Genomic DNA, 144,179 nt, shown 5'->3' with positions numbered 1-144,179 from the left:
AACTTTTCTTAGTAAGGAACGGACAAATATTGACACTCCCTGCGCACTCAGCGAGGAGGCGAGGCCCCCGATAAAAAAAATCATTTCATATTTCACTGTGAAAATCCGCACCGTCCTTTAAAGTACTGCAGCTTGCTACTGGGCAGCCCAGGATTCGCTGACGCTGATTGGCCGATGACGGTGGAGTAACGTATTTGCCTCGTTGCTGCCTACTCGCTGTGAGCCTCTGGCTGCCAATTCTGTCTCTCCCCAGTTCATTAGTAAACGAGCTGCTTAAATATGACGCGAAAGTCGAATCTCTCCGGAGATACATGTGTTGCAAATAAATAATTGATTTCAGAGCCCCGGGCTGAGCTTAAATCCCGGATCCCAGAGCAGCCAAGAATACGCCGCTTTTCATCATTCACACGTAGAGAGTGGAGATTATTTATCTATCTGTCTATTTGCACTGATCAGCCATAACTTCATTGCCACCCACCTAATATTGAGTAGCCCCCCCCCCCCCACCCCTTTTGCAGCTGTAGGTAGGTTGCTAGGATGTTAAGCACATTTAGTCCTTTGGCTCCTCTGTAATCATTGGAGCAGTCCTTGATTGCTTTTGGCTGCTCTGGATCTTACATGCTGCCTGCAGATTTGATTGCTCTCCCCTGTTTTCAAGAGACTTCTGGGATATAGAAGGTTGGGCAAGGCAAATGGGCAACTAGGCGCATCATCCGATCCCTGGGGAGGTGTGCCCAGTAGGTGGCTGGAGAGGCATATAAATAGTCTGAGAGTCAGAACAGCAGGAGTTTTACTTCTGCCTGTAGGAGAGAATCCACCCGTCTAGGTAGGGGTGGCTACCCCCATCTGCAGCAGCCATCCCAAATCCAGCTAATATTTATTGAGGTCCCAGCTGCGGCATAACTGGGGGGGGGGGTATACTCTTGGAGATCTATTTTTTAAATCAGCCAAGGGAACCGAAAGGGCTTGTAGCACGGCTCCAACCTGGAGAATTCAGGATCTCCCCGACGGAACACAGAACATGGGAGCAGGCATCAATCCAAAAGTGTAGGTATACCAAAGGAGAGATTCTGCTCAAACCAATTATGATGCAGTCATAGTGTATGGCCTCAGCTAGCGCTGCTCCTGCCTGACGTGTTTCGCCATACCGGTCAGGGCTTGGTCACAGAAGTGGGAAGGTTGAAACTTGTCAGGGGGAGTGGCCAGCGCGGTGTTAGCTATGGCCATGCACCGTGACTTCATCGGGTTGGTTTGAGTGACGTTTCCCCGTTGCTTTGGTCAAGGGAGCCTCACATAAGTTAGAAGGAGTCTGCCTGTCCTGGGGCATGGTAAGAAGTCCCTTCTCCCTCACTGAAGAGTGTCTGGCGGATACTGGAAGGAGGCATCCGGTGATCCTGTGACATTGTGAGTACTGACCTGAGCTCAGGGTTCTTGAGACTGTGTGCTGTTTAATTTGGGTGGAGGAGCCAGTAACTTTCCTGACCAGGATAGCTTCTAAAAAGGGACTTAGTTCTGCCATCTGTATGTGCTTTTGTAAAGAGACAGGGGAGACTCAGGTAGACTTAGAAAGTGAAGTGCCCTCATTCAAATATTCAGTGAATCTGGAGCATCCCCTTTAGCGCTTACTCCCTAAGGAGCCGCTGGAGATCTGCCCAGGTTCTTTCCCAGTTGCCCTGCAGCCAGGCACACGATCTCAGCCACACTTTTCCTTATTAACCAGTCTTGGGGTGTTGTTTTTGGAGAACTTGGATAGGGTTGAGGGAATTGAGTGGGATATCCCAAAAACTGAAATATGAAGGACAGTGAACTCCTTCCTGAAAGGCTAAAGCAGAAGTCCTTGCATATATAGCAAGCTGTGGACTTGGCTTTGTAGTGGAAACAGTTAAATGCAAATTAAAAATTTAGTTAGATCTTCACCGTGCCACATCCAATTATCTATAAACGGAGGACAAGACGTCCCATTCCTCCTCCCCCCCCCCGTATCAAGTGGCTTGCTATGGGTGCACTCATAGAGGGAGGAGCCCAGAGACTTGATGGTGGGACCCCAGAAGAGGAGGATCAGGGCTGCTCTGTGCATTACACAGAGCAGGAATGACATGTTTGTTATTTTTAAAATGTAAGCATTGTACCTTTAACCGCCAGCTGCCGTCATTATATGGTGGCAGGTCGGCACAAATCGTCGTAGCTATACGTCGGCTCCCAGGATCGGGATAGCAGTCATGCGCATGCACCCGCTGCACAGCGGTGGTGCCGAAGCTCATGGCCGATGGTCGCGATGACCGCCGGCCATGAGTGATCGTGAGCACGAGGGACAGAACACAGAAGTGGGCTGCTGCACGTTTGTGAGCCGCACTGCGCCTGCTGAGTGGTCCGGCAGTCTTCTGGGACCTCTGATGGGATTCCAGATGACTGCAGGGTGGGGGGGAAGAGGGGAACTTCTGTTTGGATCACCTAGTCAAAACTAGGTGCCTGTACCCCCCCAAAAATGGATGGTCTGTGCTTAACCACTTGCTGCAAAATCACATAACTGAATGCCATTCTGGTTGTAATGGGATGATATGCAAATGCAGGCAACATACCAGTACCGTTTTTTGGAGCCGACGGTCGGATTTCTTCTGATAACAAGCGATGCGGCTAAGCTCGAATGTTATCATAAACGGTGGCCTTCTGCTGCTTTGTCCTGGCTCTCCTGTCCAGTGGTGGCCGGTGTTTTGGTTTTTTTGGTGGGGGGAGACAAGCCCCCTCGGCACTTACACCATCTAGGTAGCGGGCGGTCAGGTTGCGGGCTCCTATGGGCAGCAGGCGGGTTGTGGGCTTCTTCGGGCAGCAGGTGGCGGGCCGGGATGTGGGCTAACCTATGGGCAGCAGGCGGCGGGTCGGTTGCGGGCTCCTACAGGCAGCAGGCGGCGGGCAGGTTGCGGGCTCCTATGGGCAGCAGGCGGGTTGTGGGCTTCTACGGGCAGCAGGCGGGTTGCGGGCTTCTACGGGCAGCAGGCAGTGGACTGGGTTGCGGGCTCCTACAGGCAGCAGGCGGTGGGTGGATTGCAGACTCCTATGGGCAGCAGGCAGTGGGCGGGTTGCGGGCTCCTATGGGCAGCAGGCGGTGGGCGGGTTGCGGGCTCCTATGGGCAACAGGCGGCGGGTGGGTTACGGGCTCCTACGGACAGTGGGGGGCTGCTCCTCTGTCCTCTCCTCCTCTTAGGCTTCCGCTGTGCGGCTCCTCCCTCCTCCTCCTAGATGTCCAATAGGATCACACTAAACCTGTGAGTTAAGCAGGTGTGAATCATAAATGAATACATAAAACACCATTTGTGAAAACATCCAGAATTTGGTGTGAATCATATAAACTGAGTGAACAAGTATATATGTACAATTTCTTAGAAAAATATATCTTAAGAAAGCCAAAGTGAAAAAAACCTGTGAACCATAAAAACAATAAAATGATTCAATGTCCAAACAAGACGAAAGTCTATGTGTGTTTAGCTTGAATAAATATAATTATAACATCCACCCCATCCACCAAATCTTAATGAATAAAGTCCATCCACAAATGAAACAAATCTTCAAGCGCTGATGAGAAAAAGCCTGTGTTGAATCCACCACCGCTATAGTTAAGCCTCATACACATGATTGGACTTTAAACAAACTTTCCTATGGATTTCTGTACAAAGGGCGTTGGCCGTGTACTTGTTAAGCATACACACAATATGACTTTTTCAGCCAACTTTCACCAAATCACGTGGTTTTTCTGCTCTTTACCGCCACCTTTGGTCAACTTCTGTATTGTTGTCAGATCTTTTGCATTGGTTCTGAGCATGCGTGTTTGTAAAGTCCGATGGTTATCTGTACACATGATTGGACTTTGTCTGAGTCTGGGCCGATGGACTTATGTTGTCGAAAAGTTTGTCTGTTCGCACAGCCAACATTTGTCCGATGAAAAACGAAAAAGTTTGTCCGATGGAGCGCAGACACCTTCGGATGTTGCCTTAAAACAGTTAATTTGCATGTTTGTTGTCAAAAAGTCAGATCTTGTATACGGGCCTAAAGAATCATCAAAAAAGAACCCCAGCAGAGCATGATCCAATTTGTTAAAGCAGGGGAAAAAATTCCTTCCTGATCCCCCGAGAGGCAATTGTATCTTCCCCGGATTAACTTTACCTATAAATGTCAGTACCCCGTTATATTCTGTACACTTAGGAAATAATCCAGGCCTTTCTTAAAGCAATCCACTGAGCCGGTGTCTTGTAAAATAGTGTCCTCCATCAGATAGTGTCCCCTGCGTACTGCGCATGCGCAGTACACAGTAACACAGATTCCGAAAATTGGCGAGGATGAACGGCGCCTGCGCCGTGAGTCCAGGTTCTATCCCCACTATCCAAGTGGACATAGAGTTAGAATAAAAAAGAGCCGAGCAGAGCGAGGCCGAGCCCGAAGCGTGGCGAGCGAAGCTCGCCCGCGAGGGGCCCTCTAAAATTCTCAACCCTATGTCCGCTTGGATGGTGGGGCTACCACCTCCACTCACGGCGCAGGCGCCGTTCAGCTTCGGGATTTTTTCCGAAGCTTCGTCTGCTCCGTACTGCGCATGCGCAGTACGGAGCGGACACCATTTGATGGGCGGACTCTATTAGGCAGAACACCGGCCATAACCACCTCTCCAGGGAGTCTATTCCACATTTTCACAGCTCTTACTGTGAAGAAACCTTTCCGTATTTGGAGATGAAATCTCTTTTCCTCTAGACGTAAAGAGTGCCCCCTTGTCCTCTTTGTTGACTGTAAAGTGAATAACTCAACACCAAGTTCCCTATATGGACCCCTTATATATTTGTACAGGTGCCGGCTGCCGCACAATCAGACAAACCCGTCCTTCTGGTTATACGAAACAGTAAGACGAGGTGACGTCAGTGCGTCGCTCCGCCCTATTGCGCTGACGTCACCTCGTGTTACTGTTTCGTATACCCAGAAGGACGGGTTTGTCTGAGGCCGGGCCGGCACATCAGACTTCAGGCTTTGACCGATGCAACGTTTGAAAGTGTGATACTTTGTTTTAATTTTTCATCTCATCAGCGCTTGAAGATTTGTTTCATTTGTTTTGTTTCATTTGTGGATGGACTTTATTCATTACGTTTTAAACGGGTGGATGTTATAATTATATTTATTCAAGCTAAACACACATAGACTTTCCTCTTGGTTGGGCATTGAATCGTTTTATTGTTTTTATGGATCACAGGTTTTTTTTTTCACTTTTGCTTTCATAACCCTTTCATGACTAAAGCCTCATACACACGGTCGGACTTTGTACAAACTTTTCCGTGGACTTTTGTACAAAGGGCGTGGTCCACAAGTTTGTATTGCATACACACGGTCGGACTTTTTTGACAACAAACACGAACGTAGTGACGTCACAACGTACTGACGCCGCTTCAAAAGAGGACGTTCAATGACTCCTGCGCCACCTTTGGTCAACTTCTGTATTGTAGTCTGATCGTTTGCATAGGCTCTGAGCATGCGTGTTTGTACCTTGTACAAAAGTCCGATGCCTTTGCATACACACGGTCGGACTTTGCTCCTTCGGACTTCTGTTGTCAAAAAGTTTGTCCGTTCGCACAGCCAACAAAAGTCCGATGAAAACAGAAAAAGTTTGTCCGATGGAGCGTACACACAGTCGGATGTTGCTCCAAAACAGCTAATTTGCATGTTTGTTGTCAAAAAGTCCGACCGTGTGTACGGGCCTTAAGTCTATTTTTGGCATTTGGTGTTTACAAGTTAAAATCCATATTTTTTGCTAGAAAATTACTTGGAACCCCCAAACATTATATATATATATTTTTTTTAGCAGAGACTCTAGAGAAATAAACGGCGATTGTTGCAATATTTTGTGTCACACGGTATTTGCGCAGCGGTGTTTTAAATGCAACTTTCTGGGAAAAGGGACACTTTTTATGATTTAAAAAAAACGAAACAGTAAAATTAGCCCAATTTTTTTGCATAATGTGAAAGATAATGTTACGCCGAGTAAATAGATACCAAACATGTCACACTTTATAATTGCACGCACACGTGGAATGACGACAAAGTACGGTACCTAAAAATCTCAATAGGCGACGCTTTAAAAATTTTTTTACAGTTACCAGGTTAGCGTTACAGAGGGGGTCTAGTGCTAGAATTATTGCTCTCGCTCTGATGATTGCGGCGATACTTCACATGTGTGATTTGAACACCGTTTACATATGCAGGCGGGACTTCCGTATGCGTTTTCTTTGCTTTGCAAGCTCGCGGGGCCGTGGGCGCTTTAAAAAATATTATTTTTTTTTTTTATTTTTTTAAGGTTAAATTGATTTTATTGAAAAGAAACGGTATACAATACAAGTATAATGTACTCATTTCAGATGAAAAAGTGTTACAGGTACATGACAAATATCTTTTTTTTTTAAATGAATAAATTGTTTAAAAAAAAAAAATTGATCACTGTTATTGCTGTCACAAGGAATGTAAACATCCCTTGTGACAGTAATAGGTGGTGACAGGTACTCTTTATGGAGGGATCGGGGGTCTAAAAGACCCCAAATCCCTCTTTTACACTTCAATGTATTCAGATCGACGAAAACGGCGATTCTGAATACTGTATATTTTTTTAAAACCGGCGCCATTGGCAGCCGAGTAAACGGGAAGTGACGTCATGATTCCATGTTTACTATTAGGAGACTGGAATGAAGCTGCTTATGGCTTCATTCCAGTTTCTCCCCAGCAGCCGGAGGCATCGGAGCGTGAATTAGAGCTCCCGATTGAGCGGGAGCACCGGTAACAGCGGCGGAAGGTGGCGGGAGGTGGCGGGAGGGGGGGGGGACGTCCCCTCCCGCTCCTCTGGCATAACAGCCGAGTGGCTTTTAGCCACTTCGGTTGTTATGGCTGGATAGCCAATCGCCCGCTGGAAAAAAAACGGTACCGGGATGATGCCTGCAGGTGCGGGCATCATCCCGGTATAACCCCTGGAAGCCGGGTACGCAGATCTGCGTACGCTCGGCGGGAAGGGGTTAAGATGTATTTTTCTAAGAAATTGTACATACAGTGGTGTGAAAAAGTGTTTGCCCCCTTCCTCATTTCCTCTTCCTTTGCATGTTTGTCACACTTAAGTGTTTCGGAACATCAAACCAATTTAAACAATAGTCAAGGACAACACAAGTAAACACAAAATGCAATTTGTAAATGAAGGTGTTTATTATTAAAGGTGAAAAAAAATCCAAACCATCATGGCCCTGTGTGAAAAAGTGATTGCCCCCCTTGTTAAAACATACTATAACTGTGGTTGTCCACACCTGAGTTCAATTTCTCTAGCCACACCCAGGCCTGATTATTGCCACACCTGTTCACAATCAAGGCATCACTTAAATAGGAGCTGCTTGACACAGTAAGGTCCACCAGAAGATCCTTAAAAGCTACACATCATGCCGAGACCCAAAGAAATTCAGGAACAATTGAGAAAGAAAGTAATTGAGATCTATCAGTCTGGAAAGGGTTATAAAGCCATTTCCAAAGCTTTGGGAATCCAGCGAACCACAGTGAGAGCCATTATCCACAAATGGCGAAGACATGGAACAGTGGTGAACCTTCCCAGGAGTGGCCGGCCGCCCAAAATTATTCCAAGAGCGCAGCGACGACTCATCCAAGAGGTCACAAAAGACCCCACAACAACGTCCAAGGAACTGCAGGCCTCACTTGCCTCAGTTAAGGTCAGCGTTCATGCCTCCACCATCAGGAAAAGACTGGGCAAAAATGGCCTGCATGGCAGAGTTCCAAGGAGAAAACCACTGCTGAGCAAAAAGAACATCAAAGCTCGTCTCAATTTCTCCACAACACATCTTGATGATCCCCAAGACTTTTGGGACAACATTCTGTGGACCGATGAGACAAAAGTGGAACTCTTTGGAAGGTGTGTGTCCAAGTATATCTGGCGTAGAAGGAACACTGCATTTCATAAAAAGAACATTATACCAACAGTAAAATATGGTGGTGGTAGTGTGATGGTCTGGGGCTGTTTTGCTACTTCAGGACCTGGAAGACTTGCCGTGATAAAAGGAACTATGAATTCTGCTGTCTACCAAGAGATCCTGAAGGAGAATGTCCGACCATCTGTTCGTGTACTCAAGCTGAAACGAACTTGGGTTCTGCAGCAGGACAATGATCCTAAACACACCAGCAAGTCCACCACCGAATGGCTGAAGAAAAACAAAATGAAGACTTTGGAGTGGCCTAGCCAAAGTCCTGACCTGAATCCTATTGAGATGTTGTGGTATGACCTTAAAAAGGCCGTTCATGCTCGAAAACCCTGTAATGTAACTGAATTAGGACAATTCTGCAAAGATGAGTGGGCCAAAATTCCTCCAGGACGCTGTAAAAGCCTCATTGCACGTTATCGCAAACGCTTGGTTGCAGTTGTTGCTGCTAAGGGTGGCCCAACCAGTTATTAGGTTTAGGGGGCAATCACTTTTTCACACAGGGCCATGATGGTTTGGATTTTTTTTCACCTTTAATAATAAACACCTTCATTTACAAATTGCATTTTGTGTTTACTTGTGTTGTCCTTGACTATTGTTTAAATTGGTTTGATGTTCCGAAACACTTAATTGTGACAAACATGCAAAGGAACAGGAAATGAGGAAGGGGGCAAACACTTTTTCACACCACTGTATATACTTGTTCACTCAGTGTATATGATTCACACCGAATCCTGGATGTTTTCACAACTGATGTGTTTTATGTATTCATTTCTGGTTCACACCTGATTAACTCACAGGTTTCGCGCGATTCTACATTTTTTCTTTCAATTTTACTCGCTGAACTGGTGTTAAGGCACGTACACACGATCTGACTTTTTGACAACAAACATGCAAATTAGCTGTTTTAAGGCAACATCCGACTGTGTGTACAGAAACCCATCGGACTTTAGTCCAAAGTACAAACAGGCATGCTCAGAACCAATGCAAAAGATCAGACAACAATACAGAAGTTGACCAAACGGTGGCGGAAAAGAGCAGAAAAAACACGTGATTTGGTGAAAGTCGGCTGAAAAAGTCCTGCCATGTGTTTGCAATACTAGTTCACGGCCGACGCCCTTTGGACAGAAATCCACGGGTAAGTTTGTTTGAGTTCGTGTGTGTATGAAGCTTTACACAGGAGAATTGCTGCTTCCATTATACAATTTAAAGCCTCATACACATGATAGGACTTTGTACAAACTTTCCTGTGGATTTTTGTACAAAAGGCATCGGACGTGAACTTGTATTGCATACACACGGCAGGACTTTTTCAGCCAACTTTCACCAAATCACATGGTTTTTCTGCTCTTTACCGCCACCTTTGGTCAACTTCTGTATTTGCATATTTTTTGTCAAAAAATACAATAGTTTGGAACAATTTTATTGTTTTATAGGTGCATTTTATATTTAATAGCGCAGTTTCTTTTCTTTTTTTTCTATATGTTCAATGGGATCGCCTGTCATTTTAGCCAATTGGGTGACGAGTCAAGATTTGCGGCGCATTTCGGGCGCTAGCAGGGCTCTTTTACCCCCCGCTAGCGGCCGCAAAAGGGTTAAAACCGCTGGCAATACGCCGCAATAGCGGCGTTATGCCCGCGGTATTACATCGCTGCCCCATTGACTCCAAAGAAGCTGCTGGCAGGACTTTTTTCTGACGTCTTGCCAGCGCACCGCTGTAGTGTGAAAGCACTCGGGGCTTTCACACTACACACAATGGTGCAGCATCTTTAGGGCGGATTGCAGGCGCTATTTCTAACGATATAGCGCCTGCAAAACGCCCTGGTGTGAAAGGGGTCTTACAATCACTTTAACCACTTGCCGACCGCCGCACGCCGATGTACGTCGGCAGAATGGCACGGGCAGGCATAAGGGCTTACATGTACGTCCCTTGCCTCCCGCGGGTCGGGGGCCCGATCGGGCCCCCGCCCGGTGCCTGCGGCGGTCGGTATTCGTTCGGGAGCGATCCCGGACGAGGGGACGGCCATTCATTCATGGCCACCCCCTTGCGATCGCTCCCGGCGAATGAAAATGTCCGGTGACATCACTTCCTCTCCTGTAATGTAAACACAGGAGAGGAAGTGATGTATTCTCTCCTCCGTGTCGGTAGTTTTCGTTCCGGCACCGAGGAGAGAGCATCGGTGAGTTGCACAAGCACTACACTACACAGTAGAACATGCCAGGCACACTCACACCCCCCCTTTACCCCCCCAATTACCCCTGCCCCCCCAGTCACAGTGACACCAATTGCTTTTTTTTTTTTTTTTTTTGCATTGGTGTCATTTGTGACTGTAATAACTGTTAGGGCAGTTAGGGTTAGCCCCCTTTAGTTCTAATGTGCCCCCCTAACCCCCCCAATAAAGGTTTAACCCCGTGATCACCCCCCGTCGCTAGTGTCACTAAGGCAGTGTTCACATTGCAGCGATTTATGAGAACGAATGTGATTCGCACCGCACTGCAGTGCAAATCACATCCGATCTCTGTGCGATTCGAGTTCAGCCATTCGCCGCACCCGCCACACCCGCCGCACCCGCCGCAAATTCGCACGGGACCCTTTTTTTGGTCCGCAGCAGAATCGGATCGCATGGATGTTCACACCATACGATCCGATTCCTGTCCGAGTTTGCAGATCGCACTGCGATATGCGAACTGATCTGGGGGTGTCAGTAACATTTCACTGACACTCCCAGCAGTTCGCATAGGGCAGTGTGAACTGCCGCCGGGAGGCATGTGATGCGGGAACCCGCCGCGGATTCGTGGCGTTTCCGCATCGCTCCAGTGTGAACCCAGCCTAATAAGCGATCATTTTTCTGATCGCCGTATTAGTGTCACAGGTGACGCTAGTTAGGCAGGTAGGTATTTAGGTTCGCCGCAGCTTTTTATAGCGCCAGGGACCCCCATATACTACCGCATAAAGCCCCCTGATTGCCCCCTAGTTAACCCTTTCACCAGTGATCACCATATAACTGTTACAGGTGACGCTGGTTGGTTAGTTATTTTTTATAGTTTCAGGGCACCCGCCATTTATTACCTAATAAAGGTTTAACCCCCTGATCACCCGGCGGGTGTCATTTGTGACTGTAATAACTGTTAGGGCAGTTAGGGTTAGCCCCCTTTAGTTCTAAGGTACCCCCCTAACCCCCCCAATAAAGGTTTAACCCCGTGATCACCCCCCGTCGCCAGTGTCACTAAGGCTGGGTTCACATTGCAGCGGTTTATGAGAACGGATGTGATTCGCACCGCACTGCAGTGCAAATCACATCCGATCTCTGTGCGATTCGAGTTCAGCCATACAGATAGTATGGCTGAATTCGTGTCGCACCCGCCGCACCCGCCGCACCCGCCGCAAACTCGCACGGGACCCTTTTTTGGTCCGCAGCAGAATCGGATCGCATGGGTGTTCACACCATGCGATCCGAGTTTGCAGATCGCACTGCGATATGCGAACTGATCTGGGGGTGTCATTAACATTTCACTGACACTCCCAGCAGTTCGCATAGGGCAGTGTGAACTGCCGCCGGGAGGCATGCGATGCGGGAACCCGCCGCGGATTCGTGGCATTCCCGCATCGCTCCAGTGTGAACCCAGCCTAATAAGCGATCATTTTTCTGATCGCCGTATTAGTGTCACAGGTGACGCTAGTTAGGCAGGTAGGTATTTAGGTTCGCCGCAGCTTTTTATAGCGCCAGGGACCCCCATATACTACCGCATAAAGCCCCCTGATTGCCCCCTAGTTAACCCTTTCACCAGTGATCACCATATAACTGTTACAGGTGACGCTGGTTGGTTAGTTATTTTTTATAGTTTCAGGGCACCCGCCATTTATTACCTAATAAAGGTTTAACCCCCTGATCACCCGGCGGGTGTCATTTGTGACTGTAATAACTGTTAGGGCAGTTAGGGTTAGCCCCCTTTAGTTCTAAGGTACCCCCCTAACCCCCCCAATAAAGGTTTAACCCCGTGATCACCCCCCGTCGCCAGTGTCACTAAGGCTGGGTTCACATTGCAGCGGTTTATGAGAACGGATGTGATTCGCACCGCACTGCAGTGCAAATCACATCCGATCTCTGTGCGATTCGAGTTCAGCCATACAGATAGTATGGCTGAATTCGTGTCGCACCCGCCGCACCCGCCGCAAACTCGCACGGGACCCTTTTTTGGTCCGCAGCAGAATCGGATCGCATGGGTGTTCACACCATGCGATCCGAGTTTGCAGATCGCACTGCGATATGCGAACTGATCTGGGGGTGTCATTAACATTTCACTGACACTCCCAGCAGTTCGCATAGGGCAGTGTGAACTGCCGCCGGGAGGCATGCGATGCGGGAACCCGCCGCGGATTCGTGGCATTCCCGCATCGCTCCAGTGTGAACCCAGCCTAATAAGCGATCGTTTTTCTGATCGCTGTATTAGTGTCACAGGTGACGCTAGTTAGGCAGGTAGGTATTTAGGTTCGCCGCAGCTTTTTATAGCGCCAGGGACCCCCATATACTACCGCATAAAGCCCCCTGATTGCCCCCTAGTTAACCCTTTCACCAGTGATCACCATATAACTGTTACAGGTGACGCTGATTGGTTAGTTATTTTTTTTATAGTTTCAGGGCACCCGCCATTTATTACCTAGTCTCACTAGTGTACCCCTAAATTTAGGGGTGTCTACTTTCCAAAATGGGGTAATTTGGGGGGGGTTTGTGCCATCTTGGCATTTTATGGCCTTCAAAACTGTAACGCCCTTAGAAAGCCTGAAGGCGGTGCTTGGTTTTCGGGGCCCCGTACGCGGCTAGGCTCCCAAAAAGTCCCACATATGTGGTATCCTCGTACTCAGGAGAAGCAGCAGAATTTATTTTGGGGTGTCATTTCACATATGCCCATGGCATGCGTGAGCAATATATCATTTAGTGACAACTTTGTGAAAAAGAAAAAAAAAAAAAAAAAGTTTGTAATTTTCCCGCAACTTGTGGCAAAATATAAAATATTCCATGGACTCAACATGCCTCTCTGCAAATAGCTTGGGGTGTCTACTTTCTAAAATGGGGTCATTTGTGGGGGTTTTGTGCCATCTTGGCATTTTATGGCCTTCAAAACTGTAATAGGTAGTGAGGAGTGAAGTCAAATATTTACGCCCTTAGAAAACCTGAAGGCGGTTCTTGGCTTTCGGGGCCCCGTACGCGGCTAGGCTCCCAAAAAGTCCCACATATGTGGTATCCCCCTACTCAGGAGAAGCAGCAAAATTTATTTTGGGGTGTCATTTCACATATGCCTATAGCATGTGTGAGCAATATATCATTTAGTGACAACTTTGTGAAAAAAAAATAAAAAAAAATTTAAGTTTGTAATTTTCCCGCAACTTGTGGCAAAATATAAAATATTCCATGGACTCAAAATGCCTCTCAGCAAATAGCTTGGGGTGTCTACTTTCTAAAATGGGGTCATTTGTGGGGGTTTTGTGCCATCTTGGCATTTTATGGCCTTCAAAACTGTAATAGGTAGTGAGAAGTGAAATCAAAAATTTACGCCCTTAGAAAGCCTGAAGGCGGTGCTTGGTTTTCGGGGCCCCGTACGCGGCTAGGCTCCCAAAAAGTCCCACATATGTGGTATCCCCATACTCAGGAGAAGCAGCAGAATTTATTTTGGGGTGTCATTTCACATATGCCCATAGCATGTGTGAGCAATATATCATTTAGTGACAACTTTGTGTAAAAAAAAAAAAAAAAAATTTTTTTGTCATTATTCAATCGCTTGAGGCAAAAAAATAAAATATTCAATGGGCTCAACATGCCTCTTATCAATTTCCTTAGGGGGTCTACTTTCCAAAATGGGGTCATTTGGGGGGGTTTTGTACTGCCCTGCCATTTTAGCACCTCAAGAAATGAGATAGGCAGTCGTAAACTAAAAGCTGCGTAAATTCCAGAAAACGTACCTTAGTTTGTAGATGTGACAACTTTTGCGCAAACCAATAAATATACAATTATTGACTTTTTTTTTTACCAAAGACATGTGGCTGAATACATTTTGGCCTAAATGTATGACTAAAATTGAGTTTATTGGATTTTTCTAATAACAAAAAGTAGAAAATATCATTTTTTTTCAAAATTTGCGGTCTTTTTACGTTTATATCGCAAAAAATAAAAATCACAGAGGCAATCAAATACCATCAAAAGAAAGCTCTATTTGTGGGAAGAAAAGGACGCAAATTTTGTTTGGGTACAACATTGCATGACCGCGCAATTACCAGTTAAAGCAGCGCAGTGCCAAATTGTAAAAAGACCTCTGGTCATTTACCAGCAAAATGGTCCGGTCTGAAGGTGGTTAAACTACAGTGGAGTCATCCTTTAGGCTGGGTTCACACTGGAGCGATGCGGGAACGCTGCGAATCCGCTGTGGGTTCCCACATCGCATGCCTCCCAGCGGCAGTTCACACTGCCCTATGCGAACTGCTGGGAGTGTCAGTGAAAAGTTAATGACACCCCCAGATCCGTCCGCATATCGCAGTGCGATCTGCAAACTCGGACAGGAATCGGATCGTATGGTGTGAACATCCATGCGATCCGATTCTGCTGCGGACCAAAAAAAGGGTCCTGTGCGAGTTTGGGCCGGATGCGATGCGAATTCAGCCATACTATCTGTATGGCTGAACTCGCATCGCACAGAGATCGGATGTGATTTGCACTGCAGTGCGGTGCGAATCACATCCGATCTCGTACACCGCAGCAGTGTAAACCCAGCCTTAACCACTTTTCACCCGGCCACTGCACTTAAACAGCCGGGTGGGCGCTCTCTCCTTCTGAGTGGACGTTCAGGAACGTCCCTCAAAAGGAGGCGGATCGAGCGCGTGCCCGTGCAGCGGTGCGATCCCGATGCGCTCGCGTCACCCTGACACGGTGCAGCTCTGATCGGCAGGAGGGCTCTGTGATTGGCCCTCTTGATCACATGACGGCCGTGTCCAATTAGAGCTGTGTGTCATGAAAACAGGGAGCTGGTTGCTGGGCGATCAGCTCTCCTCTCCTCACACAGAAGTTGTCGGTGAGGAGAAGAGAGCGGATCGCTGCAGCCGGCTGGTGATCAGTGAGTATGAGCTGTTTTTTTACAGCTTTTTACACACCGATCACCAGTGTAAAACACACATGTCGCAACATAGTAAAAACACCTGTTCCCCACAGATTTGACAGTCAAATCACATGTCCCCAATGATTATCTGCACACATATGTCCGCGATCACCTGCGCACATCTGTACATGATCATTTGCGCGCATCTGTCTGTGATCACACAAACCAATTATTATACACTGAACGGGATTTCTTTTAGCAGAGACATGTAGCAGAATACATTTTGGCTTAAATTTATGAAAAAAAAAACAAAAACGATTTTATTGGATTTCTTTTAAAATAGAGAGAAGAAAATATTGGGTTTTTTTGTTTTGTTTTTTCCACATTTCCGCTCCTTTTTCACTTATATCACACAAAAAAAACAAAAAAAAAAACGGAGTCATGAATAAATGCCACCAAAATAAAGCTCTATTTGTGCGAACAAAATGATAAAAATGTCATTTGGGTACAGCGTAGCATGACCGCGCAATTGTCATTGAAAATGCGAGAGCGCTGAAAGCTGGCCTGGGCAGGAAGGGGGTGAAAGTGATCGGTATTGAGGTGGTTAAATGTTAGAGACGCAACATTGTAACATGAAAAAGAGCTTCCAGGGAACACATTGTTTCCTAATAGAGGGGGAAGAGATCCTGGTGAACTAATTGAAGGTAATTAGTCTGGTAATCCTAATTAATGTGAGACTCGGAGTCATTAGCCGATGTGATGAGTGTGGCATCCCTTCTGCCTTTGTCATAATTTGATTTTGGTCTTGAATAACTCTGAGGAAGTCCAGCTGGTCACCGGCATCCCGGAGACACAGGAACCTCTCCACTAACAATGAATTGCACTTTATTTTGAGGATTATCGATGTGCGGCTGCCAACGTTTTCAAATGATTTTTCAGGGACGGTGCTGCTGATGCCATGTGTCAATGATCTGGAGGAAGGAGCACAGGGGGCACCTTGTGGCAGCAGCATCGTCGGTCTGGGGGGGGGGGGGGGGGTGGTGTAAGATGGACTAGAAGATTTAGCTACCCTAACAAACTGAAGCCAATATTTGGGGTTAAATCTGTTATCCCGTGTTCACATTAGACATGTAATTTCGCCAGGTTTTGCTGGCATCGGCACCGTCCGTGGTAATTAAACTCGCTTGGTGCCTTATCTGCATTTAATTAGCCTCAGAATCCGTGTAATTCAAAGGCGTGCGTGTTTAAAAGGATGAGGTGGCAGCTCTACTGTCAGTGGTAAATGGTTTCTCTTAATCCTCGAATTGCTACATCTGCAGATTAGCTTGTTCTGTTGAAGAAGAACAGACTAATGCCGGTGTTCTGCCGTATAATGTCCGGCCATCAAATAGTGTCCGTCCCGTACTGTGCATGTGCAGTATGGAGCAGACGAAGCTTCAGAAAATCTCCGAAGCTGAACGGCACCTGCGCCGTGAGTGGAGGTGGGAGCCCCACCATCCAAGCGGACATAGGGTTGTGAATATTAGAGGGCCCCTCGCGGGCGAGCTTCACTCGCCACGCTTCGGGCTCGGCCTCGCTGCGCTCGGCTCTTTTATATTCCTACTCTATGTCCACTTGGATGGTTGGGCTAGAACCTGGGACTCACGGCGCAGGCGCCGTTCATCCTCGGCAATTTTCGGAATCTGTGTTGCTGTGTTCTGCACATGCGCAGTACACAGCGGACACTATCGGATGGAGGACATTATATGACAAGACACCGGCCATACAAGGTTCGAACTTCGAAAGACTTTTCTTTCGAAAATCGTATATCTAAGAATTTTCATAACGAATTTTGCACCATTTAGTGGGGCTGCAGCAACAGCTGGTTTTTGTCTGGCAATGAAATTTGAGGAATCGGACATAAAATTTTTTTGAAAAACAAACGATTTTCTAAGGGGTAATCTCCAAATTATATACTAAACTTAGGGACAAGCTTTTGAAGGGAGAGGGACCAGATAGAAGTAGGAGGGGATGGGCTAGAGATATAGGGCCGATAACCCAGGAACAATGGGATAGGATATTACAACGTGGGTGCTTGGTATCAATATCTCCTTCGCAGAGAGTGTCCCATTTGTTCTTCGCCTATAGAGTGTATTATACCCCCCACAAAATGTGGAAGATAGGAAGGTCAGCTAGCGATGAATGCCCCAGATGTGAGGCATCGGGGGACTTTCTCCACATGGTGTGGAAATGTCCAAAGTTGTACAGGTACTGGCAGGGGCGTAACTAGAAATCACAGGGCCCCATAGCAAAATGTTGTATGGGCCCCCCCCCCCCCCCCCTCACCCAGGGGCGGATCCAGAGTCTAGTCTCGGGAGGGGCACTGATAAAAAATACTTTTTTGGGGGGGCAATTTATTGGGGCAATGGCTGATGTTGGCGCTTCAATTGTCACGGCACCATTTGTGTTATGGTGTAAGGATGATTGAAACACATTATTTCTATTATTACATTGTTATAGTTCAACTCACCATAATGCAGAATCAGTGGAAGCCCCGAGTGTGTCACCTGCCACCAGGTGCAGATTGTCCACTTGCCACGTCACCTGCCACACATTGCAAATTGTCCACTTGCCACGTCACCTGCCACCCGTTGCGGATTGTCTGTTTGCCACGTCACCTGCCACACGTTGTGGATTGTCCACTTGCCACGTCACCTGCCACCCATTGTGGATTGTCCATTTGCCACGTCACCTGCCACACATTGCGCATTGTCCACTTGCCACGTCACCTGCCACAAGTTGCGGATTGTCCACTTGCCACATCACCTGCCACCCATTGTGGATTGTCCACTTGCCACGTCACCTGCCACCCATTGCGTATTGTCCACTTGCCACGTCACCTGCCACAAGTTGCGGATTGTCCACTTGCCACGTCACCTGCCACCCATTGCGTATTGTTCACTTGCCACGTCACCTGCCACCCATTGCGTATTGTTCACTTGCCACGTCACCTGCCACCTGTTGCGGATTGTCCATTTGCCACGTCACCTGCCACAAGTTGCAGATTGTCCACTTGCCACGTCACCTGCCACCCATTGCAGATTGTCCACTTGCCACATCACCTACCACAAGTTGTGGATTGTCACTTTCCTTTTAAGGTGGGGAATGGGATTGTCACGTCTGAGTCAGGCAGCAGAGAGATTCAGGCAGCAGAGAGATGATGTAATCTCTCTGCTGCCAGCACAGTGAGTGAGGGTGGAGCTGGCAGAGAGATTCAGGCAGCAGAGAGATGATGTAATCTCTCTGCTGCCAGCACAGTGAGTGAGGGTGGAGCTGGCAGAGAGATTCAGGCAGCAGAGAGATGATGTAATCTCTCTGCTGCCAGCACAGTGAGTGAGCGTGGAGCTGGCAGAGAGATTCAGGCAGCAGAGAGATGATGTAATCTCTCTGCTGCCAGCACAGTGAGTGAGGGTGGAGCTGGCAGTTCGCAGGGCGGGCGCTGGGCGGTGAGAGAAGATGTCATCTCTCTGCCCCGCCACTCGCTGATTGGCCACCCACCAAGCCTCCCCGCTGGCAGCTTCCCCGCCACGCCCCCCCCCGCCGCCGCCGCCGCCGCCTCCGCCCGCTCGTACAGTCAGTGTGACTGTACGAGAGCTGAGCGGATAGGCAGCTCGGCGGCTCACCCGCCGCCCGCTCACCGGGCCCTTCTCAGCTGCGGGCCCCATAGCGACCGCACGGGTCGCTATGGTGGTAGTTCCGCCACTGGGTACTGGATAGAAACAGTTCGTAGAATCAATAGGACCTTTAAAGTGGTTGTAAACCCTTACAAACCACTTTGACCTACAGGTAAGCCTAGATTAAGGCTTACCTGTAGGTCCAAGAAATATCTCCTAAACCTATATGGTTTAGGAGATATTTGCCCGAAAACAGGCACCGCTGTCTACGGCGCATGCGCCGTAGACAGCGGCGCGCAGGAGCACTGAGCGCGGCATTCTCAACGACGGAGCTGCCGCTAGGGTTGCCACCTTTTCTTCAAGTCAAACCCGAACACTTTAGCGGTGCACAGCAATTTTTTTTATAGTATAAACTATACATATATTTTGCTACTAAATAACATTTCTAATCATATGAAGTTAATAACAAGAGTTCCCTCTTACATCAGAGTCCACAGAGTTCCTCTTTACATCTGAATTCGCAGAGTTCCCTTTCACTGTAAGCGGGGGGGGGGGGGGGGCTCTGCAGACTCTGATGTAAGGGAGAACTCTGGGGACTCTGACATAAGGGATGAGCTGGGAACCCTGATCTAAGGGGGAACACTGAGAACTCTGATGTACGGAGAGGACTCTGATGTAAGGGGAAAGGCTGTGGCCTCTGGTGTAAAGGGAACTCTGATATAAGGGGTGCTCTGAGAACCCTGATTTGCCTTAGTGTACCTACTCAGAGGCAAGAGAGTGAAGGCGGGAGACTTCAATCACAGATAGATGGATGGTGAGATGGATGGTGAGCTCACTCACCTCTTGACAGTCAACACCTCTCATCCAGTTGGATCTGAGGCTGCTGGACTTCAAATTTCTGGCCCAAATTTCCCTTTTCTGAGGCACAGTGCTGGGGATTGGAGTGTGGGCAGACAAAGAGGAGTAGGGGTGGGGGGGAAGAGGTGCAGATCGAGCCCTCTCTCCTCTCCCGTCTGTATGTGTTTGGGGGGGGGTTGTTAATGTTGGCTTTGGGGAGTGTGAAAGAGAGTAACAGACACTCTCAGCTTAGACAACTGCAGCCAGCAAACCTGCTGGGAAGCCATAGGCCAGTCTAAATAATGTGTCCGGGTTGCAGACAGTCTGAAACCCGGACACATGATTCCAAACCCGAACTGTCCGTGTGAATCCTGGACAGGTGGCAACCCTAGCTGCCGCGCGTGTCGGCTCCCGCGCGCATGCGCGGGAGTGACGTCATCGCAGCTGTGAGATCCCACCAAGAAGATGGATGCGGCGGACTACAGGGGACATCGGCGACATCGCTGGCTCCTGTGTCAGGTAAGTGACACATAATGGGCTACTATGCGATGCACAGTAGTCCATTATGCTTTGCCTTTGCAGGGAATGAAAGAGGAAGTAAATTCATCAGGGTTTACTTCCTCTTTAAGATTACTTTGGAGCCAGAAGCTAGGACCTGTCTTCTAGGGATTGTGGAGGAGGGTGGAATTCCCCCCTTGGTAAGAACGGCAGTATTAAGGTGCTTGTACCAGGCTAGGCGGCTGATAGCAATGAATTGGCAGGCCAGGAACCCCCCTGTATTTGAATCATGGGTCAATGCTATTGACTCTACAATCTGGTGTGAAAGAGTGGTGTATATAAAGCAGGGCAATTTAAGGAAATTCGGGGAGCTATGGAGCCCTTGGTTGATTGAGAGGGGTTGCCCGGTGGGTGTGGGTGGGGGTGGGGGGGGGTGGATTGATCTGCTTCCCCCCCGTGTTATTCCCCCCCGTCCTCTTGTCCCGGTTGTCTCCCTTCTTCTCCTAATCAGGCATATATTTTTTGGCTGGAGTGTTCGGCGCGAGCAGTGTGTACGGGGGGGTGGGTTGGGCTGGGAGTAATGGGTTGGCTTAAGGGTAAGGGTGGAATAACTTGAATGATGTGTATGGCTCCTTTTTCCGTTTTCTTCCTTCTTTTTTTTCTTGTTGTTATTAATCCTGATTGAGATAATGGTTTTAGTGTGCTATGTACATCTTTTTTGCTGTTATTTCAGTGGCTGAAAATTCAATAAAAATAAAGAAGTATATATATAAAATAAAAAAATTAAAAATTAAAAGAAAAAAAAAAATGATGGGAAAATCGTGCGATAAATGTAATAAGAAAATAAAATGCGCATGTGCAAGAAAAGAAAATTTACGGAGAGAAAAGAAGATTCCCAGCCACGAAAATAATTTTCTGTAGCATCATGAGGTGAAATGAAAGGCTTGGTCGGCTGAATTTCAAAAACCAATGGTGGCATCATCCGATCACAAAAAAAATCAAACTTTCTGATTTTAAAAAGAAAATTCATTTGAAATTCAACCATTTATGAATTTTCACCGGAGATCATGGGGGGATGTGGAGAGCACAGGGGGGCACCGGAGAGCACGGGGGAAGGTGGAGAGCCAGGGGGCAGCGGAGAGCATGGGGGAAGGTGGAGAGCATGGGGAGGCTGAGAGACAGGGGAGAGAGAGAGCGCAGGGTCGAGAGGGAGAGCACAGGGGGGCAGCGGAGAGCGTGGGGGGAGGTGGGGGAGCACAGGGGGCAGCGGAAAGCATAGGGGGAGGGGAAGTGCACAGGGGGCAGTGGAGAGCATGGGGGATGTGGAGAGCCAGGGGGAAGGCTGAGAGGCAGAGGGGCAGTGGAGAGCACAGGGGGGCAGCGGAGAGCATGGGGGAATGTGGAGAGCATGGGGAGGCTGAGAGACAGGGGAGAGGGAGAGCACAGGGTGGAGAGGGAGAGCGGAGAGCATGGGGGGATGTGAAAAGCACAGGGGGGCACCGGAGAACATGGGGGGATGTGGAGAGCACAGGGGGCAACGGAGAACATGGGGGGATGTGGAGAGCACAGGGGGGCAGCGGAGAGCATGGGGGATGACAGGGGGCACCGGAGAGCATGGGGGGATGTGGAGGGCCCAGGGGGCACCAGAGAGCACGGGGGGATGTGGAAAGCGCAGGGGGGCAGCAGAGAGCATGGGGTGGATGTGGAGAGCACATGGTGGTGCAGTCTCTTCAGTGCCCATTAGTGATGAAGAAAAATTATTTGTAACATTTTATAACACAAAGAAAAAAAATGTGTTTTATTTTTTTCAAAATTGTTGGTCTTTTTTTCATTTTTCTAGAAAAAACAAAACAAAAAAAAAACAAGTGGTGATTAAATACCACTAAAAGAAAACTCTATCCGTCTCAAAAAAAAAAATAAATAAATAACAATTTCATATGGGTACAGTCCTGCATGACCACACAATTGTCATTCAAAGTGTGAGAGCCTGGACAGGAAGGGGGTGAAAGCGCCCTGTATACAAGGGGTTAAACTTCAGTTTTTCTAAAGGGATGCCAGAAGAACGTTCTACTGGTTAAATCGCTATAAAGTTGCTTACATAGGTTTGTGACCAATAGGTGTAGTTACAATCTAGGTTTGGCAGGTATTACACCAACCAAGTGTGAAATCTGACCTACACCTCTAAGACACGGCAAAGTCGCCCTTTTGCCCCCCCCCCATGATAGATAATGGAAAAGGAGAATAGACTGATTCTCCGGAGAGGACGGAGGTGGGATCTACAGAGGAGCACTGGAGGGAAAATGAATTCAGAATCGGTAAAAGAGAGCCTCAGGAACAGCAATACAATCCCCCCGTATCTCCCCTGTGTAATGCAAATGTTCCCGCGACGCATTGATAGTATTTCTCAAAAAAAAAAGAAAAAATAAGATTACGACTTTCCCAGTGCGACAGCTTTCGATGAAAAGTGCGCTAAGGGAAAAAGCTATTACCGCAAACAAAGAGAGGCTTTGTCAGTGGCTGCACCCGGATAAAAGAAAACAAATCAGAGCCGCGTTGGATTAAGTTCACAGACGTTCTTGTTAGAAGAACACAGGTTTTCCGAGAGATGAAAGTCAGGAAACCAGAAAAAGGCTTATTCTTTTAAAATGTGTCCCCGCGTCAAGCAATCCTCGAGAAGCCAATTGCACTCCTTGGGTTTATTCATCTGTTTGCTCTACCCAAAAAATTCTCAGCCGATGTGTACCCGGGCTCCATGGCTGATGCCTGAAGGAACAAGAGGTTGTAAACGAGAAAAAAAAGGTGTACTGTAACAGTAAACTTAGGCCGGATTTTAAAGGCATAGGAAACAACAAAGAGGTATGAAAATATACACTATTTATTGAAAAATACACAATATGAATAGAACAGTACATAAAAATGTAAAATCATGTATACTAATACATAGCGTGCAGTGAGCCCTTGTGTATCTACGCGTTTCACCGTTAGGCTTCTTCAGGATTCAGTCAGGGTTCTACAGATGGCAAATAAAGAGAACGGACCTCAATGTCTTTGCAATAAGTCTCCGGAAACTGGTTCAGAGGGTACAAGAGGTTGTATTAAAGCATCTGCATATCAAACACATACACTATATTGCCAAAAGTATTGGTACGCCTGCCTTTACACACATATTAACTTTATTGGCATCCCAGTCTTAGTCCGTAGGGTTCAATATTGAGTCGGCTCCGCTCTTTGCAGCTATAACAGCTTCAACTCTTCTGGGAAGGCCGTCCACAAGGTTTAGGAGTGTGTCTATGGGAATGTTTGACAGTTCTTCGAGAAGTGCATTTGTGAGGTCAGGCACTGATGCACCCTTATCTGTGCACCCTTATCATCAATGCCCATCAGTGCAGTCTCATCAGTGCACATGCTTTTAGGGTGGTATCTATCACACGTTGCCCTGTGGTGGGGAAAGAGGCCATGGAGGAGTGTAATGCCTGGTTTGACTGGAAGGGGTGAAAAGCCTGGGTCACAATTAGTGTGATTGGCGGCCATGGATTCATCCTCATGCGGGCTTTTGCGGGGCTGCCTGTGATGGGATTAGCCTCCGATCTATGACTAGGAGCCAGGGCTGAGATTTGGGGGTCTTGATCTCCCTGGATCTCATCAGGGAGATTAGTGTAAGCCCCATGTGTTGCAGTCCTGGCGGCAGGGCCGCTGATAGGGGGGGACCACCAGCCCTTCTGTACTGGGCCCTGCCCTGTAGGGGGGCCCAGAGGCAGAGGGGGGACTCCCACATTATAGGGACTATACTAATCCTGAGCTAGGGTCCCATGTAGTGTGCGTGGGAGGAAGCAGAAAGCAAATTATTTAAACACTTTTGGGAGTAATCTGCAGCCGTATGTCCAGACTATTACATACAGTACATTACACAAGTCCCAGTCTCTTCTATATCAATACGCCGGCCGGGACTTGTGTAATGTAATTGTCTGGACATATACGGCTGCAGATTACTCCCGAAAGTGTTTAAATACTTTGCTTTCTGCTTCCGGCTGTCCAACTTCGTGCCCAGGTGGGAGGAGCTCAGCTTCTGGCCGGTCCCCACGCTCCCAGATCCAGAGGATCCAAGCCCCCCACCCCAGGAGAAGCACTGCATGAGGACCCCAGATAAAAGAAGCCAGCAGGACCGGGTACTTGTGGAGTCTGGGATGTTAGGTGGAGGTAGAGACTGGGCCCGGGCTCTGAGCATAAAGTTGGCCATACTGCTCTCCCACATATCTAAAATATTGTGGGTATTCGCCGTGCCCAGAGTGAAGTCTTTTCCCTGCTGTGTGGGGGGCCCTGCCAGGTAGACTGTACGGGGCCCCATGATTTTTAACAGCGGCCCTGCCTGGCGGCGCCGGCGCCATCTTGGCTCTGACTGACCTTCCGTGAGGGCTTGAGGAAGAAGACCGTCAGTTTTTGTTGACGATGGTCGTTCATCTGTTTGCGGGACAACGTTTTCTGATGTCTCCGGGTGACAGGGAGTCAGGATGGCTGTAGATCTTCTGCGAGATTGAGCCCGTGACGCTCCATTTCTCTCCCCAGGCTGACGAGTCCATCCTGTCCAGTCTAGGAAGCCATCTCCTGCACTGGCAGACCACGCCCATCCACACCAGGACAGCTTTATCAGTGCCAATCAGTGCAGCCTCATCAGGGCACATCAGTGCAGTTTTTTTAAGCACACATCAGTGAAGAAAAATTACTTATTTATCTAAATTTTATAAAAGAAACTAAGAAAAGCTTTTTCCTTTTTAAAATTTTTAAAGTGGAGCTCCACCCAAAAATGGAACTTCATCTTATCCTGTCCCCAGATACCTGTCTAATGCAGAATCCGTGGCGCCATCTACGCCATATCCAGCCCCTCCTCCATCATTCTCTTCTGGGAGACACACGGGTCCCAGAAGACAGAAGGGACCACTCAGAATGTGCAGCGCGACTCGCGCATGCTCAGTAGGGAACCAGGCTGTGAAGCCGCAAGGTTTCACTTTCTGAGTCCCTTACTGAAGATGTCGGAGCCGAGGGACAGGTCGGCTTCGGGTGAGGACATCACGGACACCCTGGACAGGTGAGTGTCCTTATTTTAAAAGTCAGCAGCTGCAGTATTTGTAGCTGCTGACTTTTATTTTTTTTAATTTTTGCCAGCAGAACTCTGCTTTTTTCGTTTGTTAAGCAAAAATTAAAACCCCACTGGTGATTACATACCTCCAAAAGAAAACTCTATCTGTATCAAAAAATTATAATTTAATTTAAAGCGGGACTGTACTGGGGAAAAAAAATATTAAAAGCCAGCAGCTATAAATACTACAGCTGCTGATTTTTAATAAATGGACACTCACCTGTCCCGGGGTCCAGCGATGCCGGCAGCCGAGGCCGATCGATCGCTTGGCTCTCGGCTGCTGTCGTCACCATTCTAGGTGAGGGAATCAGGAAGTGAAGCAAATCGGCTTCACTTCCCGGTTCCCTACTGCGCATGTGCGAGTCGCGCAGCGCATTAGGAAATCTCCGCGCTGTCACTGGGACCCGTGTGTGTCCCAGCAGACAGCGCGGCAGGACAGGAAATGACATAGACTCCCACGGGAGTCTATGCCCGGAAGTGAGTGTAAATACCTGTCTTTGACAGGAATCTCCACCCCCCTCCCCCCTGAAAGGTGCCAATTGTGACACCGGAGGGGGGGGAGGGTTCCGATCAGCGGAAGTTCCACTTTAGGGTGGAACCCGGCTTTAAGCCCAGTGTTGGCAGCGTAATTGTCTTTCAAAGTATGACAACACTGAAATCTGAAAACTGAGAATCACTGCCCTAGACTGAGTCATTGGAAGTAGAGTGTATGGACTGTGTTTGGTGGTGGGCAGCCTCTGTCGTATTAGGGAAAACCCAGCCGTTACCAGTGGCCCCTGCGTGGGTAACTCTACACCTCTTTGAGAAAATTCAGGTGTACGCTGTTATCCCTTAAGACTGAAACAAGTGGAAGTCAGAGGGCGCTAGATCTGGGCTGTACGGAGGATGGGGGATCAGTGACCAGCTGAATTTGTCGATTACCTGACTTTTTGCCAAAGGTGAGTGTGGTCACGCATCATCATGGTGAGTGTGGATCATTTCCACATTCTTGTGGAAGCCAGTGTTTCGCAACTCCAGTCCTCAAGGTGCCCCAACAGGTCATGTTTTCAGGCTCTCCAGTATTTTGGACAGGTGATTTGATCAGTTGTACTGCCTTAGTAATTACCACAGCTTTTTCATCTGAGGGAAATCCTGAAAACATGACCTGCTGGGGCACCTTGAGGACTGGAGCTGAGAAACACTGCTCTAAGCCTCTGAATACACCAATCGCTGATCAACGTTATGGCAACGTTCCAGAAAATAAGTCAGAATGTTGCCCTTATCCCAAAAAACAGTCACCGTGACTTCCTGTGCTGATCACTGATTTCTGAACTTCTTAGGTCTTGGAGAAGAAGTGTGACACCATTTCTGGTTCATTAAGATACACCCATGTTTTATCCCTTGTCACCAGATCTGCAAAAAAAAAAATATGCATCGTCATTGGCTATAAATGCTTACAGCGGATCAGAGCAGATTTCCACCCATCTATCAAATGCTGAGGTATGTACTTTGCACACACTTTCCAATACCCTCATGCCGCGTACACACGATTGGAATTTTGGTCGGAAAAAGCTCTGATGGTTTTCCTGACGGAATTCCGGTGGGATTTTGCTCAAGCTGCCTTGCCTACACACGGTCACACTAAATTCCGACCGTCAATAACGCGGTGGCGTACAGCACGTACGACGGGACTAGAAAAAGGAAGTTCAGTAGCCAATAGCTTCCGTCTCGTAGTTGAATCTGAGCATGTGTGAGTTTTTGCGCGTCGGAATTGCAAATACATGATCGGTATTTCCGATAGAAAGTTTTTCCATCGGAAAAAAATGAGAACATGCTCTCAAATTTTTGCTGGTGGGAATTCGGCCAGTAAATTTCCAATGGAGCGTACACACGGTCGCATTTTCCTATGAAAAGTCCGAAATGAAATTCCGATCATGTGTACGCGGCATAAATCTTCCACCATCTTCTTAATGGCATTGTGGCCACAGTCCAGTTGTGCAGCTAGCCCATATATTGCAAATGGTCTGCCTGTGTAAATCAATTTTTTTTAATTCGCTGACGATTCATGTTAGTGGCCGCAGTTGATGGTCTCCTCCCAGAACACGCCTTCTGCACTCCCTATGCGGGATGCGCTCTGTGACCATTGTGTCCCCTTGATCCAGATCGATGTAAAGGGCCAATCACTGATCAGGCTGCACTGATGGGCACTGATAAGCTGCACTAATTGGCACTGACAGGGCTGGACTGGGACAGAAATTTGGCCCTGGACTTCATCCAGACTGGACCACTTACATTATGAGCATCCCATCAGCATTCCCTTACATCAGAGTGTCCCATCACCAGCCCCCTTACATCAGAGTGTCCCATCAGAACCCCTTACATCAGAGTGTCCTATTACCAGCCCCCTTACATCAGAGTGTCCTATCAGCACCCCCTTACATTAGAGTGTCCTATCAGAACCCCCTTACATCAGAGTGTCCTATCAGCACCCCCTTACATCAGAGTGTCCCATCACCAGCCCCCTTACATCAGAGTGTCCTATCAGCAGCCCCCTTACATCAGAGTGTCTCATCACCAGCCCCCTTACATCAGAGTGTCCCATCACCAGCCCCCTTACATCAGAGTGGCCCACTGAGCCATCGGCCCACCGGGAAACTCCCGGTAGTCCCAATGGCCAGTACATGCCTGGGCACTGATGGGGCTGCACTGATAATCAGGGAGCTGATGATCAATGCCCTGATCATCTGTATAAATATGTCCTTTCAGCCTTGTCAGTTACCGGCTCTCCTTTCCTCACACAGCGACAGCGTGTGAGGAAAAGAATACCGATAACCGGCAAGTTTGCGCCCATTAGTTTGTGCCCATTAGTGCAGCTTATCAGTGCCCATTAGTGCAGCTTATCAGTGTAGCCTCATAAGCACATATCAGTAAAGAAGAAAAAATACCCCTTTGCAAACTTTTATAACAGAAAGTACCTTATTTTTTTTTTTTTTTTTCGGTCTTTTATCAAAAAATCACAAAAAATCCAGGGGTGAATAAAAAAACACAGAAAGAAAGCTCTATCTGTCTAAAAAAAAAAAAAAAAAAATTCTAAAAATGTCATATGGGGACAGCGTTGCATGACCGAGTAATTGTCATTCAAAGTGCGACAGCGCCGAAAGCTGAAAATTGGCCTGGGCAGGAAGGGGGTGAAAGTGCCCGGTATTGAGGTGGTTAAACTTCTTCATCCATCTTCGCAGATTGCTCTTGTCAATGATGTCCTCTCTGTAAACATTCTGTAGCCTCCTGTGGATATCGGAGAGCCTGCGCCCCTCCTTCAGCAAGAACTCAATGATGGCCCATTGCTTCTGCTTGTAATCCATTATTTACCTGCAATAAAGAAGTTACTATAGAGGAAGAGTTACTATAGAGCAGCCCTTTTCAACCAGGGTGCCTTGAAGTTTTTTTTTCAGGGGTGCCTTCGCCAAATGCCTAAAAAAATTATCAAAAATTGTATACAAGCCAGCAGGTTGATCAAGCCGGCCTTTTGGTTACACACAGCCATGGGTTTTCATTATGACTTTCTGGACACTGGCATTCTAACAACCAGTGAGGTCATCATTTAATGAGGAGGATGTCTGTTGCCTACACAGCATCCTTGTTTGACCCTCCTTTGCCCCTCTTCCTCAGCACTGTGCTGACCGATGGAGAGAAATTGAGGGAGAAGAGAAACATTGGAATACTAGTCAGTACTAGTTTGCAAAAGTGTGTTTGCTTTGGAAGAATAAACCCCCTCTAACGTTGGGTGTCCTACGTGTGGATGTTGCTGCATTATGTAAAGCTATTAGAATATTTTTTGGGGGATTTTAGAATGGGGTGCTTCGAGACTGTCCATAATTTTAAAGGGTGCCTTGAGAATGTCTACAATTGTAATGGGTGCCTCGACGAAAAAAAAGGTTGAGAAACACTGCTATGGAGGAAGAGATACTATGGAGGAAGAGTTAAGCCTCATACGCACGATCGGATTGTTGGCCAATAGGCTTGTGCAATTCGTTTCGTAACTAATCCAAATTTGGCCGAATTTTGCATCTTTTTGAATAAAAAAATAACGAATAACAACAAATACGAAAGAAATATAACGAATGAATTCGAATGAATTTGGTAATACTTTAAAGATCTAATGAAACAAAAGGTCAGCTCAAAGTAAATCTTATAGTCCAATCAGCTAATTAATTTTGTGCCGGAGGATGGATTACTGGCAAAGTGCATTCCTGAGAACTGAGTTAGAAGGGTGTTGTATTGTATTTGAGCCGAGGAGAAGAGACGTTGTCATTGTGTGTGTTAAAAGATTCAATAAACAAACGACTTTCCAAACTACGAATCATTATCACGAATGTCTATACATACATAAATAGCGAATTTCAACAAATACGAACGAATGAATTCGACACTCTACGAATAATAACGAATTATCCGAAAACTTATTAACTTAACATAATGAATATAACAGAATGAAATTATGTATTTTACGAATGACAACGAACCGAAACTAAACAAAATTTTCCATTGTGCACAAGTCTATTGGCCAACAAAACCGTTGACCTTTTGTCCGAAGGGAGTTGACCCAAACTTGTCTTGAATACACACAGCACACAATTGTAAAGGACGCCTTGAGATTGTCTACAATTGTAATGGGTGCCTCAATGGAAAAAAAAGGTTGAGAAACACTGCTATGGAGGAAGAGTTACTATGGAGGAAGAGTTACTATGGAGGAAGAGTTAAGCCTCGTACACACGATCGGATAGTTGGCCAACAAAACCGTGGACTTTTGTCTGAAGGGCGTTGGCCCAAACTTGTCTTGCATACACACAGCCACACATTTGTTGGCCAAAAATCACGAACGTAGTGATGTACTATGTGGTTTATTAGCTCATTAGCGCCACCCTTTGGGCTCCTTCTGCTAATTTCTTGTTAGTAGATGTTTGGTGAATGTTGTTTTCATTTCACGCTTTTCAATTTGCACTTTTCTTTTCAAGCTTTTCAGTTTGCGCTTCTCATTTCGTGCTTTTCTTTTCACGCTTTTCATTTTTTGCTTTTCATTTTGCGCTTTTTCATTTTGTGCTTTTCTGTTAGTTTCTGAACGGCCGTTCGTCAACCAGTCATGTTGCGGAATCGGAGGAGATAACGTATTAATTATTATTGGCCTTGGAGTTATTGCTTTGACATTATTTTTTTGGTTGAATAATAATGATTTGATTTGGTATATTTTCTATATTTTTGGATGCACATAATGCACTTTTTGGTTAAAGCGGGCTTCCACCGCCGTTTATTTTTTATTTTTCCCGTCTTAATCTTCATAAGTAACTATTCTAATTTAGTTACTTACTTGTATCTGTTCTTTAAGTGTCCTGCATCAGTTTTTCGCCCGCATAAAGTGTTTAGAAAAACGTCTCCAGACGTTTTCCATTTTGCCTGTGGGCATGTGAAGCCCACAGGCATTGTCTTCCGGGACACAGTGCAGCTAATGTCCCAGCATGCACCGCCCGTATAATCTACGATCTCGCCCATGCGCAGATTATACCGCTCGAGCGCTGACAACAACTCAGGTTGCCATCACAACGGGCGGCGTCTTAGGAAGTCCTGCCCCGTTGTGATGGCAACTGAGATGCGCACGCGCGAGAACTCGAGCCTGGGCGCCGCACAGACTCCTGGGAAATTGAAAAAACGATCCCAGGAGCCCGTGCGGCCGACAGGAAGAACTGACCTGCCGCTGAAGCCCCGCCCCATATCCGCAGCAGCACCGGCCCTTTCCGGAATCTCCAGGGGCAGGAGATTTGAAACAAGAAGAAAAGAGAAGAAGACATCAGCAAGGTAAGGGGGATATCTAGCGATTAGGGAAGGGGGGGATCACATAGGCATAGGACTAGGAATTCGGGTGGAGCTCCGCTTTAAGTTCTATTGGCAGATATCATGTCTAATTTTATTTGTTTTCTTTTTTTAATGCACAATAAAAAAAATTGTGTAGAATAATACTGTGCTTTACTTCAAATGACAGTTTAGGGAGTACATTTAAAAATAATACAATGTAATATTGACAAGGGATACAAACATAGTTGTATCTTTGATCTTAAAAACTACGGGATAATGGTGTTGTGGTAACTTGCCCAAAAGAATAAATAAATAAATAATATTATTCTTGATATCACTAGAAAAAAAAAAAAAAGCCTTTAAAAATAACTCCATCAGTATCACCAGCAAAGCAGCTTCATTATTATCCCATTAACCACTTCCCGACCAGCGCACGACGATGTACGTCGACAGAATGGCACGGGCAGGCATATTGGCGTACAGGTACGTCCAATATTCGTTGCTGCCGCGCCATCGGGAGCGCGCCGCCGGCGGCGCGCTCCCGCGCTGGTCAGGACCCCCGTGAGTCCGGTCGCGGGACCCGCGGACTCGATCGCCGCGGGCATCCCCGCGATCGTCTCACGGAGCGGCCGAATGGAGGAAATGCTGTATAAACAACATTTTTCCATTCTGCCTAGCAACTAGTGACGCTGATCTCTGCTCCATGTGATTGGAGCAGAGATCAGTGTACACTAAATGAAAGCCCAACCCCCCCCCACAGTTAGTAACACACCCCTAGGAACACTTAACCCCTACACTGCCACCCACTGGTTAACCCTTTCACTGCCAGTGTCATTTACACAGGAATCACTGCATTTATATAGCAGTGATTACTGTATAAATGACAATGGTCCCAAAAATGTGTCAAAAATGTCCGATGTGTCCGCCATAATGTCGCAGTCACAATAAAAATCGCAGATCGCCGCCATTACTAGTAAAAAAAAAATAATAAAAAATTATTAATAAAAATGCTATAAAACTATCCCTATTTTGTAAACGCTATAACTTTTGCGCAAACCAATCAATAATCGCTTATTGCAATTTTTTTACCAAAAATATGTAGAAGAATACATATCGGCCTAAACTGAGGGAAAAAAATGTTTTTTTATATATTTTTGGGGGATATTTATTATTACAAAAAGTAAAAAAGAATGCGTTTTTTTCAAAATTATCGCTCTATTTTTGTTTATAGCGCAAAAAAAAAAAAAACGCAGGGGTGATCAAATACCACCAAAAGAAAGCTCTATTTGTGGGAAAAAAAGGACGTTAATTTTGTTTGGGAGCCACGTCGCACGACCGCGCAATTGTCAGTTAAAGCGACGCAGTGCCGAATCGCAAAAAGTGGTCTGGTCTTTGACCAGCAAATTGGTCCGGTCTGAAAGTGGTTAAAGAAGAAGAGAATTGTGCGCTGCATTTCGACATTTCATAATTTGCCGCGTCACGAATGTTAATTCTCCATTACGAACGCTAGTTTACAAGACCGACCGCTTCCGGCTCGTCCTTGCTGCCGAACATGCCTGTTTGTACTTTGGACTTTTGTCCGACAGACTTGTGTGCACACACTCGGAAAATCCGACAACAGACATATGTCCGCGGGAAATTTTTAAACCTGCCGTCCAACATTTGTCCGCGGAAAATCCGACAACATTTGTCGGATGGAGCGTACACATGGCCAGATTTTCCGCCAACAGCCTGACATCACGCATTTCCCGTCGTAAAATCCGATTGCGTGTACGCGGATTTACTCTACCAACATGTGAAAACTTGAATGACCTATGGAAGTTAATAAAAAAGGCATTCCCACTTTTGCTTTACAACCCTTGCATTAAGGAAAAACTCTTCACTCAATGTTTTTACTATTCCTCTATTTATTTATTTTTCCCTTGAACCTGAGTATTCTGGTGAGGATGTAGATCACTCCGTTAGTAAATGACCCCCTGGAAACGCTGAAGGTGAGAATTCCTTTCTCGACTCAAATATTTATTTTCATCTTCTTCCAAGACTGGAGATCCGGTGCCTGCAAACAATTTATAGACGGGCTGATCAGCTGTGGCCGGGTTCCTGGTCTCATATAAACCTGTAAAGTGAACTTCAGAAGGTTCATATGGAGTCCAACTGCTTAACAACGGCTGGTAAACACAATAATACAAACAGCCTAAAATCAAACATCAGCAGCATATTTATAAAGAACAGAATGTGACTTTCACCAAACATTCCTTGGCGGTGAATCGATCATTTACAGTAACAAGAATGACTAGGGTAGCTCAGATAAAACCTGCTACCCTACTACTCAAACCCGTACCCTACCACCCCCTTTATCTTCAATACCGACACCGAGATTGCGTTGGAGTTAAATGGCCAGTTCGGCCCTTTATTAAACCAAAAACCAGAATTGAACATAAAACATTTGTAAATACTCCAGCTCAAAGGCGGAGAAAATGGTTGCAGATCCTTGACGACAATATCCTCAACAACTTTGAAATCCGTGATACCGTTAGGTTCTGTCTACACCAAACACCGCCTTGAGGATTACCATAACTGACCACAGACCCCCTACCACCTTAACTTTCCAGTTGATCTAGACTGAACAAGACCAACTGGAGAACGCCATACCTGAGATGGGCCCTACCGTTTTAATCAATATACCTCATAGTTTATACCCCGTCAAGGACCCCTACCGCCAGGGACCATCTTCTTCTTCAGGAATTTTAACCAGACACCTTCACCAGGGCGGGAGGGAGGGACGTTCCTCCTATGATTTCCAGCCTGCAAGTGAAGCCTCTTCGCTCCTCCCCTCAACTATTATCTCTCTTGCTCCTCCCCATCACAGTTCGTAGAAAAAAGGTAAGAGCCCCTGACTTTGTTATCCAACCAACCTAAAAATGAATCTGCTACAGCCTGTTAGTTACTGTCAGAAACCATGAATCAGACCGAGACAGAAGTAGTAGTAGAAGTACAATTAAATCATACTAGTTTATTAAATAAAAATAAAAAGGTAAATAGAAAAAGCGTAGTCAAGCATAGCCAGAGTCCAGTAACCGGATAGAGTAGTCAGCCAGACCAGAGTTCAATAACCAGATCGAGTAGTCAGCCAGGCCAGAAGTCAGGGATCCAAGTGGAGCAACAGCAAGCAGGGTAAGGAGTCAGAAGGGATGTCAGCAAGCCGCAGGAGATGGTTTCTTGTGATGTGACCAAGGGGAAGGCAGATATGAAATGAGCTGGACAGCTTTAAGTAGGCAGGTCAGACGAGCATGATCAGGAACAGCTGGTAACTGTGGAGAGAGATGAGAGCTGGCAATTAGCCGACAGCTGAGCAGCCAGCCCAGAGAAGGAAGGGCTAAGCCAGCCCTGACAGTTACTTCTAGACTTGTGCACAACGGGAAATTTTGTTTAGTTTCGGTACATTACTATTATATTCGTTCTGTTATATTCGTTTTGTTACATTAAATCTTTTTCAGATAATTCATTATTCGTTATACTTACTCTCAAATCATGTCAAATTAGTTTGTTATATCCGCTATAATTTATTTTGAATTCGTTGGAATTCGATATTTATGTATATACAGTGGTGTAAAAAAGTGTTTGCCCCCTTCCTCATTTCCTGTTCCTTTGCATGTTTGTCACACTTAAGTGTTTCGGAACATCAAACCAATTTAAACAATAGTCAAGGACAACACAAGTAAACACAAAATGCAATTTGTAAATGAAGGTGTTTATTATTAAAGGTGAAAAAAAATCCAAACCATCATGGCCCTGTGTGAAAAAGTGATTGCCCCCTAAACCTAATAACTGGTTGGGCCACCCTTAGCAGCAACAACTGCAACCAAGCGTTTGTGATAACGTGCAATGAGGCTTTTACAGCGTCCTGGAGGAATTTTGGCCCACTCATCTTTGCAGAATTGTCCTAATTCAGTTACATTAGAGGGTTTTCGAGCATGAACGGCCTTTTTAAGGTCATACCACAACATCTCAATAGGATTCAGGTCAGGACTTTGGCTAGGCCACTCCAAAGTCTTCATTTTGTTTTTCTTCAGCCATTCGGTGGTGGACTTGCTGGTGTGTTTAGGATCATTGTCCTGCTGCAGAACCCAAGTTCGTTTCAGCTTGAGTACACGAACAGATGGTCGGACATTCTCCTTCAGGATCTCTTGGTAGACAGCAGAATTCATAGTTCCTTTTATCACGGCAAGTCTTCCAGGTCCTGAAGCAGCAAAACAGCCCCAGACCATCACACTACCACCACCATATTTTACTGTTGGTATAATGTTCTTTTTATGAAATGCAGTGTTCCTTCTACGCCAGATATACTTGGACACACACCTTCCAAAGAGTTCCACTTTTGTCTCATCGGTCCACAGAATGTTGTCCCAAAAGTCTTGGGGATCATCAAGATGTGTTGTGGAGAAATTGAGACGAGCTTTGATGTTCTTTTTGCTCAGCAGTGGTTTTCTCCTTGGAACTCTGCCATGCAGGCCATTTTTGCCCAGTCTTTTCCTGATGGTGGAGGCATGAACGCTGACCTTAACTGAGGCAAGTGAGGCCTGCAGTTCCTTGGACGTTGTTGTGGGGTCTTTTGTGACCTCTTGGATGAGTCGTCGCTGCGCTCTTGGGGTAATTTTGGGCGGCCGGCCACTCCTGGGAAGGTTCACCACTGTTCCATGTCTTCGCCATTTGTGGATAATGGCTCTCACTGTGGTTCGCTGGATTCCCAAAGCTTTGGAAATGGCTTTATAACCCTTTCCAGACTGATAGATCTCAATTACTTTCTTTCTCAATTGTTCCTGAATTTCTTTGGGTCTCGGCATGATGTGTAGCTTTTAAGGATCTTCTGGTGGACCTTACTGTGTCAAGCAGCTCCTATTTAAGTGATGCCTTGATTGTGAACAGGTGTGGCAATAATCAGGCCTGGGTGTGGCTAGAGAAATTGAACTCAGGTGTGGACAACCACAGTTATAGTATGTTTTAACAAGGGGGGCAATCACTTTTTCACACAGGGCCATGATGGTTTGAATTTTTTTTCACCTTTAATAATAAACACCTTAATTTACAAATTGCATTTTGTGTTTACTTGTGTTGTCCTTGACTATTGTTTAAATTGGTTTGATGTTCCGAAACACTTAAGTGCGACAAACATGCAAAGGAACAGGGAATGAGGAAGGGGGCAAACACTTTTTCCCACCACTATATATATATATTTGTGATAATGATAATGATTTGTAGTTTGGAAAGTTGTTTGTTTATTGAATCTTTTAACACACACAATGACAACGTCTCTTCTCCTCGGCTCAAATACAATACAACGTCCTTCTCACTCAGTTCTCAGGAATGCACTTTGCCCGTAATCCAACCTCCAGCACAAAATGAATCAGCTGATTGGACTGTAAGTTTTTTACTTTGAGTTGAACTTTTGTTTCATTAGATCTTTAACGAACTACCGAATCATGTCGAATTCATTCGTTATATTCTCTATCATTTCTTTCATATTAGTTGAAATTCGTTATTTTTTTATTCTAACATTCGGATGCATTCGAATGTCCGAAAGATGCAAAATTCGGCCGAATTTCGATTTGTTACGAAACTAATTACACATGTCTAGTTACTTCCACCCCGTCATGTATGTCCTTCGCTTCTCATTTTATTCAAGCTCCGTACACGTCGTGCATGAACTTGGAAGATTCAGCTTCAGTACATGTACTGTATGGTGAATGTCAGATTCACTGCTTTATCAAGGGTGCTGAAAGCAGATAACACTGAAAAGAGTAATAATTCAGTGCCAAGTTTAAAAATATCTTACAATGACGGTTAAGGAAATGGTAGTTAACCACTTCCCGCCTGGCCTATGACAGAATGACGGCCGGGAAGTGGTTCCGTTATCCTGACTGGGCGGCATATGACGTCCAGCAGCAGGATAACATGCCGGCATCTCCGATCGTGGTAAGACGCCTCTGACAGAGGCGTCTTACCACATGATCAGCTGTGACCAATCACAGCTGATCATCGCGAGAAGCAGGAAGTGCCGGTAAATGGCATTCCTCGGTTCGCGCTGACAGGGAGAGCCGATCGGCGGCTCTACCTGTCAGAGAAGGGGTCTGTGCTGATAATCAGCACATGGGCACATCTGATGGGGCTGTGCTGATAATCAATCAGTGTCCATCAGTGACCAAATAATAAAGTCTGCCAGTGCCCATCACAGTGCCAATCAGAGCCCACCACAGTGCCAATCAGTGTACATTACAGTACCAATCAGTGCCCCCAATTAATACCTGTCAGTACCTGCCTAATCAGTGCCATCTATTAGTGCCCATCACTGCCGCCTGTCTGTGCCCATCAGTGAAACTATGGCCATTTTGTTACATTAGATACAGGTTGACTTTGTTTGAAAATCCCCAAATGAGTCGATGGCCAAACAGTGCCTTGCAAAAGTATTCATCCCCCCTCTTGGCTTTTTACATATTTTGTTACATTACAGCCTTTAGTTCAACGTTTTTTTAATCTAAAATATATGTGATGGATGAGAACCCAATAATCTAAGTTGGTGAAGTAAAATTTGAAAAATACATACATAAAACTATTTTTCAGAAATAAAAAAACTGATAATTGGCATGTGCGTATGTATTCACCCCCTTTGTTGCTCTGGTGCCAATTAACCAATTAACTTCAGAAGTCACATAATTAGTGAAATGATGTCACCCAAAGAACACCATCCCCACTGTGAAACATGGTGGTGGCAACATTATGCTGTGGGGATGTTTTTTTCAGCAGTCCGGACTGGTCAGAGTTGAGGGAAAGATGGATGGTGCTAAATACAGGGATATTCTTGAGCAAAACCTGTACCACTCTGTGTGTGATTTGAGGCTAGGACGGAGGTTCATCTTCCAGCATGACAATGACCCCAAACACACAACCATTCCCATAGACACACTCCTAAACCTTGTGGATGGCCTTCCTGGAAGAGTTGAAGCTGTTATAGCTGCAAAGAGTGGGCCAACTCAATTTTCAACCCTACGGACTAAGACTGGGATGCTATTACAGTTCATGTGCGTGTAAAGGCAGGTGTCCCAACACTGCTGGTAATATAGTGTATATTTACACACGCATGTGTGTTTGAGCTTTGGGGTGCACACCCTAATGCAATAGGCTGCGCACACTTATAGCTGCTATGTACAAAATGCAGGCACTACCACTAGATGCAATGCACTCTCCTGGATTTTTTGCAGAACTCCTGGCTGCACAGAACTTCAAAAATAAATATCCTGCAGGATTCCTTGCACTAATGGTAACCTGAACTCCCTTACGGGATTACAGCACCCCACTGTTCTCCTCAGTAAAGGGGGGTCATCTACTTGGCCACAGGATGGTTGAACTTCTTCCCACCAACTTACTTCTGACTCAACTCAGTCTCTGAACAAAGGTTCTTCGGTAGGCCTCCCGCCTAAGTCTAGCTGGGAGTTTGATGTCTTCGCTCTGGGTCTTCTGGCCTTCTCTGCCCCAGAGGCAGAGCCCCTGCAGGACTTGCCCCAAAAACTCTGTTCTCTGCTACCGGGCCTCAGACTACTTCTGAGATCTCCCTCTACCTTCTGGGCACACCTCTCTAGGGATTGGTCAGAGCCCCATAAATATTCAGGCTGCCCGTCCTGCTCCCCCTCCTACTATAGTTATAGAAGTCTCCAGAAGACAGGAAGAAGTAGCAGAACAGCAGCCTGTGAAACACTGAACAGACCTAAGCAATCAACCCCTGCTCTGCTGTTTACAGAGGAGCTAAACTACATTTATCTAGCAGTTTACTCTGAACTAAGAGGGTGCTACAAAAATATGCCTATAACCACTTGTCTACCAAGGTACATTTATAAATGGCATTGTAGAGAAGTGGTTACATTAATCTCACAGCTTCTACTGCAGCTGTGAGCTTAGTACCATATTTAACAGTTGGCAAAGAGCTTTCCAATAAAAGTGATCCAGGGGGCTCTTGAGCTTTTATGGAGCTCTCACAGTTGCCCTATCCAAACCCCCTCCCAGCACCAGTGGTACCCGCAATGGTTCCTTGGCTCCCTGTTACTTCGGGGACCCGGGGACCATGGGAAACAGCTTTCACAGTGAAAGCAGCAGGAACTCTGGATCCTTCCGACCCCCACTGCAATGAATGATCCCAGAAGCAACAAGTATTGCGTCCCTTCCAGCATTAGAGGGCAATAGAGTTATTGGGGTTCCTAATAGACCCTCTGTCTCCATAAAGAGTACCTGTCACCTGCCCATGCTGTCACAGAGTTGTCCTTTAAGGGGACAGGGTGATATCAGAGATGTATTACAGTTACACCCAGAATGAGAAGAAGAAACCATGATAGGGTTAAAAGGGGTTTGGATCGGGAGGAGTTTTAGGTAGATTAAACCAAATAGGCTAAGGGGTACTTACCGTATTTGTTGGTTGGAGGAAGCAAGTGGGGCTTCAGGGGATGATCTTAGGAGGATCCTACCGGTAGTGAGGTCTTCACTCAGAAGAGGAACTGTGTTGGGACAACTTCCCACTCTCGCATTTTTCTTTGGGTTCAGTTGATGGACATTTTTTCTTCGGGCCAGTTTCCTTGGTGTGGTTTGTCATGGCAGCTAGTGAGGTACAAGGTCCTTGTATGTCTTTACCCTGTTTCCCCCGAAAATAAGACAGTGTCTTATATTAATTTTTGCTCCAAAAGATGTGCTAGGTCTTATTTTCAGGGGATGTCTTATTTTTCCATGAAGATGAATAGGGTACACATTTATTGATTCTGCCCCCTTCTGATACTCCAGTGCCATCTTGACCCCCCCCCCCCCCCAAATCCACCCTGTGTCATTTTAAGTGAGTCCCCCTCCACCCACCTATGTGCCAGTGGATTATTTAGTCTCTCCCCCCCTCCCATCTTCACCAGACATCCCCCACCCTTTACCAGACATCCCCCCCCCCACCTCAGTCAGCCCTGTGTGTCTGTGGAGGCCAGATTCCACACAATGTGCCCGACTCCTGCCCAGCGCGACTCACTGTCTAATTGTGAGTCAGCCAGACTCCGTCAGGGTAGAGCGAGCAGCAGGCGGCAAAAGGTGGCAGCTTGTTCTGGCGGCAGGGCGGGCTCTCTGATAACGGGTGACATCACTCGTCATTCAGAGAGCCAGCCGCAGCTCACTGATTTAAAGAGACCTCGCACCTACCTGCCTGAACAGCTCCGGCTGAGCTGCGGCCAGTCAGTGAGCTGCGTGGCAGCGCCCACCGCTATGGTCCAGAAGAGTCAGACGCCTTATGGTAGCTTTAGGGGCCTTATATACAGGGGTGGCCTTATTATCGGAGAGGCCTTAGTATCGGGGGATGCCTTATATTTCTGCGAGAGGGAAACCTGGTGGGAGGTCTTACTTTTGGAGGATGTCTTACTTTCGGGGAAACACGGTATTTTAGAAAAATATACATGGGTAGAGACACCTCTTGGGTACAACTCCCAATAGTTTGGGTTGTATCTGCTGGTTGTGGTGTTGTAGTGGCTGGAGGCCTAATTTTTGGCTAAGCAGGTACTTGAAGTAGCGATGCCTACAAGGACCTCGGGGCTCCAGTTTTCATATTGTACTGACTGTTTTGTATGTTTTGTACTGTTTTTATGTTATTTATACAATTTTCTTTTAATAAAAGGGCTTCTTTGGCCATTAAACGCCAGTTTGGTGCCATGTGTGTCTCTTGGGTCAGGCAAGGGGGGGGAGTGTTGTTCAAGCAGTCATAGGGACAAATCATCTTTTATACCCTAGTTATGTGTATTAGTAGAAGGAGGCAGCTATACCATCTTTACATGGCACCATCTGTGATGGAATTTTTTTTCACCCCCGGATCTTGGCAGGAATTAGCTGACTGTATGAAGGTATAACGATCCATTCGCAGCACTGAGAGAAACATAATACAAGAAAACGTTAGTGAGACTAAAAGGCTTTCCGTGCACAATGTTCCATCTTTATCCTGATCGCACATTCAGCGTTCATTATTCCCGTAATGAGTTTGAGGATAAAATCCCATCAACTTCCCAGCCTCGTAGACCCCATTATAAGCTATTAGTGTCACATCCACGGTAATTCAGCCAAGACATATTATAATATACTGAGTATCAAGATACAGCGAGCGGCAGAAATGATCCTTGTCAACGATGCAATGGAGTAAAACATGAAATACAAAATAATAACTTAGCGGAACTGTGAATGGAAATAAGACAATGATCTTCTTATGAAAGAAACTCAGCAGAAATAGTTTTTTTTTTTTTTTTTTTTGTGCTCTGGGGGCAAAGTGATGATGCAGTATCAAATTGGCCAGCAGCAGAGATAATAGGCCAAAATATACTAGAGACAAAAAGTACAGGAAGGTGTTTATGGTTGTAATTAGGAGACCAATGATACGGCAGTGTAAACCTGGCCAGCAGCAGGGCAATTTAAAAGTGTTACTAAACCCATCAGCGGTATATAACAGTCTTGGCACTTCTATCAGTGTCTGGTTAAAGCTTGTAGAAGGAGTTTTCATTATACTCTGACTGTCCTATGGGGATGCAGGACCCCTGACCCTCTGTCTAGACAGTGCTGATTGGCCCTGTGGTGATCTCAAGAGAGTCCCGGAGCAGAAGGAGAGGAAAGGATTGGCGTAGGGATGGCATGACAGGTGTGGACAGCATAGTCATGCTTTTCGGAGAAAAAGTTGTCCCCTTTAAGAAAGGGGGAGTGGCCGAAGCAGGGGAGGCGCTCGAGTTAGGAAGCTCTGAGGAAGGAAGGAGAGTGACGTCATTAGTGAGCGGCGAAGGAGAAGATTCCCACCCACCCTCCTGAGTATGGTTAATTATAATAGGGGCAGTAAGGACAGCTCGTGCAGTGGTTGGGGCTTTGGAGGAGGAGAATATGGATGTTATATGCATATATAACATGGTTGGTACCCATCTGTGGTATGGGGTTAACATGGTTGGTACCCATCTGTGGGATGGGGGTTAACATGGTTGGTACCCATCTGTGGGATGGGGGTTAACATGGTTGGTACCCATCTGTGGGATGGGGGTTAACATGGTTGGTACCCATCTGTGGGATGGAGTTAACATGGTTCGTACCCATCTGTGGTATGGGGTTAACATGGGTGGTACCCATCTGTGGGATGGAGTTAACATGGTTCGCACCCATCTGTGGTATGGGGTTAACATGGTTGGTACCCATCTGTGGGATGGAGTTAACATGGTTGGTACCCATCTGTGGTATGGGGTTAACATGGGTGGTACCCATCTGTGGATGGGGGTTATCAGGTACCTTCCGGTTAACGAGGGGTTAACCAGGAAGGGGTAAAAGGTAGGTCACTGCGAAAGTTGAGTACCGTCTCCAGGTCCGGGGGCTTGCAACTGGAGGCCTAAAGTTAAAGGAAGTTTGGCGCAGTGACCAGTGGTGGGTGTTTCCCTCAAAAGACCCTAAAAGTATATAAAAGTTGGTTAAGAGTGATTTAAAATGTTATTTATTTAATTGTTAATAAAAGGCCGTCAAGGCCATTTACTCCAAAATCTTGTCATTTGTGGGGGGATTTGGAGGGGTTAAATATTATGTTTAACGGGTGGCTGAAGTGACTGTGGGTTAGGTCCTTCACATGTCATGCACCCTCCCAAGAAAACAAAAAAAAAAAAAACAACATAGTAGCAAAACACAACAAACTGAGCATGTGCAGAGTAACTCCAAAGGCTTTGTCTTATCAGGAGATATATTGGGGACAGTGGAAGAAGGAGAGGGTCAGAGAAGACAGGATCAAACAGCCTTTTTACCCAACGCAGAGGATTAACCCCTTAGGTTCTACAGTGAGTATAACAAGCAAGTTTTACTGCATATACAGACTTATCTTACTGTTGTGAGTTTAGTAATACTTTAATGAGCGAGGCAAGGCCCACATTTCCTGGAGACAAAGAGCTTAGGCTGGAGTTTTACTACACGAATTAAGACACTTCAGGGGACACAACAGTGCAAAAGAAGGACTGCAACAGGACATTTTTGAAGAGGGAGAACTGATTGAAATGTAGAGAGACCACAGATGACACAGCAGTGTAAAATTCTTTAAGCAGCCACTCGATCCTTATCATAAGCAGCGGGAGGGGACGCCCCCCCCCCCTTTTGCCACCTTCCGCAGAGCGCCCCCTGGACTCTCCCACCCCACCCCGAAGCTCGAGCGAGCAGTATAAATTAAAATAATGGCACTGCAGCTAAAAGTAAACCCTGATCTCATATCAACCACAAAATAAAATGAAAGACATAAAAAACACCTATAATTAGAAAAAAAAAAAAAAAGCAGCAAAAGGGATTGATCGCCAAATAGCTAGCAATCAGTGTTAAAGTACAGTTTCCCAACTGACCCCAACATCTCCCCACCATGCAGTTTGTCAGCTTTCCCTATCCTTTCCTTAGAGAAGCTTCCAATTTACCAATCCTATGGTTGCTAGGTGCTGCTCCTTTTATAATAAGGTGACTGGCTTATATAAAAGCCCCCTTATTGAGCCAGCTGGTTATAGTTCAAAGCCCATGCACTGCGTTATAGCTTTAATAAGTTCTCCTGGGTGAAGCTGCATGCAGATTCACCTAAATTGTAAATCTTAAACCCGCAAGATTTGCCTTGAACCCCTGGTAGCAGCAAGCCAAGGCTCGTCATCGCTATAATTAAAACCCCAAAGAGGACCTGACTATTCCTCCCCCTATTCATAACAGATGTGAGTTGCAGTTCATTCATGGAGCTACATGACTACTCTTGTCCTGCAGATCAATCTGTAGGTGAGGCCTAGGTGGTGTACCAGACGTATGAAAGAACAATGAGACGGGGTGGTTTGGCAGTCTTTTATGGCAAAGTTAACAAATTCAACTGTCAACCACAAGGCACAACAATCAGTTCCAGTCTTGGCACACTGGTTCCTTGTCTGTAGAATACTGGTAAGGCAGTTGACTCTACTCCCGAGCGATACAGGTTTCACTTTCCAATTTAACCCTACCAAAGGATTTCTTCATTGCATCCATTCACATCAGAGATTCCCAATCACATCAGAGGTTCCCCCAACACATCAGAAGTCCCCCGTCACATCAGAGGCGTCCTTCACATCAGGGACCCCATCACATCAAGGTTCCCCCATCACATCAGAGATCCCCATCACACCAAAGGTCCCCCATCACATCAGAGGCCCTCCTTCACATCAAAGGTTATCCTTCACTTCAGAGGCCCAACTTCGCATCAGAGACCCCATCACATCAGAGGTTCCCCCAACACATCAGAGATCCTCATCACACCAAAGGTCCCCCATCACATCAGGGGTACCTCATCACATCAGAGGTCCTCCCATCACATCAGAGGTCCTCCCATCACATCAGAGGTCCTCTCATCACATCAGAGGATCTCAATCACATTCGAGGCCTTCCTTCACATCAGCAGAGGTCCCCTATCACATCAGAGGCCCTGCATTACATCAGAGGCCCCCATCACATCAAAGGCCCTCCTCCATGTCAGAGGTTCCCCATCACATCAGAGGCCCTCTTTCACATGAGAGGTTCCCACATTGCACCAGAGACCCTTCTTCACATCAGAGGTTCCCTATCACATCAGGAGGTACTCCTTTGCATTATAGGTCCCCCCAACACATCAGAGGTTCCCTCAATATATTAGAGGTCTCCCATCACATCAGAGGTCCTTTCATCACATCAAAGGTCCTCCTTCACATCAGAGGTCCCCCATCACATCAGTGGTCCTCCCATCACATCACAGGTCCACCCATCACAGCACAGGTCCTGCCTCCTTCACATGAGGGGCCCCCCATTAAATCAGAGGCCCTCCTTCACATCAGAGGTCCCCCATCACATCAGAGGTCCCCCATCACATCAGAGGCTCCCCCAACACATAAGAGGTCCCCCATCACATCAGAGGCCATCCTTCACATCAGAGGTTCCCCCAACACATCAGAGGCACTCCTTCACATCAGAGTTTCCCCCCAACACATCAGAGGTCCCCCCATCAAATTAGAAGTCATGCTTCACATCAGAGGCCCCCATCACATAAAAGCCTTCCTTCACATCAGAGGTTCCCCTATCACATCACAGGTCCTCCTTCACATCAGAGGTTCTCCCAACACATCAGAGGTCCCCCATAGCATCAGAGGTCCTCCCATCACATCAAAGGCCCTCCTTCACATTGGAGGTCACGATCACATCAGAGGTCCTCCCATCACATCAAGGGCCCTTCACATCAGAGGTTTCCTCCTTCACATCCGAGGTTCCCCCAACACATCAGGGGTTCCTCCAACACGTCAGAGGTCTCCCATCACATCAAAGGTCCTCCCATCACATCAGAGGATCCCAATCACATCAGAGGCCCTCTTTCACATCAGAAGTTCCCCCATCACATTGGAGACCCTCCTTCCCATCCGAGGCCCTTCCATCACATGAGAGGTTCCCCCAACACTTTAGAGGCCCCCATCACATCGGAGGTCCTCCTTCACATCAGAGGTTCCCCCAACACATCAGAGGTCCTGTCATCACATCAGAGGCTCTCCTTCACATCAGATATTCCCCCAACACATCAGAGACCCTCCTTCACATCAGAGTTTCCCCCATCACATCAGAGGTCCCCCATCACACCAGAGATCCTCCTTTACATCAGAGGTTCCCCCAACACATCAAATGTTCCTTATCACATCAAAGATCCCCCATCACATCAGAGGTTCCCTCAACACATCAGCAAGGAGACCACATGCTTCTGTACAACTATAATCCACTGTAGGCAGACCATGCTGGGACTTGTGGTGTCTCCCTGTAAATTGCCTCGCTGCAAGACAGCGGTCATTCTACAACTGAGACAACAACAGAGAACCGTTCCTCTGATTTATATATTTCAGAATCCGCCTCTGATGTCACACGGTGTCAGCTGCCATGGTGGTTATATATTCTGGATATCACTGAACAAAGTTTATTTGCTGTGAAACTGAGTCTCGGGGATGGATCAGCATGGGTTGATATTGTGAGATCATCTCCCTCCTATCCCTGCTTCCTCTTCTATGGCTGCAGTGGAGTTTTTGAGTGTTTCATGGGGGAGGTCAGGAAATGCCACAGGAACTCTCCCCATAATGGAATGTCAAGTGTTTCCTTCACGTCAAAGGTTCCTCCATTGCACCAGAGACCCTTCTTCACATCAGAGGTTCCCCCATCACATCAGGAGGTCCTCCTTTGCATCATAGGTCCTCCCAACACATCAAAGGGTTCCCCCAATATATCAGAGGTCTTCCATCACATCAGAGGTCCTTTTATCACATCAAAGGTCGTCCTTCACATCAGAGGTCCCCCATCACATCAGAAGTCCCCCCATCACAGCACAGGTCCTCCCTCCTTCAGATCAGAGGCCCCCATTAAATAAGAGGTCCTCCCATCACATCAGAGGCTCCCCCAACAAATAAGAGCCCCTCTATCACATCAGAGGCCATCCTTCACATCAGAGGTTCCCTCAATATATCAGAGGCACTTCTTCACATCAGAGTTTCCCTCCAACACATCAAAGGTCCCCCCATCACATTAGAAGTCCTCCACATCGGGAGCCCCATCACATCAAAAGCTCTCCTGCATATCAGAGGTTCCCCTATCACATCACAGGTCCTCCTTCACATCAGAGGTTCCCCCATCACATCAGAGGCCCTTCTTCACATCAGAGGTCCCTCCATCACATAAAAGGTTCCCCAACGCATCAGAGGTCCCCCATCGCATCAGAGGTCCTCCCATCACATCAGAGGATCCCCCATCACATCAGAGGCCCTCTTTCACATCACAAGTTCCCCCATCACATCAGGAACCCTCCTTCACATCAGAGGTTCCCCATCACATCACAGGTTCCCCCAACACATCAGAGGTCCCCCATCACATCAGAGGTCCTCCCATCACATCAAAGGCCCTCCTGCACATCGGAGCTCACCATCACATCACAGGTCCTCCCATCACAGATCAAGGGCCCTCCTTCACATCAGAGGTTTCCTCCCTCACATCAGAGGTTCCCCCATCACATCAGAGGCCCTACTTTACATCAGAGGTCCCTCCATCACATCAGGGGTTCCTCCAACACATCAGGGGTTCCTCCAACACATTAGTGGTCCCCATCACATCAGAGGTCCTCCCATCACATCAGAGGATCCCAATCACATCAGAGGACCTCTTTCACATCAGAAGTTCCCCCATAACATTGGAGACCCTTCTTCACATCAGAGGTTCCCCATCACATCAGGGGTTCCTCCAACACATCAGGGGTTCCTCCAACACATCAGTGGTCCCCATCACATCAGAGGTCCTCCCATCACATCAGAGGATCCCAATCACATCAGAGGACCTCTTTCACATCAGAAGTTCCCCCATAACATTGGAGACCCTTCTTCACATCAGAGGTTCCCCATCACATCAGAGGCCCTCCTTCACATCAGAGGTCCTCCCATCACATCAGAGGATCCCAATCACATCAGAGGACCTCTTTCACATCAAAAGTTCCCCCATAACATTGGAGACCCTTCTTCACATCAGAGGTTCCCCATCACATCAGAGGCCCTCCTTCACATCAGAGGTCCCCATAACATTAGAGGTCCTCCTTTACTTCAGAGGTTCCCCCAACACATCAGAGGTCCCGCCATCACATCAGAGATCCCCCATAACATCAGAAATTCCCTCAACACATCAGCAAAGACACCACATTCTTCTGTACAAATATAATCCACTGTAGGCAGACCATGCTGGAACTTGTGGTGTCTCCCTGTAAATTGACTTGCTGCAAGACAGCGGTCATTCTACAACTGAGACAACAACAGAGAACCGTTCCTCTGATTTATATATTTCAGAATCCGCCTCTGATGTCACGCGGTGTCAGCTGCCATGGTGGTTATATATTCTGGATATCACTGAACAAAGTTTATTTGTTGTGAAACTGAGTCTCGGGGATGGATCAGCATGGGTTGATATTGTGAGATCATCTCCCTCCTATCCCTGCTTCCTCTTCTATGGCTGCAGTGGAGTTTTTGAGTGTTTCACGGGGGAGGTCAGGAAATTCCACAGGAACTCTCCCCATAATGGAATGTCAAGTGTTTTCCCTTTTTTTGTTACTTTTTTTATGGTTGTCTAAAGAGAAAATATATGTTGACCATATGGTATTCTCGTATTATTGGCCCTCCCAACCTCTGTGTGCCTGTTTAGCAACATAGCCGGATTAGCAACGAAAAGATTCAAACTGCCTATGACCTCCAAGTTAACCAATCGGCATTCTTTCCGATCTGAGATACACAGCTGGCTATTAGATGTTATTTTCATTTATTTATTTATTTATCATCAGAGACCCTCCTTCACATTAGAGGTCCCCCATCACATCAAAGGTGTCTTCCATCACACCCGGGGCCCACCTTCACATCAAAGGTCCTCAATCACATCAGAGGTTCCCGGTCACATTAGAGGCCCTCCTTCACATCAGAGGTCCCCCCATCAAATCAGAAGCCCTTCTTCACATCAGAGGAACCACCATCACATCACAGGTCCCCCCCCCCCCCCCGATCACATCAGAGACCCTCCTTCACATTAGAGGTCCCCCATCACATCAGAGACCCTCCTTCACATTAGAGGTTCTCCATCACATCAGAGGTGTCTTCCATCACACCCGAGGCCCACCTTCACATCAAAGGTCCTCAATCACATCAGAGGTTCCCCATCATATTAGAGGCCCTCCTTCACATCAGAGGTCCCCCCATTAAATCAGAAGCCCTTCTTTACATCAGAGGAACCCCCATCACATCACAGGTCCCCCCAATCACATCAGAGACCCTCCTTCACATTAGAGATCCCCTATCACATCAGAGGTGTCTTCCATCACACCTGGGGCCCACCTTCACATCAAAGGTCCTCAATCACATCAGAGGTTCCCGGTCACATTAGAGGTCCTCCTTCACATCAGAGGTCCCCCCATCAAATCAGAACCACTTCTTCACATCAGAGGAACCCCCATCACATCACAGGTCCCCCCAATTACATCAGAGACCCTCCTTCACATTAGAGGTCCCCCATCACATCAGAGACCCTACTTCACATTAGAGGTTCTCCATCACATCAGAGGTGTCTTCCATCACACCCGAGGCCCACCTTCACATCAAAGGTCCTCAATCACATCAGAAGTTTCCCATCACATTAGAGGTCCTCCTTCACATCAGAGGTCCCCCCATCAAATCAGAAGCCCTTCTTCACATCAGAGGAACCCACCGATCACATCACAGGATCCCAAAATCACATCAGAGACCCTCCTTCAAATCAGAGGTCCCCCCATCACATCAGAGGTTCCTTTTTACATCTGAGGTCCCCCATTGCATTAGAGGAACCCCCGTCATATCAGAGGCCCCCCCATACCTACTTTCCATCTGCAGAAAATATATGAGACTATTTCATTTAACACATTTACACTGAACAATTTTCATGCAGTTTTGATGGTTGAACAGCTATGCAATTTTTTTTTTTAATGAATACACCCCTATGCAGTATGTGCCTTTAACCACTTGCTCAAGTCAGGCGGCAATGCCAGGCACATCAACGTAACTGTACTTCCTGGTTTGGCATAAGGCACATGCGCCCCTCCCTGCTGACCCGTGCTGTGATTGGACACAGCATGAGTTTGTCAGCAGGGAACAGCCAATGATTATGGCTGTAAACCTGCTGATTGGCTGTGATCAATCACAGCACAGAGTTCTGTGTTTACAAACACACAGAGCTCAGTACACAGAGATCGTTCTGGCTGTTTCTCCTCCCTGGAATCAACTCTGAGTTCAGGGAGGAGAAGCAGCCAAATCTGTGAGCAATAGCATCACACAGTACACACATTACACATTGTTAGGCACACAGTTAACCCCTTGATGGTAGTCCCTTCCTAGCCAGTGTCATTAGTACAATGCACAGGATTATCACTGATCACTGCAGGGCTTTTTATCTCAGGGAATAGGTGCAGGAACTCCATCCTTCTGAGTTACCCTTCATCTATGCCCCCCTACCCGTCTCTGAGCACCATCCCTTGGTTCCACCCCCAAACCACCTCCCAGCACAGAAAATTTCAGAGAACACAGAACCAAGTATTTTGTGCTACTCAGTAATTTCTATGAAATTTGTTAATGAAAACAAGAAAGATACTAAAACAGATCCCTTGCAATAAGCAACAATAGACCTCAGCAACAATAAACTCCACCCCAGAAACAATAGACTCCGCCCCAGAAACAATAGACCCCCTGCAGCAACAATAGATTCCCCAGAGACAATAGATCCACCACACAACAAAATACTTTCCCCCCCAGAAACAATGGACCCCCCCCCATACAACAAATTACTTTCCCCCAGCAACAATGGACCCCACCACAACAAAATACCACCCCAGCAACAATAGACCCCTAGCAGAAATAACAGATTTCCCAGCAGCCAGCATCAATAGACCTCTCCCTCAACAGTAGATCCCACCCAGCAACAATTCGTCCCCCCCCCCCCCCCAGCAAGATAAGACCTCCCCACCAGCAACAGTAGACTTACCCAGCAACAATAGGCCCCCACCCCAAAACAGATCCCCACTAGCAAAAATACATACCCCAGCAGCCAGCATCAATAGACCCTCCAGCACCCCTTTGCAGTACATGCATTCAGTGCTGGAGGTGCTGGAACTGCGTTCCCCCACGTTCCCACTGATAAAAGGCCCTGGATCACTGTATTAGTGTCACTAGTGATACCAATGTCAGTTAGTGACCCTCCCAGCCAGGGTCTGTTAGCACCAGATTGCCCACCACACTATCACAGTCACACTATAGGTCACTGATCACCGTCATTACCAGTATAGTGTATATAGCTGTGTAAAATCCAGTATGCACTCACCGGCCACTTAATAAGGTACACCTTACTAGTCCCGGGTTGTGTGTATGTCGAGTAGGTCAGTGTAGGTAGGTCAGTGTGTGTCAGGTAGGCAGATCAGCGTATGTCAGGTAGCTAGGTCAGTGTATGTCGGGTAGGTCAGTGTAGGTAGGTCAGTGTGTGTCAGGTAGGTAGATCAGCGTATGTCAGGTAGGTAGATCAGTGTATGTCGGGTAGGTCAGTTTAGTGGTCAGCATTGATGGGCACTGGTAAGCCAGGCAGCAACCAGCAACGGTGCTTACCCCCCGCCACACAACCCCACCGCCCAGCCAAAAAAAAACAGCACCACTGAAGCCCCTGGTGTTTTTGCCACCTAGCAATGCCCCTGCCTGCACCGATGCCCTTTATATTTGTATTGTCCCTAATATGGGCCTGTGAGGTTTTCCAGTACAAATATCAAGGGCGATAATGGACAGCCCCATCTTGTCCCATTGGTCAGGGAGAAGAAGGGATGAGGGATGGGAATAAATGGCCTCTATCCATGGGTGGTCGGGCTTTAATGCCGAGCCGCTGTGTGTACATCCATGGGGATCGGCTTTTCTGCAAAGTACCTGAGCTGGCACAGGCAGCTCCCAATCTACACCTACAATAAAGCCGGGTGGTGAGGTTGGCAGAGAATATAAGAGCAGGTAAAGATGTTGGTTGTAGGGTCTCGCTCACATGGGCATGAGTGTTTTTTTGTTTCTGCTGGCCACGTTTGAGGTGCCATAACACTTAATCGCAGTGTCAGCGCGGCCTGCATTTTTCGAGCGCCCCGGGTGTCAGTTTGCGACCTGCGGGGCCATGAACGGGTCGCTCTCTGACAATCTCGCTTTCCCAGTTGTTCCCCGGTTGTCGGTGGGACGGGCAGCGAAGGGTTAAGCCCCCCCCCCCCCCCCCCCCGGCAGCTGCTGGACTTATTTTTAGCTTTGTTGTGAAAGTTTCATAAAGAACAACTGTTAGAGGAGGGGGCCCAACCCACGGGACCCCCCCCCCCCCCACTTCCTGCGTCTTACTGTGTGCAGCCACACGCCGCCATACCGGGTCACCGACACCAAATGGTGAGCCGTGTGCAGTCCCTACACCCCACCCTCCTCCCAGAAATATCAGAGATAAAACGTTCAATACAAAGACAGGGGGGGGGGGGGGTGTTGCGCCCTCCCATCACCCTCCCTATGACTGTCCCTGTACAGATAAGGTCCCGGTCAAACCTTCATGATGTAACACATGTCAACGCATGCGCACAGCTTAGCCATTGTGCTCAGTCCCATCTGTGTGCTGCGCTGACATTCATTGGCCAGAGAACTGCAGGTCCTCTTTTTTTAATGCATCAGCGTGCAGTGTGATCCCCCTGGAGGGCCAGGGCAGAGCAAGGAAACGCATGTCACATACATTGTATCATGTGTGCAGTGCATGCTAAGAGACCCTCCCATTACTCTGCATTTCATCCACTCATTTCATATAAACAATCATTAAGATGTGTGATCAAACCATAAACCTAATCCTCCCTCCAATCCTAACACTAATTCTCCCCGTAATCCTAACACTAACCCTCCTGTAACCCTAACACTAACCCTCCTGTAACCCTAACACTAACCCTACTGTAATCCTAACACTAACCCTCCTGTAATCCTAACACTAACCCTCCTATAACCCTAACACTAACCCTACTGTAATCGTAACACCAACCTTCATGCAATCCCAACACTAACCCTCCTGTAATCCCAACACTAACCTTCATGTAATCCCAACACTAACCCTCCTGTCATCCCAACACTAACCCTCATGTAACCCTAACACTAACCCTCCTGTAACCCTAACCCTCCTGTAATCCTAACACTAACCCTCCTATAACCCTAACACTAACCCTCCTGTAACCCTAACACTAACCCTACTGTAATCGTAACACCAACCCTCATGTAATCCCAACACTAACCCTCCTGTAATCCCAACACTAACCCTCCTGTCATCCCAACACTAACCCTCCTGTAACCCTAACACTAACCCTCCTGTAACCCTAACACTAACCCTCCTGTAACCCTAACACTAACCCTCCTGTAATCCTAAAACTAACCTCTCCTGTAATCCTAACAATAACCCTCCTGTAATCCCAACACTAACCCTCCTGTAACCCTAACACTAACCCTCCTGTAATCCTAACACTAGCCTTCCTGTAATCCCAACACTAACCCTCCTGTAATCCTAACACTAACCCTCCTGTAATCCCAACACTAACCCTCCCTGTAATCCTAACACTAACCCTCCTGTAACCCTAACACTAACCCTCCTGGAATCCTAACACTAACCCTCCTGGAATCCTAACACTAACCCTCCTGTAATCTCAACACTAACCCTCCTGTAATCCCAACACTAACCCTCCTGTAACCCTAACACTAACCCTCCTGTAACCCTAACACTAACCCTCCTGTAATCCTAACACTAACCCTCCTGTAATCCTAACACTAACCCTCCTGTAATCCTAACACTAACCCTCCTGTAATCCTAACACTAACCTTCATGTAATCCCAACACTAACCCTCCTGTAACCCTAACACTAACCCTCTTGTAATCCTAACACTAACCCCTCCTGTAACCCTAACACTAACCCTCCTGTAATCCTAACACTGACCCTCCCTGTGTACATGAAGTGATCACAAAATATAAAAAGCACAACAGGCTATAAACCCAACATGTTTTGAATAAGGCCGCGTACACACGCGGGGACTGTTCGCTCAACTTTGTCCGTCAAACAGTTTCAGCGAACAGTCCGCTCAAAATTAGCATGGACGGACTTGCCCACACACGACGAACGAACAGTTTGCTGAAACCGTGCGCGATGACGTGAACGGCACGTACGACGGGACGAAAAATACGACGTCCTATACACTGCATTACAACTTTCGGCGTGTAAATCCTTTCTGAGCATGCGCGCAACTTAGTTTGACGAACAAGCCTACACACGAGGGGACTGTTCGCTGAAACCAAGTTTCAGCGGACAGTTTTTCGGAATTTCCGAAAAACTTTGTTCAGCGGACTGTTCGCTGAAACTGTCCGCTGAAAGCCCACACACGAGCGGACTGTCCGCCGAAACACTGTTCAGCGGACAAAGTTGGGCGAACAGTCCCCGCGTGTGTACGCGGCCTGAGAGTTCTTCTACTGGGGCATAAGGTCTCGTTCGAAACAGGTTGGGTTTATAGCCTGTTGCACTTTTTATACCACACTGATTGATGGTCTGTACGTTTTTATTTTTTGTTTTTTGCTTTTTTTATCGATTAAATTATTATTATTTTATTTTTTTTACCTTGGATTCATCTGCACTATGTGGAGGCCCTTTTCTTTCCATTTTTTTTTTTTCATGATTTATGCTGCTGATTGGATGTCTGTGTGATGCCGGTGTGATGTCACATCATATGGGGGACGGGGTCACCATGTGACATCACCCGGTGACCCCGCCCCTTGTCCCTATATAAGTTGCCGCACAACGCGTCCCCAGCATTACGGCTGGAGAGAGCGTTGTGTCAACATCGGAAGAAAGAAGAAGAAGAAGGCGGCAGTTGCGGCGGCGGTCGCGGCATTGTCGGCGGCGGTGATGACAGAAGACCGGGCCAACGCTAGTAAAAGAGCTGGAAGAAGAAAGCGGAGGCCCGGCAAGAAGAACCGAAGAGTGGGTCAAGACCCCCGAAGTCGGAAGAAGACCCCCGGACGGAGGCGGTGACGAAGGAGAAAGCCGGGCTCCTCTGCTAGCAAAAGAGCAGAAGATAGCGGAGGAGTCCGGCGAGAAGACCCCCAAAGATGGAAGTAGAGAAGACCCCCGGAGCTGTCTAATAAAGTATTTTAAAAAAACTGTGTTGTATTTTTTTATTAACACTTTTTTCCCCAAGGTGAATGGGTAGGGGTACACCCCCTTTCCTGACCTGAGACTGCGTGCTCGGATATGGGTCTGCTATGGACCATTTGGGAGGACCCCCACGCCGTTTTTTTGGCGCGGGGGGCCCCTTTAAATCCATACCAGGTGACGGGGCTAGCGAGGTGTGAATCTCGCTGATGGAGATGGCGACAATGACTTCCTTCACTAGTCCCGTCTACCTGGAGCCACGTTCAAAATGAACGGACTTTATTCCGTGTGTGGGCAAGTCCGTTAATTTCAAAAGTCCGGCGGACTAGCACACAGACAGGCGGATTGTCTGCCGAGTCCGACGGACAATTTTGAGTCAAAACTTCTTTCTAAGTCTGCCAGGACGCCGGAGCCCACACATGGGCGGATTGTCCGGCGGACTCTGGTCCACCGGTCCAAGTCCGCCGGATAATTCGATCGTGTGTACGCGGCATTAGATGTCCTCTTTGTTTACCATAGATTTATTATCATTTTTATTTTTAATTTGTATATCACTTGCACATGTGATTTTCTCATGCATTTATGTCACACACACATGAGTCTTCTGGTCAGTATTTATGCACATATTACTCTCAGTGTTTATTTGCATATCACTATTTTCACTATTTTTGACTCTCTAGTTGAATGTCCACTCCCATAGGTGATCCCGGGGTGCCGAGGTTCCAAAAGCGCTGCATTTTTTTATTTCCTTTTTCTTCTTAAGCAACTTATAACGTTGATGCTAGCTGCTGATTTGTAGTTGATTTTACTTTGACTCACTTGTAGCGCAACTTTTCACATATTTTTTATTATTTTATTATTATTTGTATTGCATTTTACTTATTCTTTTATATTATTTTATTATTAGTTTTATTAAATTTTATTTATTTATACTTATTATTTTATTATTCGTTTTATTTTAATTTTTTTATTTATACTTATTATTTTATTATTCGTTTATTTTATTTTTATTTTATTTATACGTATTATTTTATTATTAGTTTTATTTATTTTTTTATTTTATTTATACTTATTATTTTATTATTAGTTTTATTTTTAAAAAAATTATTTATACTTATTTTATTATTCGTTTTATTTTTTTATTTATACGTATTATTTTATTATTTGTTTTATTTTTTTATTTTATTTATACTTATTATTTTATTATTCGTTTTATTTTTTTTTATTTTATTCATACTTATTATTTTATTATTAGTTTTCTTTATTTATATTTATTATTTTATTATTCGTTTTATTTTATTTTTATTTTATTTATACTTATTATTTTATTATTCGTTTTATTTTTTTATTTATACTTATTATTTTATTATTCGTTTTATTTATTTATTTTTTTATTTATACTTATTATTTTATTATTCGTTTTATTTATTTTTTTATTTTATTTATACTTATTATTTTATTATTCGTTTTATTTATTTTTTTATTTTATTTATACTTATTATTTTTTTATTCATTTTATTATTTTATCTTACTTTAATTTTACTTTTACTTACATTCTTTACAACTCCTGATACACACGATCGGACTTTCCGGCAGACTTGGACCAGAATCCATCGGACAATTCGATCGTATGTGGGCTCCAGCGAACCCCCCCCCCCCCCCCCCCAAAAGTCAGACGGACCTAAAAATAAAACATGTTTCAAATCTTTCTGATGGGCTAAAAATCGGGAAAACCGTTTGTCTGTGTGCTGGTCCGATGGACCGAATATGACGCAAGGGCAGCTATTGGCTACTGGCTATTGAACTTCCTTGTTTAGTCCCGTCTTACGTCAAAACGAACGGACTTTCGAACGAACTTAGTCCGGTCGTGTGTGGCCAAGTCCGTTCATTCGGAAAGGTCCGTCGGACCTTCCGCCGAAAGTCCGTCGGGAAGACTGTCGGACCTAGTCTGTCGAAAAGTCCGGTCACGTGTGCGCGGCATAAGATTTTGCGGTGAGGGGAGAAAGCCTAAAAAAAAGAAAACAAATGCGGCCACATCTAATAATGATTGGTAAGCAACAATATATCACATTTTTAGTTTTACTCTTATTTGACTTTTATTTTATATTTATTTTTTAAATGATTTTAAAATTTGTATTTATTATTTTATTATTATTTTTATTGTATTTTATTATTATTTGTATTGCATTTTACTTATTCTTTTATATTCTTGTATTATTAATTTTATTTTTTTTATTTATACTTATAATTTTTATTAATTGTATTATTATTTTATCTTACTTTAATTTTACTTTTACTTAATTTTTTTTTTTACAACTCCTAAGACCTTACGGTGAGGGGAAAAAGCCTAAAAAAAGAAAATTAATATATATGAAATTTTTGTGTTTAATTAGCGCATTCAGTGAACTTTTTTTTACTCCTTTTAGTAAATTTGCCACATTGAGCGTCCGGGTTCCCCTTAAAATACGATCGCCCCGTCCTCGGAGTGATTGTGCTCGGTGTTGCTCGGGACGCCTCCCTGAGGGTTTTCTATAAACTTTTTTTTTTTCTTGCTGTCAGCTGTTTGCTCCTCCTGGCTGATAGCCGAGCTGCCTAAAAACAGTTCCTGTTATCTGTTGTGGGCGCCCCTCCCCTCCCCCCCCCCTCCTCCTATGTTCCCCGGCTCCTCTGACACACATGTTGTGTCTCTTCCAGTCTACAGAGAGACCCACAGCCACTGCATCCCCTTCCTTCAGCCCCAGGGCCACACTTCCAGCGGGGCCCCTCCACCATGTCCGACAAAGGGGACTTCACCTCTCCAGATCCACGTGAGTACCGCGCCACGCCATGGGGGGGGACCTCTCCTCCACCTCGGGTTAACCACTTCCCTGCCGGCGCGCGCTTTCTTAAACTGTTACTTTGTTTCTTTATCGTCTAGTATTTGTTACATTCAGCTGGACTCCTTCTGTGACGTTGAAGGCGTTTCGTCGTTTTTTCCCCCGAGGCGCTTCTTCAGTTTCGTGGAACGCGTCCCGGCAGTTATAGCCACATGGGTAGCACAGGCGCCTTTATGCGGTATTAAAACCAAAAATTTTATATATTGCAGTTTACCAATCTCTCTTTCTTTCTTTCTTTCTTTCTTTCTTTCTTTCTTTCTTTCTTTCTTTCTTTCTTAACTTTCTTCAGCAGACCGAGCTGTCCAGCAAAAATGGCAGTTAGAGGGTTGGAACAAACCATTTAATCCTAACACTAATCCCCCTCCCCTGTTCCTAACAATAACCTCTCCTATAATCCTAACACCAACCCCCCCCCCAGTAATCCTAACCCTAGCCCCTCTATAATCCTAACCCTAGCCCCTCTATAATCCTAACACTAACCCCTCTATAATCCTAACACTAAGCCTTCCAATAACCCCAACTCTCCCTGTGATCCTAACACTAACCCTCCCTGTAATCCTAACACTAATCCTCCGCTCCCTTGTTCCTAACAATAACCTCTCCTATAATACTAACACCAACCCCCCCACCCCCCAGTAATCCTAACACTAGCCCATCTGTGTTACTAACGCTACACCCCCCAGTAATCCCAACACTAACCGCCCCCTGTTCTAAACGTTAACCCCCCCCCCTGTAATTATAACACTAACTCCCCTATGTCCCTAACATTAACACCACTGTAATCCTAACACTAGCCCATCTGTGTTGCTAACACTAAACATCCCCGTAATCCTAACAATAACCCCCCCTATGTACCTAACACTAACCCTGCCTGCAATCCTAACACTAACTCCCCCGTGTTCTTAACATTAACCCCCTGTAATCCTAACAGTAACCCCTCCGTGTATCTAACAATAACCCATCCTTTAATCCTAACACTAACACCTCCCATAATCCTAACAATAACCCCCTGTGTATGTAAAAATAACTCATCCCATAATCCTAACATTAACACACTCATTGTGTTAGTAACACTAACCCCTCCTGTAATCATAACACTAACTCTCCTGTAATCCTAACACTAACTCTCCTGTAATCCTAACACTAACCCTCCTGTAATCCTAACACTAACCCCTCCTGTAATACTAACACTAACCTCTCCTGTAATCCTCACACTAACTCTCCTGTAATCCTCACACTAACCCTTCTGTAATCCTAACACTAACCCTTCTGTAATCCTAACACTAACCTCTCCTGTAATCCGAACACTAAGCTCTCCTGTAATCCGAACACTAAGCACTCCTGTAATCCTAACACTAAGCTCTCCTGTAATCCTAACACTAAGCTCTCCTGTAATCCCAACACTAACCCCTCCTGTAATCCTAACACTAACCTCTCCTGTATTCCTAACGCTAACCCTCCTGTAATCCTAACACTAACCCATCTGTGTTGCTAACACTAACCCTCCCCATAATTCTAACAATAATCCCCCATGTACCTAACACTAACTCTCCTGTGTTCTTAACAGTAACCCCCCTGTAATCCTAACACTAACCCCTGTGTATCTAACACTAACCCACCTTTAATCCTAACACTAACCCCCCTGTAATCCTAACACTAACCCGCGTGTATCTAACAATAAACCCTCCCATAATCCTAACACTAACATCCCCATTGTGTTCTTAACACTAACCTCTCCTGTAATCCTGACACTAATCCCCCCATGTTCTAACCCCTCCTGTAATCCTAACAATAACCGCCCTGTGTTCCTAACACTATTCCCCCCCCCCCCCCACTGTGTTCCTAACACTTTTGTGTTGTATTTTCACTTGGTGATCTGGCCAGTTATTCTTCAGCTTCCAATAACAGGCCGAGCTGTCCAGCAAAATTGGCAGTTAGAGAATTGGGACAAACCATTTAATCCTAACACTAAGCCTCCCGATAACCCCAACTCTCTCTGTAATCCTAACACTAATCTTCCCTGTGTCAGGAACATGTCCCTTGGTGGTGATCCGACCAGTTGAACTTCCTTTAGCGGGCCAAGCTGTCCAGCAACAAAATAAAAAAAAAACAGTTAGGGGGTTGGGACAAACCATTTAGCACTGACAGGGGTGCTTACAGTAAGTAGTACAGGTCATTAAAGCTGTGCGGTAAATCGGAACTTCAGTAATTTTTTAATCTTTCCATCTATTAAATCTTCTGCTCTTGTTGTTGTTGTTTTATCTTTGGATAGTAAAAAGCTTTTTTTTCTACCAGTAAATCCCTTATACAGCCCCCTTCCTGTTTCTTGTCTGGTGATTCACCTAGGATTATGACATCATGCACAGCTCTCTCTATCACTCTGGTGAGAGTTTGCCAGGGATGGGGGGGGGGGGGAGTCATAAGAGGGCCAATGAGAGCTGCAGAGCTGGAGGCGTGTCTGTGTAAATCCAGGAAGTGAACAGGCAGCAGCTTCAGCTGCCCACAGTTAAAATGGCCGTAGCCAGACTCAGTGGAGGGAGATTTCTGCAGCACATTTGGAAAGTACAGAATCGCAGTATATATAAAATAATATGCAAAGTGGTTGGAGGGAAGCTTCAGAATGGCGAAGATGTTTTGATTACAAATGATGTGAGCAGAATGCAGCTCCTCTTTAAGCTGAGCTTTTATTGCACCAACCAGGTCTGCTACGGAGCGCTTTGGGTGCCAATAGCGATTACGGGACCGCAAAAGCAACCCGCAGGCAGAAAGTGCGCAGGTGTGAATACAGCCTTAATGAGACGGAGCTTCAGTTTTTAAAGAATACCACAGCATTTTTTGCTTGCACATGATTGGATGATGGAAGTCAGCAGAGCTTCCCCTCATTTACTACGGTAAGCACTGGAGCAAATGCTCAGAGTGCTGAGTCTCTTTGCCTTTAGTAAATCCAGCCTGATGTCGGTCAGTGTGCAGGGTGAGCGCTGTGCGGAAGTGTCGGGTTTTTTTTTCTTCTATCCATAAAAATATTTGGGATTGTCAGAGAGATGTGCGGGTGAGCTGAGCGAGGAGCGGCTCTCTGGGATTGTCTATGAGGGACACACGACCAGCGAGGCCCCATCGCAGGGCCATTCCGGGGCCAGGGGCCGGTTATCTAAGGTAGACCTAGAGATTTCTGGACGGCCACTTAATACGGGTCTGAAAAGGTTACTGTGTTATATATTAATATTAATAATAATAATAATAATAATAATAACTAGAAAAGCTACCATTTCTGGGGAAATTGTGTGAAGTGTTCTTGCCTCCACCTACTGGAGTGGGCGGGGTAACTGGGTGGAGTGGCTTGAGTAACTGAAAAGTGCTAAAAAGCTTAATTTTTTAAAAAGTATAAATGGTAGTAAAAAAGTTGAAGAAGTCCCATCATTAGCTGAAAGAGCTGAACATTTTTTTTCAAAATTATTATTATTATTATTTTTCAAAAATTATTATTTTTTTCAAAAATTATTATTTTTTTCAAAAATTATTATTTTTTTCAAAAAATTATTATTTTTTTCATTCATTCCTATGGGACCAATTTCAGCGCAAAAACGACTATATTTCGTGAACCATTCGGCAAAACGTTTCCACAAAGTAATAGCACACCAATCGAGAATACAAATGGAGATTTCTTTTGGTGGTATTTAATAACCACTTGGGGTTTTTTATTTTTTGCTAAACAAACAAAAAAGACAGAAATAAAAAAAAATAAAAAAACATGTTTCATAATTTGTTATAAAATTTTGCAAACGGGTAATTTTTCTCCTTCATTGATATTTGCTGATGAGGCTGCACTGATGGGCTGCCCTGATAGGCACAGATAAGATGGCACTGATGGGCCCTGATGGGTGGCACTGATAGATGTCACTGATGGGCACTGATAGGTGGCACTGATGGGCACTGGTAGGTGGTATTGATAGGCAGCACTGGCGATGAGGCACTTTGGTGGTGACTTTTATAGGTGCCGCTATGGGCACTGATGGGTGGTACTGTGGGCACTAGTAGGTGCCTCTGGTTGGCACCGGTAGGTTGCACTAATGGGCACTGGTAGGTGTTATTGATAGGCAGCACTGGTGATAAGGCACTTTGGTGGTGACTTTTATAGGTGCCACTATGGGCACTGATGGGTGGTACTGTGGGCACTGGTAGGTGCCACTGGTTGGCACCGGTAGGTTGCACTAATGGGCACTGGTAGGTGGTATTGATAGGCAGCACTGGTGATAAGGCACTTTGGTGGTGACTTTTATAGGTGACACTGTGGGCACGGGTAGGTGGCGCTGGTGGACAGCGGTAGGTGGCACTGATGGGCACTGGTGGGTGGTATTGATAGGCAGCACTAGTGATGAGGCACTTTTGTGGTGACTTTTATAGGTGACACTGTGGGCACTGATGGGTGGTACTGTGGGCCCTGGTAGGTGGCGCTGGTGGGCAGCGGTAGGTGGCACTGATGGGCACTGGTGGGTGGTATTGATAGGCAGCACTGGTGATGAGGCACTTTGGTGGTGACTTTTATAGGTGACACTGTGGGCACTGATGGGTGGTACTGTAGGTACTGGTAGGTGGCGCTGGTGGGCAGCAGTAGGTGGCACTGATGGGCACTGGTAGGTGGTATTGATAGGCAGCGCTGGTGATAAGGAACTTTGGTGGTGACTTTTATAGGTGCCACTGTGGGCACTGATGAGTGGTACTGTGGGTACTGGTAGGTGGCGCTGGTGGGCACTGGTAGGTGGTATTGATAGGCAGCACTGTGCGCACTGGTAGGTGGTGCTGGTGGGCAACGTAGGTGGGCATAGAAGCCTCTGCAGAGGCTCTCCCTGATTGGGACTGATGTCCCTCTCACTGCCGTCAGTGTTCAGCTTTTTTTTTCTCCTCATGCTGATAGCGCGAGGAGAAAAAATAACCAATTACCAGCTCTGTTTATATCACATGATCAGCTGTCATTGGCTGACTGACCCCTTACTCCGATCTGTGATCAGCCAAGTTTCATAGACTCGTTGATCACAGAGTGCTACGCGCTCCCTGCAGGGGGCTCGCAGGCCGCTCAAGCACGAGAGGACGTCTATATAGACGCCTTAAGGGCAAAATAGGTCCATGCTGTAGCCATCTTTTCGGCTATAGCACAGATGGGAGGTGGTTAATCGCAACAGCAATAATAATACAAATAATAACAATAGCAATAATAGAAACAACAACAAAAACGACAATAATAAGTCTGGATGGACTTGAATATTATTTTCAGAACCAGATTAACTATGTAACAGTAATAATAATAATAATAATAACAATAATAATAATAACAACATCAACAAGAACAAAAACGGTAATAATAATAACAATAATAATAACAACAGCAACAAGAATAGTAATAATAACAATAGTAGCAAAAATAAAAACAAGAACAATAATAATAATAATAATAATAATAACAACATGTAAAGATCTTTTTGCAAACAAAAACACTTTTTCAGGCTCGAGAGCTGATTGCTAAGAGATGGATGCAAGCTCTAACTCCTTCTATCAGAGAATAGAGGAATGCAGTTAAACCATATCATGGCATATGAAAACGTTATGTATGAAAGTAGTGGAAACCTACAAAAATGTCAGAAAAAGTTGGAGTAAATGGTGGACTAGCAGATTTAGATACACTAACACACTGAAGCAAAACTCTAGCTTATACGTTATAAGCGTTTATTACGTAACCGTTTATATTACATATATAATCATACGGGATAAAGGTTTTTACATCAATAAATAAAAGCTGATCATTGTAAGCATCCCCATGTCAGTGCTAAATGGTTTGTCTCATTCCTGTAACTGATACATTCTGCTGGAGAGTTTGTTCTGTTGAAAAATAATAAAAAAAATAAACAGGCTTGCTGGCTGGATCACCAGATGAAAATAGAAGAAAGAAAGCCTAAAAAAAATAAATTAAAAAAAATAAAAACGAATGCAGCCATAACATCCAAGAATTGGTAAGCTGCAAATATAATAAATGTTTGCTTTTGGGTTTAGTCCCAGTTTAAACCGGTTTCCTGAATGCCCCATGTACATTTACTGCGGTGCGGCGGTCGTCCTGCACAGAATCACGCGTGATCTGACACTTACGGGTCTGCGGGGGGCGTGCCTGATCATGAAAGGGGGGGGTACACCTTTCAGAGCAGAAGTGGTTAATTAAACTCTTGGATCCCCATCGTTGTTTTAAAACGCCATATGAAAAGCGATCAGACTAGGCCCTACGCCTTTTGTGGGTCAGGAATTGGAATATTTCCAATATGCACAGAAACGCGTTGCCCTGGTGGCATTAGTTGTTAGTGACACCCTCACGCATCTGCTAACGCGCACACAAGGTTTGGAAACGGGCCAGGGACTTCTTTTTCGTGTTTCTCGTGCTTAGGGAGAGCCCATTGAAATAGGCTGCGCTACATGTGACATGTGGAAAACACGTCGGGATGCACAGGCACCCCAGCATGGTGTGAACAGTACCTTAGCTCAGGAGAGGTGGGGGGAGGGCAGAAAGCTACAGCTTTGATTTGGACCTCACTTGAATGGGGGTCTGTTTTCAAGTATTGGGCTCTCAGTCTAGAAGCCCTCAAGGCACCTTGATGTTCTTCAACAGTGTCTTTTTATCCCAGCTCCCAACTGTCCCAGTTTTAAAACCAAATCCCTCTGTCCCACTTTACTCTTCAGATGTCTCTTTTTTTGGTCTGATCTATAGACCTCTGTAATAAGGACACAGACAAAGGTCATCTGGATCTGATCTGCACACAACGTAGAAATAGATGGAAACCAAATATATAGACTCCAAGAGTCCACACAATCCAAGTTATAAAGTTACGCCAAGGTCTTTTGTTCGATCCCACATGATGGTCATCAGGTGGCTCTGACCATCATTATGTCTGTCAATGGATCCATTGGTAAGGACACATTTTGGGGATGTTCCCCTTCCTCAGAGGCTGGGGGTACATCCTCAAAGCGCATCCCCAGCAATGGAAACCACATATGGGCATTGGGCAGAGTTATCTGATGAATGGTGACCATCAGGTTGGAGTAGAGGTGCATGAGATGAGACTCTATCACTATCTCTAGTCTCCAGTCTTGATGGGGGGCTTCTCATGTGATGGAGAGCTTCTGGTGTGAGGGTGGGGTTGTGATTTATTGGGGGGACCTTTGACACGGTGGGGCGACCTCTGAGGTGATGATGGCCTTCTCATCTGATGGAGGGCTTCTGATGTGAAGGTGGGACTGTGGCTTAATGGGGGGGACCTCTGACACAATGGGGGGCCTCTGATGTGATGATGGACTTCACGTGTGATGGAGGGCTAGTGATGTGAAGGTGGGGCTGTGGTTTCATGGGGGAACCTCTGATATGATGGGGGGCTTCTGATGTGATGGGGGACTGCTGATATTCTAGGGAACCTCTGATGGAATGGGAGAACCTGAGAGGTGATGAGGGGTCTTCTCGTGTGATGGGGGGACCTCTGAGGTAATGACGGACTTCTCGTGTGATGGAGGGCTAGTGATGTGAAGGTGGGGCTGTGATTTCATGGTGGAACCTCTGACATGATGGGGGGCTTCTGATGTGATTGGGGGAGCTCTGATGTGATAGGGAACCTCTAAGGGGATGGGAGAACCTGTGATGTGATGAGGGGGCTTCTCATGTGATGGGGGGACCTCTGATATTATAGGGAACCTCTGATGGGATGGAAGAACCTGTGATGTGATGAGGGGGTTTCTCATGTGATGGGGGGACCTCTGATGTGATGATGGACTTCTCGTGTGATGGAGGGCTAGTGATGTGAAGGTGGGGCTGTGATTTCATGGTGGAACCTCTGACATGATGGGGGGCTTCTGATGTGATTGGGGGAGCTCTGATGTGATAGGGAACCTCTAAGGGGATGGGAGAACCTGTGATGTGATGAGGGGGCTTCTCATGTGATGGGGGGACCTCTGATATTATAGGGAACCTCTGATGGGATGGAAGAACCTGTGATGTGATGAGGGGGTTTCTCATGTGATGGGGGGACCTCTGATGTGATGATGGACTTCTCGTGTGATGGAGGGCTAGTGATGTGAAGGTGGGGCTGTGATTTCATGGTGGAACCTCTGACATGATGGGGGGCTTCTGATGTGATTGGGGGAGCTCTGATGTGATAGGGAACCTCTAATGTGATAGGGAACCTCTAATGGGATGGGAGAACCTGTGATGTGATGAGGGGGCTTCTCATGTGATGGGGGGACCTCTGATATTATAGGGAACCTCTGATGGGATGGAAGAACCTGTGATGTGATGAGGGGGTTTCTCATGTGATGGGGGGACCTCTGATGTGATGATGGACTTCTCGTGTGATGGAGGGCTAGTGATGTGAAGGTGGGGCTGTGATTTCATGGTGGAACCTCTTACATGATGGGGGGCTTTTGATGTGATTGGGGGAGCTCTGATGTGATAGGGAACCTCTAATGGGATGGGAGAACCTGTGATGTGATGAGGGGGCTTCTCATGTGATGGGGGGGACCTCTGATATTATAGGGAACATCTGATGTGATGATGGACTTCTCATGTGATGGAGGGCTAGTGATGTGAAGGTGGGGCCATGATCTCATGGGGGAACCTCTGACATAATGAGGAGATTTTGATATGATGGGGTGACCCCTGACATGATAGGGAACCTCTGATGGGATGGAAGAACCTGTGATGTGATGAGGGGGCTTCTCGTGTGATGGGGGTCCTCTGATGTGATGGAGGGCTAGTGATGTGAAGGTGGGGCTGTGATTTCATGGAGGAACCTCTGACATGATGGGGGGCTTCTGATGTAATGGGGGGACCTCTGATGTGAAAGGGAACCTCTGATGGAATGGGAGAACCTGGGATGTGATGAGGGGGTTTCTAATGTAATGGGGGGGACCTCTGATGGATGATGGACTTCTCGTGTGATGGAGGGATTCTGATGTGAAGGTGGGGCTGTGAGTTTATGGGGGGAACCCCTGACATGATGGGGGGCTTCTGATGTGATGGGGGGACCTCTGATATGATAGGGAACCACTGATGGGATGGGAGAACCTGTGATGTGATGAGGGGGCTTCTCATGTGATGGGGGGGACCTCTGATATTATAGGGAACCTCTGATGGGATGATGGACTTCTCATGTGATGGAGGGCTAGTGATGTGAAGGTGGGGCTGTGATTTCATGGGGGGAACCTCTGACATGATGGGGGGCTTCTGATGTGATGGGGGGCTTCTGATGTGATGGGGGGACCTCTGATATGATAGGGAACCACTGATGGGATGGGAGAACCTGTGATGTGATGAGGGGGTTTCTCATGTAATGGGGGGGACCTCTGATGTGATGATGGACTTCTCGTGTGATGGAGGGATTCTGATGTGAAGGTGGGGCTGTGAGTTTATGGGGGGAACCCTTGACATGATGGGGGGCTTCTGATGTGATGGGGGAACCTCTGATATGATAGGGAACCACTGATGGGATGGGAGAACCTGTGATGTGATGAGGGGGTTTCTCATGTAATGGGGGGGACCTCTGATGGGATGATGGACTTCTCGTGTGATGGAGGGCTAGTGATGTGAAGGTGGGGCTGTGATTTCATGGGGGGAACCTCTGACATGATGGGGGGCTTCTGATGTGATGGGGGGACCTCTGATGTGATGGCTGATGTGATAGCTAAATATTTTTGGCGTATTAGTTCTTCCTGTAGCGTTAATTTGTTACATTCTTTATTGAAAGGTGTAATTTATCTTCATCTCCGAAATTTGGGAGGTTTGCTTTTATTACAAGCTGTATAATGACAGGTTCTCTTTATCGGAAGGCGTCCTGCCGTGTTCAGTTTAGCGGTTCCTTTCTATAGAGTAAGTGTTGCGTTCAGCTCCTTCTGGTGTCCGGCGTGATTGATGGCGAGCGATCCGGCAAGCCTTCTGCTCATCCTCCGGTGCTCTCCGGTGTACCCAGTCCTGGGGATCGGCGTTCACACGGCACACATCGGATTATGTCGGGAAATGGCTCCGATCACACTCTATTAGCTCTCCATCTGTCCTGCGATGGCCTAACAGTGAGTCTTCCCGCTGACACAAACAGGATATTCCAACATCCTCTCCCCATCCCCAGGCGGATGCTGGATGGATCGGTTCTCACAGCCGTCTAAAGATCCACTGCCAGGTTTTATAGGACTCGTATAAGCCGGACATAACCTGCAAGTGTTATATTCTACCCCACCCTGCTATTTTGCTGACGCATTTAAACCTCTTTAGCATCCATAGCTGTTTTTGTGGGTTTTTTTTTTTGTACACAAAATCATTTTATTCCTGAAGATTACGCAATCCTTTACAAATATTCTATATCAGGGGGTCTCAAACTGGCGGTCCTCCCAGCTGTTTGCGAAACTACAAGTCCCATAATGCCTCTGGCTGTGGGGGTCATGCTTGTAACTTTCAGCCTTGCAATGCATCACGGGACTTGTAGTTTTGCTGGAGGGCCGCTAGTTTGAGACCCCTGTTCTATATTTTCTGAAAGTAGACACCCTGGAGAATAAAATAGTGGTAGCTTCAACTCTTTATATCACAGCACAAGTTTATGAAACACAAAAGTTCAGTAAAAAACGCACTAAGGTTACTGTATCTCACAAAAGTAAGTACACCCCTCACATTTTTGTCAATATTTTCTTCTATCTTTTCATGTGACAACACTGAAGAAATGACACTTGTCTACAATGTAAAGTAGTGAGTGTACAGCTTGTATAACAGTGTAAATTTGCCGTCCCCTCAAAATAACTCAACACACAGCCATTAATGTCTAAACCGCTGGCAACAAACGTGAGTACACCCCTAAGTGAAAATGTCCAAATTGGGCCCAGTTAGCCATTTTCCCTCCCCGGTATCATGGGACTCATTAGTGTTACATGGTCTCAGGGGTGAATGTGGAGCAGGTGTGTTAAATTTGGTGTTATCGCTCCCACTTTCTTATACTGGTCACTGGAAGTTCAGCATGGCACCTCATGGCAAAGAACTCTCCGAGGATCTGAAATAAAAGAATTATTGCTCTACATAAACATGACCTAGGCTATAAGAAGATTGCCAAGACTGTGAAACTGAGCTGCAGCACGGTGGCCAGGACCATACAGTGGTATAACAGGACAGGCTCCACTCAGAACAGGGACAGAAAGGGACAGTGCTCAGAGGTTGGTTGGGGGTGGAACCAAGGGACGGGCTCAGAGCTGGGTAGGGGTAGAACTAAGGGACAGTGCTCAGAGGTGGGTAGGGGTGGAATATAAGGCATGGTGCTCAGAGGTGGGTAGGGATTGAACCAAGTGACAGGCTCAGAGGTGGGTAGGGGCGGAACCAAGGGACAGTGATCAGAAGTGGGTAGGGGGTGGAACTAAGGGACAGTGCTCAGAGATGGGTAGAGGTGGAACTAGGACAGGCTCAGAGGTGGGTAGGGGTAGAACTAAGGAACAGGCTCAGAAGTGGGTAGGGGTGGAACTAAGGGACAGTGCTCAGAGGTGGGTAGGGATGGAACCAAGGGACGTTCTCAGAAGTGGGTAGGGGTGGAACTAAGGGACAGTGCTCAGAGGTGGGTAGGGATGGAACCAAGGGACGTTCTCAGAGGTGGGTAGGGGCGGAACTAAGGGATGCTGCTCAGAGGTGGGTAGGGGGTGGAACTAAGGGACAGTGCTCAGAGGTGGGTAGGGGTGGAACTAGGACAGGCTCAGAGGTGGGTAGGGGTAGAACTAAGGAACAGGCTCAGAAGTGGGTAGGGGTGGAACTAAGGGACAGTGCTCAGAGGTGGGTAGAGGTGGAACTAGGACAGGCTCAGAGGTGGGTAGGGGTAGAACTAAGGAACAGGCTCAGAAGTGGGTAGGGGTGGAACTAAGGGACAGTGCTCAGAGGTGGGTATAGGTGGAACTACAGGACGGGCTCAGAGGTGGGTAGGGGGTGGAACTAAGGGACAGTGCTCAGAGGTGGGTAGGGATGGAACCAAGGGTGGGTAGGGGGTGAAACATAGGGACAATACTCAGAGATGGGTAAGGGGTGGAAACAAGGGACAGTGCTCAGAGGTGGCTAGGGGTGGAACTAAGGCATGGTGCTCAGAGGTGGAACCAAGGGACAGTGCTCAGAGGTGGGTAGGGGTGGAATATAAGGGATGGTGCTCAGAGGTGGGTAGGGGTGGAATATAAGGGATGGTGCTCAGAGGTGGGTAGGGGTGGAATATAAGGGATGGTGCTCAGAGGTGGGTAGGGGTGGAATATAAGGGATGGTGCTCAGAGGTGGGTAGGGGTGGAATATAAGGGATGGTGCTCAGAGGTGGGTAGGGGTGGAATATAAGGGATGGTGCTCAGAGGTGGGTAGGGGTGGAATATAAGGGATGGTGCTCAGAGGTGGGTAGGGGTGGAATATAAGGGATGGTGCTCAGAGGTGGGTAGGGGTGGAATATAAGGCATGGTGCTCAGAGGTGGGTAGGGGTGGAATATAAGGGATGGTGCTCAGAGGTGGGTAGGGGTGGAATATAAGGGATGGTGCTCAGAGGTGGGTAGGGGTGGAATATAAGGGATGGTGCTCAGAGATGGGTAGGGGTGGAATATAAGGCATGGTGCTCAGAGGTGGGTAGGGGTGGAATATAAGGGATGGTGCTCAGAGGTGGGTAGGGGTGGAATATAAGGCATGGTGCTCAGAGGTGGGTAGGGGTGGAATATAAGGGATGGTGCTCAGAGATGGGTAGGGGTGGAATATAAGGGATGGTGCTCAGAGGTGGGTAGGGGGGAATATAAGGGATGGTGCTCAGAGGTGGGTAGGGGTGGAATATAAGGGATGGTGCTCAGAGGTGATTAGAGTGTAGAGACAAGGAGTGAAGGGGCAGTAATTGCTGCATCTACTCTCTAAGAAAAAAAAAAAATCCCTGTGTACTGCAATCAATGTTTTTGCTGATAGGTGTCCCCTGACCTATGCATTTACATTTGCACATGCATGTATGTGGGGGGGGGTCTCAAAAAAATTTGGGGGTTTAATTTTAATTTTTAATTTTTATTTTTTTCTAAACTTACTTTCGCCCCTTTTGTGATGCAATTTTTGGTGACAGGTTCTCTTTAATGAGACATCGAAGGGTCTGATGCCGGACTTTCTCCAGCCAGGAAATGAGGCAGGCTCCATCTGACTTGCAGCTTCTGATGCACATTGTGAGAAGCTCGCAGTGTGCAGTGAAATCGGTGGAAGCCGTTTCAGTCCAGGAGAGGAGCCGCTACGACTGTGCAAGACTGGAGGGGAGGGCCAGAGGTCACCTCCAAACATTAGGGGGCAATAACCCCCGAAGTGACCAGATTTCTTCTTCACATGTCTGGTTACGAAGGACTCTTCTCTATTGGATCTCATCCTGATTTGGAGTTCTGTGTTTGAGCCCCATCCCTCATATTTCAGTGACCTGGCTGTTGTTTTTATTTTTTTTCTGCTGTGTTCAATGAACAGCTGGGGAAGTCCTTTCCCCTTTAAGAGACGTGTCCCCGGCTCTGACAGCTCCCGTTTTTCCTGGCAGACGCCGTCGGCTCGGTTGGGACGTTGAGCAGCTGTCCGCCGGCGCTCCTGTCATGTTACCTAATTCATAATTAAATCTGTTTACTGTGCGTCGTACGCCTGGAGACACCCGCCGCTGTATCTGTCTCTGCCAATTGTGTCCGCCTCCTATCGTCAGGGGGGGGGGGACTCACCTTGAGGCTGTCCAATGGGGGCTAGTGAACCCTTAGGCCCCCCCCCCCCCCGTTCACAATCTCACGGTTTGGGATCGTGGGCAGAACACGTGATTCGCTTTTGCGTGTCGTTATTCTTTTATTCAGTGAGATTTTGCCACGAATATCGTGTAGCGATCGCGGCAAAACTCTATATAGCAAGTCGCAGGGTTAGAGGCTGCAGCGTGGGGCTGATCTGTGTCAGACAATTTGTGAACACAGCCCCCCACAACTGCGCAAGCCACCAGGATTTACAGGATTGGGTCAACTCTGAGCTGACATCTCAGTCTAGGAAGTAGATGGTGACCTTGGATGAGGCCTGAAGAAAGATGGTGCTGTCCTTCTGTAAAGAAAAGCAGATAAAGGCATTGTCGGGGGGGGGGGGGGGGGGGGGCATTGATCTCTTGGTGAGGGGTAATAAATACACTGACACATTACTCTAGTAGTGTGTCTACTTCTGGGTTTAGGGCATGTGCGCACACATCCCATAATGATTTGGTCCCCTGCAGATTGTGTAAGTTTGCCCACTTACAAAGAAATGAAGGCTCTATAGTTTTTTATCATAGGTGTATTTTATATGATAGAGACAGAATATCAACCAAAAATCCAGAAATCCAGAAAACACACATGATACAAATGTTATAAATGGAGTTGCAGTTTAGTGAGTAAAATAAGTATTTGAGCCCCCAAGCAAAACATTACTTGGTAGTTGGTGGAGAAACCCTCGTTGGTGATCACAGAGGTCAGACGTTTCTTGTAGTTGGTCTCCAGGTTTGCACACATCTCAGGAGGGATTTTGCTCCTCTCTTCTTTACAGATCTTCTCTAAATCCTTAAAGCGGGAGTCCGCCATTTTTTTTTTTTTTTTAAAGTCAGCAGCTACAAATACTGCAGCTGCTGACTTTTAAAATAAGGACACTTACCTGTCCAGCGCGCCCGCGATGTCGGCACCCGAAGCCGATCTCTCGATCGTCTCTCGGGTGCTGCCGCCGCCATCTTGGGTATGGGAATCAGGAAGTGGAGCCTTTCGGCTTCATTTCCCGGTTCCCTATTGTGCATGCGCGAGTCGCGCTGCGCGATACGGATGGACCCCGCTGTCTCTGGGATCCGTGTGTTTCCCAGCAGGCAGCGGGGGACCTTCGGAAAGGGGCGTAGATCTACGCCCCTTTCCGCAGAGAGCTATCCCGGAAGTGGGTGCAGATACCTGGATTATCCAGGTAACTGCACTCCCCTCCCCCCTGAAAGGTGCCAATTGTGGCGCCGGAGGGGGGGGAGGATTCCAATGAGCGGAAGGTCCACTTTAGGGTGGACCTCCGCTTTAAGGATTCTTGGCCGTATCTTGGTAACTCGAAGTTTCAGCTCCCTCCATACATTTTCTATAGGATTAAGGTCTGGAGACCGGCTAGGCCACTCCATGACCTTAATGTAGCTTCTTCTTGAGCCACTCCTTTGTTGCCTTGGCGGTATGTTTTGGGTCATTGTCATGCTGGAAGCCCCATCCATGACCCATCTTCAGTGTTCTGACTGAGGGAAGAAGGTTCTCATACAAGATCTTACAATACACGGGCCCCGTCCATTGGCCCCTCGATGCGGCAAAGTCGGTCTGTAGCTTTAGAAGAGGAAACAGCCCCAAAGCATCATGTTCCCACCTCCGAATCATCAGAATGGGGATTAAAGTGACTTTGAAGGTGGCATGGTTGCTGGTGCCGGATACGGCATAGCTCCCGACTGTCCCTGATTTGGAGCAATGTCCCTCTGTCCCTCTTTCCTCCTCATTTGTCCCTCATTTTGGTCTGATCCATATAACTGTATATAAAATGCACTTTTTATCTTTCAAAAAGCATTTTCCGGCGCTAAACCTTTCATCTGATTTCTAAATTGCTGCATTTGTACATTTCAGAAGCCAATATAAAGGAATAGTAATGGTAAAAAAAAAGCACTTGTGGGTTTAACTAAGATTTTTTTTTGTATAATTCTACTTTAAGGGGGCGTGGCAGGGGGTGTGTCCTACGCCTACATCCTTTTCTTAATAGGAGTCCCTCGTTCCCATCTCAAAATGTTGGGAGGTGTGCCAGTCGGGCTGGTCTGAGTATTTAAAAAACTGGGGATCTACCGGGATTTTCACACACAATCGCCTCTCTGGATTACAGAGAATGGTGGGGAAAAAAGAGAAAATATCCAGTGAGCGGCAGTTGTGTGGAGGAAAAATGCCTTGTTCAGAGGAGAATGGGCAGATGATAGAAAGGCGACAGTAACTTAATTAACCACTCGTTACACCCAAGGTGTGCAGAACACCATCTCTGACCGCACAACACATCCAACCTTGAAGCAGATGGGATACAGCAGCAGAAGACCACACCGGGTGCCACTCTTGTCAGATAAGAACAGGAAACTGAGGCTACAGTTGGCACAGGATCACCGAAACTGGACAATAGAAGATTGGAAAAACGTTGCCTGGTCTGATGAGTCTGGATTTCAGCTCCGACATTCAGATGGTGGGGTCAGAATTTGGCGCATGGATCCATCCTGTCTTGTATCACCGGTTCAGGCTGGTGGTGGGGGTGTAATGGTGCGGGGGATGGGGTATCACCGGTTCAGGCTGGTGGTGGGGGTGTAATGGTGTGGGGGATGGGGTATCACTGGTTCAGGCTGGTGGTGGGGGTGTAATGGTGTGGGGGATGGGGTATCACCGGTTCAGGCTGGTGGTGGGGGTGTAATGGTGTGGGGGATGGGGTATCACTGGTTCAGGCTGGTGGTGGGGGTGTAATGGTGTGGGGGATGGGGTATCACGGGTTCAGGCTGGTGGTGGGGGGTGTAATGGTGTGGGGGATGGGGTATCACCGGTTCAGGCTGGTGGTGGGGGTGTAATGGTGCGGGGGATGGGGTATCACCGGTTCAGGCTGGTGGTGGGGGTGTAATGGTGTGGGGGATGGGGTATCACTGGTTCAGGCTGGTGGTGGGGGTGTAATGGTGTGGGGGATGGGGTATCACCGGTTCAGGCTGGTGGTGGGGGTGTAATGGTGTGGGGGATGGGGTATCACTGGTTCAGGCTGGTGGTGGGGGTGTAATGGTGTGGGGGATGGGGTATCACGGGTTCAGGCTGGTGGTGGGGGGTGTAATGGTGTGGGGGATGGGGTATCACCGGTTCAGGCTGGTGGTGGGGGTGTAATGGTGCGGGGATGGGGTATCACCGGTTCAGGCTGGTGGTGGGGGGTGTAATGGTGTGGGGGATGGGGTATCACCGGTTCAGGCTGGTGGTGGGGGTGTAATGGTGTGGGGGATGGGGTATCACCGGTTCAGGCTGGTGGTGGGGTGTAATGGTGTGGGGGATGGGATATCATGGGTTCAGGCTGGTGGTGGGGGTGGGGGATGGGATATCATGGGTTCAGGCTGGTGGTGGGGGGTGTAATAGTGTGGGGGATGGGATATCATGGGTTCAGGCTGGTGGTGGGGGGGTGTAATGGTGCGGGGGATGGGGTATCACCGGTTCAGGCTGGTGGTGGTGGTGTAATGGTGTGGGGGATGGGATATCATGGGTTCAGGCTGGTGGTGGGGGTGTAATGGTGTGGGGGATGGGATATCACCGGTTCAGGCTGGGGGTGGGGGTGTAATGGTGTGGGGGATGGGGTATCACCGGTTCAGGCTGGTGGTGGGGGTGTAATGGTGTGGGGGATGGGGTATCACTGGTTCAGGCTGGTGGTGGGGGTGTAATGGTGTGGGGGATGGGGTATCACTGGTTCAGGCTGGTGGTGGGGGGTGTAATGGTGTGGGGGATGGGGTATCACCGGTTCAGGCTGGTGGTGGGGGTGTAATGGTGTGGGGGATGGGGTATCACCGGTTCAGGCTGGTGGTGGGGGGTGTAATGGTGTGGGGGATGGGGTATCACCGGTTCAGGCTGGTGGTGGGGGATGTAATGGTGTGGGGGGGATATTCTCTTGGCACACTTTGGGCCCCTTAGTAGCCATTGATCATGGTTTAATCACCACGGTCTACCTGAGTATTGTTGCTGACCATGTCCATCCCTTTATGACTACAGTGTCCCCATCTTCTGATGGCTCCTCCCAGCAGGATAATGCCCCATGTCACAAAGCTCCAATCATCTCACCAATGAGCAATGAGGTCCCTGTCCTCCAATGGCCTCCCCACTCACCACATCTCATCCAATAGAGAACCTTTGGGATGCGGTGGGACGGGAGATCGGCATCATGGATGTGCAGCCGACAAATCTGCAGCAACTGTGTGATGTTATCATGGGTCATGAGGAATGTTTCCAACACCTTGTTGTATCTAGGCCACCAAGAATGAAGGCAAAAAGGGGGTCCAACCCGCTACTAGCAAGGCGTACCTAATAAAGTGGCCGATGAGTGTATAATATTCCTACACCGCCCTCCCTTCCCCCGTCCTCTCTGCTCTCTCCCTCTCGCTGGGTGACTCCTCTGAGTGGGTTCTGTTTGGAGTTTTGGCTTCCTCCTTCCTTCCTCTCCTGAAGATATTTCTATCCTAATGACCCGGGCCTCCTGCCAGGGCTTGGCGGTAGCGCGCCCGGCGGTATTACGGATTCCGCGTCCGTTATCTCTCTGGAAGAGTTTATTTCCAGCAGCTCTGATAACTCCTGAGGAGGCGCTAAGCTGCTTATCAGCGGAGTGCAGGAGGCGGCGGGGAGGAGGAGGAGGGGGGGGGGGGCGTTGGGGCGGGGGAGGGGGGGCAGAGTTGGGCGGCTGGTCTTTGTAGTGTGCCCAGGGAATGTGCGCGGTCCGGTACCGGCTTCAGATAAGGACCATGCGACTCCCACTCCACAGGAACTGCTGGCAAACACTCACCGCAGGGATGGGCGGCATAGGGTGGGGGAGGGTGGGGGGGACTACAACTCCCAGCAAGACTTCTCAACCTGCTGAGGTCTTCACAGTATATACAGTGCCTTGAAAAAGTATTCATACCCCTTGAAATTCCCCACATTTTGTCAGGTTACCGCCAAAAAAGTAAATGTATTTTATTGGGATTTTATGTGATAGACCAACACAAAGTGACACATAATTGTGAAGTGGAAGGAAAATGATAAATTGTTTTTACTTTTCTTTTACAAATGAATATGTGAAAAGTGTGTGTGTGGGGGGGGGGGGGCATTTGTATTCAGCCCCCTTTACTCTGACACCCCTAACTAAAATCTAGTGGAACCAATTGCCTTCAGAAGTCACCTAATTAGTAAATAGAGTCCACCTGTGTTAATCTCAGTATAAATACAGCTGTTCTGTGAAGCCCTTGGAGGTTTGTTAGAGAACCTTCGTGAACAAACAGCATCATGAAGGCCAAGGAACACACCAGACAGGTCAGGGATAAAGCTGTGGAGAAGTTTAAAGCAGGGTTAGGTTATAAAAAAAAAAAAAAAAATTCCCAAGCTTTCTTCTAAAAACTATTTATCATTTTTCCCTTCACTTCACAATGATGTGCCACTTTGTGTTGGTCTATCACATAAAATCCCAATAAAATACGTTATTTGGTTTTTAACGTGACAAAATGTGGAAAATTTCAAAGGGTATGAATACTTTTTCAAGGCACCGTATGTCAGAAACGTAGAAGAGCGATGACAGAAATGGACGAAGAGTATCATCACCGCTGTTGAGGGAGAGATCTATTGTTGCTAGTGTGCATCTATGTTGCCGGGGTGGATATACTGTTGCTTGGGGGTATTTCATTGTGGGGGTCTATTGTAGCTGAGGAGATCTATAGTTGCTGGTGGGGGCCTATTTTTGCTGGGTAGGTCTATTTTTGCTGGGGGGGGGGTGGGCTTTGTTGCTGGGGGGGGGGTCTACTGTTGATGGAGGGGTCAATTGTTGCTTTCTTTTGGAAGATCTATTGTGGCTGGCTGCTGGGAAATCAATAGACATGTGCATTCGTTTTCGTCCGAATGCATTTTCGTCCGAATTTCAGGTATTTTCGTTTTCGTTTTGACAAACGATAACGAAAGTGCAGATTCCGAAAAACGAAAGATCCGACATAAATAAATGCTTTTTTTCGTTTTCGTTGTTACAACAGTTCGATATAGAATAGGAGATTCGAAGTGACCGTTCGATATAGAATAGGAGATTCGACGTGACTCCATATGTCTATTGAACCTGTGGTCGAATGTGCCTAAGTTTCGTTTACCTCTATTAGTCCTATTATATAGAAAAGCTTCGACAGAGAGTAAATATTCGACATAGAGAGAACAGAATCGACAGAGAGAAACGATACTGGAATTGGGTGGGGAAGTAAATAAAAAAAAAATAATGATAATATTCGATGGGATCGTTGCACGTTTATAATAATATTCGACGGGATCGTCGCAACTATACGACACTGCAATCGTACATTTCGGCAATCGAATGCTCCGCCTATAGGCTATATAGTTTAGCAGCTCCATCGAATCTTCTTTATCCATTCGACAGATACCATAAGCCTTCCAAGACAGATTCGACCGTAATTCATGTGGATTTTCGGACGAATGCAATTTTTGCACGAAAAACGAAATAAATAAAAACGAATTTCGGGAGTAACTAAATAAATAAAATTTACGGACGAAAACGAAAAAACGAAACGAAATATTCTAGTCTGCACATGTCTAGAAATCAATAGTTGTTAGTGGGTATCTATGTTGCTGGGGTGGATCTATTGTTGCTGGGGGGGGGGGGGTATTTCATTGCGGGGGGTATAATGTTTCTGGGGAGTTCAGTTGTTGCTGGTGGGGTATCTATTGTTGCTGGGGATCTACCAGGGGCGGACTGACCATTCGGGCACCCGGGCACTGCCCGAGGGCCCCGTGCTACTAAGGGGCCCCATCAGAGTTGCCAGCCTCTATAAAACCAGGGACAGTATGTAAAAATCTGTGTGTTGTTTTTTTTTTTTTTATCCCAAGATTATAGCTGTCCCGCCTCTCCAGTACCTTTGTGTGTATGTGTATACTGTGTGTGTATATTATTATTATTATTATTATTCAGGATTTATATAGCGCCACCAGTTTGCGCAGCGCTTTACAATATGAGGGCAGACATTACAATTACAATACAAATCAATACAGGAGGGATCAGAGGGCCCTGCTCATTAGAGCTTACAATCTAGAGGGAGGGTCAAGTTGAATTGTGTGTTCAAGTATGTGAATTCAAGTATATTGTATTTCTGTGTGTGTGTATACTGTGTGGCCCTATAATCTCCTATTTCCCAGGGGCCCCAAAATCTTCTCCTATTGCCCGGGGGCCCCATAATCTCCTATTGCCCGGGGGCCCCATGAGCTGTCAGTCCTCCCCTGGGATCCACTGTTAATGGAGGGGTCTATTGTTTCTGGCTGCTGGAGGGTCTATTGGTGCCGACTGCTGAGAGATCTATAGTTACTAGTGGGCAGGGCCGTCTTTAATAATGATTGGACCCTGGGCAAAACTTTTCTTGCCCCCCCCCCCCCCCCCCCCATGCAGTTTTGCTCTGCACCTGCTCTGAGACATAAAATAAATAGCAGCTGGGGGCGTGGCTTGGTGCCTGAGGAAGATGGACGCTTGATCCTCACCTCCCGTTCCCAGAGGTCCAGCAACAGCCGTTAAGAAGCCCTATTTACCTTACACCATGGGGAGCAAACAACAAACTACCCCCCCGGTAGGCTCCCGTCCACCCCGGAGCCAAGAAGCACCGCTGAGCCAAAACATACCCGAGATATTTCGGGCCCGATCCAGAGGCGCGACGCCGGACTCACAGGCCGCAATCCACGAGGCCCCTCCAGCCAGCAGACCCGCACACAGGTCACGAAGCCGCAGCCCTCAGGCTTCTGCCATGGATCCTCCGACACCTCCTGCCCTCAATATTGCGGACTTGCGGGCAGTTGCGGCGGACATAAAAAATACATTATCCGCGGCCATCTCGGAGCTCCGAGAGGACTTTCGCGCCATAACGCTGCGAATGGAGGACGTGGAAGAAGTACAGGCCCGCCATGACACAGCGCTGTGCCAAGTACAGCAAATCGCGGAATCACATTCGATCCACCTCAGGGAGGTGAACCGCCACTTGGAGGATCTCGACAATCGCGGCCGCCGCCGCAATGTAAGGGTGAGAGGATTGCCCGAATCTATTGAACCGCAGCAACTGGCCCAAGCGGTAACGACGATCTTTAACGACCTACTAGAGAGAGCTCCAGATACGATGATCACATTCGAACGTATCCACAGGGCTCTTCGCCCTAGAGGAAGAGAGACGGATCCGCCGAGGGATGTCATCTGTTGCCTCACAGATTTCATCGTAAAAGAAGAAATTATGAGAAAGGCGAGAAACAGGGGGAGAATACTACACCACGGGACAGAAATACGAATCTTCCAAGACCTGTCCTCTATCACCCTCCAAAGACGAAGGGAGTTAAAGCCTCTTCTGGATGTCCTTCGTACGAGGGCCATCACATACCGCTGGAAATATCCGTTCTGCCTTTCAGCTACAGCTAATGGCCACACAGTCAACTTGCGTGTGCCAGAGGACCTGGATCATTTTTGTTCTGCCCTCAACCTACCTCCAGTGGATGTCCCTGATTGGTACAGTGACTTTCGCTTACCCACGCTACACAGAGCTGAATCTATGGAGGGTATAGCTGAAGCAGGAAACTTCCACATTGGCCGCCGCCGCAGGTCACATCCGCCGCCTTCGTCCCCGCGCCCATCAGGTTACCTGCGGAACCACAGCCCCACGGCGTCTCCGGACTACAGGAGACTAAGAAGATCTTAATCCGACGGCACCCACCAAATAAGGTACCAGCTTGAAATGTACACTCTCTGACTTACGTTGTATTGCTCATCGTTTGCTCTGATGTCTCCAACTAACCCTATTCTCCCCTGAATTCATCACCGTTCGTACTGTGCGGCGTGTAACGCGCACGAACTTACCACCGACTTATCTCTTTCTACGCTTCGAGACTCTGGACCTTACACTGCAAGACCCCAAACTCCCCATCACAACTGACGGATAAATTTGCCCTTCTTACCACGAATCACTCACTCTTTTTTTCCGGGACGATGTGGTATGTTCCTAACCCCCCGCAAAACTATCTTCGTTTGACCCGAGGCTCATACCTCCCGTTGAACTGCATTGAGCCGAACGTTGCTCCCGAATGTTGATCCGAAGCCTTAGATCTCGGGATACCATGCACCTGCCGATCGTAGGTCATTTCGGAAAGATGCCTGCCGTCTCATTGACATGGTTCCCGTCCTACTCTACGATACTGCAACATACACGCAAGTCTCGGTATCCTTCAATACGAACTGGTTACCAAGTACCAAGTAGTTGTTACATGTTGGGCTACCGGTCTCCTCGTTCACGTCCAATGATTTCCTATTGAGCCCAAATAAGTTCCCGCATCCGTTCGGGCTCTCATTACACTTAACACTCTAACGTCCGATGTTGAGTTTATTGACCCTATTGGATAGCTCGAGATCTCTCCCGCTGGGAGTGGAACTCTAGTCTATAGGTACCCTTCCTCCACGAAGAGACCGGCTGCCCTCGTTTTTTCCATGCTTTAAGTAATATGTTTTCTGTTTTATGTTTTATGTTTCATGTCGTATCTTCAGCGTTATGCATTCTTGAGTGAGACACGTTTTTGTTTAGCTGACGTTTGAAGTAAACGTTCGTTGACCTAGCGCTGTAGTATTGATACACCTCTGATACGGTATCCCGACCTGAATATAATAGTTAGCTATGTCACGTTTCTACATACCCGGTACAGTAGTATCTACAAACGCTCGTACTGTGATGTTCCACTTTAATCGCATCCCTCTGTTCGTTGCTACTCTTGAGTTCGTTCGAATGGGGCTCACCCAAGACTCCTACGTTCAGAGGACTGCATCGTTCCCCCTTATTTCTATTTAAAGCAGTTTGTATATCATAACGCCTTAATGCTCTATGACCCCCTTCCACCCCACTGACAAGGTCAGAAGAACTATTTGTTCTGCCGCCACTCCTAGAGATCCAAATTCATTCATAAACACTTTCAGATATGGGCCTTCACCTCCTCTAGCTCTCTCCCTCTCTCTTCTTGATCCCACCATATTAAATTCCCATGCCCCCTCCCCTCTTCTCTCACCTATCTAATGATGGACCTCTGACCCTGCCTCCCCGTTACGCACTCTATGGTGAACGGCCAGATACACTCATTGGCAACATGACCTCAAGGGTTCTAAAATCCTACCTAATTTCGACCTCGACACCTACCACCCTCACTCACAGGGTTCTCTTTGCTCTCTACTTTCCGTGAGGAAAGAGATTTCCCTGATCCCTCACTGGACTAAGATCAGTCGGGTGTGATCCGTTAAGTCGCCCCGACCCCAGTAGTTATACCACCGCCCGGGCCGTGTATCTCCCCCCTTACACGACCGGAACTCCTTCAGCCCCATTAGTTCTATCCTCCCGTTCCCTCCTTCCTCTTCCATCCCTACCTTCCACCTGACCTTTTCCCACCCCCCCAGCCTCCCATCTGTCCTCCGCTGTTCTCCGTCCACACAGTTCCCTATTAGATAGTGAACCTGACCACTTACAATGGCCTCATCTTGTACCACCTCCATCCATCCGACTCTAAAGATTGTCTCTCTAAACATTAAAGGACTGAATACCCCGGAAAAGAGGAAACAAACGCTATCCCACATGAAAAGCATGAGAGCTGATGTTATATTCTTGCAAGAGACACACTTTAGCTCCCGAAACACACCGCGACTGTCTAACGATCATTTCCCGCATAGCTACCACGCGACCACGCCGGCCTCCAAGACTAAAGGCGTGTCGATTCTACTATCCAAAAATGTTCCCATCCAAATTACAGACACATTGACTGACGAATACGGCAGATACATCTTTGTCAAAGGTTCATGGTGCGGCAAGCCTATAACTCTGGCTAACGTGTATAGCCCCAACAAAGCACAAGTACCCTTTTTTCGAGAGGTTTCCAATCAACTACTTGCATTTCAATCAGGCATGTTACTGCTAGGCGGAGACTTCAATGTCCCCTTAAACCCTCTCACAGACACCTCGGCAGGTACCTCCCATCTTCCTTACAGAGCTCTACGCCAAATAAATCTGTCCCTCCAACAGCTCTTTCTACACGACACTTGGCGCATCCTACACCCTACCGAAAAGGACTTTACTTTTTTCTCCAACCCCCACAACAGATACTCCCGTCTTGACTACCTTTTCCTAACCCAACCTGATCTCACTTACCTGACCACAGCGACTATAGAACCAATGACTTTATCCGACCACCACCCTATCACGGTAACGCTGACACTCCCCGAAAAGCAAGCCCATACTCGAATATGGCGCTTGGACCCCACTCTCCTCACTGACACGAAACACACATCGGAAATCAGGACCTGTTTAACCGACTACTTTAGAGAAAATGACACCCCAGAGACATCCCCTATGACCCAGTGGGCTGCCCACAAATGTGTAATTAGAGGGAAAATGATTTCGCTATCCGCTCAGAAGAATAAGGAAAAAAAATTTCACCTCCGTCAATTATTCCAAAGACTTCGAACTTTGGAATCGGCTCATAAACATACCTTAGCCGCTCAAACACTTCAAGAGCTGCAGGACGTTAGATTGTCAATACAAACAGAACTAGGCAAAACCACCAGGAAGAATTACATGCTCTCCCAAAAGCAATTTTATGAATTCGGAAATAAAAGCAGCCGCCTCATGGCAAGAGCCCTTCACTCCAAACGAACGAAACACACAGTGCATTCCTTAAGATCCCCCCTAGGTGCCATCTATACGAAAAATACAGAGATTGCGGGGGAATTTGAGAGATTTTATACCAAATTATACAACATAAATGAAACACATGATCCTCCTTGCCCTAACCAGACCAGGCTCCGGGACATGGAAGCTTTCCTCCACAAATACTGTCCTAAAATTCAGGCATCAGAACTTCTACAAGACATAGACGGCCCTATCTCACAACAGGAGTGGGATACGGCACTCAAACAAACAAAACCCTGCAAGAGCCCAGGTCCAGATGGACTCACATCAGCATATTACAAATCCTTCTCCGATATCCTCCAGAACCCGTTTAGGAAAGCTTTCAATTCCCTGAATGCCTCCAGTACCCCTGACACTGAAATGCTCACAGCCCACATCGTTGTCATTCCTAAAGAAGATAAAGATCACACGCAAGCTGCTAATTATCGACCCATATCCCTCTTAAATGTAGATGTTAAACTCTTTGCAAAAATACTTGCCAACAGACTTCTCCCCCTTCTACCGGCTTTAATTGCAAAGGATCAAGTTGGGTTTGTCCCTGGCCGCGAAGCCAGAGACAACACCATCAAAGCTGTTAATATACACCACCTCACATCAAAAACCAAACAAAAGGGTTTTTTCCTATCCCTAGATGCAGAGAAGGCATTCGACAGGGTAGCTTGGGACTACATGCACACTGTTCTACAAACCATTGGACTCGGTCCAAGACTAACAACTTTCATCCAAGCTCTATACCAAAATCCGACTGCCCAGGTCAGAGTCAACAACACCCTGTCGAATGCCTTCCCCATATGCAACGGAACAAGGCAGGGCTGCCCCTTATCTCCTGTTCTCTTTGTACTTACCCTAGAACCCTTTTTAAATAGTCTTCGTCAGAACCCTGATATAAAAGGGATCCGAACTGCCAATAAAGAATACAAACTTGCCGCCTTCGCGGACGACATTCTACTGTTCCTAACGCAACCGCACACGACAATCCCGGTCCTCTTGAGTGAATTCCGCAAATTCAACCTGCTTTCCAATCTAAAAATAAACTTCACTAAGTCCTATGCCCTCAACATTTCCCTACCCCCGGCCGATGTCACTCTCTGTAAAAACAACTTCCCCTTCCAATGGCGAGACGATCATATCACATATCTAGGTATCAAACTGACGAATAACCTACAGGATCTGTACCCAAAGAATTACCTATCCCTGCTACAGACAATCACCTCTGATCTCAAACGTTGGGACAAACCTACTTTCTCCTGGTTTGGTAGAGCCGCCATTCTGAAAATGAACGTATTGCCGAGAATCCTTTACCTCCTCCAAACGATACCGATACATCTCCCCCCAGCCTTTTTCCGCTCTTATAGAAGCTTATGCTCCAAATTCTTATGGGGCTCCCGCAGACCCAGGATCAACTTCACTCTCCTGTCCCGACCCAAACACCTAGGTGGCATAGGGCTCCCGGACCTTTCCAATTACTACTCAGCAGTACACCTGACCAGAATCATAGATTGGAATGTCCACGCGAATAACAAAGACTGGGTACTTCTAGAATCCTCGTTCACGTCATTACCACTTGGATCCCTGCCTTGGATTCTATCCTCCCCCTCTCAAACAGAAATCAAAGCACACCCACTCCTACTTCCAACACTACGATGTTTTCGTAAACTTTGCACGCAATCTTCCCTATCGTCTGTCCCAGGTCCACTAACACCACTGCGAATGAATCCCGACTTTCCTCCGGGGATGCACCATACCTTTCTTCAAAATCACTGGTCACACCCTCAAGTCCTGTTAAAACATTTCTACGAACAGGGGCGCCCACAAACGTCTACCCAAATAGCTAACGCCATGCAGAAACAGCCAATCCCTCCCTGGACGTTCCAACAGATTTCCCACTACTTACACTCGTTAAAGAAAATATCTGACTGCTCCCGACATTTGACGCCCTTTGAGACCCTATGCTCCGAGACTACGCCCTTATCCCATCTTGTCTCCCAAACGCACACACTCCTGTTCCAAGATTACAACCCCAATACTTCCAAATTTTGCACGAAATGGGAAAGAGACCTTGACCTCACACTCACGGAAGATGACTGGCAGAACATCTTTTTCAATATACATAAAGGCTCCATCAATGTATCCACCCAGGAGAATGGATACAAGATACTGTCACATTGGTACCGAACACCGGATAGATTACACAGTTGGAACCCATCTACGCCAGATAATTGTTGGCGATGCCTCCAGAGTAGAGGCACGATGCTCCACATCTGGTGGTCTTGCCCTTTACTCCAACCTTTCTGGCAATCTATACACAAACTGATCAAAGACATCACGACATATGAACTACCTTTTACCCCAGCTCAATTTCTCTTGCACCATACCACTTTGTCACAAACTTCCTATCGTAAAACCATCATAGTCCACATGATCAATGCAGCCAAACAATGTATACCATTATACTGGAAATCCCAGACAATCCCCTCTATTAAAGACTGGCTCCACAGAATGCACAGAATATCAGAAATGGAAGAATTAATACACATATCTAGAGACACCCCCGACAAATATAACGCCAAATGGGCCTGCTGGAAATACTTCACAACTACAAACACATTGTAAAAACTGCAAAATACACCGAGTAACTCTTGAATCCCCTAGTCAACCTCTGACAGAGATGTAGAGCCGCACCTTTCCTGCCCTTATGACGGTATGACAATTATCATCATGCGCCTATGGGAATGCTCAATGTTTCACGTCTTTACCCCTTTTTTGGGTATCCGCCACTACGACCCGCACACGCTAAGGCGTCACATCCTTTTTTTTGGAGAACAGCGGTGGACGGATCCTCAACTCCCCCCCACCCAGTTCCCGTTTCCCCTCTGTCCTCCCCTCCCCGGCCCCCTCCCGGCCACCGGCACTTGGTCATGTTCCACATCCTTATTAAGGCAATTCCCCCTCCTCCCTCCTCATCTCATCTTTAGACGGATCCTGCCCCCTAAACCCAATCTATAGGGAGCCAAGGCCGAATAACCCGCTCACATGCCTGCTCATATGCTCCCCAATAGCAGGACCGTATAATGCGCACGTAGACATAGCCTTTCTGTTTTTATAACTCTACTGTTAAAACCACATTGCTTCACATTGTCGTATGCATTATTGTGCATGTTTATGTTTACGTGCCATGCTAGTTGTAACAGTTGATTATCTTATATTTTATGTTTTATGATTCCTGTTATCACCCATTATACTCAATAAAATTTGTTGGAAAAAAAAAAATAAAAAAAAAAAAAAAATAAATAGCAGCTAGACTTAAAATCAGTTTACTTAATCAGATCGGGCGGCTATTGCGATTGTTTGCCAGAGGTTACAGTGTATCATTCCCACTCACTGACTGGTTGCTAGAGGTTACAGCACACATTACTGCTCACTGATTAGTTGCTAGAGGTTACAGCACACATTACTGCTCACTGATTAGTTGCTAGAGGTTACAGCACATGATTTCTGCTTGTTTAGTTGCTAGAGATTACTATGGATATGATCTCGGGGGGCATGATATACATATCAATGCCACCGGCTGCCGCTATTTACATATGAATGCCAGTAATGTACATGTAAACACAGGGTCTGCAGGTGAGTCATCTGTACACAACAATAGGGCAGAGCTGGGCAGCATTAGTAGCAGCACTTCACACTGAGATATTGTGACATGGCACATGTCTAAGCCCCTGTACACATGGTCGGACATTCCGATGGAAAATGTCCGATCGGACCGTGTGTGGGCTCCATCTGACTTTTTCCATCGGAATGTCCAACCAACAAAGTTTGAGAGCTGGATATAACATTTTCCAACAACATGATCCGATCGGACTTTGTCCAATCGTTTGTAGAGAATTCCGATCGGACAAATTGCCACGCATGCGCAGATCAAGTTACGAGACCAAAGCTATTGGCTACTAGCCTGAACGTAGTCCCGTCGCAACGAGCTAACGCTATCACGTTACGAACGATCTGATTTTCTGACAACTTTTTCCGACCGTGTGTATGCAACACCAGTTTCGGACAAAATCCGTCGGAAAAAATCCAACGTATTTTGTGGTCCGAATGTCCGACCGTGTGTACGGGGGCTTAAATCTCAAGGGATGAGGGAATTTAAACCAGGATAGCTGGCAAGTATGAGGCAGCTGCTTTGGGCCCCACAACAATGACAGGGCCCAGGGCAGCTGCCCCTTTTGCCCTGCCTTAAAAACGGCCCTGAAGGTGGTAGGGGATGGAACCAAGGGAATGTGCTCAGAGGTGGGCAGGGTAGTGGAACCAAGGGACAGTGCTTAGAGTAGAAGGTGGAATCAAGGGATGGTGTTTAGAGGTGGGTAGAGGGGTACAACCAAGGAATGGTGCCAAGAGATGGCTAAGAGGTGGAACCAAGGAACTGTGCTAAGAGGTGGGTAAGGGATGGAACTAAGGAATGGTGCTCAGTAGGGATGAGCTTCGAGTTCGAGTCCAACTCATGTTCGCCTCGAACATTGCCGGTTCCCCTGTTCGGCGAACAGTGAACAATTTGGGGTGTTCGCGGCAAATTCGAAAAAGCCGCGGAACACTTTGTACAAGTCTATGGGAGAAATCTAAAGTGCTAATTTTAAAGGCTAATATGCAAGTTACTGTCATAAAAAAGTGTTTGGGGACCCGGGTCCTGCCCCAGGGGACATGGGTCAATGCAAAAAAAAGTTTTAAAAGCGGATGTTTTTTCGGGAGCAGTGATTTTAATAATGATTAAAGTGAAACAATAAAAGTGTAATATTCCTTTACATTTCGTACCTGGGGGGTGTCTATAGTGTGCCTGTGAAGGGGCGCATGTTTCCCGTGCTTAGAACTGTCCCTGCACAAAGTGTCATTTCTGCAGGAAAAAATGTCATTTAAAATCACTCGCGGCTATAATGAATTGTCGGCTCCCCGTAATACAGAGAACAGTCATTGAAAGTCATTGATAAAAAAAAAAAAAAAGAAAGCGTGCGGTTCCCCCAAATTCAATTACCAGGCCCTTCAGGTCTGGTATGGATATTAAGGGGAACTCCTGTCCAAATTAAAAAAAATAATTCTAGCCCTAGACCTCCTCTGTAACGCAAAACATGCAACCTGTAGAATTTTTTTTAAACGTCGCTTATGGAGATTTTTAAGGGTAAACGCTTGTCGCCATTCCACGAGCGGGTGCAATTTTAAAGCATTACATGTTGGGTATCAATTTACTCGGCGTAACGTTATCTTTCACAATATAAAAAAAAAAAAAATTGGGATAATTTTACTGTAGTCTTATTTTTTTTTTATTCAAAAAAGTGAATTTTTTCCCCAAAAAATGTGCTTGTTAGACCTCTGCGCAAATACGGTGTGAAAAAAAAGTATTGCAATGACCGCCATTTTATTCTCTTGGGGTGTTAAAAAAAAAAAAAAAAAAAAAAAACAATATACAATGTTTGGGCGTAATTTTCTAGCAAAAAAAAAAAAACAGTTTTAAACTTGTAAACACCAAAATCTCAAAAAGGAGGCTGGTCCTTAAGTGGTTACCACGATTGGGTATAAAAATAGCATCTTAGAGAGTCAGAGTGTCTCCGTAGTAGAGATGGGCAGAGGTTGACCAATCTGCATCTAAAAAATAGTCAAACCATTTCAGAATAATGTTCTTCAATGTAAAATCGCCAAAACTTTAAACATATCATCATTAGATCATGAAAGATTTCCAAGAATCTGGAGAAATCTCTATGCGTGAGTGACGGCCCCCCCGACTTTTTTTTTTTGGAATTGGGGTTGTAGTTACTTTCCATGGAAATCAAACCGGACACCATTTAAAAAAAAAATACTGATCAAGAAACGGGACAATTGCTCTTCACAAAGCAGTTCAACATTTCACTCCCACCATCTGCAAAGACAGAAGTTCTCCTCGCCCCGCGCCGCCACCTGCCGCCAATCACTTGTCACCCGCAGTGCGGATGAGCCAAGAGACGAGCAATCTGCCGGCAGCTATTTTTGGCCCATCCAAAAATACCACTTTTGTCATGTTTTCGGCATTTTCCGCTGGCACGGCTCGAGCCTCTGGCTGCCAACGTTTTGTCACATTTTTTAGAAATGGGAATTTTTTTATCTTTTCCTAATGAAAATCTTTCGGACCCACGACTGCTTATCACTAGGAATAGAATGTCCAGATTTACTTTCTTCAAATTCTTTCCATCTGATCTCCGGCCTTCCCTTCAGTCTTTGCACAGTTGTACCGGCCCCTCCCCTGTACTGAAATGGTTTCCTCTGATTTCACTGCACACTGTGAGCTTCTCACATTGTGCATTAGAACCTGCCGGAATTCAGATAGAGCCTCGCTCCATCTTCTGGCTTCATCTATCTCTTTCCTCCCCACTCTAACTGTTCCTGGTCAACCCTTATTATTCTTTGGCTTTAGCTATTTTAGTCATGGAGGGTCACATGCAGATTATACTTAGGGCAGGGTCGGATCTAGCCTATCTGATGTAGGGGTGCAGTAAAAAATGTCAGGGGGTAGAGGACAGGGTCAGCAATATGTAGGGCATCATACAGAGGATATTCATTAATAGGGAAGAGGACAGGGGGCAGCAGGGAGGAGGAGGACAGGGGTCACCACTTGCCAGGCAGAAGACAGGGATCACCATTGGTAGGACAGAAGAGAGGGGACACCACTGGCAGGGCAGAAGAAAGGTGACACCACTGGCAGGGCAGAAGACAGGGATCACCACTGGTAGGGCAGAAGAGAGGGGACACCACTGGCAGAGCAGTGGACAGGGGTCACCACTTGCAGGGTAGAGCACAGGGATCACCACTGTCCGAGCAGTGGACAGGGGTCACCACTGGCAGGGCAGAAGAGAGGGGACACCACTGGCAGGGCAGAGCACAGGGATCACCATTGTCCAAGCAGAAGACAGGGGCCACCACTGGTAGGGCAGAAGAGAGGGGACACTACTGGCAGGGCAGTGGAAAGGGGACACCACTTGCAGGACAGAGTACAGGGATCACCAATGTCCGAGCAGTGGACAGGGGACACCACTGGCAGGGCTGAAGACAGAGGTCTCCACTGGCAGGGCTGAAGACAGGGGATCACCTCTGGAAGGGCAGAGGACATGGGTCACCACTAGTAGGGCAGAGCTGAGGGATCACCACTGTCTGAGCAGAGGACAGGGGTTACTGCTGGCAGGGCAGAAGACAGGGTGTACCACTGTCCGAGCAGTGGACAGGGGTCACCACTGGCAGGGCAGAGGACAGGGGTCACCACTGGCAGGGCAGAAGACAGGGTTTACCACTGTCCGAGCAGTGGACAGGGGTCACCACTGGCAGGGCAGAGGACAGGGGTCACCACTGGCAGGGCAGAGGACAGGGGTCACCACTGGCAGGGTAGAAGACAGGGTTCACTCATCCCTGCTGTGCATACAGCATAGCTGCAGTAACCAGCTACACAGTGTGCAGATTGTGGCTGTGTGTACGGGAATCTGATTTCAGCTACACAGTGTGCAGATTGTGGCTGTGTGTACGGGAATCTGATTTCAGCTACACAGTGTGCAGATTGTGGCTGTGTGTACGGGAATCTGATTTCAGCTACACAGTGTGCTTTGCAGGAAGGAGGAGATCTTGCTGCCTGTGCTCAGGCTGTGTACGCTGCAGGGATGGGATATGACCGAGCATCAGGAGTGGATGGTGGGAGGTAGTGGGTTGGAGGGTTCGCAACTAAAATGGGGGGGGGGGGAGGCAGCCCACCCTGGCAGTTTCAAATCACACCATTGCTGTCTGTATGTGGCAATTACACTCACAGCAGATGAGGATGGGGTAAGGAGTTCCAGGGGATGGAAGAGGCTCTGGAGAAGCGCTGGAGGTGAGCTTTGGAGGAAGTAATGAGGAGGCTGGAGAGCAGGTGGTCATAGGAGGAGTGAAGTTGATGGTTTGGGTGACATTTTGGAACAAGGTTGGCGATGTATCTGGAGTAAGAGCTGAGGATGGCTTTGTATGGAGTTGCCTTGTGTTTTACAGGCCACACAGAATAGCAACCAATCTGACTTTATTAATTGTAATCAGATCTGCGCCAGATAAAGCCTCTGCCCTTCGCTACTACACTTTCTTGCTTTGTTCCTTATTAAATAAGCAATTAGTGTCAATTACGGCGAAGAAGCGTGGGCTGTATGTTGTAAGTGTTCTCCTGATTATGTTCTCTTGCACTTTACTACTTTTGCAAATTGCAACAATCACCTATGTCCTGATTTAAAAAAAAAAAATATATATTTTTTTTAGAGCAAAAACAGATTTTTGGAACTTGTAATATAGTGTTGAGATTGATATATATATATATATATATATATATATATATATATATATATATATATATATATAAATAATCAATTATTTATTTATGTATTTACTTATTTTAATCAGAACATGTGGTTGTTGCAATTTTTTTTATTTTTTTTTATATCAACATAGTATATTACAAGTTGCAAAAATCAGTTTTTGTTCTGAAAAAAAAAAAAATAATTATATATATATTATTATTTTATTTTAATTTCAGAGAAAAAAAAAAGATTTTTGCAACTTGTAAGGTAGTGTTGATATTAACCCTTCCCCGCCCATGAAGCGTTTTGGCGTCTGCCATTGCACTTTGCGGAGTGTTGGCGGAGCAGACGGTGGTGGTGGGTGTCGTATTTTTATTTTTTTTCTAAAAGATGTTCCAATAATGACTCTGTGTTCCCATGTTTGCAGCTGCGGAAGATTCCAGCGGTGGAACAGATGTTGCGATGATAGCGGGTGAGTTAATGTGTCCTCATAGAACAAGTAGTGTCTAAGATGTCATGCTGGCTTTGTTACAAGTTCTAATATTGGGCCCCTGGAAAGATGGAGAGCACACAACATAACTAGATGAAAGATTAAAAGGAGAACTCCACTTTCAGGGGGAAAAAAAAATCAAATATAATATAATAGTATATTCAAATATATATGTAAATATAAATTATAATATATATATATATATATATATATATATATATATATATATATATATATATATATATATACACACACTGTGTGTGTGTATATGTATGTATGTATGTGTATATATATATATATATATATATATATATATATATATATATATATATATATATATATATATATATATATATATATATATATATACAGTGGTGTGAAAAAGTGTTTGCCCCCTTCCTCATTTCCTGTTCCTTTGCATGTTTGTCACACTTAAGTGTTTCGGAACATCAAACCAATTTAAACAATAGTCAAGGACAACACAAGTAAACACAAAATGCAATTTGTAAATTAAGGTGTTTATTATTAAAGGTGAAAAAAAAATCCAAACCATCATGGCCCTGTGTGAAAAAGTGATTGCCCCCCCCTTGTTAAAACATACTATAACTGTGGTTGTCCACACCTGAGTTCAATTTCTCTAGCCACACCCAGGCCTGATTATTGCCACACCTGTTCACAATCAAGGCATCACTTAAATAGGAGCTGCTTGACACAGTAAGGTCCACCAGAAGATCTTTAAAAGCTACACATCATGCCGAGACCCAAAGAAATTCAGGAACAATTGAGAAAGAAAGTAATTGAGATCTATCAGTCTGGAAAGGGTTATAAAGCCATTTCCAAAGCTTTGGGAATCCAGCGAACCACAGTGAGAGCCATTATCCACAAATGGCGAAGACATGGAACAGTGGTGAACCTTCCCAGGAGTGGCCGGCCGCCCAAAATTACCCCAAGAGCGCAGCGACGACTCATCCAAGAGGTCACAAAAGACCCCACAACAACGTCCAAGGAACTGCAGGCCTCACTTGCCTCAGTTAAGGTCAGCGTTCATGCCTCCACCATCAGGAAAAGACTGGGCAAAAATGGCCTGCATGGCAGAGTTCCAAGGAGAAAACCACTGCTGAGCAAAAAGAACATCAAAGCTCGTCTCAATTTCTCCACAACACATCTTGATGATCCCCAAGACTTTTGGGACAACATTCTGTGGACCGATGAGACAAAAGTGGAACTCTTTGGAAGGTGTGTGTCCAAGTATATCTGGCGTAGAAGGAACACTGCATTTCATAAAAAGAACATTATACCAACAGTAAAATATGGTGGTGGTAGTGTGATGGTCTGGGGCTGTTTTGCTGCTTCAGGACCTGGAAGACTTGCCGTGATAAAAGGAACTATGAATTCTGCTGTCTACCAAGAGATCCTGAAGGAGAATGTCCGACCATCTGTTCGTGTACTCAAGCTGAAACCAACTTGGGTTCTGCAGCAGGACAATGATCCTAAACACACCAGCAAGTCCACCACCGAATGGCTGAAGAAAAACAAAATGAAGACTTTGGAGTGGCCTAGCCAAAGTCCTGACCTGAATCCTATTGAGATGTTGTGGTATGACCTTAAAAAGGCCGTTCATGCTCGAAAACCCTCTAATGTAACTGAATTAGGACAATTCTGCAAAGATGAGTGGGCCAAAATTCCTCCAGGACGCTGTAAAAGCCTCATTGCACGTTATCGCAAACGCTTGGTTGCAGTTGTTGCTGCTAAGGGTGGCCCAACCAGTTATTAGGTTTAGGGGGCAATCACTTTTTCACACAGGGCCATGATGGTTTGGATTTTTTTTTCACCTTTAATAATAAACACCTTCATTTACAAATTGCATTTTGTGTTTATTTGTGTTGTCCTTGACTATTGTTTAAATTGGTTTGATGTTCCGAAACACTTAAGTGTGACAAACATGCAAAGGAACAGGAAATGAGGAAGGGGGCAAACACTTTTTCACACCACTGTATATATACTGGCGACTTTATTAGGTACACCTGTTCAATTGCTTGGTAACAGAAATTGCTAATCGGCCAATCACACGGCAGCAGTTCAATGCATTTAGTCATCTAGACGTGGCGAAGACAACTTGCTGAAGGTCAAACCGAGCATCAGAATGGGGAAGAAAGTGGATTTTAGTGACTTTGAACGTGGCACGGTTGTTGGCGCCAGACGGGCCGGTCTGAGCATTTAAAAAAACTGCTGGGATTTTTGCACACACAACCATCTCCAAAAATCACTGAAAATTATCGGTGCGAAAACCTGATTAGAGTTATCGGCACATTGCCAATGAAAAAAAAAAGCAGCAGCGATAATGTCATGCTGCGTTCCATTGACTTCAATGTAAAATTGCGTCCCATTGACCTCAATGCAAAAATGTCCCCTATTTACCGCAATGCAACATTGCGTCCCATTAGCTACGTTGCAACATTGTGTCCTGTTGACTTCAATGCAAAATCGCATCCCATTGACTTCAGTGTAAAAATGTCCCCTATTGACTGCAATGTAAAATCGCATCCCATTGACTTCAATGCAAAAATCCCATTGATTTCACTGTAACATCATGTCCTATTGAGTTCAATTCAAAATCGCGTCCCATTGACTTCAATGCAAAATTGTGTCCCATTAAAGAGGGATTTCACTGTAAAAAAATATTATTAAAAGCCAGCAGCTGCTGACTTTTAATAAATGGACACTCACCTGTCCCGGGGTCCAGCGATGTCGGCAGCCAAGACCGATCGATCGCTCGGCTCTCAGCGGCTGCCGCCGCCATTCTCGTTGAGGGAATCAGGAAGTGAAGCGTTGCGGCTTCATTTCCTGGTTCCCTATGGCGCGAGTCGCGCAGCGCAATGGGAATGGTCCGCGCTGTCTCTGGGACCTGTGTGTGTCCCAGCAGACAGCGCGGCGGGACAGGAAGAAGCGTAGACTCCCGTGGGAGTCTATGCCCGGAAGTGGGTGCAAATACTTGTCTTAGACAGGTATCTGCACCCCCCCCCCCCCTGAAAGGTTCCAACTGTGACACCGGAGGGGGGGGAGGGTTCCGATGAGCGGAAGTTCCACTTTAGGGTGGAACCCCACTTTAATGCAAAATTGTGTCCCATTAACTTCAATGCAAAAATGCCCCCTATTGACTGCAATGCAAAATCACATCCCATTGACTTCAATGCAAAAATCCCATTGATTTCACTGTAACATTGTGTCCCATTAACTTCAATGCAAAAAATTTCTCTATTGACTGCAATGCAAAATCACATCCTATTGACTTCAATACAAAAACGCCAGCCACTTTAATTAAATAAAAATAAAAAAAATAAAAAAAAAAACTGTCCATTTCAGTTTTCGGTTTTTGTCCAAGTGCACCCTGAATTTTCGGTTTCTGTTTCAAAACCAGAATTTTCCTTTCGGTGCACTGATATTTCTATTTTTTTTTTCTTCTTTTATCTTTCCCATGTACCTCACTGTCCAATAGTGGGGCATAGATTAATTTCTGCATGTGGTAATGTTCTAAACTCAGCCCTTATATGAAAGAACACATCCCTGGCATCCCTGTAGACATGCATGCCGGGGACTGGTTGGTGCAGATACTTAGCTGTGCAAACTGTTGATCAGTTATTTGATTACACTCGATCTGCTTGTGGAACAGATAACACAGCTAATGTCTGCAACACCCAGTGCAAGCCACAATGTCTTATCAATGCACCGCCATAAAGTTTGGCCCCGTTCTATAATCTCAGAGGCCCCATCTTGGCACATACACTATATTGGAGTTAATGGGCTTGTGTCGTTTTTCAACCTAACCTTCTATGTAACTATGTATGTCATTGTCAAAAGTATTGGGACACCTGCCTTTACAAGCACATGAACTTTGATGACATCCCAGTCTTAGTCCGTAGGGTTCAATATTGAGTTGGCTCCGCCCTTTGCAGATATAACAGCTTCAACTTTTCTGGGAAGGCCGTCCACAAGGTTTAGGAGATGTGTCTATGGGAATGTCTGACCGTTCTTCCAGAAGTGCATTTGTGAGGCCAGGCACTGATGTTGGACGAGAAGGCCTGGCTTGCGGTCTCCGCTCTAATTCATCCCAACGGTGTTCTAATGGATGAGCGAACCCTACTCAATATTGAACCCTACGGACTAAGACTGGGATGCCATGAACCCCTTCAGCCCCGAAAGATTTTACCCCCTTCATGACCAGAGCACTTTTTGCGATTCGGCACTGCGTCGCTTTAACTGACAATTGCGCGGTCGTGCGACGTGTCTCCCAAACAAAATTGACATCCCTTTTTCCCCACAAATAGAGCTTTCTTTTGGTGGTATTTGATCACCTCTGCAGTTTTTATTTTTTGCGCTATAAACAAAAATAGAGCGACAATTTTGAAAAAAAAAAAGCAATATTTTTTTATTTATGCTATAATAAATATCCCCCAAAAATATATATGAAAAAACTAATTTCTGCCTCAGGTTAGGCCGATATGTATTATTCTACATATTTTTGGTAAAAAAAAGAAAAAAAAAATCACAATAAGTGTATATTGATTAGTTTTATTCTCTGGGGCCTCTGTTTAAAAAACAAACATGTATATGTATATGTATATGTATATGTATATGTGTGTGTGTGTATATGTATATATATATATATATATATATATATTTTTTTGATATATATATATATATATATATATTTATATATATATATATATATATATATATATATATATATATATATATATATATATTTTTTTTTTTTTTTTTAAACAGAGGCCCCAGAGAATAAAATGATGGGTTAATGTCACACTGTATTTGCGCAGCGGCTTTTCAAACGCAATGGGGTTTTTTTTTTTTTTTTTTTTTTTTAAATACACCATTTTGAATTTTAATGCAAAAAAAAAACCACAATACATAACCCAACTATTTGGTAAAATATAAAAGATGATGTTACGCCGAGTAAATAGATACCAAACACGTTGCGCTTTAATTAAAACTGCGCACGCCCGCGTGCAACAGCGACGGAAATTCTACTATCCATAGGGGATGCTTTAAAAGCTTTTACAGGTTACCACTTTAGATTTACAGAGGAGGTCTGGTGCTAAAATGACTGCCCATGATGTAATGTTCATGGCGTCACCTCATATGTGTGGGACGATCGCTGTTTGTCCACGTGCGGGACCAAGGCGCGTCTTTGCCTTAGTGCACAAGCACAGGGGGGGGGGGGGGCGGGTCAGGGGCATTTTTCTGTTATTTATTTTTACACTCTCTCTTTAACCGCTTCTCGTCCGCCCAACGTCATATGACGTCGTCAGGGTTGAGTGGTTATATCCGATCGATGGGGTGCAGCTACAGCCATCATCATCCAGGTATCATCTTTTTCAGCCGGCGGTTCGCTTCACCATAAGAAAGATCATAGCGGCTAGTTCAGCCACTTGATCGTTCTTATAGGTTGACGGAGTGGATGTCCTCCCCACCCCCCTCCCACCACCCTCCATTGTCTTCACGGTACCCCCCCCCCCCACACTTTACATGATACCACAGTGCCCAGGGCAACCGCCCCTTCCACCCACCCCTTGTCCTGGCCCTTCAATCCAGTGGTTAGTTAGCCGCTAGGATTGCTTTTTCAAGAGGGCCAACCTCCGGCCCTAAAAAAAAAAAAAAAAAAAAACGGTACCAGGATGATGCCTGTAGCTGAAGGCATCATCCTGGTAAAACCTTTTGAATTCTAGCGATGTACGAGGTACGTTGCTGGTCGGCAAATGGTTAAGAAAGAGCTCAGCCAGTATAGCAAGGATAATGTAGAAGACTGCACGCCATGAAAGTCATCCCATTAGCTTTAATCAAATTAGCCGACTTTGTCACAGTCCCCACCCTAAGCCACGTCCCAACTGACGCGCTTCACCCCAACTGGCCACATTTGTACACGAATAAGCCCTATCGGGGTGAGACACATCGGAGGGGCACGGCTTAGGGCGGGGACTGTGTAGAAGTCAGCTGCTTTGAATGAATCAAATCCACTTTGAATGTTCGAAGGACTTGCACCATTCCAAGTCCTAAGCTTTGGCTCTCGGGTCCTCTATCGCTCTGGATGCATGGTTAACCACTTCCCGCTGGAAGGCCATCATATGACATCATGGAATTGAAGTGGAGATATCTGGATAACGGTTGCAGCTACAGGAATCATCCAGATATCTTTATCTTCAGCCAGCTATTCCCTATCTTGTAAAAGATATCTTGATGAGCCGCTGGATTGCTTTTATGGACAGGACACCCCCCCCTCCTACCACCCTCCTGTGCCTTTCTGGGCTCCCCTATGCAATTGCGGACCTGGAGAACCGACCTGGCGGCAATGACGGATTACTATAGAGCTGACCAGGGACCAGATGGTTCCCGGCCATCTCTATGATCCTGAGAGGCCGGGAGTGATTTCATGACGTCACTTCCAGTTCTGGCAAATGTGAACCCTGTCAGTTTTTGACCCTGGAAAGGAGAGATCAATGTTTTTTTTTTTTTTTTTGATCTCATGCTTTCCAGGGTAGAGGAGATATCTGGGGATCTTATTGACCCCAGATGTATCCATAAAGGGGACCTGTCAAGCCCTATTCCTATTACAAGGGATGTTTTATGTTTCTTGTAATAGGAATAAAAATTATCAAAAAAAAAATGTACCGGTAATAAAAATTAAAGAGGTGATGTAAGAATAAAAAAAATAAAAAAAACATTTTTAAAGCGACTCTGTCCCCTCATGCTCGCACACAGAAGCAAACGTAGGTCGTGCCCGCATGTGTAAACATCATTCGGACCACACATGTGAGGTATCAGCGCAAGCTTTAGAGCGAGAGCAATAATTCTAGCACTAGACCTCCACTAGAACTCCTCTCTAACTCTAAACTGGTGACTTGTTAACATTTTTAAAGAGTCATCTATGGAGATTTTTAAGTACCGTAGTTTTGCTCCATTGTGCAAATGTACGCAGTTCTAAAGCGTGACCTGTTTAGGTATCTATTTACTCAGGGAAATATCATCTTTTACATAAAAAAATAAAAATAAAAAATTGGGTTCTCTATGGTGTTTTTATGCATTAAAATTCTTTAAAGGGTATTTTTTTTTACCAAAAAGTTGCATTTGAAAAGCTACTGCACAAATACCATGTGACATAAAAAAACTGCAATGACCAACAATGTATTCCCTAGGGTCGAGGGATATATATAATGTTTGGGGGTGCTGAGTAATTTTTTTTTGAAAAAAAATTATGATTTTTTTCATGTAGGAGAGAATTGGCCCAGATCTGAAGCAGTTAAAGCGGAGGTCCACCCTAAAGTGGACCTTCCGCTCATTGGAATCCTCCCCCCCTCCGGCGCCACAATTGGCACCTTTCAGGGGGGAGGGGGTGCAGGTACCTGTACAGTACAGGTATCTGCACCCACTTCTGGGATAGCTCTCTGCGGAAAGGGGCGTAGATTACACCCCTTTCCGAAAGTCCCCCGCTGCCTGCTGGGAAACACACGGATCCCAGAGGCAGCGGGTCCATCCTTATTGCGCAGCGCGACTCGCGCATGCGCAGTAGGGAACCGGGAAATGAAGCCGAAAGGCTCCACTTCCTGATTCCCATACCCAAGATGGCGGCGGCAGCACCCGAGAGACGATCGAGAGATCGGCTTCGGGTGCCGACATCGCGGGCGCGCTGGGCGGGTAATTGTCCTTATTTTAAAAGTCAGCAGCTGCAGTATTTGTAGCTGCTGGCTTTAAAAAAAAAAAAAAACGGCGGAACTCCCGGCGGACTCCCGCTGTAAGCAAGAGCTCATCCAGCTCAGCCAGTATAGCAAGGATAACCTACAAGACTGCACTCCATGAAAGTTATCTCATTAGATTTAATCAATGTAGCCAAATTCAACACAGTTCCTTCCCTAAGCCACGTCCCTCCAACATGGTTCACCCCAGTTGGGCTTATTTGTATACAAATACACCAATTGGGGTAAAACGCATCAGTAGGCATGGTTTAGGGCGCTAGACAGTGTACAAGTTAGCTACTGTGATGAAATCTCATGGGATGACTTTCATCCCATTCAGGCTGGGTTCACACTGCTGCGGGGGGAGATCCGGATGTGATTCGCACCGCAAATCACATCCGATCTCCGTAGCGATGCGAGTTCAGCCATACAGATAGTATGGCTGAATTCGCATCGCTCCCGCAGCAAACTCGCACGGGACCCTTTTTTTGGTCCGCAACAGAATCGGATCGCATGGGGGTTCACACCATGCGATCCGATTCCTGTGCGAGTCGGCAGATCGCACTGCGATATGCGGACGGATCTGGGGGTGTCATTAACATATCATTGACACTCCCAGCCGTCCGCATAGGGCAGTGTGAACTGCCGGCGGGAGTAATGCGATGCGGGAAAACGCCGCGGATTCGCGGCGTTCCCGCATCGCAGCGGTGTGAACCCGGCCTTAGTCTTGTACTTTTCATTTTTTTGGGTTTTTTTTCGCAGTCTTGTACTTCATCATCCACTTTGGGTTACATCTACTTTAATCTGGATTATGAGTCGTGCTTGGTGACGATAATGTTAGCTGCTCCTTTCTCTCCTTAGGTATTGCTATTGCCGTTGTGGTTGTGGTCCTCGTGGTCCTCATCATCGTGGTGCTTCGTTACAAGTACAGACACAAGGGGACATATTTCACCAACGAAGCAAAAGGCACGGAATTTGCCGAAAGCGCCGACGCCGCCCTGAAAAACGACCCGTCGCTGCAGGAGTCCATAGATGAGTCAAAAAAAGAATATTTCATCTGAGAGGACGGAGAATCATCTCTCCAGCCCCCTCACCGTCCTCACCGTGTTTACATTGGGAAACACTACCGCGTTCTACGACAGAAGAACTCCATTGAAGTCCCGTTTCTCAGAGCGGGGCCCATTGTGTCTCAGGGGATCACCACTGGCATGCTGGATTATATACAAAAAATAGAGAACATTTTTGGCACGATGGCGCGAGGCTAATGAAAATTCTAACGCCAAGGCGTTTGTATTGAGGCTTCCGGGAAGGACGGCTGAGGAATTAACAAAGCTTTTGTATCTTGGATTCCGTTTATTGGCTAAATTTTTATGATAATGCCCATTCCTTAAATCAGCCTTTCTCAACCCCTTTTTTAACACAGAGGAACCCTTAAAATATCTTTTAGGTCTCAGGGAACCCCTGCTAAAAATGACTATATCTACAGCTCATGAGATATTGGTGTGATGGTCAGTGGGAAGAATGCTCCTAATGCCGCGTACACACGACTGGACTTCTCAACATCAAAGGTCCGACGGAACAATTCCGGCAGACCATTCGAACGTGTGTGGGCTGCAGCGGACTTTTGATTTGCAAAAATCCGACAGACTTTAGAAATGGAACATGTTTCAAATTTTTCCACCGGATCCAGTTCCTACCGAGAAATCCTCTCGTGTGTGTGCTAGTCCGACAGACAAAAACCGACGCGAGGGCAGCTATTGGCTACTGGCTATGAACTTCCTTATTCTAGTCCGGTCGTACGTCATCACGTTCCAATCTGTCGGACTTTGGTGTGATTGTGTGTGGCCAAGTCCGTTCATTCGGAAAGTCCGTCAGAACTCTGTCAGAACTCCATCAGAACTCCATCAGAACTCAGTCAAAAGTCTGTCGGACCTAGTCCCTCAAACTCCAGTCGTGTGTACGCGGCATTACACTTGTGGTCATTGGGATGACAGCTTCTTACGATTGTGGTCATTTAGAAGAATGCTCCTTACACTTGTGGTCATTGGGATGAATGCGTCTTACGATTGTGGTCATTTAGAAGAATGATCCTTACACTTGTGGTCATTGGGATGAATGCGTCTTACGATTGTGGTCATTTAGAAGAATGATCCTTACGCTTGTGGTCATTGGGATGAATGCTTCTTACATTTGTGGTCAATTAGAAGAATGCTCCTTGCATTGGTGGCCATTGGAAAGAATGTTCCTTACACTTCTGGACATTGGGAATAATTACCCCCTTATAGATAGATAAAAGATCAATGGTATCAGTGGGAACTTATCTGAGAGGCAGACATTGCTCATTACTCAAGGAGCCCCTTTCAGCCTCTGGAGGAACGCTAGGTTTCCATGGAACCCTGGTTGAGAAACCTAGCCTTAAAGGAACAACCTTCATCATGACTTGATAAGCCTTTTGCAGTCCATACCCTCATCACTTCTCCACCGTCTCCTAAAATATGCTACTATGAGGCTGAAACACGATGTGCACTAAAGTCTCAGCCAAATACTATTGCCAATTTACAAGGGTGCAGTAACTTACACAAACCAATCATCTGCCATTGTTTCATCTGATGGGTTGCTATAGGTCAGCACTAAATCACTACTGCTCTTAATACCAGCTTGTTAAAGATTGTTATATGTAATTGTTACATTGTTTTTTTTTTTTTTTTTTTTCTTGTTTTCTTTAATCTTTGACTTGGTTCACACCTACAGGTGCAACAAAGCACAAGCGGGCCTCCACGCGTTCCCGCATGTCAGGCATAGGGCAACCCATTCATTTCAGTGGGCTGCCCAATGCACGAGAAATGGAGCCTGGAGGGAAGGGCCCCAGGCTCAGAAGGAAGGGAGAGAAGGGCCCCGAGACCGATGGCAAGGTGCGGAGACTGTAGCAGGGAAGTAGGTTAAACTGCTTCCTTGCTCAGGTCCCCATGCGTGCTGCCTTCGCCAATTCCAACATTGTCCGAAAGGCAAGTTGAAATCAGAAACATACAATTTTACTCTTTTATATGTAAAAACAAAGTATCAAAATCATGCGTTTTTTGAAGGGAGGGGGGCCTTTTATGGTTTCTTGCACTGGGGCCCTGAAGGTTCTAGTTACGTCTCTGCTGCACTGAACAGGCAGCATTGTCATGAGCTTTGGTTTGGGCAATAACCAGAAGGAAGTTGTCAGTGCCAATTTGCTGCGGGCAGGGGATCCTCTACCATGAGGTTGCACCTACGCAAAGGTGCGGGGATGCTCATAACATCAATGACTTGTCTGCATGGCTATGTAAGGCCAATAAGTGTTGCAGACTTTCAACCATCCTTTCTCAAACTTTTTAACATGAATATATCCTTGAAATAATTTTCTGTTCTCAGGAAACCCCTGCTAATAATTACTATCTCTACAGCTCACCGAATATTGGTATGATGGCAACTGGGAAGAATGTTTCTTACACTTGTGGTCATTGGGAAAAACCTCCCTCTTAGCCCTTGTACACACGGGTCGGACATTCCGACAACCAAATCCATCAGATTTTGTCCGAAACTGTTGCATACACACGGTCGGACAAAGTTGTCGGAAAATCCGATCGTTCAGAACGTGATGATGTTATTTCATTACGACGGGACTACATTCAGGCTAGTAGCCAATAGCTTTGGTGTAGGAATTTGATCTGAGCATGCGTGGCACTTTGTCCGATCGGAATTCTCTACACATGATCGGAGTATGTCCGATCGGAGCATTTTGTTGGAAGATTTTACCAACAAGTTGGAAAACTTGGTCCGTCGGATACTCCGACGTAAACAGTCCGATGGAGACCACACACAGTCGGAATATCCGACAAAACGGTCCGATCGGACACATTCCGTCGGAATCTCCGACCGTGTGTACAAGGGCTTACAGATAGCTAAAAAAAAAAATCAATGGTGTCAGAGAGATGGAAATTGCTCCTTTCTCAAGGGACCCCTAGGAACCCCCTTTGCGCAAGGAACCTAAAGGAACCAACCTCTGGAGGAACCTTAGATTTCCATTGAACTCTGGTTAAGAGAGGCTGCTTTAAATTAATATGGCCATGTTACCATACGAAACAATGATGTCATAAGCATCTCCAGACCTTTTTGCATGCAGCTGAATGTGGCCAGCACTGACAGCTTCCTTCTGGGTTCAGCACCAACCCAAGCTAATCCTGGTGTCAGTCCTGTCCAGCCCCAGCATCCCTTTATTTTGGTCTTTATGTCTGGCGGGGGGTGGGGGAAGCACTGTGGCTGGCATGACTACTGTGATTGGCTGTCACGGTGGATTTCAACTAAATGGTGGCCATCTGCACACCGACACTGACTCCCTGTTGCATAAATGTGATCGAGATGCGTAAAAGATGGCTTCAGCTCCTGTTCTCCACCTGTAGAGAACTCCACCGACGCGTTTCGTCATTTGCTGGGCTTAATCGTAGATGCTGTCACAGTGGTCATATGATTATAAATCAGTTCAACCGGCTCCTGATCATTACTAGAGACTCGGAACTGTCTGTGACCTCTCCATCCCCGTGCTGGAAGCATGCACTCTTGGCCATGGACAACGCATATGCAAAAAAGACAGAAGGGGGTGCACCAGCCTCATGCAGTAACCAAGACACCATTTATTTAGGAGATAAAAAAAATTATACTCACAGACACTAATAAAAGGCTCATCACAAATCTCAAGGAAGGAACCACCAGAAACACTAAGCATACCTCCAGATGAGATGGGAACGATGCAACAAAGTGCCTACAGATGCTAATGTGTTTTGAGGGTGCCTGCTCCTCTTCAGACCTCTGAAGTAGGGAGAGCACCCTTGAAACATGTTAGCATCCGCAGACCCTCATTACCATCGTCCCAGCTCATCTGGAGGTGCGCTCAGTAGTTATGGTGGTTCCTTCCTTGAGATTTGTGATGAGCTTTTTTAGTAAATAAATACATTTGCTGCAGTTTAGTAACACTTGGGATGTTGAAACTGACGTTATTCTCTGTTTTGCTGCAGATAATTTATGGCTTTGCCTTATCAGTCATTTCAGGCTGGGAAGGGTGGGGTTGTCTGCAATATTCTCTAAGGGGGATTCTAGTGAGGAAACAAAGTCTGTGAAGCAATACAACCTCTCCTGCGCCTCTTTAATATGTCATGTCATATTACAAGCATATCTAAATCCAAGAACAATAACTTAAGCTTACCAGCCCAGTGTGGTGCCTGCAATAGTTTTCTTTTTTTTTTTTTTTTTTATTTAAAGAGGAAGTAAACCCTAATGGGTTTACTTCCTCTTTCATTCCCTGCAAAGGCAAAGCATAATGGACTACTATGCATCGCATCGCATAGTAGTCCATTATGTGCCACTTACCTGACACAGGAGCCAGCGATGTCACCGCTGTCCCCTGTAGTCCGGCGCATCCATCTTCTCGGTGGGGTCTCGCAGCTCCGCCGCTGTCATTCCCGCGCATGCGCATGGGAGCCGACACGCGCAGCAGCTCCATTGTTGGAAATGCCGCGCTCAGTGCGCCTGCGCGCCGCTGTCTACGGCGCATGCGCCGTAGACAGTGGTGCCTGTCTTCGGGCAAATATCTCCTAAACCGTATAGGTTTAGGAGATATTTCTTGGACCTACAGGTAAGCCTTAATCTAGGCTTACCTGTAGGTCAAAGTGGTTTGTAAGGGTTTACAACCACTTTAAGGCAAGTACTGAAAAATAACTATTGCTTTTGCCAGAAATGCAGTGTCCTTGTAGCCTCCGGTGTTGTTATCAGCTTCATCTTCTGTGAGCTACAGCAGTGGTCTCCAAAATGCTGGATGTGGCCCTTTTGCTTGCCTTTTTCATGCCCTTGAGACACTATTCCTCCCACTTACACAAATGAGAATTCTTGTCACTGACCCCAACAATAGGGTTCTAGTCCTACCACTGACCCAAACAGTGTGGCACTATTCTTCTCATTGATGCCCATGATTCCTCCCACTGTTAGCAACAGCATGGCCCTATTCCTCCCAAAGACACCAATGACGGGGCACTATTTCTTCCCCTAATACCAGCAATGGGACAATATTCCTCCCATTAGTACCAATAATGGGGACATTTTCTACTCCCATTGGCCACATTGTGGCCCCCCCTCAAAGTCTGAAGGACAGTAAACTTGCCCAGAAAGTTTGAAGATCCCTGAGATACAGAAATGTGATGGCAATGAGTTGAGGAAAAGGTGTTTGAAGTCCAAACCAGAAGAGAAACCGAAGGATAGGATAGGAAGTGTGTTACTGGCAGGATCGCCAGGTGAAAACAAAAAGAAACCAAAAAAAAAGTCTGAGGGAAACTAATGCAACCATCACACCTTAAGGTTGATAAGCTGCAATATATCATTTTTTTTAGTTTGTTGATTTAAAACACTTTCATTTTTGAGCAATTTTTATTTTCAACCTGCAGTGGTCTTTTAAACATTTTGTTATGGCTTTGTTTGCAAAGATATGATTGTTATAATGTGCCTTCTTTTTTTTTTTTTTGTTTGTTTTTAGCAAAGAGTGTAATAAAATATTGTATACTAAATTTGACAATTGTATTTTTATTGCGAAGAAAACATATTCTTAAACGGAACGTATAGTGTATTTTTGGTGTTCAAATTGAGTTATTGCAATGTTCATCTAAAAGGGCAAGTTCACCTTTTCAGGGAAAAAAAGGAATTTTTGGAAACAAAAGGAATTTTCGGGAAAAAAAAAAAGAAATTCAACTCCTGGTCGCCCCTCTGGACCCCGCTGCATATAGCGGCCGCGATCACCCGTGCTACTACCGGTGTAGTGATCAGTGTACTGTACACCACAATGCACAGCCTCAGAATGCGTAAATCAATCATAATGGTCTCAATGTGACTCAGCTGACCAATGACAAGTGCTTCTTTCTTTTGGGGCACCTTAGCAGAAGAAGAAGCCTCCTGACTGCCCTGACCAATGAGCACTTGCCATTGAGAACATTATGATATATGCAGTACTTGGTATATATTGCAGTGTACGATGTATGGACTGCTATACCAGCAGCCTAGGGTATCATGGCCGCTTTGGGCGGCAGGGTCTTGAGGGGTGACCAGGATATTTGAGGTTAGTTCACCTTTTCCCTTTTTGTGAAAATAAGGTGCTATGTCAGCGATACAAAGCACAAGGATGCACCAAACCAGATGAAGGCTGGGAGAAAGGACCTTCCCCATACGAGATATGTTCCAGGGGTTATAGGACCAACCCTAAGCTGAACCTTCTCGACAAGAACATTTCCCAGACCAACCCTTAACTGACCCTCCTCTACAGGAACCTTTCTCGGAGCAACCTTAAGCTTACTCTTTTCTACAGGAACCTTTCCCGGACCAACCTTAAGCTTACTCTTTTCTACAGGAACCTTTCCCGGGCCAACTCTAATCTGACACTCTTCTACAGGAACCTTTCCTGGACCAACCCTAAGCTGACTCTCCTCTGTTGGAACCTTTCCCGTACCAACACTAAGCTAACTCTCCTCTACAGAACCTTTCCTGTAACAGCCCCTAGCTGACCCTACTCTACAGGAAGAGAGCACAGAAGGTGGGGCTTTATATGAAGCACATGGTTGCAAATCAGTAAATAGGTGAACACGGGGAATTCATTTGATAAAACATATGGACAATATTGATATCAAGAAAAACAATGGACATGATAATCACAATAGACATAATGATAACATAACATATTACTTTATGTTATCATCATGTCTATTTTGATTATTATGTCCATTGTTTTTCTTGATATCAATATTGCCCATATGTTTTATCAAATTAATTCCCAATGTTCACCTATTTACTTATTTGCAGCCATGTGCTTCATATAAAGTCCCTCCTTCTATGCTCTCTTCCTCATGAACCAATAAGGGATGGAAATGCATGACCTTACCGGGCCATGATTTCATTTAAAGTCCCAAGGGATGGAAATACGTGACCTTACCAGGTTTTGGCTTCCTTAAAGTCCCTAATATTTCTTTTTTGATTTTTCCTACTCTAAAGGAACCGTTCCTGGAACAACCCTAAGCTGACTCTCCTCTGTAGGAACCTTTCCCATACCAACACTAAGCTAACTCTCCTCTACAGAACCTTTCCTGTAACAGCCCTTAGCTGATCCTACTCTACAGGAACCGTTCCTGGAACTACCCAAAGCTGACTCTCTCCTCTACAGGAACCTTTTCTGGAACAACTGTAAGCTGACCCTCCTCTGCAGGAACCTTTCCCAGGCCAAACCTAAGCTAACTCTCCTCTACAGGAACCTTTCTGGAAACAACCCTAAGCTAACTCTCCTCTACAGGAACCTTTCCTGGATCAACCTTACGCTGACCCTCCTCTGCAGGAACCTTTCCCAGGCCAAACCTAAGCTAACTCTCCTCTACAGGAACCTTTCTGGAAACAACCCTAAGCTAACTCTCCTCTACAGGAACCTTTCCTGGATCAACCTTACGCTGACCCTCCTCTACAGGTACCTTTCCCGGACCAACCCTAAGCTAACTCTCCTCTACAGTACCTTTCCTGGAACAACCTTAAACTGACCCTACTCTACAGGAACTTTTCCTAGACCAACCCTAAACTGACACTCCTCTACAAGAACCTTTCCCAGACCAAACCCTAGGCCAGTGATGGCGAACCTTGGCACCCCAGACGTTTTGGAACTACATTTCCCATGATGCTCCAGTACACTGCAGAGTGCATGAGCATCATGGGAAATGTAGCTCCAAAACATCTGGGGTGCCAAGGTTCACAATCACTGCCCTAGGCTGACCCTCCTGTACAAGAATCATTCCCGGATCAACCCCAAGCTGACCCTCCTCTACAAGTACCCTTCCCAGACCAACCTTAAGCTGACCCTTCTCTACAAGAACATTTCCCAGTCCAACCCTAAGCTGACCCTCCTCTGCAAGAACTTTTTCCGGACCAACCCTAAGCTGACCTTCCTCTACATATGGGATTGTATTTTTTTTTTTTTTTTTTTTTTGGTTGAACTAGTTGGACTTGTGACTTTTTTTTTAACCTGACTTACTATGTAACTATATACGTGAACCTTTCCCAGCACTATTTCTATCTCTCCTTAGCCAGAGCATCTCTTTCCCTACTTAACATGCCCCACATTGCAGGGCGCACCAGAATGACCCATCAGGGACAGTAGCTTCTCTGTGTTCAACATGGCTGCCCAAATCTTGGGAGAGTTGCCAATCAGACACAGGTTTCCCCAAGATGATTGCTGGGAGCCCAGTGCAGAGGACGCAAGGTAGTCCTCTACAGATTTTCCATGTCCCCTGTCTTCATTCGGGAACCTGAATCTGCATGCACCCGCACCCATTTGGCTGTCCAATTGGCAGCAGTGGTGCTGTGTCCGTGCAGCCACTGCGTCCCAATTGACATGAATGGGACTGCCTGTGCAGGGATGTATGGAAACACCGGTGCACCCCTGTGCTGGCAAACATGACCTAAGGCACTCACAAATACAAAACATGCTGTGTTAATGCCAAAGGAAAAAGGCACCATATAAGCCATTTTTAATTTTGTCCAGAGTTCCACTTCACATCTACAAAGTACAAGAAATGCACACCCAATGAAGGCAGATTCTGTTTTGTTCCTCTGATATTCTCGGCAAAAGAAGAGTTGAGCCATGGCCGCCCGGCTCCATTAGGGGTGGAATTGTAAGCCGGCTGTTAACATTTATAACCTTAAATCAATGTTTGCTGTGCTGGAAAAGGTCAGGCAACTTAACAGGCCAGATGATATCACAATTCAGACTTTTATAGGTCTGCGATAATGAGCCGAGCTTAACCATTTCATCGAGTTTTTAGAGGAGGAATATTTCCATCTTATTGTAGCAATGAGAATGATTGCAGCCAATCCCCCGGAGTACCGAGCTGTAGATAAATGGCGAAGTATATTCAGAATAAGTGGTTTATGTGCCATGGAAAATGCTGAGATCAGAGGATGGCGGAGAGAAGAGACTCCACTTATAATGGTGGGAAATGAGTACAAAACTCGGAAATGTTTAATAACCAGAGGAATCATTATTGTAGTCACCTCCAGCAATCCACCTCCAACAATGATCTATTTTTCTATCCTTGGACTGTCAATCTATTTCTTCTCTCCAGACACAAGAATGCTTTACTCAAAGGAATTAAAAATGTTCTAGCTGTATATTTATCCAAGTTTCAACATTCTCCAAACATTTTGTAGTGGATACTAAGGCTCGGTTCACACAGGGGGCGACATGACTTGCCATGCCGCGACCTGCCGCGACCTCAGCGGCGACTTGCAAATGACTTCTGTATAGAAGTCAATGCAAGTCGCCCGAGGTCGCCCAAAAGTAGTACAGGAACCTTTTTTCTAAGTCGGAGCGACTCGAGTCGCTCCTCTTAGAACGGTTCCGTAGTACAGAACGGGGGCGACTTGTCAGGTCGCGGCACGGCAAGTCGTGTCGCCTCGTGTCGCCCCCTGTGTGAACCGAGCCTTACAGCAGATAAGGGTTGAGCCATGAAAAACACAAGCAGTCACTTATATAATAATTCTTTGTTGTAGCCATTCCCAGCTGGGGTGGATGGAGTAGATCCAAGGGACCCCATGGTCAAACGTCCTATCGCATCTCTAATAAAATATACCCATTGGTATTTACAAATCAAAAGTGACACTGGTAAGAGATTGGGAATCAATAAATCAAGAAAATCACAAGGCACAATGGACAAGTCCTTAAACATTATTGGGGTGAAATACGGAAGTCTATGAGGTATCATATGCTACTATATGTATGTGAGCGGGGCTTTGCAATGGGCTAGTAATGGTGTTAGCCCTTGTACACACGGTCGGACATTCCGACGGAGAATTGTCAGATAATCCGACCGTGTGTGGGCTCCATCGGATTGTTTCCGTCGGAATATCCGACCAACAAAGTTTTAGAGCTGGGCTATAAAATTTTCCCACAACATGATCCGATCTGACTTTTTCCGATCGTTTGTAGAGAATTCGGACCGGACAAAGTGCCACGCATGCTCAGATCAAATTCCTAGACCAAAGCTATTGGCTACTAGCCTGAACGTAGTCCCGTCGTAACGAAATAACGTCATCACGTTATGTACAATCGGATTTTCCGACAACTTTATCCGACCGTGTGTATGCAACACCAGTTTCGGACAAAATCCGACGGATTTTGTTGTCGGAATGTCCGACCCGTGTGTACAAGGGCTTAGGAGCACAAGTCCCTGCCCCGCTCCTGTCCTTTCTAGAACACTTACCCTCCTGCTGAGACTGAACCATCTACCATATTGTGCCCCACTCCATGCCATAGTCCTCCACGCGATATTCCCGGTCATTAAGCTTTGTATCCAAAGGGAGGAATGTCCACACATGAAAAGAATCGCTGCACTTTACTGATGGTACTCAGAGCATGGCACATACAGTACATTCCCGGAGTCACTTAATATTACATAGTCAATCACCTTTAGTGGACGGTCTGCAGCAGTCACATCTGAAAGCATATACAGTGGAACCTTGGTTAACGAGTAACATGGTTAACAAGCGATTTGAAGACGAGCAACTTTAAAAAAAAAAATTCTGACTCGGTTTGCGAGTGTTGTCTTGCAACACGAGCAGAATTCAAGCTAATGGGGTGTGCAGTACCGCATTTAGCCAGAAGTGCAGGGGGCGCCGGGACACTCGGAACGGTTCAGAGACTTTCAGAAATACTCGGAATCACTCGGAAATACTGTTTCCGAGCCTTTCTGAGTTCAGCCAAGCTGTCCCCGCGTATTTCCAAGGCTCTCCTGCCCCCCCCCCCCTCACCACTCTCCCTTCCACCCCCCTCTCTCTCTCTCTCTCTCTCTCTCTCATCCCCCTTTTCTCTTACCCCCCTCTCTCTCACCCCCTTTTCTCTTACCCCTCTCTCTTCACCTCCTCCTCTCTCTCAGCCCCACCCAATTTTTTCATCTCACTCATCCCCCTCTCTCTCGCTCTCACCCCACTCTCATCTCTCTCTATCACCCCTCCGTCACCCCCCCCCCTCTTTCTTTCCGGTCCTGAGTCTCTCCACTAGCAGGAAGCTTTTAACCTCCGCTAGTGGCAAAAAAAAGGGTTAAAATCGCCCATGTTGCGGCGCTGCCGATATGCTTTGCAGTCACTTTGGCAGCGCTTCCTATTCATTTCATTGTGCGGGGCGTTTTGGAAACGCTGTATACACCGCTCCCGCACCACCCCAAAGATGCTTGAAGGACTTTTTTTCCCGTCCCGCAAGCGCACATCCCTAGTGTGAAAACCCTCGGGCTTTCACACTGGGGAGGCATAAGAGGTGCTTTTCAGGCACTTTACAGGCGCTATTTGTAGCGCTAAAACGCATGAAAGGTGCCCCAGTGTGAAAGGGGTCTAAAGGAGTTGAGTTGTCAGGTCAGAACTTCTCCTCCTCAGTGGGATGATGTACGATGCATAGCTCCTAATGCCGCGTACACACGGTCGAACTGTTTGATGTACTTAATCCGTCATACAATCCGACGGACAATCCGTCGTAGTTTCCACGGAACGGACTTGACCACACACGGATACACAAACAGTCCGTCGAAAGCTTGCGCGATGACGTGTACAGCACGTACGACGGGACTAGAAATAGGAAGTCCAATACACAGCAAAGCACCCTTCTGCCGTGTAAATCCTTTCTGGGCATGCGCCATACTTAGTCCGTCGAACTAGCCTACTGACGACCGTACTGTCCGCTGAAACCAAAGTACGACGGACAGAATTTAGAAAAAACCGAAGTACTTAGTACGCCGAACTGCACGCTGAAAAAGTCCGCTGAAGCCCACACACGAGCGGACTGTCCGCTGAAATGTGTTTTAACGGACTAAGTACGTCAAACAGTTCGGCCGTGTGTACGCGGCATTATTGTCCCTAATTTGGAGGGACTGTCCCTCTTTCCTCTTCAGTTGTCCCTTTTTTTTGGTCCAACCCATAGACCTTAATAGAAACTATTTTTATTTTTTTTTTGCTGGCAAAAGCTTTAGGGCCGGTTCACACTGCAGGCGCGGCGAGGCGTCTCCGACTTGCCTCGCCGCGACCTGCGGGGACCTCAGCGGCGACTTGCAGAGGACTTCTGTATAGAAGTCAATGCAAGTCGCCCCCGAAGTCGCCCAGAAGTAGTACAGGAACCTTTTTTCTGAGTCGGAGCGACTCGAGTCGCTCCTCTCAGAACGGTTCCATTGTACAGAACGGGGGCGACTTGCGGGAGCGAGGCGAGTCGTGTCGCCTCGCCCGCTGTGTGAACCGGCCCTTACACTTCACAAAAACATTCATCCAAACTATAAATGACTGCCTTTGTTATGTTGAAAAGCCAATAAAAGGAAAATAAATTTTGACAAAAAGCACTTGTGGGTTTAACTATTTGTAGAATTCTATTAGTTAGTCTGCTCAGCATATTTGGTTTGTGGCTCTTGCTGTAGCCTGAGGAGCAGTGAAGCTGCATTCACACCGGAGCGTCACGTTTTTCAGTATTTTTTTTCTGGCATTTGTATGCACGTTTTTTTTTATTTTTTTTGTTACAGCGTTTTTAATTAGAGAAAAATATAATCTTTTTCATCATTTGTTGCTATGTTTTTAAGCTTTTTCATCTGCTTTTATTTATTTTTTACTTTTCTTAAGGGGTTAAAGGTTAGGGGTTAAAAGTTATGGTCAGGGGTTAATGTGTTTTATTATTTATCGACTTGGTTTTATGTATTTATTTTGTTAGGTTATGATTAGGGATTTAAATTAGGGTTCGGGTTAGGATTAGGGGGTTAATATTAGGGTTAGGGGTCAATATTAACCCCTTCACGCAGGGCCGGGACAAGGGGGTGGGCAGGAGGGGAGGCTGCCCTGGGCACTGTGGTATCATGTGAGGTGGGGGGGGGCACCACAAGGAGGTTGAGGAGAGGGGATTTGCTTTGGGAGGGGGAAAGCTGGGGGTGGCAGGGGATAAGAATTGTTCTAGAAGGGAACATTTGGGGAGGTGTGAAGGAGTAGTGAATTGAGGGGATTTGTGTTGGGATGGGGATTGGGAAAGATAATTTGTGCTAGGAGGGGGAATTTAAATGTGATATGGTAGGGGATTTGTGCTAGGAGGGATGATTGGGGGTATTTGTGATAGGAGGAGGAATTTGGGGGAGGTGAGGGGATTTGTGCTAGGATGGGGGATTGGGGAGAATTTATGCTGGGAGGGGGGAATTTGTAGAGGGAGGAGAGAATTTGTGCTCAGAGGGCAAATTTGAGGGGTAGAGGATTTGTACAAGGAGGGGTGAATTTCTTTTGGGGAGAGGGTGGATTTATGCTGGGGGCATATGAGGAATGAGGGCATTTGAGCTGGGGGGGGGTTGGGGGAAATGTATATATGCTTAGGGGAATTTTGCTGACACATAATGCTTATACATCTTGGGGGGGGGGGGCGCAATTTGGCATGTTTGCCCTGAGCTCTAGATGACTTTGTCCCAGCACTGCCTTCGCGATGTCCTACACAAATTTTCATTCATGGCTTGAAAGAGGTTAAACCTGGAACCTGGAACCAGTGGTTTGCACTTTAGTTATAACAACCGATGTGGCTAAAAGCCAATTAGCTGTTATCCTAAAGGAGCGGGCGGGGACATCGCACCCCCCCCCCCTCCCACCACCTTCCGCCACGCTACCCAGGCCTCCCGTCCCACCAGGAGACCCGAGCCTGGGGAAGTTCAACTTTATATCCTCCGCCCCCTCCTCTAACACCTTTGGGTATTTTATTTTTTTTGGGGTGGTGGGGGGAGCCGGTACCTAGTTTTGGTAGGTACCCGCTCCCACTTCCAGTCAGATCTAGTAAAAGATTCCATGTGTTCAATGTTTGCACATACCCCCCCACCCTTTATGTCCCCCTTCCTCTAACACCTCTAACATTTTTGGGTATTTTTTTTTGGGGGGGGGGAGTGGGTACCTGGTTTTGGTAGGTACCCACTCCCACTTCCAGTCAGATCTTATAGAAGATTCCACCAAAAGTTCACACCCACCTGACCCTAAAGGGGACGTTCCCCTTTATGTCCTCCTCCCTTCTCCTCTAAAATTTTTAGGCAGTCTTTTTTTGGGGGGGTGGGAGCAGATAGCTAGTTTTGTTAGGTACCCACTCCTACTTCTGGTCAGATCTTGTAGACAAATCCACCAGACTTCCCCCCCCCCCACACTGTAAAGGGGAAGTTCCACTTTACGTCCTCCTTTCCTCCTGTAACATTTTTAGGCATTCTTTTTTTTCTTGGAGAGCAGATACCTAGTTTTGTTAGGTACCCACTCCCACTTCCGGTCATATCTCGTAGAGAATTCCACCAGAAGTTGCCCCCCCCCCCCCCCCACTGTAAAGGGGGAAGTTCCACTTTACGCTCTCCTCCCTCCTCGAACATTTTTAGACATTCTTTTTTTTTTCTTGGAGAGAAGATACCTAGTTTTGTTAGGTACCCACTCCCATTTCCAGTCATATCTCAAAGAGAATTCCACCAGAAGTTGCCCCCCCCCACCCCCCACTGTACAGGGGGAAGTTCCACTTTACGCTCTCCTCCTCACTCCTCGAACATTTTTATTTCGGGGGGGGGGGGGGTTTGTTAGGTGCCCACTCTCACTTCTGGTCAAATCTCGTAGACAATTCCACCAGAGGCTGCCCCCCTCCCCCCCACTGTAAAGGGTAAGTTCCACTTTATGCTCTCCTCCCTCTCCGCTAACATTTTTGGCATTATTTTTTTTTTGGGGGGGGGGGAGCACATACCTAGTCTTTTTTAGGTACCCATACAGTCAAATCTCTTAGACCATTCCGCCAGAAGTTGCCCCCCCCCCCCCTCCCACTGTGAAGGGGAAGTTCACTTTATGCTTTCATCCCCCCCTACACACACACTTTTGTCTTTTTTTTTTTTTTTTTTTTTGAGGGGGGGTCCAAAGTTCAGCTTTAATACAAGGATAAGAACTCTTCATTTCCAGTGTGTGATTTTCAAATCTGTAACATTTAAGAAATAGGTGTCCTTATCATGGTGCGTTAGCTTGTGAATGGAGCCGATCGTCTCTTGAGAAGCTTCATGCATATTTCTGGTTCTCAAACGTCCCTTTAATTTACAAAGGTGTTCACCTCCTGGTATGGGCTCTGCTCACGCTTGTGTCTTGTGAAGTTCTTGTTCACAGCCGAAAGCACAACCCGGGCGCAGTGCGAGGAATGGGTGCTGCACGCTGAGCCTCCGCTGGCTTTCCTCCATTACACACTCGCAAACTCTCCGTTTCCTCCATTATAAGCGAAGTGCAATTCATATATCATCGCACTTCTAGGTTAGTCCGGCTCCACGGCACAGCCGGCTCGGCAATCCATTCATCACCGGTAAGCAGCTTTAGACCAGCTCAGCAGCAGTTGTTCGGTTGAAATGCTTCCTAAATTTAAATAATGTGATAAAGCTACATCAAATTATGACTTTAGTCATCCTCCTCGCCCCCCTCCCTTCTAGAGGACCTGGCGTGCTGTGCCACGCTAAACGCAATTTAAAGTGTATGTAAACCCTCAAAAGGAACCTCTCTTATGTGTTCCCCTTTAGCCTGTTGAATACACCATTGAAACCAGTGGCGGCTGGTGCTCCATTGGTCAGGGGGGGGGGGGGGGAGGGGAGTCAGCAGACAGGCCTGACTACAGACATACACCCATCCACCCCCAGGGTCACCCAGTCGCTCCCCCTTTGACCCGTCAGCCCCTGCACTTACCCCATGCAGGTCATGGCTCCGGCGGCGGCTTTCCCCCCTCTGTCTCATTCGTGTCCCAGCCATCGCTTCTCCTCCTGGCCAATGGGGTCTCAAGACCCGCTTCCTGATTGGTCGGGAGGAGAAACAGGAAGACATTAGCGAATAATAATTTGTTAATGGCACACCACAGGGTGGGCTCAGGGCGCAGTGCTCTGCGCCCCAAGCCCACCCTTTTTTTAAGCCAATTAGAGCCTCAGGCTCTAATCATGTGCTTCTTAAAAAAAAAAATACATTGAAATTCATGCGTCCGGCGCCCTGCATGTAGATTAGGGGCCGGACACATGGATTAAGCGGAGCGGCAGCAGACAGACCTGACTACAGACATACACCCATCCACCCCCGGGTCGCCCAGTTGCTCGCCCTCTAAACCCCCAGGCCCCTCGTCAGCCCCTGCACTTACCCCATGCAGGTCATGGCTCCGGCTGCGGCTTTCCCCCCTCTGTCTCATTCGTGTCCCAGCCATCGCTTCTCCTCCTGGCCAATGGGGTCTTAGGACTCCCAGCCAATGGGGTCTCAAGACCCGCTTCCTGATTGGTCGGGAGGAGAAACAGGAAGCCATTAGCGAATAATAATTTGCTAATGGCACACAACAGGGTGGGCTCAGGGTGCAGTGCTCTGCGCCCCAAGCCCACCCTTTTTTAAAGCCAATTAGAGCCTCAGGCTCTAATCATGTGCTTCTTAAAAAAAATCCATTGAAATTCATGCGTCCGGTGCCCTGCATTCAGATTAGGGGCCGGATGAATGGAATAAGGGGGGACGGCGCCCCTAATGAGCGGCCACCACTGATTGAAGCAGTTTTGTTATAGCTGTGTATCACTACCCCCGGAGGAGTTGCGGATGTCTGGGTTCCCCATTTCTGCACAACCAGTCACACAGCATTTCCTTCTTTCACTTAAATTCCTCTGGCTTGTTTTTTTATTGTTTTTATTAGAGGATGATAACTTGGGGTAGGGATTATGGGATCCCCAACTTGAAAAACGTTCAAACACAAAACCACACGACAAACTTCCTCCCTATTTACAGATTTCTCTTCTTCCTTCCTCCTGCACAAACTTGGTTCCCTTATGTACAGCTTCTGCTGGTCACTCCTGGAGGAACGAACAGTCACTTGTTAGCTCAACAACAGCCCATTACAGGCTAGGAACTTGCCATTAAAAAGTAGCACATGAAAAGTGAACATCATCTCTCATCATGTTCTGCTTCTCTGTAGACACTGAGCACAGTTCTAGTGCTGCGGAAATGCTAGCCCACCTGGCTGCTTTCTTCTATCTGTCCTCCCGAATCTCACACACACAATGAATAGTGCCCCATGATTGGTGTCAGTGGGAGGAATAGTGCCCCATCATTGATATCAGTGGGAGGAATAGTGCCCCATGATTGGTGTCAGTGGGAGGAATAGTGCCCCATCATTGGTATCAGTGGGAGGAATAGTGCCCCATCATTGGTATCAGTGGGAGGAATAGTGCCCCATGATTGGTGTCAGTGGGAGGAATAGTGCCCTGTCATTGGTATTAGTGGGAGGAATAGTGCCCCATCATTGGCATCAGTGGGAGGAATAGTGGCCCGTCATTGGTATTAGGGGGAAGAATAGTGCCCCATCATTGGTATTAGTGAAAGTAAATAACAAATTCAAGCTGGCAGCTAAACAGCTTCTTCATTAGAAAACTTTATTTGAGCATTATAGCAATAGTAAAATCCATGATGCATTTTGGCCTAAGCTTTCATCATGGCATTGGTATCATTGGGAGGAATAGTGCCCCATCATCGGTTTTAGGGGGAATAATAATGCCCCATCATTGGCATTAGTGGGAAGAATATTGCCCATCATTGGTATCAGTGGGAGGAATAGTGCCCCATCATTGGTGTCAGTGGGAGGAATAGTGCCCCATCATTAGTGTCAGTGGGAGGATTAGTGCACCATCATTGGTGTCAACAAGAGAAGTTGTGCCCCATCATTGGTAATAGTGGGAGAAGAATCAGTGCCCCATCATTGGTGTCAGGGGGAGGAATAGTGCTCCATCATTGGTATCAGTGGGAGGAATAGTGCCCCATCATTGGTATCAGTGGGAGGAATAGTGCCCCATCATTGGTATCAATGGGAGAAATAGTGCCCCATTATTGGTGTCAGCGGGAGGATTAGTGCACCATCATTGGTGTCAACGAGAGAAGTCGTGCCCCGAGAATGACCTGAGAATAGTGGCCCATCATTGGTATCAGTGGGGGGGGGATAGTGCCCTATCATTCGTTAGTGCCCCATCATTGGTATCAGTGGGGAGAATAGTGCTCCATCATTGGTATCAGTGGGGGGGATATTGCTCCATCATTGGTATCAGTGGGAGGAATAGTGGCCCATCATTGGTATCAGTGGGAACAATAGTGGCCCATCATTGGTATCAGTGGGGGGAATAGTGCCCCATCATTGGTATCAGTGGGAGGAATAGTGCCCCATCATTGGTATCAGTGGGAGGAATAGTGCTCCATCATTGGTATCAGTGGGGAGAATAGTGCTCCATCATTGGTATCAGTGGGGGGGATATTGCTCCATCATTGGTATCAGTGGGAGGAATAGTGGCCCATCATTGGTATCAGTGGGGGGAATAGTGCCCCATCATTGGTATCAGTGGGAGGAATAGTGGCCCATCATTGGTATCAGTGGGAACAATAGTGGCCCATCATTGGTATCAGTGGGGGGAATAGTGCCCCATCATTGGTATCAGTGGGAGGAATAGTGGCCCATCATTGGTATCAGTGGGAACAATAGTGGCCCATCATTGGTATCAGTGGGGGGAATAGTGCCCCATCATTGGTATCAGTGGGAGGAATAGTGCCCCATCATTGGTATCAGTGGGGAGAATAGTGCTCCATCATTGGTATCAGTGGGAGGAATAGTGGCCCATCATTGGTATCAGTGGGAACAATAGTGGCCCATCATTGGTATCAGTGGGGGGAATAGTGCCCCATCATTGGTATCAGTGGGAGGAATAGTGGCCCATCATTGGTATCAGTGGGAACAATAGTGGCCCATCATTGGTATCAGTGGGGGGAATAGTGCCCCATCATTGGTATCAGTGGGAGGAATAGTGGCCCATCATTGGTATCAGTGGGAACAATAGTGGCCCATCATTGGTATCAGTGGGGGGAATAGTGCCCCATCATTGGTATCAGTGGGAGGAATAGTGCCCCATCATTGGTATCAGTGGGAGGAATAGTGCCCCATCATTGGTATCAGTGGGGAGAATAGTGCTCCATCATTGGTATCAGTGGGGGGGATATTGCTCCATCATTGGTATCAGTGGGAGGAATAGTGGCCCATCATTGGTATCAGTGGGAACAATAGTGGCCCATCATTGGTATCAGTGGGGGGAATAGTGCCCCATCATTGGTATCAGTGGGAGGAATAGTGCCCCATCATTGGTATCAGTGGGAGGAATAGTGCCCCATCATTGGTATCAGTGGGAAGAATAGTGCCCCATCATTGGTATCAGTGGGGGGGATAGTGGCCCATCATTGGTATCAGTGGGAGGAATAGTGCCCCATCATTGGTATCAGTGGGGGGAATAGTGCCCCATCATTGGTATCAGTGGGAGGAATAGTGCCCCATCATTGGTATCAGTGGGGGGAATAGTGCCCCATCATTGGTATCAGTGGGGGGAATAGTGCCCCATCATTGGTATCAGTGGGGAGAATAGTGCCCCATCATTGGTATCAGTGGGGGGGATAGTGCTCCATAATTGGTATCAGTGGGAGGAATAATGGCCCATCATTGGTATCAGTGGGGAGAATAGTGCCCCATCATTGGTATCAGTGGGGGGGATAGTGCTCCATCATTGGTATCAGTGGGAAGAATAGTGCCCCATCATTGGTATCAGTGGGGGGAATAGTGCCCCATCATTGGTGTCAGTGGGAGGAATAGTGCCCCATCATTGGTATCAGTGGGAGGAATAGTGCCCCATCATTGGTATCAGTGGGAGGAATAGTGCCCCATCATTGGTATCAGTGGGAGGAATAGTGCCCCATCATTGGTATCAGTGGGAAGAATAGTGCCCCATCATTGGTATCAGTGGGAGGAATAGTGGCCCATCATTGGTATCAGTGGGGGGAATAGTGGCCCATCATTGGTATCAGTGGGATGAATAGTGCCCCATCATTGGTATCAGTGGGAGGAATAGTGCCCCATCATTGGTATCAGTGGGAAGAATAGTGCCCCATCATTGGTATCAGTGGGAGGAATAGTGGCCCATCATTGGTATCAGTGGGGGGAATAGTGGCCCATCATTGGTATCAGTGGGAGGAATAGTGCCCCATCATTGGTATCAGTGGGAGGAATAGTGCCCCATCATTGGTGTCAGTGGGAGGAATAGTGCCCCATCATTGGTATCAGTGGGGGGGATAGTGCTCCATCATTGGTATCAGTGGGAAGAATAGTGCCCCATCATTGGTATCAGTGGGGGGAATAGTGCCCCATCATTGGTGTCAGTGGGAGGAATAGTGCCCCATCATTGGTATCAGTGGGAGGAATAGTGCCCCATCATTGGTATCAGTGGGGGGGATAGTGCTCCATCATTGGTATCAGTGGGAAGAATAGTGCCCCATCATTGGTATCAGTGGGGGGAATAGTGCCCCATCATTGGTGTCAGTGGGAGGAATAGTGCCCCATCATTGGTATCAGTGGGAGGAATAGTGCCCCATCATTGGTATCAGTGGGAGGAATAGTGCCCCATCATTGGTATCAGTGGGAGGAATAGTGCCCCATCATTGGTATCAGTGGGAAGAATAGTGCCCCATCATTGGTATCAGTGGGAGGAATAGTGGCCCATCATTGGTATCAGTGGGGGGAATAGTGGCCCATCATTGGTATCAGTGGGATGAATAGTGCCCCATCATTGGTATCAGTGGGAGGAATAGTGCCCCATCATTGGTATCAGTGGGAAGAATAGTGCCCCATCATTGGTATCAGTGGGAGGAATAGTGGCCCATCATTGGTATCAGTGGGGGGAATAGTGGCCCATCATTGGTATCAGTGGGAGGAATAGTGCCCCATCATTGGTATCAGTGGGAGGAATAGTGGCCCAAGGGCCTGCTAAAGACAAGCAAAGAGCCACGTTTGGCCCGTGGGTTACAGTTTGGAGATCACTAGTTTAGACCTTTATTCATATTCCCCTCCATGTTCCCGGGCATTACAAGCTGTCCATTCAAAGTGGTCAAAACAGAATTGTTGCTGCAGCCCTATTAACCCTATAAACCTATTAAAGGGACACTGGGGCTGGGTGGGTGATGGTTAAAAAATATATTTTGACTTATTGATTCAGCTTGATGACCGCAGACCGTCCGAGTTTTTTGCGCAGTCAGATATACAGCAAATGATTCCGGCAGGTAATTGTCAATTTTTTATGAGTGGCGCGGCGAGGGCTGGCAGGTAGTTGCAGATAATTAAGCCGGTAGTTCAGGGCGATGATCCTCCGGCTCTGGTCACTCCCAGACAGCGTTAGTGAAAGCGGCGAATCATTTCTAACAAATGGCTTTATTAAATATACATGCAGGGCGGGGGAGGGGGTCTCCTCAGCGCTCTTATCCAGCCTTTTATAGTTCTCAGAGTGTCAAACTGGCATCATTAGTGCGGATAACGGCCCGGCCACATTGCGTCTGTCACTCTCAATTAGAGGCACCGGGCGACCCAAACTTTGTGACTTATTAGACCTCAAGATATCAGCCTGAATTTCGCTGAAGGGGATTGGCTTGGGAATGAACAGCAGTGGCCGGTATGAGTTTTTTTCAGTTCTGAAATGATCCTTTCTGAGCCCATGTTGATCAACCTGATGGCATCTGAAACTCCGAGCTCAATGTGAATACCAGTAATAGATAAAAGTCGGTATATTGGGACTTGCGCTCAACAGTGGAGCGATGGCAGTGGAAGGAGCTTGGAATTCCTATGGCTCCCAGTACATGCACAGGCCTTGCTGCCCTCCAAGGGTCAGGAGTAGGGATGAGCCGAACACCCCCCTGTTCGGTTTGCACCAGAACCTGCGAACAGACCTAAACTTCGTGTGAACTTTAGAACCCTATTAAAGTCTATGGGACTCGAACGTTCACAATCTAAAGTGCTAATTTTAAAGGATAATATGCAGGTTACTGTCCTAAAAAGTGTTTGGGGACCCGGGTCCTGCCCCAGGGGACATGGATCAATGCAAAAAAAAGTTTTAAAAACTGCCGTTTTTTCAGGAGCAGTGATTTTAATAATGATTAAAGTGAAACAATAAAAGTGTAATATTCCTTTAAATTTCGTAGCTGGGGGGTGTCTATAGTATGCCTGTGAAGGGGCGCATGTTTCTGGTGCTTAGAACTGTCCCTGCACAAAGTGTCATTTGTGCAGGAAAAAAAGTCTTTTAAAATCACTTGCGGCTAAATTGTCGGCTCCCCGTAATACAGAGAACACTCAATGAGTGTTCTCTGTATTAGCCGACAATTCATTCATTCATTGATTAAAAAAAAAAAAAAGCGTGGGGGTTCCCCTAAATTCAATTACCAGGCCCTTCAGGTCTGACATGGATATTAAGGGGAACCCCGTGTCAAATTTAAAAAAAAATTGACGTGGGGGTCCCCCTAAATATCCATACCAGACCCTTCAGGTCTGATATGGATATTAAGGGGAACCCCGCATCAAATTTAAAAAAAAATTTGACGTGGGGGTCCCCCTAAAAATCCATACCAGACCCTTTATCTGAGCACGCGACCTGGCAGGCCGCAGGAAAAGAGAGGGGCGAGAGAGCGGCCCCCCCTCCCTCCTGAACCGTACCAGGCCACATACCCTCAACATTGGGAGGATACTTTGGGGGTCTGTGACCCCTCAAAGCACCTTGTCCCCATGTTGATGAGGACAAGGGCCTCATCCTCACAACCCTGGCCGGTGGTTGTGAGGGTCTGCGGGCGGGGGGCTTATCAGAATCTGGAAGCCCCCTTTAACAAGGGGACCCCCAGATCCCGCCCCCCCCCCACCCCTGTATGTATCACCAGTTTTGGACAAAATCCGTCGGACAAAATCCGACGGATTTTGTTGTCAGAATGTCCGACCGTGTGTACAAGGGCTAAAAGAATGAAAAGAGGGCACACCAACCTTGCGCATTACCCAAGTAATATTTATTAGAATCAAAAAGAAGGCGTTACGAGGGCCACGTACCTGATATGAGACCGAAGTAATGGGGAGGCCTACATTGCACCTCGGGTCCTTAAAGCCTCTGAAGATGGAGACTTGGTGGGGACATCGAGTGGCAGGGGTGCCAAGGGTGCGGAGCACCGCGCAAGCCTTAGTCCAGGATCCGAAGTCAAGTCCAGTTGGGCAACGAAGCATAAAAGGGTTAATCAGAAGAATGGTCAAGATCAAAGCCGGGGGGTCGGTTCCAATCTGGCAGCTACAGTAAAAAAAGGGGCAAAGAAGTAGAATGGTTAAGGTACAAATCCGAGGTCAAAGGCAAGCATTAATCAAGAGTAGTCAAACAAGTTTCCAGGTCGCAACAGGTTCAGACAGATCACACACTAGCACAGGAACGGGGGGGGGGAGGCTGAAGATAATCCAGCAATTTGGCAGTGTCTGGGCTGGGCTTATATAGGGAAGTTTGAGGTCACTTTCTGTGCGCCTCCTGGGCATTTTGGAGGGGAGATCTGAGGAAGCGGGGATCTGAGGAAGAAATGTGTCAGCCATCTAGAAGGTCCTCCGGTGTGTCGGAGACACAGTCCTGGTGAACTGGTTCCTTTTATGTCCATTGTGGACTTTGATATGCTTTTACTATTTGTGAGTATGTTTCCTTCTTTTTGATTTCAATAAATATTACTTGGGTAATGCGCAAGGTTGGTGCGCCCTCTTCTCATTCTGTCTTCTTATTACCCCTTATTTCCGATGTAGCAATCGAAAGTGTCGAGAATTCTACCCAACAGGCATAAAACGTATAATGAAAACCTCAACCAGAAGAAACCACCAAAACAGGTCCTCCTGACCTCGTAGTGGTGGTGTAGTGCTTTAATTTCCATTTTTTGTTATATTACATTACTAGCCAAGGAGCCCATGGAGATCCTCGGGGGGGGGGGGGGGAGGGGTGGAAGCCACCTGCCCGGGAAACAGATCATTGACATCAACACTTTCGGATAGCAATACCAGTGAGGTGAGATATCCCTACGGGTCCAGCACAATTTTTCAATTTTTCCTCAACAGTATGTAAACTCAGGTTTACATAGGGAGCCCGTGGAACAGCCATTTTCAACCAGGGTGCTTTAAGGTTTCTTCAGTGGTGCCTTGGCAAAATGCCTAAAAATTGCCCAAAAATTGTATACAAGCCAGTGGGTGGATGAAGGCTACCTTTTAGTTACACCAAGTCACAAGTTTTCATTGTGCACCATTACAACCTTCTAGCTCAGGGGTTTCAAACTGGTGGCCCACCAGATGTTGCGAAACTACAAGTCCCATCATGCCATTGCCTTTGGGAGTCTTGCTCTTAACTGTCAACCTTGCAATGCCTCATGGGACTTGTAGTTTTTCAACAGCTGGAGGGCCACCAGTTTGAGACCTCTGTTCTAGCTGCTGGCGTTCTAATGACCAATAGCGACATCAGTTGATAAGGAGGATATCAGTAGGGTTGCCACCCTTATCCCTTTAAAACCCAAACACATATTAATTATGTAGGTTCTGTGGCTGATTAACCACTTGCCGACCAGCGCACGACGATGTACGTCGACAGAATGGCACGGGCAGGCAAATGGGCGTACATGTACGTCCCTTTTAATTTGCCGCCATCGGGAGTGCGCCGCCGGCGGCGAGCTCCTGTGCTGGTCGGGACCCCCGTGAGTCCGGTCGCGGGACTCGCGGACTCGATCGCCGCGGGCATGCCCGCGATCGTCTCACGGAGCGGCCGAATGAAGAAATGCCGTTGTAAACAGCATTTCTCCATTCTGCCTAGCAACTAGTGACGCTGATCTCTGCTCCATGTGATTGGAGCAGAGATCAGTGTTCACTAAATGAAAGCCCAACCCCCCCACAGTTACACACCCCTAGGAACACTTAACCCCTACACTGCCACCCACTGGTTAACCCCTTCACTGCCAGTGTCATTTACACAGGAATCACTGCATTTATATAGCAGTGATTACTGTATAAATGACAATGGTCCCAAAAATGTGTCAAAAATGTCCGATGGGTCCGCCACAATGTCGCAGTCACAATAAAAATCGCTGATCGCCGCCATTACTAGTAAAAAAAAAATAATAAAAAATTATTAATAAAAATGCTATAAAACTATCCCTATTTTGTAAACGCTATAACTTTTGCGCAAACCGATCAATAATCGCTTATTGCGATTTTTTTACCAAAAATATGTAGAAGAATACGTATCGGCCTAAACTGAGGGAAAAAAATGTTTTTTTATATATTTTTGGGGGATATTTATTATAACAAAAAGTAAAAAATAATGTGTTTTTTTCAAAATTGTCGCTCTATTTTTGTTTATAGCGCAAAAAATAAAAACCGCAGAGGTGATCAAATACCACCAAAAGAAAGCTCTATTTGTGGGAAAAAAAGGACGTCAATTTTGTTTGGGAGCCACGTCGCACGACCGCGCAATTGTCAGTTAAAGCGACGCAGTGCCGAATCGCAAAAAGTGGTCTGGTCTTTGACCAGCAAAATGGTCCGGTCTGTAAGTGGTTAAGGTGGTAATTAAACTCACTTGTGCCTTATCTGTATTCAATTAGCCTCAGTCTAATTATTATGTGTTCGGGTTCAAAGGGATGAGGTGGCCAGTCTTCATCCGGAGGGTTCAGTATTGAGTTGGCTCCGCCCTTTGCAGCTATAACAGCTTCAACTCTTCTGGGAAGGCCGTCCACATGGTTTAGATGTCGGCCACCTGCATAGCATCCTTGTTTGTCCCTCCCCTGCCCCGCTCCAGCGGTGGTGGTCACATTAGCTGAGTGATGGAGAAACATTGGGATACTAGTCAGTACCAGTTTACAAAAGTGTATTTGCTTTGGAAGAATAAATCACCCCTAACGTTGGGTGTCCTACCCGGACTTGTGGATGTTGCTGCATTATGTCAAACTATTAGAATAGTTTTTTACATTGTAGAATATGGTCCCCCCGAGACTGTCCATAGTTTTTAAAGGGTGTCTCGAGACTGTCCATAATTTATAAAGGCTGCCTTGACTGAAAAAAAAAAAATGTTGAGAAACACTGCCATGGAAGACCAACACATATATTTTATTTGGTGGGATGCAAATCCAATACTACAGGCCTTCAAGGTAAGAGAGCCGAACACTAAGCCACCATCCTTCACAGGAACTTTTGGGAGCAAGTCAATTAGAATTACAGTTACTTGCATCTGATTGTGTTCTGTCTTGTTGGAAATTAGCATCCTGTGTTGTATTTATCTTCAGAATACGAGATTGTGTGCAGATGAGAAGTGACAGAAAATCCATCGCCGTATCCAGCTGAACACGGGACTAATGAGCTTCCCGTCACACAAATGGTCCCATATTAACTCGGGTGATCATAATAATAGGGAAATCAATGCAAGGAGATGATGAAATGATATAGATTGATGTTTTGCCTATTTTTATGGATCATATGTAAGCACAGATGATGGGATCTGGAAGATGACACACAAAATAAAGCTTTCCTAAGGGGGCAGCATGACATCCCAAATACTTGCATTAGCAGAATGAGATGTCAGCAACAGCTGCCTCCCTATGTCTTCTAGAAACGGTTTCCTGGCAAAGAATGGCAAACGGACCTCAGCATTAATAAAAAAATAATAATACATATATACAATATATATATATATATATATATATATATATATATATATATATATATATATATATATATATATATATATATATATATATACATATATATATATATATATATATATATATATATATATATATATATATACATACATACATACATATATATATATATATATATATATATATATATATATATTGTATATATGTATTATTTTTTTTTTATTAATGCTGAGGTCCGTTTTTTCAAATAATACTTTTTTTAAATTATTTTTAACAATTTAAAACTATATAAAAATAATATATATAAATATATAAAAATAATATATAAAATATATATATATATATATATATATAATATGCATACTTTTGGCAATATAATATATATATATATATATATATATATATATATTATATATATATATATATATATATATATATATATATATAATATTGCCAAAAGTATTGGGACACCTGCCTTTACAAGCACATGAACTTTAATGACATCCCAGTCTTAGTCCGTAGGGTTCAATATTGAGTTGGCTTCGCCCTTTGCAGCTATAACAGCTTCAACTCTTCTGGGAAAGCCGTCCACAAGGTTTAGGAGCAGGGGCGATCCCCTCTCTGCCCCCTCTCTCCAAGCCACCCCCTATATGTAATGGATAGATTCATGATTAGAGGCAGAGACTGTGACCCGGAGCCCAACCAGGTGTGTTGCAACAGCGAATGAATATTCGCCTTTGGAACACTAATCCTATTGAACACCTAGGAGGAGGGGAGAAGATGCACCGCCGAAGCGAGGAGGAGAAGAGCCGCTGGGATGCCTGGATGCCCGGTCCCCACCGATCCTCACGTGCCCGATCCCCGCCGCTGCTCCTCGCATACCCGATCTCCGCCGCTGCTCCTCGCATACCCGATCTCCACCGCTGCTCCTCGCATACCCGATCTTCGCTGCTGCTCCTCGCATACCCGATCTCCGCCCCTGCTCCTCACATACCCGATCTCCGCCACTGCTCCTCGCATATCCGATCTCCACCGCTGCTCCTCGCATACCCGATCTCCGCCGCTGCTCCTCGCATACCTGCTCCTCGCATACCCGATCTCCGCCGCTGCTCCTCGCATGCCCGATCTCCGCCGCTGCTCCTCGCATACCCGATCTCCGCCGCTGCTCCTCGCATGCCCGATCTCCGCCGCTGCTCCTCGCATACCCGATCTCCGCCGCTGCTCCTCGCATACCCGATCTCCGCCGCTGCTCCTCGCATACCCGATCTCCGCTGCCGCTGCTCCTCGCATACCCGATCTCCGCCGCTGCTCCTCGCATACCCGATCTCCGCTGCCGCTGCTCCTCGCATACCCGATCTCCGCCGCTGCTCCTCGCATACCCGATCTCCGCTGCCGCTGCTCCTCGCATAACCGATCTCCGCCGCTGCTCTTCGCATACCCGATCTCCGCCTCTGCTCCTCGCATACCCGATCTCCGCCGGTGCTCCTCGCATACCCGATCTCCGCCGCTGCTCCTCGCATACCCTATGTCTGCCGCTGCTCCTCGCATACCCGATCTCCGCCGCTGCTCCTCGCATACCCGATCTCCGCTGCCGCTGCTCCTCGCATACCCGATCTCCGCCGCTGCTCCTCGCATACCCGATCTCCGCTGCCGCTCTTCGCATACCAGATCTCCGCCTCTGCTCCTCGCATACCCGATCTCCGCTGCCGCTGCTCCTCGCATACCCGATCTCCGCCGCTGCTCCTCGCATACCCGATCTCCGCTGCCGCTGCTCCTCGCATACCCGATCTCCGCCGCTGCTCCTCGCATACCCGATCTCCGCTGCCGCTCTTCGCATACCAGATCTCCGCCTCTGCTCCTCGCATACCCGATCTCCGCCGGTGCTCCTCGCATACCCGATCTCCGCCGCTGCTCCTCGCATACCCTATGTCTGCCGCTGCTCCTCGCATACCCGATCTCCGCCGCTGCTCCTCGCATACCCGATCTCCGCTGCCGTTGCTCCTCGCATACCCGATCTCCGCCGCTGCTCCTCGCATACCCGATCTCCGCTGCCGCTCTTCGCATACCAGATCTCCGCCTCTGCTCCTCGCATACCCGATCTCCGCTGCCGCTGCTCCTCGCATACCCGATCTCCGCCGCTGCTCCTCGCATACCCGATCTCCGCTGCCGCTGCTCCTCGCATACCCGATCTCCGCCGCTGCTCCTCGCATACCCGATCTCCGCTGCCGCTCTTCGCATACCAGATCTCCGCCTCTGCTCCTCGCATACCCGATCTCCGCCGGTGCTCCTCGCATACCCGATCTCCGCCGCTGCTCCTCGCATACCCTATGTCTGCCGCTGCTCCTCGCATACCTGATCTCCGCCTCTGCTCCTCGCATACCCGATCTCCGCCGCTGCTCCGCTGCAGTAGATCTATGGGGGGCAGTCGTGAAGCAGTTAAATGATTTTTTAGAATTTTTCTTTTTCATCAGAGTCCTCACCGTACATCAGAGTTCTCAGTGTTCCCCCTTAAATCAGAGTCTGCAGAGTCCCTCCTTACAGTCAAAGGGAACTCTGCGAGTTCAGATGTAAAAGGGGCACTCTTGTTATTAACTTCATAGGATTAGAAATGTTATTTAATGGCAAAAAAACATATGTATAGTTTATACTATAAAAAAATGTATTAAAATATTGCTGTGTGACACTAAAGTGTCCGGGTTTGACTTGAAGAAAAGGTGGCAACCCTAGTACCGGGGTCCATCAGTTCCAAAGGATGGGCCTGAGCAGCTGCTGGGCAGGAGAGATAACTGTACTGCCTTATTGCCGATTCTTGTGGCTCCCCCTGCAGCTCTGCTGACTTCTCTGCCTTTTTCTCCCTCCGGCTGCAGAGGGATCGGTACCTTCTCCTCCACCCCCTTGCAGGGCTTCCTGTGCCCCCCCATAGTACTGCCAGATTCCCTATGTCCTATTTAACGGCCCCTTCCTTTTCTTGAATGAACAGTGAGCGATCGGTACCAATCACTCATCACCGAAACATAGTAAACTTTCAATGTTTTTACTGTTTTGTTTTCAATGTACTTATTTATATATTGTATTTTCTAGAAATCTGTATTTTTTTCCCCCTGAAGAAGACCTCTAGTACATATGGTCGAAACGCGTTGAGTTTTTCCCAGTATGATTATTTATATAAATCATGCTATGTTTTAATGTCCACTGTACAGCTGTATCATTATGCATATTATGTATGTTTGCCAACCTCCATCACGGGGCTCATGATTTAACAGATAGCTATGCTTCTGTAATTCTATTCATTTTTGTAATAAATACATTTTATAACCACTTTGGACTCTTTTGCTGCAATACAAAACCCCCTAGGGAAATTCTTTCCATTTTCTGTACTTTCACCGGGGGTGTGCCGCTCACCCATTGTATGGCTTTCCCATTTTTTACTATGCTTCTATTTCTGAATGTACAGGGATCCTCAGAGAGCTTCCCATTCATTTACTGTCCAGAGTAGCTGAGGGCTGCAAAGAAAGGGACTAATGAATCCCTGTCCCCAATCCCTTTCTCTGTCTCAAATGCGAGACATTAGGGTCTGTTTAGACCCCTGATATTTCACCAAAGGACCCCCAACAGGGCAGTTAAAAAATAAATAAACAAATAAATAAAAAAAAAAAGTAAAAAAAAAAATGTAAGTTGTAAAAACTAATTAGAAAAAAAAAATGAAGGACTCGCTCAAATGTGCTTTGCTCTCTGAAGAGCGGTCAGCATTTGGATCGCTCTTCGAAGGGCAATTGACACCGCAACAGCCACACCAGTGCAACCGCTCGCGCTTGCAGAGCGGTGCTATTCACCTTGTCGGGTGAAGGTATAATATTTCACACCTCCCAACTTTTGAGGGACACCTATCAGCAAAAGCATGTAGGCATAGGACACGCCCCCTGTCACGCCCCCTTAAAGGAGAATTATACAAAAAAAATTAGTACTTTTTTTACCACTACTATTCCTTTACATTGGATTTTGAAATTTACAAATGTAACCATTTATAAATTGGATGAAAGGTTTAGCACTGGGAAACACTTTTTGAAAGATAAAAAGTGCATTTTATATACATCTATAGAGATCAGAGCAAAATGAGGGACAAATGAGGAGGAAGGAGGGACAGAGGGACATTGCTCCAAATCAGGGACAGTTGGGGGTTATGGTATCTACCATGGCTGTGAAGCTTAGAGTCGCATCCGTGGCATTTTAGCGAAAATATAATTTGATATTTTGGGGGGGGGGGGGGGGTTGTCAGGTTGGCTTTAAGGGGCGCCGTGATTTCTAACAGCAGCCATCCGTGATTGATTGAAATTCCGTGAATAGAAAGGGGCGAGCCAGGGACAGTCAGGTTGAGGAGGAAAAAAGCTAGACAATGATGGATGTCTTCCAGCCAGTAAATGAGGCGGAAGCTCTATCTGACTTGCTGCAGCTTCTAATGCAGGGTCGGTGCTACCACTAGGCAAACTAGGCAGCTGCCTAGGGTGCCCTGCTGCCTAGGGCACCCGGTCACTAGTGTTCCATACTCTCTTCTCTCTCCAGCAAGCAACTAAGTCTCAGCATCAGCAGGCAGCTGCTCCGTTCGCACACAGTGTTAGAGGCGCATACCCGATCTCCGCTGCCGCTGCTCCTCGCATACCCGATCTCCGCCGCTGCTCCTCGCATACCCGATCTCCGCTGCCGCTCTTCGCATACCAGATCTCCGCCTCTGCTCCTCGCATACCCGATCTCCGCCGGTGCTCCTCGCATACCCGATCTCCGCCGCTGCTCCTCGCATACCCTATGTCTGCCGCTGCTCCTCGCATACCCGATCTCCGCCGCTGCTCCTCGCATACCCGATCTCCGCTGCCGTTGCTCCTCGCATACCCGATCTCCGCCGCTGCTCCTCGCATACCCGATCTCCGCTGCCGCTCTTCGCATACCAGATCTCCGCCTCTGCTCCTCGCATACCCGATCTCCGCTGCCGCTGCTCCTCGCATACCCGATCTCCGCCGCTGCTCCTCGCATACCCGATCTCCGCTGCCGCTGCTCCTCGCATACCCGATCTCCGCCGCTGCTCCTCGCATACCCGATCTCCGCTGCCGCTCTTCGCATACCAGATCTCCGCCTCTGCTCCTCGCATACCCGATCTCCGCCGGTGCTCCTCGCATACCCGATCTCCGCCGCTGCTCCTCGCATACCCTATGTCTGCCGCTGCTCCTCGCATACCTGATCTCCGCCTCTGCTCCTCGCATACCCGATCTCCGCCGCTGCTCCGCTGCAGTAGATCTATGGGGGGCAGTCGTGAAGCAGTTAAATGATTTTTTAGAATTTTTCTTTTTCATCAGAGTCCTCACCGTACATCAGAGTTCTCAGTGTTCCCCCTTAAATCAGAGTCTGCAGAGTCCCTCCTTACAGTCAAAGGGAACTCTGCGAGTTCAGATGTAAAAGGGGCACTCTTGTTATTAACTTCATAGGATTAGAAATGTTATTTAATGGCAAAAAAACATATGTATAGTTTATACTATAAAAAAATGTATTAAAATATTGCTGTGTGACACTAAAGTGTCCGGGTTTGACTTGAAGAAAAGGTGGCAACCCTAGTACCGGGGTCCATCAGTTCCAAAGGATGGGCCTGAGCAGCTGCTGGGCAGGAGAGATAACTGTACTGCCTTATTGCCGATTCTTGTGGCTCCCCCTGCAGCTCTGCTGACTTCTCTGCCTTTTTCTCCCTCCGGCTGCAGAGGGATCGGTACCTTCTCCTCCACCCCCTTGCAGGGCTTCCTGTGCCCCCCCATAGTACTGCCAGATTCCCTATGTCCTATTTAACGGCCCCTTCCTTTTCTTGAATGAACAGTGAGCGATCGGTACCAATCACTCATCACCGAAACATAGTAAACTTTCAATGTTTTTACTGTTTTGTTTTCAATGTACTTATTTATATATTGTATTTTCTAGAAATCTGTATTTTTTTCCCCCTGAAGAAGACCTCTAGTACATATGGTCGAAACGCGTTGAGTTTTTCCCAGTATGATTATTTATATAAATCATGCTATGTTTTAATGTCCACTGTACAGCTGTATCATTATGCATATTATGTATGTTTGCCAACCTCCATCACGGGGCTCATGATTTAACAGATAGCTATGCTTCTGTAATTCTATTCATTTTTGTAATAAATACATTTTATAACCACTTTGGACTCTTTTGCTGCAATACAAAACCCCCTAGGGAAATTCTTTCCATTTTCTGTACTTTCACCGGGGGTGTGCCGCTCACCCATTGTATGGCTTTCCCATTTTTTACTATGCTTCTATTTCTGAATGTACAGGGATCCTCAGAGAGCTTCCCATTCATTTACTGTCCAGAGTAGCTGAGGGCTGCAAAGAAAGGGACTAATGAATCCCTGTCCCCAATCCCTTTCTCTGTCTCAAATGCGAGACATTAGGGTCTGTTTAGACCCCTGATATTTCACCAAAGGACCCCCAACAGGGCAGTTAAAAAATAAATAAACAAATAAATAAAAAAAAAAAGTAAAAAAAAAAATGTAAGTTGTAAAAACTAATTAGAAAAAAAAAATGAAGGACTCGCTCAAATGTGCTTTGCTCTCTGAAGAGCGGTCAGCATTTGGATCGCTCTTCGAAGGGCAATTGACACCGCAACAGCCACACCAGTGCAACCGCTCGCGCTTGCAGAGCGGTGCTATTCACCTTGTCGGGTGAAGGTATAATATTTCACACCTCCCAACTTTTGAGGGACACCTATCAGCAAAAGCATGTAGGCATAGGACACGCCCCCTGTCACGCCCCCTTAAAGGAGAATTATACAAAAAAAATTAGTACTTTTTTTACCACTACTATTCCTTTACATTGGATTTTGAAATTTACAAATGTAACCATTTATAAATTGGATGAAAGGTTTAGCACTGGGAAACACTTTTTGAAAGATAAAAAGTGCATTTTATATACATCTATAGAGATCAGAGCAAAATGAGGGACAAATGAGGAGGAAGGAGGGACAGAGGGACATTGCTCCAAATCAGGGACAGTTGGGGGTTATGGTATCTACCATGGCTGTGAAGCTTAGAGTCGCATCCGTGGCATTTTAGCGAAAATATAATTTGATATTTTGGGGGGGGGGGGGGGGGGGGTTGTCAGGTTGGCTTTAAGGGGCGCCGTGATTTCTAACAGCAGCCATCCGTGATTGATTGAAATTCCGTGAATAGAAAGGGGCGAGCCAGGGACAGTCAGGTTGAGGAGGAAAAAAGCTAGACAATGATGGATGTCTTCCAGCCAGTAAATGAGGCGGAAGCTCTATCTGACTTGCTGCAGCTTCTAATGCAGGGTCGGTGCTACCACTAGGCAAACTAGGCAGCTGCCTAGGGTGCCCTGCTGCCTAGGGCACCCGGTCACTAGTGTTCCATACTCTGTTCTCTCTCCAGCAAGCAACTAAGTCTCAGCATCAGCAGGCAGCTGCTCCGTTCGCACACAGTGTTAGAGGCGCAGTGGCGGCAGAGGACTGTTTCTGTGTCCTGACTCCCGAATGAATGGAAGCAAGCAAACATTCATTGATGGCCATTGGTGAGGCTGCATTTGATGTGCGCTGGTAATGCTGCATTTGATGGGGGCTGGCGAGGCTGCATTTGATGGGCGCTGGTGAGGCTGCATTTGATGGGTGCTGGTGAGGCTGATTTTGATGGGCGCTGGTGAGGCTGCATTGATGGGCACTGGTGAGGCTGCATTTGATGGGCGCTGGTGAGGCTGATTTTGATGGGCGCTGGTGAGGCTGCTTTGATGGGTGCTGGTGAGGCTGATTTTGATGGGCGCTGGTGAGGCTGCATTTGATGGGCACTAGTGAGGCTGCATTTGATGGGCGCTGGTGAGGCTGCTTTTGATGGGCGCTGGTGAGGCTCCATTTGATGGGCCCTGGTGAGGCTGCATTTGATGGGCCCTGGTGAGGCTGCATTAATGGGCGCTGGTGAAGCTGCATTTGATGGTAGCTGTGAGGCTGCATTTGATGGCAGCTGGTGAGGCTGCTTTTGTTGGGCGCTGGTGAGGCTGAATTTGATGGGCGCTGGTGAGGCTGCATTTAATGGGCGCTGGTGAGGCTGCATTTAATGGGTGCTGGTGAGGCTGCATTGATGGGCGCTGGTGAGGCTGCATTTGACGGGCGCTGGTGAGGCTGCATTTGATGGGTTAAGGTGGGGTATACATGGGCAGGGCAAATGGGGTGGAGTCAGGGGTGGAGCCAGGGGGTGGCAAATTGGGGTTTCGTCTAGGGTGTCAAAAATCCTTGCACCCGCACTGTTCTAATGCACATGATGAGAAGCTCACAGTGTGCGGGGAAATCTGTGTAAGACTGCAGGGGAGGCCAAAGGTCAGAATAAAAAAGAAAAGAAAAAGCAAAGCAGTCCCGTATTTATGTATAATCCATGGGGAGCTCTTTGTCTCGCACTTATCGTTTTCTCTGTGTCTTTGCCGCATTGTCTGGTTGTTTGGAGCGTGTCGCCGCGTACGGCTCTTATCTGGCACACGGCAAAGTGTCTCCGGAATGAGCTTTTCCCAATGTCGCCCGGTACGCCAAGTCTGCATATCTGGCTGTTTAAATGCAAAAGCGTCTTCCTCTCCGGAGATAACTTCCAATCCCGACTGCCGCAAACTCTCCCCAACTTGTCTGCAGCCACTTATCACGCTCAGCAAATAAAATCATCCGCGGTGTCAGCCGGATGGGAACCTGAGAATGATCTACGGAGATTTCTGACCGGGGAGGGGGGGTGGGAACATCTGGAGGCTCTCCTTTCTCTATATTCCATCACCATTTATATCCAGAAGGCTTAAAATCACTCCAATAGTTCTCACTAAACTACGAATAAATCACATGAACCTGGAAGTTGTCATCATCTCTGACCCAGCACATGATTGGAGGAGGATGTTCCCTGCAGTGCCGACTAGTGCTCAATATCTGAGGGGGGCGGCAAACCAAATCCACCACCCCTTCCCCCTCTGCGGGAGATGGTCTGGAAGGCAGCGACCCCCCACCGCGGGCAATGAACGGAAAGGTAGAGATCCCCCCCCGCGGGCAATGAACGGAAAGGTAGAGACCCCCCCCCCCCCCGCGGGCAATGAACGGAAAGGTGGAGACCCCCCCCCCGCGCGCGCAGGACGTAGACGGGAAGGCGGAGATCAGAGGCCTCCTGGACTTAAGAGGAAGATGACAAGGTCACCGCGCTTTGGGGCCGTATCCTCTTCTCCCGGCCCCACAGGAAGGGGGTCCTGGAGTCCTGAGACTCCCTGGCCAATCAAGACTCAGGACCCGTTCCTGCATACCTCCCAACTGTCCCTGACTTGGAGGGACTGTCCCTGATTAAATGCCATTAAATGCAGCCTCACCAGCGCCCATTAAATGCAGCCTCACCAGCACCCATCAAAAGCAGCCTCACCAGCGCCCATCAAAAGCAGCCTCACCAGTGCCCATCAAAAGCAGCCTCACCAGCGCCCATCAAATTCAGCCTCACCAGCGCCCATCAAAAGCAGCCTCACCAGCGCCCATCAAATTCAGCCTCACCAGCGCCCAACAAAATCAGCCTCACCAGCTGCCATCAAATGCAGCTTCACCAGCGCCCATCATTGCAGCCTCACCAGCGCTCATCAAATTCAGTCTCACCAGCATCCATCAAATGCAGCCTCACCAGCGCCCATCAAAAGCAGCCTCACCAGCGCCCATCAAATGCAGCCTCACCAGCACCCATCAAAATCAGCCTCACCAGCCCCCATCAAATGCAGCCTCACCAGCTGCCATCAAATGCAGCATTACCAGCGCCCATCAAATGCAGCCTCACCAGCGCCCATCAAATGCAGCCTCACCAACGCCCATCAAACTCAGCCTCACCAGCACCCATCAAATGCAGCCTCACCAGCGCCCATCAAATGCAGCCTCACCAGCCCCCATCAAATGCAGCATTACCAGCGCACATCAAATGCAGCCTCACCAATGGCCATCAATGAATGTTTGCTTGCTTCCATTCATTCGGGAGTCGGGACACAGTCCTCCGCCGCCACTGCGCCTCTGACACTGTGTGCGAACGGAGCGGCGGCGGCTGCCTGCTGATGTTGAGACTTAGTTGCTTGCTGGAGAGAGAAGAGAGTAGGGAACACTAGTGACCGGGTGCCCTAGGCTGCACGGCGCCCTAGGCGGGTGCCTAGTTTGCCTAGTGGTAGCACCGGCCCTGCATTAGAAGCTGCAGCAAGTCAGATAGAGCTTCTGCCTCATTTACTGGCTGGAAGACATCCATCATCATCTAGTTTTTTTCCTCCTCAACCTGACTGTCCCTGGCTCGCCCCTTTCTATTCACGGAATTTCAATCAATCACGGATGGCTGCTGTTAGAAATCACGGCACCCCTTAAAGCCAACCTGACAACCCCCCCTAAAATATCAAATTATATTTTCGCTAAAATGCCACGGATGCGACTCTAAGCTTCACAGCCATGGTAGATACCATAACCCCCAACTGTCCCTGATTTGGAGCAATGTCCCTCTGTCCCTCATTCCTCCTCATTTGTCCCTCATTTTGGTCTGATCTCTATAGGTGTATATAAAATGCACTTTTTATCTATCAAAAAGCGTTTCCCAGTGCTAAACCTTTCATCCAATTTCTAAATTGCTGCATTTGTAAATTCCAAAGGAGAATATAAAGGAATATTAGTGGTAAAAAAAAAAAGCACTTGGGGGTTTAACCAATCTTGTTTTTTTGTACAAGTCTCCTTTAACCGGTTCCCGACCAGCGCACGACGATGTACGTCGACAGAATGGCACAGGCAAGCATATTGGCGTACAGGTACGTCCAATCTTTAATGCCGCCCTGCCATCGGGAGCCCGCCTCCGGCGGCACGCTCCCGCGCTGGTCGGGACCCCCGTGAGTCCGGTCGCGGGACCCGCAGACTCGATCGCCGCGGGCATCCCCGCGATCGTCTCACGGGACGGCTGAATGGAGGAAATGCCGTGTAAACAGCATTTCTCCATTCTGCCTAGCAACTAGTGACGCTGATCTCTGCTCCATGTGATTGGAGCGGAGATCAGTGTTCACTAAATGAAAGCCCAACCCCCCCACAGTTAGTAACACACCCCTAGGAACACTTAACCCCTACACTGCCACCCACTGGTTAACCCCTTCACTGCCAGTGTCATTTACACAGGAATCACTGCATTTATATAGCACTGATTACTGTAGAAATGACAATGGTCCCAAAAATGTGTCAAAAATGTCCGATGGGTCCCCCACAATGTCGCAGTCACAATAAAAATCGCTGATCGCCGCCATTACTAGTAAAAAAAAAAAATAATAAAAAATTATTAATAAAAATGCTATAAAACTATCCCTATTTTGTAAACGCTATAACTTTTGCGCAAACCAATCAATAATCGCTTATTGCGATTTTTTTTACCAAAAATATGTAGAAGAATACGTATCGGCCTAAACTGAGGGGAAAAAATGTTTTTTTATATATTTTTGGGGGATATTTATTATAACAAAAAGTAAAAAATAATGCGTTTTTTTCAAAATTGTCGCTCTATTTTTGTTTATAGCGCAAAAAATAAAAACCACAGGGGTGATCAAATACCACCATAAGAAAGCTCTATTTGTGGGAAAAAAAGGAAGTCAATTTTGTTTGGGAGCCACGTCACATGACCGCGCAATTGTTAGTTAAAGCGACGCAGTGCCGAATCGCAAAAAGTGGTCTGGTCTTTGACCAGCAAAATGGTCCGGTCTGTAAGTGGTTAAGAGGGCGTGGCCAGGGGGTGTGTCCTATGCCTGCATACTTTTGCTGATAGGTGTCCCTCATTCCCTTCTCAAAAAGTTGGGAGGTCTGGCTTCCTGAGTGGTCGGGAGGAGAATCTAAGATAGAAAAGGACCTGGGGGTCATGCAATGCCAAGCTGCTGCTAACAAAGCAAACAGAATATTGGCATCTATAAAAAAGGGGATCAACTCCAGAGATAAAACGATAATTCTCCCGCTCTACACCTGGAGCCGCACCTGGAGTATGCTGTCCAGTTCTGGGCACCAGTCCTCAGGAAGGATGTACTGGAAATGGAGCGTGTACAAAGAAGGGCAACAAAGATAATAAAGGGTCTGGAGGATATTAGTTATGAAGAAAGGTTGTGAGCTCTGAACTTATTCTCTCTGGAGAAGAGACGCTTGAGAGGGGATATGATTTTATTATATAAATACCGGACTGGTGACCCCACAATAGGGATAAAATTTTAATAGGGAGTTTAACAAAACACGAGGCCACTCATTAAAATTAGAAGAAAAGAGGATTAACCTTAAACTACATAGAGGGTTCTTTACTGTAAGAGCGGCAAGGATGTGGAATTCCCTTCCACAGGCGGTGGTCTCAGCGGGGGGCATCAATAGTTTCAAGAAACTATTAGATAAACACCTGAACGACCTCAACATACAGGGATATACAATGTAATACTGACATATAATCACACACATAGGTTGGACTTGATGGACTTGTGTCTTTTTTCAACCTCACCTACTATGTAACTATGTAACCATAGCAAATATTAATTCTCTATTGTCACACAAGTGGGTGGGATCACCCTTTTTTTTAAGCCAATTAGAGCTTTAAGGCTGTAATCACGTGCTTAAAAAACAAAAACAAAAAAAAAACATTGAAATCCATGCATCCGCCACCCTGCATGTAGATTAGGGGGCGGGCGTATGGATTAGGGGGGCGGTGCCCCTGCACCCCGTATGGACGGGCCACCACTGGTCACATGGCAAAGGCACAACTCTGGTCAGGCACGACTCTTTTACGTTTAAAGGAAAAATCCCTCCTTTTTTTTTCTTAAATCTTTTAGCGACTTTACAAGACGGCTTGAATAAATTCCCATCATGCCGCAACATATATTTTTTTTTTTAAACGTTTCAACTGTTATCAATTAAAAGCCATCCCTGGACTAAGTCCCTCTCCTCCTGAATTTCTTGGTCATATACTGATCAAACTTTCTTAAAGTGTCTGGATCTCAATTTATTTCACTCCTGTAGTTCTCACCCCCTGACAAGGGCCGCTGGTTTGCCGCAGGTTCCTCTACCCATTAGTGCAGCGGCAGCCAGGCACACAGCAACATTCACTCTTCTGGGTCAATAAACAGTCCAGAAGTTGCCTTTTTTTGGTATTTATTGTTGAACAACTAGGGCACACAGAGATGTCTGTGGGATACTCCAGAATGCCCAACAGTAAAAGGACACTTTTCTTCACCCTGGATCTACCGTATTTATCGGCGTATAACATGCACTTTTTTCCCCTTAAAATCAGGGGAAATCGCGGGTGCGTGTTATACGCCGATCCTCCGCGATTTCTGGGCTCTGGGCGGCTTTCAGCCGCCTTTGGCCTTTCTTGGCGGCTTTCGGCCGCCTTCGGCCCTACTCAGCGGCCAAAAACCGCCGAGAAGGGCGGAGTGCGGCCGAAAGCCGCCGAGTACGGAAAGCCACCAAGTACCGCCGAAGGCGGCCGAAAGCCACCGAGTACGGCCGAGTACGGCCAAAGGCGGCCAAAAGCCGCCGAGAACAGTCGAAGGCGGGCGAGAAATACCGGGCGCAGTCGAGATACACAGGACATCTCGGCGGCGCCATTTTTAAAAATGAAAGCTAACACTGAGGGGACAACGATGCACAGGCTGCATGAGGACAGGCTGCAATGAGGACAGGCTGCAATGAGGACAGGCTGCATGACAAGGCTGCAAATGACGCTGACAAGGCTTCAGATGGACACTGATAAGGCTGCATTGATGGGCATCTAAATGTGCGTTTTTTTTTCCTTAAATTTCCCTCCTAAAAGTTTTTTTCCTTAAAATTCCCTCCTAAACTTGGGGTGCGTGTTATACACCGATAAATACGATACTTCTTAGAACAGTCCCTACAGCAATGACCTAGGCCAGACAAGCCTTAATATCAGTGCACAAGACCTAACAGCAGCAACCGTCACCCAGATCCTACACTCAGGTCTGTACTCACAAGGTTCCTGCATAGACAGACACTTCCATAGTGAACTCTCCAGACTGGAACCTAGGTGAGATCCCCTTGTTTAGTTTCAAAGATTCTTATCAAGCGGGCCCATTCAGCTTTAGCATAGCTGGGACCTCAACGAACTCAGGAAGATTTCAGCTAGGCTGCCTGGGAGGGCGGCAGCCCTCCTGGATGAGGATATGTCCTCCTGGATAAGAACCAAGAGTGCTCCATACCCCAGACTATTTATGTGCTCTACAACCACCTACTGGGCCCACAGTGATTGGTTGAGGGATTGGCTGAGACCCCATAAATATGTAGGCTACTCATTTGACCTGCTCCACGCCTATGTTCTGGAGCTTTCCAGAAATCAGGGAGAAGCAATCAAGCTTGCAGCCTGTGAGAACGTGAACAGTCCAAAACAATCAGCAACTGCTCCACTGAACACAGAAGAGCCTGAAAAGAGCTGAATTTACCTAGCAGCCTAGCACCCAACTAGGCTACACTCCACAAAGAGTCTAGGATGAAACCCCACAGAGCCTCTAGGTGGTCCCTAACCACTTACAAGGGGTAAGGGGGTTCTACAAATACAAATCCATAAAACAGAAAAATTGTGGAACAAAGAGTCTACATCAGCAGCAAATTTTTTACCCCAGGGAAACCCTTGAAATAATTTTCATGTCCCCTAAAACCAAATTCCGTGGTGGTCAGTTGGAAGAGCGTTCCTTACATTGGAGATCAGTGAGAAGAATGTTCCTTACATTGGAGATCAGTGAGAAGAATGATCCTTACATTGGTGATCAGTGAGAAGAATGTTCCTTACATTGGTGATCAGTGAGAAGAATGTTCCTTACATTGGTGATCAGTGGGAAGAATGTTCCTTACATTGGTGATCAGTGAGAAGAATGTTCTTTACATTGGTGATCAGTGAAAAGAATGTTCCTTACATTGGTGATCAGTGAGAAGAATGTTCCTTACATTGGTGATCAGTGGGAAGAATGTCCCTTACATTGGTGATCAGTGAGAAGAATGTTCCTTACATTGGTGATCAGTGAGAAGAATGTTCCTTACATTGGTGATCAGTGGGAAGAATGTTCCTTACTAGGGATGAGCCGAACACCCCCCGGTTTGGTTCGCACCAGAACTTTCGAACGGACCCCAAATTCGTACGAACTTTAGAACCCCATTGAAGTCTATGGGACTCGAACGTTCGAAATTAAAAGTGCTAATTTTAACGGCTAATATGCAAGATACTGTCCTAAAAAGGGTTTGGGGACCTGGCTCCTGCCTCAGGGGACATGGGTCAATGCCTAAAATGTTTTTAAAAATGGCCGTTTTGGCGGGAGCACTGATTTTAATGACGATTAAAGTGAAAAAAAAAGTGAAATATTCCTTTAAATATGGTGCCTGCGGGGTGTCTGTAGTATGCCTGTGAAGTGCCACGTGTTTCCCGTGTTTAGAACAGTCCCTGCACAAAATGACATAAAACGGAAATAACACCATTTAAAACTGCTTGCGGTTTTAATGTTATATCTGGTTCCTGCAATATGGTTGAAAATCATTGAGAAACATGGCATGGGTAGCCCTCCCTGCCCATTACCAGCCCCTTTGGGTCTTGTACGCATATTAAGGGGAACCCTGTACCCATATTAAAAAAAGGATATGCGTGTGGCCCCCAGGCCCTATATACTCAGAACAGCAGTATACAGGCGGTGCAAACAAGACAGGGACTGTGTAGGTTTGTTGTGTTAAGTTGAATCTGTTTGTAATTTTCAACTGGTACATTTTTAAAGTGTAGCTCCAGTCCAAAAAAACTATTTTTAAGCTTTTTGGAAAACATAGGGAAGGGTTATCACCCCTGTATAATTTGTTTTGTCGTCCATCTTTTTTCATCTCACTTGCTGTTGTCTCCTTCCGTTTGCAAGTAGGAGATGTTTGTAAGTTGGATGTTTGAAAGTAGGGGCCTGCCCTATATTATAGCGGTATGTACTGGGTACAGAGCACGCAGACAGCACGCACTATCTCCTAACACTACTGACTGCAAGCTCTATTATAAAAGATAGATCACTAGCTATATAGGTGACGTGAATATAGCGGTATATACTGCGGTCAGGGCACGCAGACAATAACCACTACACAACAGCAAGATCGAAAATCGGCCGAAAACGATCGGTGTGTACTGTGTTGAAGGTACACAGAACACCCACTGCTTCAGACGCCAACACACTACACAAGGCCGCCGCGCTGGCGGCCTTATATAGTGTGGGGCGGCAGCTCATGGCATTTGGATCGGGGAATGATGGTATCTGACTAATAGCTTACTCTGCCCATGAATTGAATAAATTCTCAAAGCGTTCAATAATTATTTAGGAAATAAATCAGCAGAAGCATCAATAGTACACCAGATAATGAACACAACTGATGGTCGGAGCGTGGTTTGGTGGAGACATGCCGACTGTGGCTGCTATTGACTTTTATGTAGCATGGGCTGGTTGGGAGAACGGTGTTTCCTCTATTCACGCTATAAGAATTTTGGGTCGGTTTAAATTTAAAGAGGAATTTGAGTTGCTCCACTTACCTGTCATGTTTTTTCTTTTAGCTCCACTTACCTTTCATGCAGCTTTGTCCTACATTCAGATACTCACCTGCCCAGCAAATTCCAGCGCTGTCCTGCTGCAATCTGATGATCAGGTGCATTAGCCTTGTTCCTGCGTCACCATCTTGGTCCTCCTCAGTCATTGTAAGTTGGATGGGGGACAGTAGATAGGGGGAACCGGGTCCCACTGGTTTCTGCTAATTCTGTGCTGACGGCGCTGCTGGACATCTTCCGATGTGGAAGGGAAGTA

The 144,179-nt window shown here is 46.7% G+C and overlaps 1 pseudogene across 1 annotated transcript; it reads left to right on the top strand.

The window, feature by feature from the left end:
- Positions 1 to 57,468: 57,468 nt before the first annotated feature.
- On the top strand, positions 57,469 to 106,318 carry LOC143925087 (cell adhesion molecule 2-like; annotated as a pseudogene). The gene is made up of 3 exons (XR_013261937.1): positions 57,469 to 57,614; positions 91,928 to 91,972; positions 100,597 to 106,318. The product of XR_013261937.1 is annotated as a cell adhesion molecule 2-like (transcript).
- The last annotated feature ends 37,861 nt before the right edge of the window (positions 106,319 to 144,179 follow it).

The sequence above is a fragment of the Lithobates pipiens genome, unplaced genomic scaffold (assembly GCF_037356315.1).
Source record: "Lithobates pipiens isolate NorthernLeopardFrog02 unplaced genomic scaffold, aLitPip1_a1.2 Scaffold_22, whole genome shotgun sequence".
In the NCBI taxonomy this organism is placed as follows: domain Eukaryota; kingdom Metazoa; phylum Chordata; class Amphibia; order Anura; family Ranidae; genus Lithobates; species Lithobates pipiens.
The sequence above is the reverse complement of the archived record's forward strand: the minus strand, read 5'-3'. Positions and strand labels throughout refer to the sequence as shown.